The 144,179-nt window shown below is 47.3% G+C and overlaps 3 protein-coding genes across 3 annotated transcripts in view; 1 reads left to right on the top strand and 2 right to left on the bottom strand.

Annotated features, from left to right (window-relative positions):
- LOC144497618 (zinc-binding protein A33-like) overlaps positions 1-29,771 on the top strand; it is a 30,752-nt gene extending 981 nt beyond the window's left edge. The window contains exons 2-8 of the mRNA XM_078219059.1: positions 4,966-5,043; positions 5,601-6,052; positions 9,498-9,590; positions 10,793-11,026; positions 14,514-14,536; positions 14,639-14,745; positions 29,227-29,771. Of these exons, the coding sequence (XP_078075185.1) occupies positions 4,966-5,043; positions 5,601-6,052; positions 9,498-9,590; positions 10,793-11,026; positions 14,514-14,536; positions 14,639-14,745; positions 29,227-29,771 (1,532 nt within the window). The remainder of the gene's footprint in view (positions 1-4,965; positions 5,044-5,600; positions 6,053-9,497; positions 9,591-10,792; positions 11,027-14,513; positions 14,537-14,638; positions 14,746-29,226) is intronic.
- A 14,183-nt stretch (positions 29,772-43,954) lies between these two features.
- On the bottom strand, positions 43,955-63,742 carry LOC144497617 (zinc-binding protein A33-like). The gene is made up of 7 exons (XM_078219058.1): positions 63,212-63,742; positions 62,665-62,755; positions 58,727-58,881; positions 57,190-57,423; positions 55,437-55,459; positions 55,242-55,351; positions 43,955-44,502 (listed from the first exon to the last, which is right to left on the bottom strand). The coding sequence occupies exons 1-7, from the start codon at positions 63,740-63,742 to the stop codon at positions 43,955-43,957; spliced, it is 1,692 nt and encodes a 563-aa protein (XP_078075184.1).
- Positions 63,743-69,726: 5,984 nt separating this feature from the next.
- Positions 69,727-132,217, bottom strand: LOC144497616 (uncharacterized). Its single transcript, XM_078219057.1, has 16 exons — positions 131,830-132,217; positions 126,384-126,479; positions 123,997-124,230; positions 120,564-120,586; positions 120,355-120,470; positions 115,904-116,466; positions 103,635-104,024; positions 92,776-92,997; positions 89,269-89,364; positions 83,904-84,054; positions 81,728-82,062; positions 78,220-78,315; positions 75,243-75,476; positions 73,809-73,831; positions 73,600-73,715; positions 69,727-70,363 (listed from the first exon to the last, which is right to left on the bottom strand). The coding sequence occupies exons 1-16, from the start codon at positions 132,202-132,204 to the stop codon at positions 69,756-69,758; spliced, it is 3,678 nt and encodes a 1,225-aa protein (XP_078075183.1). The 5' UTR covers positions 132,205-132,217; the 3' UTR covers positions 69,727-69,755.
- Positions 132,218-144,179: the final 11,962 nt, after the last annotated feature.

Below are 144,179 nucleotides of genomic sequence, written 5' to 3'. Positions count from 1 at the left end.
CTATGGGGACCTCAATGGGACAAAACAGCCTATGGCATACTATTGCGTCAAAGTGTTTATGGAGATACAATCTCCCGGAGGGGCTGGGAATTACACCTCCTTCCTGTCGGATCTCCAGGACCTAATGGACAGGGTCTGTGGATGTTTAACGTGTCACGGTGTGGTCCTCCCAACCACCCGCTGTGTAAGGGGACCACTGCTGGAAGTTGGCGATGGCAGGGTCCAGGACGCCTGTGCCATGATGCTGCCTTTAAGGCCCCTCCCTAACGGCATTGTGGGTCAACCCACAGAACATGGAGCGCAGCGATTCAAGAAGGCAGCTCACCACCACCTTCTCAGGGGTAATTAGGGATGTGCAATGAATGCTGGCCCAGCCAGCGACGCCCACGTCCCACAAATTAATAAAAGTAAATCTCCTGCATTCACTCGCAAGACCCGTGGCACACTGGAGCCGGATTTGCCCATCCAGATGCCCGATTCCTCCTGCACCGTGTGCTCAATAATCAGCCTGCAAGCTCTACGCCTGAGTTCTCACCTCAGCCTGATCACTGATTTGATTTGATTTATTATTGTCACATGTATTATCATACAGTGAAAAGTATTGTTTCTTGCGCGCTATACAGACAAAGCATACCATTCATAGAGAAGGAAAGGAGAGAGTGCAGAATGTAGTGTGCCAGTTATAGCTAGGGTGTGGAGAAAGATCAACTTAGTGCGAGGTAGGTCCATTCAAAAGTCTGACAGCAGCAGGGAAGAAGCTGTTCTTGAGTCGGTTGGTACGTGACCTCAGACTTTTGTATCTTTTTCCCGACGGAAGAATGTGGAAGAGAGTATGTCCGGGGCGTGGGGTCCTTAATTATTCTTCCGAGGCGGCAGGAAGTGTAGACAGAGTCAATGGATGGGAGGCTGGTTTGTGTGATGGACTGGGCTACATTCACGACCCTTTGTAGTTTCTTGCGGTCTTGGACAGAGCAGGAGCCATACCAAGCTGTGATACAACCAGAAAGAATGCTTTCTATGGTGCATCTGTAAATGTTGGTGAGAGTTGTAATAGACACACCAAATTTCCTTAGTCTTCTGAGAAAGTAGAGGCATTGGTGGACTTTCTTAACTAGAGTGTCAGCATGGGGGGACCAGGATAGGTTGTTGGTGATCTGGACACCTAGAAATCAGAAGCTCTCGACCATTTCTACTTCATCTCCATTGATGTAGACAGGGGCATGTTCTCCACTGAGCTTCCTGAAGTCGATGACAATCTCCTTCATTTTGTTGACATTGAGGGAGAGATTATTGTCGCTGCACCAGTTCACCAGATTCTCTATCTCTTTCTATATCTCTCGCGGTGCGGGGAACAGAAAATTCCGCACCGTGATTGTAAAATTCTCCCCATTGTTTGCAAATGCCTCCCCGGCCTCGCCTGTCCCTCCGTCCACCTCCCCATGTCTGTAATCTCTTCCAGCTCCATAACCCCGCGCAACATCTGCACTCATTCAAGTCTCCTGCATTCCCAATCTTAATCGCTCCACCGCTGGCAGCCGTGCCTTCAGCTGCCTGGATTCTGGAGTCCTCAATTCCATCCTTAAACCCCATCACAACTCTCTCCCTGCAAAATAAAACTCAGTCTCTCTCTTTCTCTCTGTCTAAGCTCATTGGCACCAAATATTCTTTGATAACATGACTGTGAGCTCTGAAGAAAATTGCTGTACAAACTGCAGCTATTGCGACATTATCTGGAGCCTTTTTGACAATATTGATTTACCCACAATGCTCATTAGTTAAATAAAAACAGAATCGAAGGAATATTCTCTTAGTGAGGGATCAAGAATAAGGGGGAATAGTTTTTAATCACAATCAGGCCATTCAGGGATAGTAGGAACTCTCTCCCCAAAGGTGCATGTTGGGTCGGGGAATGGGGGGAGGTTGGCGTGTTGCTGGGGGTTGATGTGTTGCCGGGGGTTGGCGTGTTGCCGGGGGTTGGCGTGTTGCTGGGGGGTGGGGGTGGGGGGCGTGGTTGGCATGTTGCTGGGGGTTGGTGTGTTGCCGGGGGTTGGCGTGATGCTGGGGGGTGGGGTTCGGGGGGGGGGGGGGTGGTTGGCGTGTTGCGGGGATGGGGGGGGCAATTAAAACATTCAAGAATGAGATTGATAGGTTTTCAATTGCTTTACCCTTAACTCCAAAGGATGTGCGGGTTAGGTTGATTGGCTGTGCTAAATTGACCCCAGTGTCAGGGAGATTAGCAGGGTAAATTAGGGTTATGGAAATATGGCCTGGGTGGGATTATGGCCAGTGTAGACTCGATGGGCCAAATGGCCGCCTCCTGTACTGTAGGGATTCTAGGATTCTATGATTCTCTGAACTCATTCATGGGACATGGGTGTCGCTGGCTGGCCAGCATTTACTGCCCATCCCTAGTTGCCTGAGGGTAGTTGAGAGTCGACCATATTGCTGTGGCTCTGGAGCCACATGTGGGCCAGACCAGGTAAGGATTTCCTTTCCTAAAGGACATTCGTGAACCAGATGGGTTTTTCCGACAATGGTTTCATGGTCATCAGTAGATTCTTAATTCCAGATATTTCTAATTGAATTCAAATTCCACCATCTGCTGTGGCGGGATTCGAACCCGGGTCCCCAGAATGTTAGCTGAGTTTCTGGATTAATAATCCAGCGATATTACCACTGGGCCATTGCCTGCCCTCGCCCGGGGTCTCTGGATTACAGTGACAATACCGTTACGCCATTGCCTTCCCCAAGAGAAAATGGTAGCCAACTAGGCTGATGATGGTCCCGTGGGTTGAAAGCTGACCCTCTCCCGAATCTCTGTCCGCTCCTGCAGCAAAGCGGGCTGATGCAGCAAAATTTGCGTCTCCACCTGTCAGTTTAGCATAGGACAGAATCAAAGTCAGTCGCTGGGTGAGTGAGGACCCCAGTTAATCATTCATGGACTGGGATCATTCGGTGCTGACATATTGCTCTGAATATTTGGCTTTGGACTGACCTGTCAGCCAATGTATGGCTCCGGTACAAAGGCTGACAAAATGTTCAAACAAAGCGTTTTACGCAAACCTCGGTGCCTTCTCCAAAACAAAATCGCTTTTCACAACCTTGCCATCTTGTTAAAAGAAAAATCAATTGCCCTGCACAAACAAGCGAGGAAGAGTTGAAAGTTCAACAAAAGATTAGGAAGGTTTGTCGACTTCTGAACGGAGTGAGATAGTGCATAGGATACAGAGTGGATCTCGGTGGCATTTGACAGGCTAGGGGGTTCCCTCTGCTTTCTTCAGTCTCTCTCAGCAAGCTGAACATGGACTCCAGTTCACCTGAGGCAATGTGAAATGGAAGGGAATGTATTGCTAATGCTGACATGTTTATTACTGACTGTAATGAACTTGACTTCCAAAGCCAAGCCTATCATCCATCCTTTTAAACAAGTGCCATTGCACACGCCTCTTTGTCAAAACAGCCTTTCATTTAATCATCACAGCACAGAATGAGGCCATTTGGCCCATTGTACTTGTGCTGCCTCTCTGCAATTCACCGAGTGCCATTCCCCACCTGTTCCTTCTCTGGAATCTCTCCCCGCACCTCGTGGTGCACTAAGGTGGACTTTTGTCTGCTTCCATAGCCAGCCGAGCTGACACGGCGGCACAGTGGTTAGCACTGCTGCCTCACAGTGCCAGAGACCCGGGTTCAATTCTAGTCTCGGGTCACTGTCTGTGTGGAGTTTGCACATTCTCCCCGTGTCTGCGTGAAGTCTGCACCTTCTCCCCGTGTTATGTTGGAGCTGCTTATGTGCCTTCCTGTTTTAATCATGAGTACCTCTTATTTACCTTTTCTCTGAACGTCTAAACCAAGGTGAGCCTCATCTCACTGTTACTGAAGCCTTACACTTTCATCCTCTCTCGTATTTTAATGGAATCATAGCATCCCTACAGTGCAGAAAGGGCCATTCGGTCCATCGGGTCTGCACTGACTCTCTGGCAGAGTATCTTACCCAAGCCCTATCCCCAATCCCCTTCCCGTAACCCTACGCATTTAGCATGGCCAATCCAACTTAGCTACATATCTTTGGACACTAAGGGGCAATTTAGCATGGCCAATCCAACTTAGCTACATATCTTTGGACACTAAGGGGCAATTTAGCATGGCCAATCCATCTAACCTGCACATCTTTGGACACTAAGGGGCAATTTAACATGGCTAATCCACCTAACCTACACATCTTTGGACACTAAGGGGCAATTTAACATGGCCAATCCACCTAACCTGCACATCTTTGGACACTAAGGAGCAATTTAACATGACCAATCCACCTAACCTACACATCTTTGGATACTAAGGAGCAATTTAGCATGGCCAATCCACCTAATCTGCACATCTTTGGACACTAAGGGGCAATTTAGCACGGCCAATCCACCTAACCTACACATCTTTGGACACTAAGGAGCAATTTAACATGGCCAATCCACCTAACCTACACATCTTTGGATACTAAGGAGCAATTTAGCATGGCCAATCCACCTAACCTACACATCTTTGGATACTAAGGAGCAATTTAGCATGGCCAATCCACCTAACCCGCACATCTTTGGACACTAAGGGGCAATTTAGCACGGCCAATCCACCTAACCTACATATTAAATTGCCCCTTATTGTCCAAAGATGTGCAGGTTAGGTGGATTGGCCATGTTAAATTGACCCTAGTCAGTGGATTAGCAGGGTAAATACATGGGGTTATGGGGATAGGGCCTGGGTGGGATTGTTGTCGGTACAGACTTAATGGGCCGAATGGCCTCCTTCTGCTTTTCAGGGAATCTATGATTCTAAGTAACATGGTTAAAAATGATCTTCTTTCATTTTAGCACTGCTGCCTCACAGCGCCAGAGACTCGGGTTTGATTCTCGGCCTTGGGTCACTGTCTGTGTGGAGTTTGCATGTTCTCCCCGTGTCTGTGTGGGTTTCCTCCAGTTTCCTCCCACAGTCTGAAAGATGTGCAGATTTGGTGCATTGGCCGTGCTAAATTCTCCCTCAGTGTACCCGAACAGGCACCAGAGTGTGGCGAATCGGGGATTTTTTCACAGTAACTTCATCGCAGTGTTAATGTAAGCCGACTTGTGACTAATAAATAAACTTTAAAACTTTAATCTGACAGATATCCCGATGTTAATTCTTAATCTTGTCAAATTAAACCACCTTTAAAATTGTACATTTCCCAGTGTGGGATAATCTGCACAGTTTGGAACGATGCCTGGTATAATTCCTGATTATTTATATATCTGTTTGTGAATATGTATCGAACAACTGTAGTTACAGTACTGACCACTGGGGGCATCACTGTCTGTCAGGCAGCCAATGGCAAGAATTTGGGGGTGGAACCGTTAAAGACAGGAGAATCTTTCTAACCCAATTTGGCAACATTCTTTGTATCTTCTGTCTTGTTTTTGCACAGTTAGTACTGCACTTACTCCTGCAACATCTCAAACAAGAGGTGCCATTGTATAAGCTCTGGGGAGGTGACGGGAGAAGTCAGGGCAACTTGTGTCAGGGGAGGGGGCGAAGCGGGAAGATGGCATCGAAGGAACATGCCGAGAGTCTGACTAAATACCTGAACTGCCCCATCTGCCTGGAGCTCTTTCGGCAGCCCGTGATCCTGGACTGCGGCCACAACTTCTGCCAGGCCTGTATCGGCGTACACTGGGAGAAGACGGAGAGAAACTGCTGTCCCGAGTGCCGCAAGGTGTCGAGAGGCAACAGCCTGAGGGTCAACCGGGCCCTGGCCAATCTCGCCGACAGGGTGAGGAACCTGCGGCTGGCTCCTGCCAACAACGAACGGCCGGAACCCGCCAGCCAGGAGTGCCGGGGACCCCCGGCTATGCCAGTGAAACCCAAGGGTCCTGGCGTCAAACTGTACTGCAGTGAACACCAAGAGGAGCTGAAACTCTTCTGTGAGACCGACAAGGAACTTATCTGTGTGATGTGCCTGGACGGGAGAGGAGGCCGCAGTCACAAGTTCCACAACTTTATGCTGATACACGAGGCAGTGGTGAAGTACAAGGTGAAACCGGGGCTATTTCACGGTGGCACAGTGGTTGGCACGGTGGCACAGTGGTTGGCACGGTGGCACAGTGGTTGGCACCGCTGCCTCACTGCGCCAGGGACCCACGTTCGATTCCTGGCTCGGGTCACTGTCTGTGTGGAGTCTGCACGTTCTCCCCGTGTCTGCGTGGGTTTCCTCGGGGTGCTCCGGTTTCCTCACACAGCCTGAAAGACGTGCTGGTTAAGTGCATTGGCCGTGCTAAATTCTCTCTCAGTGTTACCCGAACAGGCGCCGGAGTGTGGCAACTAGGAGATTTTCACAGTAACTTCATTGCAGTGTTAATGTAAACCTACTTGTGACACTAATAAGTAAACTTAAACTTTAATTCTGTCTCACAAATCAGAAAAACGGCAAGTTCTGGATAAACTCAATAGCTCTGGCTGTGGAGAGAGAGAGATACAGAGCTAACACTTCCAATCCAGTATGACTCCTCTTTGGAACTACTTTATATCTGTAGCAGGGAGTGATTTCATTTGATTTTCTATTGTCACATATTGGAATATGGTGAAAAGTATTGTTTCTTGCGCACTTTCCAGACAAAGCATAACGTTCATAGAGTACATAGGGGAGAAGGAAAGGAGAGAGTGCAGAATGTAGTGTTACAGTCACAGCTAGGGTGTAGAGAAAGATCAACTTAATGCGAGGTAGGTCCATTCAAAGGTCTGATGGCAGCAGGGAAGAAGCTGTTCTTGAGTCGGTTGGTACGTGATTTCGGACTTTTGTATCTTTTTCCCGACGGAAGATGGTGGAAGAGAGAATGTCCCAGGTTGCGTGGGGTACTTGATTATGCTGGCTGCTTTGCCGAGACAGCAGGAAGTGTAGGCAGAGTCAATGGATGGGAGGCTGGTTTGAGTGATGGACTGGATTTCATTCACGACCCTTTGCAGTTCCTTGCGGTCTTGGGCAGAGCAGAAACTGTGATACAGCCAGAAAGAATGCTTTCTATGGTGCACCTGTAAAAGTTGGTGAGAGTCGTAGCTGACATGTCAAATTTCCTTAATCTGCTGAGAAAGTAGAGACGTGGTGGCCTTTCGTAACTGTAGCATTGGAGTGATTTTAACCTTTACACAAAAACAGGCGCTGTGGGGGCAATCGCCCATCCCTCAACTCACCCAAAAATCAGGATTGGTTAATTCAACATCGCCTGTTTTGTTCCATCTCCTGATGTTAAAAGTGTCTCCCAGCCCTGCCTGACTGAGCCTTTGTGGCGCAGTCCCTGCTCTGAACCACATCATTCCGGGATCGAGTCCTCCCTCAGGACTTGAGGGTTGAGGAACGCATGATTTCTGAAATTATTTCATGCCTGGGATGTGGGCATCACTGGCTGGTCCACCATTTATTGCCCATCTCGAACTGCCCTCGATCTGTATTGGGTTATTTCAGAGTTAACCATACTGCTGGGGTCTGGAGTCACAGTGGCACAGTGGTTAGCACTGCTGCCTCACAGCACCAGCGCCGGGTTCGATTCTGGGTCACTGTCTACGCAGAATCTGCACGTTCTCCCCATGTCTGCGTGGGTTTCCTCCGGCTGCTCCGGTTTCCTCCCACAGAAAGATTTGCTGGTTAGGTGCATTGGCCGTGCTAAATTCTCCCTCAGCGTACCTGAACAGGCGTTGAAGTGTGGCAACTAGGGGATGTTCACAATAACTTCATTGCAGTGTTAATGTAAGCCTACTTGTGACCCTAATAAATAAACCTTAAAAGAATTGCCCCTCAGTGGCCAAAGATGTGCAGGCTAAGGTGGATTGGCCATGCTAAATTGGCCCTTACTGTCCAAAGATGTGTAGGTTAGGTAGATTGGCCATGCTAAATTCTCCCTCAGTGTACCCGAACAGGCGCTGGAGTGTGGCGAATGGGGGATTTTCACAGTAACTTCATTGCACTGTTCATGTAAGCCTGCTTGTGACACCAATAAATAAACTTTTTTTAAAAATTGCCCCTTAGTGTCCAAAGGATGTGCAGGTCAGGTGGATTGGCCATGCTAAATGGCTCCTTAGTGTCCAAAGATATGCAGGTTGGGTGGATTGGCCATGTTAAATTACCCATTATTGTCCAAAGATGAGTACGTTAGGTGGATTGGCCATGCTAAATTGCCCCTTAGTGTCCAAAGATGTGCAGGTTAGTTGGACTGGCCATGCAAAATTGCTGCTTAGTGTCCAAAGACAGGCAGATTGGGTGGATTGGCCACGGTAAAATGACCCTTAGTGTCCAAAGATGTGTAGTTTAGGGGGATTGGCCATGCTAAATTGCCCCTTAGTATCCCATGATATGCAGGTTGGCTGGATTGGCCATGCTAGATTGCCTCTTCGTGTCCAAAATAAGTCTAAATTAGATGGATTAGCCGTGGTAAACGTGAGAGGTTATGGGGATAGGCCCTGGATAAACTATTGTTTCAGAGGGAGATGTTCAGACTCGATAGAATTCTGCACTGTCGGGATTCTCCTATGACATGTAGGCCAGACCGGGTAAGAACAGCAGATTTCCTTCCCCCAACGGACATTCGTGAATCAGTTGACAATGCAGCCAAAAGGATTGAGTACCAATCTGCAAATGTTTCCGGTGTACACCAATGGTTAGCGGTAAGGGTGGGAGAGATTCATGGCCAACAATGTGTTGGGAAGAAAGTTGGGATCCTTGCCAAAGCTGTCCAGTAAAATGGCAACTCTTTGATTTGATTTGATTTAATTTACATGTATTAACACACAGTGAAAAGTATTGTTTCTTGCGAGCTATACAGACAAAGCATACCATTCATGGAGAAGGAAAGGAGAGAGTGCAGAATGTAGTGTTACAGTCATAGCTAGGGTGTAGAGAAAGATCAACTTAATGTGAGGTAGGTCCATTCAAAAGTCTGATGGCAGCAGGGAAGAAGCTGTTCTTGAGTCGGTTGGTACGTGACCTTAGACTTTTGTATATTTTCCCCCGATGGAAAAACGTGGAAGGATCATAGAATCCCTACATTGCAGAAGGAGGCCATTCAGCCCATCAAGTCTGCATTTAGCACAATCCCACCCAGGTCCCATTCCTGCAGCCCCATATATTTACCCTGCTAATCCCCTGACACTAAGGGAGAATTTAACATGGCCAATCCACCCAGCATGCGTAAATTTAGACTGTGGGAGGAAACCAGAGCACCCGGAGAAGAGAATATGTCTGAGGTGCTTGGGGTCCTGGCTGCATTTCCGAGGCAGCAGGAAGTGTAGACAGAGTCGATGGATGGGAGGCTGGTTTGCGTGATGGATTGGGCTACATTCACAACCTTTTGTGGTTCTTGTGGTCTTGGGCAGAGCAGAAACCATAGCAAGCTGAGCTGAGTGAATTGTATCCCAACCGATATATGGTCTTGCTTTTCAACCTGGACATATGAATATTTCTTTTTAAAAACAAGTGCTTTTAACCCTAGGATAGACTGAAATCATCCTTGGATAAGCTAAGGCAGAAGATCACTCTTCTCGAAGTCAAGTTAAAGGAAAAACAGAGCATTTCAGAAATTGGTGTAAGTTCCCTCCCACTTCTCTTCAAAAAACAAAGAACAATACAGCACAGGAACAGGCCCATCAGCCCTCCAAGCCCACGCCGCTCCCTGGTCCAAACTAGACCATTCTTTTGTATCCCTCCATTCCCACTCCGTTCATGTGGCTATCTAGATAAGTCTTAAACGTTCCCAGTGTGTCCGCCTCCACCACCTTGCCCGGCAGCGCATTCCAGGCCCCCACCACCCTCTGAGTAAAATACGTCCTTCTGATATCCGTGTTAAACCTCCTCCCCCCCTCACCTTGAACCTATGACACCTCGTGAACGTCACCACCGATCTGGGAAAAAGCTTCCCACCGTTCACCCTATCTATGCCTTTCATAATTTTATACACCTCTATTAGGTCACCCCTCATCCTCCGTCTTTCCAGTGAGAACAACCCCAGTTTACCCAATCTCTCCTCATAACTAAGCCCTTCCAAACCAGGCAACATCCTGGTAAACCTCCTCTGCACTCTCTCTAAAGCCTCCACGTCCTTCTGGTAGTGTGGCGACCAGAACTGGACGCAGTATTCCAAATGCGGCCGAACCAACGTTCTATACAACTGCAACATCAGACCCCAACTTTTATACTCTATGCCCCGTCCTATAAAGGCAAGCATGCCAGATGCCTTATTCACAAGCTTCTCCACCTGTGACGTCACCTTCAAGGATCTGTGAACTTGCACACCCAGGTCTCTCTGCGTATCTACACCCTTTATGGTTCTGCCATTTATCGTATAGCTCCCCCCCACGTTAGTTCTACCAAAATGCATCACTTCGCATTTATCTGGATTGAACTCCATCTGCCATTTCTTTGCCCAAATTTCCAGCCTATCTATCTCCTTCTGTAGCCTCTGACAATGTTCCTCACTAACTGCAAGTCCAGCCATTTTCGTGTCGTCCGCAAACTTACTGATCACCCCAGTTACACCTTCTTCCAGATTGTTTATATAAATCACAAACAGCAGAGGTCCCAATACAGAGCCCTGCGGAACACCACTAGGCACAGGCATCCAGCCGGAAAAAGACCCTTCCACTACCACCCTCTGTCTTCTGTGACCAAGCCAGTTCTCCACCTATCTAGCCACCTCCCCCTTTATCCCTTGAGATCCTGTCCCTCCCTCACTGTCTGGTGTTCGGGCGTGGTAGATTTGACCGGTTTCCCTCATTTGTCGCACTGCAGGAGAAGTCGACCAGCCTGCAGAACCTCATTTCCTCTGAGTTCGCCAAGATGCACCAGTTCCTCGACAGGAAGGAAGAGAGTTTGATTCGAGAGCTCAAGGATCACGAGGAGAACATTTCGGAGGTGATGGGGAAGAACCTGCAGGAGATAAGGAGTCACCTGGAGTCCATTCAGCAAAAGCTGTCACAGCTGCACTCACAAATGGACCAAAGGGAGTTGATCAACTTCTTGGAGGTACAAGGGTGGCGGGAAATGGGGAAGTGTGTTATATTCAGCTGTGCTCAATATTAAAGTGAGCTTTGATCGCGCACGGACACCCATCTTCTGACACCAATCAGAAAAAACCCAGGTCACAAAAGCAAGTGCGCCGCAGGAACCCATTGAAGTCAAATTTCTGTTTCTCCAAACAGGTTTGTGTTTGTATCCTGCTCTACATTAAGTTTGAGTTGTTAATAAATGGGAAGTGGCGTCGTGGTAAGTTTTTACATTTATTTATTAGTGTTGCAAGTACATTAACACTGCAATGAAATTATTGTGAAAATCCCCTAGTCGCCACACTCCGGCGCCTGTTCGGGTACACTGAGGGGGAATTTAGCACGGCCAATGCACCTAACCAGCACGTCTTTCGCACTGTGGGAGGAAACCGGAGCACCCGGAGGAAACCCACGCAGACACGGGGAGAACGTGCAAACTTCGCACAAACAGTGACCCAAGCCGGGAATTGAACCCGGGTCCCTGGCGCTGTGAGGCAGCAGTGCTAACCACTGTGCCACCCCCAATGCTGGTATTGTCGCTGAACTATAATCCAGAGACCCAGGGTAATGCTCTGGGGACCCGGGTTCAAACCCCACCATGGCAGATCATGAAATCTGGACTCAATATCAATCAGGGATTGGAATTGGAAAGTCTAACGGTGACCATGGAAGCATTGTTGATTGTCATAAAAATCCATCTGGTTCACCAAACATAGGAAATAGGAGCAGGAGGAGGCCATTCTGCCCTTCGGACCTGCTCTTCATTCATTATGGTCATGGCTGATCATCCAACTCTCGTCCCAAAATCAGCCATGCTTACCCAGTCTGGCTTACATCTGGCTCCAAACCCACAGCAATGTAGTTGACTCTCAACTGTCCCCTTAAATAGAATCCCGACAATCCAGAAGGAGGCCATTCAGCCCATCAGGTCTGTACCGACAGCAGTCCCACCCAGGCCCTACCCCCGTAACACTGCATATTTACCCCGCTAATCCCTCTAACCTACATATTCTAGATCACTAAGGGGCAATTTAGCATGGCCAATCCACCTAACCTACACATCTTTGGTGTGTGGGAGGAAACTGGAGTACCCGGAGGAAGTCCACGCAGTCATAGTGCAGACTCTGGACAGACAGTGACCCAAGCTGGGAATCGAACTCGGGTCCCCGGCACTGTGAGGCAGCAGTGCTAACCACTGTGCCACCATGTCGCCCACTATGGCCCAGCAAGCCACAGTTCAAGGGGCAATTAAGGTTGGGCAACAAATGCTTGCTCGGCCAGCGACGCCCACATCCTGTAACTGAATAAAAGAAAGTGAGAAAACACACACCGATGGATGAAATCTTTAAATGATCACAATTATGATGGGAAATATTTGGATAATTCCAAGTACCTGGGCCAAGAGGAATGAGGAATATTAACATTGTAACTCGATGTGTGTAATGTTAACAAGCTGGATCTTGCTGAGAGTTTGAGTTGTAATCCAAACCGAGTTACAGGATGCAGGCGTTACTGGCTGGGCCAGCATTTCTTACCCATCCCTAACTGCCCCTTGAACTGTAGCTTGCTAGCCCATCATTGGCAGCATGGCGGCACAGTGGTTAGCACTGCTGCTTCACAGCGCCAGGGACCCGGGTTTGATTCCCGCCTCAGTTCACTGTCCGTGCAGAGTCTGCACGTTCGCCCCGTGTCTGCGTGGGTCCGTAATTGTCCAGCTGAGAAAACGGTGATGGGGTCAGGTGGGAAAGTGGTGTCGGGACCACAATCAGATGACTTGCTGGAATGGTGGACAAGACGTGAGGAACGAAATGGCCGATCCTGCTCCCGTATCTTATATAACATGAGAGCAGGCGGAAGGCTGGTTTCAGAGCCCCTCCTCCCCCATCTTACCCCCCTCCCCCGTACCCACCCAGCCCCACCCAACCCCCCCTCCCCACCCACCCCCACGCCCCCATCATAACCCTCCGGTGACTTCATCGAGTGGAATGGGAAACTCACCTGACCAATGGGGCGGGATTCTCTGGCGCTCCGCGCGGCGTGTTCCTCGGCGACAGGAGTGGCCTGTCATTGGCCGGCCACGGGATCTTCCAGTCCCGCCGCTGACAATGGGATTTCCCATTGAATCAAGCCCACGCCACCGGGAAACCCATGGAAGATTTCGCCAACATGAACAGTCGGAAAAATCCTGCCCATTGTGCAGGGTTTTCCTATCCCCCACCTAGCCCGTAGGGACTGGAAAATTTACACCCAAAGTCAATGGACTTTGTGTTGGTCTGTCTGGAGTTCCCAAATGACTATGCTGACATTTTGGGTGGAATTTTACCGGCACGTCCAACCAAGATTCATATGATCCCACCTGAGGCCAATGGAGATTGCCGTCCTCCGAGGGGGCGGGCATGCTGGAAAATTCCTCTGTCTGTACAGCACCCACTGAATAGGCTAACGTCAATGCTGAAACGGAGACTTGTGCTTCTTTATGGGTGGCACGGTAGCACAGTGGTTAGCACTGCAGCTTCCCAGTACCAGGGTCCTCTGTTCGATTCCGATCTCGGGTCACTGTCTGTGCGGAGTCTGCACGTTCTCCCCGTGTCTGTGTGGGCTTCCTCCGGGTGCTCTGGTTTCCTCCCACACTCCCAAGATGTGCAGGTTGGGTGGATTGGCCATGCTAAATTGCCCCTTAGTGTCCAATGATGTGCAGGTTAGGTGGATTGGCCATGCTAAATTGCCCCTTAGTTTCCAAAGATGCGCAGGTTAGGTGGATTAGCCATCCTAAATTGCCCCTTAGTGTCCAAAGATGTACAGGTTAGGTGGATTGGCCATGCTAAATTGCCCCTTCGTGTCCAAAGATGTGCAGGTTAGGTGGATTGGCCATGCTAAATTGCCCCTTAGTGTCCAAAGATGTACAGGTTAGATGAATTGGCCATGCTAAATTTCCCTTTAGTGTTCAAAGATGTGTAGGTTAGGGGGTTGGCCATGTTAAATCTGCAGAGTTACGGGGATAGGGCAGGTGGGATGGGCCTGGATAAGACGATTTTTTGGAGACAGTGTGGACTCGATGGGCTTAATGGCCTCCTTCTGCACTGTAGGAATTCTATGGATCATTCATCATCGAGGTTACCTCTGCGGCATAGGAAGAGGAGGAGCCTTTGGAGTCTGAGACCTCGTGTACCATTGAATTAGAACATGGCTGGTCTACATCTGAACTCCATTGATGTCCCCTGGAACTCTTAGCCAATAGAAATCTATCAAACTCAAGACTCATCGTGCCTCTTGAGGGACAGAACTCCTGATTTCTGTATAAATTATCCACAAAAAGGTCTTGTTCCATGTGCCTTTGTGCTGTTCGGTCCTCCTGTAATGATACAATTGAGGTTTGGTTGTCCTGTTGCTGTTTCTCTTGCTGGATGTCTCTGTCTTCACCCTATTGTCAAAACCCGGCTAAGATACCTCTTCTATTTTACCTTCAGGAAGAAGCTTGTGGACAAAAGAGGTAATAGGAAGTTCTTCATGAAATTCTATATCTAAACCAAAAAATATATGTACTCTTTAAGGTCACTTTGTAATACCAATTATTACGTGTTTACATTATCAGTGAAGACAGTCATGGTATATTAACCAGTGGAAACCTCCCCCTGGGAATGTTCAAAGGACCTCTGCAATATACAGTGTGGAGACAGATGATAGAAACCATATGCCCAGGTAAGAAGATATTCTTGTGTCGAAAAAATACTCAGGTAAAAGAAACATTGTTTGTTCACAGGATGTGGGTGTCACTGGCTGGGCCAGCACTTATTGCCTCTCCCTGATTTCCCCTTGAACTGAGTGTCTCACTTGGTCATTTCAGAGGGCAATTGAGAGTCAACCACATTGCTGTGGTTCTGGAGTCACATGTAGGCCAGACCGGGTAAAGACAGCAGATTTCCTTCCCTAAAGCACAGTAGTTAGCACTGCTCCTTCACAGCGCCAGGGATCTGGGTTCCATTACCAGCTTGGGTCACTGTCTGTGTGGAGTTTGCACGTTCTCCTGTGGGTTTCCTCCAGGTGCTCTGGTTTCTTCCTACAGTCCAAAGATGCGCAGGTTAGGAGGATTGGCCATGCTAAATTGTCCCTTAGTGTCCAAAGATGTGTAGGTTAGGTTTGCCATGCTAAAGTGCCCCTTAGTGTCCAAAGATGCATAGGTTAGGTAGATTGGCCATGCTAAATTGTCCCTTAGTGTCCAAAGATGTGTAGGTTAGGTGGATTGGCCAAGCTAAATTGCCCCTTAGTGCCCAAAGATGTGTAGGTTAGGTGGATTGGCCATGCTAAATTGCCCCTTAGTGCCCAAAGATGTGTAGGTTAGGTGGATCGGCCATGCTAAATTGTCCCTTAGTGCCCAAAGATGTGTAGGTTAGGTGAATTGGCCATGCTAAATTGCCCCTTAGTGTCCAAAGATGTGTAGGTTAGATGGATTGGCCATGCTAAATTGCCCCTTAGTGTCCAAAGGTGTGTAGGTTAGGTGGACTGGCCATGCTAAATTGCCCCTTGGTGTCCAAAGGTGTGTAGGTTAGGTGGATTGGCCATGCTAAATTGCCCCTTGGTGTCCAAAGGTGTGTAGGTTAGGTGGATTGGCCATGCTAAATTGCCCTTTAGTGTCCAAAGGTGTGTAGGTTAGGTGGATTGGCCATGCTAAATTGCCCCTTGGTGTACAAAGGTGTGCAGGTTAGGTGGACTGGCCGTGTTAAATTGTCCCTTAGTGTCCAAAGATGTGCAGGTTAGGTGGATTGGCCATGCTAAATTGTCCCTTAGTGTCCAAAGATGTGCAGGTTAAGTTGATTGCCCATGGCAAATTATCCCATAGTGTCAGGGGGAATTTAGTGGGGTAAATGGGGAAAGCACCGGGGTGGGATTGTTGTCAGTGCAGGTTTGATGGGCTGAAAGGCCTCCTTCTGCATTGCAGGGATTCTATGATTCTATTCCATAATTAAACTTTTGGTTCCCGATTTTTATTGAATTCAAATTTTACTTTCTGCCGTGCTTGGATTTGAACCCGGAGTCTCTGGATTACTGTCCGGTGACAATACGACGATGCCACTGTCTCCTCCTGGTGATACAATAAGTTGCTGCCCACAGACTGGAGACAGTTGCTTGGTTAATGGTGGTACAAAATCCTCAGACTTAACAGACATTTTAAGATGTCACCCAGTTTTAGCCCAGGCGGTTAGAACATAGAACAGTACAGCACAGAACAGGCCCTTCGGCCCACGATGTTGTGCCGAGCTTTGTCTGAAACCAAGATCAAGCTATTTCCTCCCTATCATCCCGAAGTACTCCATGTGCCTATCCAATAGCTTCTTAAATGTTCCTAAAGTTTCTGACTCTACTATCCCTGCAGGCAGTCCATTCCACACCCCAACCACTCTCTGAGTAAAAAACCTACCTCGGACATCATTCCTATATCTCCCACCATGAACCCTATAGTTATGCCCCCTAGTTACCGCTCCATTCACCCGAGGAAATAGTCTTTGAACGTTCACTCTATCTATCCCCCTCATCATCTTATAAACCTCTATCAAGTCTCCTCTCAACCTCCTCCGCTCCAAAGAGAAAAGCCCAAGTTCCCTCAACCTTTCCTCATAAGACCGACCCTCCAAACCAGGCAGCATCCTGGTAAATCTCCTTTGCACTCTTTCCAGTGTCTCCACATCCTTCTTGTAGTGAGGTGACCAGAACTGCACACAATATTCCAAATGTGGTCTCACCAAGGTCCTGTACAGTTGCAGCATAACCCCACGGCTCTTAAACTCAAACCCCCTGTTAATGAACGCCAACACACTATAGGCTTCTTCACGGCTCTATCCACTTGAGTGGCAACCTTCAGAGATCTATGGATATTAACCCCAAGATCTCTCTGTTCCTCCACATTCTTCAGAACCCTACCTTTGACCCTGTAATCCAATTTTAAATTTGTCCTACCAAAATGAATCACCTCGCATTTGTCAGGGTTAAACTCCATTTGCCATTTTTCAGCCCAGCTCTGCATCCTATCAATGTCTCTTTGCAGCCTACAACAGCCCTCCACCTCATCCACTACTCCACCAATCTTGGTGTCATCAGCAAATTTACTGATCCACCCTTCAGCCCCCTCCTCCAAGTCATTTATAAAAATTACAAATAGCAGAGGACCAAGCACTGATCCCTGTGGCACTCCGCTGGTAACCGGTTTCCAGTCCGAAAATTTTCCATCCACCACCACCCTCTGTCTTCTGTTAGATAGCCAGTTACCTATCCAATCGGCCAAACTTCCCTCTATCCCACACATCCTTACTTTCTTCATAAGCCGACCGTGGGGGACTTTATCAAACGCCTTACTAAAATCCATGTATATGACATCAACTGCACTACCTTCATCTACACACTTAGTTACCTCCACAAAAAATTCTATCAAATTTGTGAGGCAAGACTTGCCCTTCACAAATCCGTGCTGACTATCCCGGATTAAGCTGCATCTTTCTAAATGGTCGTAAATCCTATCCCTAAGGACCTTTTCCATCAACTTACCGACCACCGAAGTAAGACTAACCGGCCTATAATTACCAGGGTCATTTCTATTCCCTTTCTTACACAGAGGAACAACATTCGCCATTCTCCAGTCCTCTGGCACCACCCCCGTGGACAGTGAGGACGCAAAGATCAATGCCAAAGGCTCTGCTATCTCATCCCTTGCCTCCCAAAGAATCCAAGGATATATTTCATCAGGCCCAGGGGACTTATCAACTTTCAGTTTATTCAAAATTGCTAGTACATCTTCCCTCCGAACATCTACTTCCTCCAGCCTATCAGCCTGTGACACCATCTCTTCCTCAAAAACATGGCCCCTCTCCTTGGTGAACACCGAAGAAAAGTATTCATTCATCACCTCTCCTATCTCTTCTGACTCCATGCACAAATTCCCACTGCCGTCCTTGGCCGGCCCCAGCCTCACCCTGGTCATTCTTTTATTCCTCACATAAGAATAAAAAGCCTTGGGGTTTTCCTTGATCCGACCCGCCAAGGACTTCTCATGCCCCCTCCTAGCTCTCCTAAGGCCCTTTTTCAGCTCATTTCTTGCTAACTTGTAACCTTCCATCGAGCCAACTGAACCTTGTTTTCTCAACCTAACATACGCTTCCTTCTTCCTCTTGACAAGACATTCCACCTCTTTTGTGAACCGTGGTTCCCTCACTCAGCCATTTCCTCTCTGCCTGGCAGGGACATACCTATCAAGGACACGCAGTATTTGTTCCTTGAAAAAGTTCCACTTATCATTAGTGCCTTTGTCTGACAATTTTTGTTCCCATCCTATGCTTCCTAATTCCCGCCTGATTGCATCATAATTACCTCTTCCCCCAATTGTAAACTATGCCCTGCCGTATGGCCCTCTCCCTCTCCATTGCAATAACAAAAGACACCGAATTGTGGTCACTATCTCCAAAGTGCTCTCCCACAACCAAATCCAACACTTGGCCTGGCTCATTTCCCATTACCAAATCCAATGTGGCCCCACCTCTTGTCGGCTTATCCACATATTGTGTCAGGAACCCCTCCTGCACACACTGCACAAAAACTGCCCCATCCGAACTATTTGACCTACAAAGGTTCCAATCAATATTTGGAAGGTTAAAGTCCCCCATGACAACTACCCTGTGACCTCCACACCTATCCATAATCTGCTTAGCAATTTCTTCCTCCACATCTCTATTACTATTTGGGGGCCTATAGTAAACTCCTAACAACGTGACCGCTCCTTTCCTATTTCTAACCTCAGCCCATATTACCTCTGGAGCAGATCCCCTTCGAAATGCTTTTCTGCAGCCGTTACACTCTTCTTGATTAACAGTGCCACTCCTCCACCTCTTTTACCAGCTACCCTACACTTACTGAAACATCTATACCCCGGAACGTCCAACAACCATTCCTGTCCTTGTTCTACCCATGTCTCCGTAATGGCCACAACATCGTAGTCCCAAGTGCCAATCCACGCCCCAAGTTCACCTACCTTATTTCGGATGCTCCTTGCATTGAGGTAGACACACTTCAACCCACCTTCTTGTCTGCTGGTACCCACCTTTGACCATGATACCCTTCCCAGTACCTCACTACACTCACTGACCTCTGGACTACAACTCCTTTTCCCATCCCCCTGACAAATTAGTTTAAATCCCCCCGAAGAGCCGTAGCAAATTTCCCTCCCAGGATATTGGTGCCCTTCTGGTTCAGGTGCACCCCGTCCTGTTGGTACAGGTCCCACCTTCCCCAGAAAGTGTTCCAATTATCCACATAGCTGAAACCCTCCCTCCTACACCATCCCTGCATCCATGTGTTTAACTGCACTCTCTCCCTGTTCCTCAACTCGCTATCCCGTGGCACCGGCAACATACCAGAGATGACAACCTGTTTTGTCCTGGCTCTCAGCTTCCACCCTAGCTCCCTGAATTCCTGTTTTAAATCCCCGTCCCCTCTCTTACCTATGTCTTTGGTGCCGACATGCACCACGACTTGTGACTGTTCCCCCTCCCCCTTTAGAATCCTGAAGACACGGTCGGAGATGTCACGGAACCTGGCATCCGGGAGGCAACATACCATCCGTGAGTCTCTCTTGTTGCCACAGAACCTCCTATCTATCCCTCTAACAAATGAGTCCCCAATAACTATAGCTCCACCGCTCTCCCCCTTTCCCTTCTGAGCCACAGGGACGGACTCAGCGCTGGCGATCTGGTCACTGCGGCTCACCACTGGTAGGTCGCCCCCCTCACCTGTATCCAAAGTGGAATACTTGTTGCTAAGGGGAACGACCACAGGGGATCCCCGCACCGACTGCTTCCTCCCAGCCCCTCTCACTGTCACCCATCTATTTTCATTCCCTGGAGCAACTATATCCCTGAAGCTTGTGTCTATGGCCCTCTCTGCCTCCCTGATGACCCTAAGCTCATCCAACTCCAGCTCCAGCTCCCTAACGCGGTCTTGGAGGAGCTGCAGATGGGTGCACCTCCCACAGGTGTAATCAGCAGGGACACTGTCGGTGTCCCTCACCTCAAACATTCTGCAGGAGGTACATTGCACTGCCTTTACTTCCATCCCCTCCATATAAAACTTACTGCTACAAAGAAAAATAATTGCTCCAATGCAACACTGAACCCTTTTTCCCCTTCCTCAGAGTGCACTGGGAAAGAACAAGGATTCGATATTGAAGGGTAACAGAATGAATTTAAACCTGTCCTGTGTCGCCCGTTTCCGCCTAAGCCCTGCGAGCCAAAGCCCTTACAGCTCTCACTCTGCTTCCCACTCACTCCACTGCCCGCTCCCGACGCTGCCCGCTGTATAGTGCGGCCTGTTTTTTATGCTCCTGTCGAACAAAGAGGTCGAACCCCCCAGGTAACTGACTTTTATACTAAGAACTCAACCTCCCAGAATCCCCTTCAGCTGAGGTTAGGACGACCCACACGTTTCCTCCCGCAGTCCGAAAGACATACTGGTTAGAATCCATGGAATCCCAACAGTGCAGAAAGAGGCCATTCGGCCCATCGAGTCTGCACCGACCACAATCCCACCCAGGCCCTATCCCCGTAACCCCACACATTTACCCTGTTAATCCCCCTGACACTAAGGGGCAATTTAGCATGGCCAATACCCCGAACCCACACACCTTTGAACTGTGGGTGGAAACCGGAGCACCCAGAGGAAACCCACGCAGACACGGGGGGAACGTGCAAACTCCACACAGACTGTGACCCGAGGTCGGAATTGAACCTGGGTCCCTGGCACTGTGAGGCAGCAGTGCCAACCACTGCACCACCATGCATGGATTGGCCGTGCTAAGTTCTCCCTCAGTGTACCTAAACAAGTGCCGGAGTGTGGCTATTTGGAGATTTTCACAGTAACTTCATTGCAGTGTCAATGTAAGCATACTTGTAAATAAACTTTAAACTGTTGCTTTTCTTTAAGAAGTTTTAATCCTCAAGGTTGGACAAGGGTTAATTAGTGCAATGGTCAGGAAAATGTTTTCTTGCCCAGTTATAAGCGATACACTGTAAATGCATGCATTTTAATAACGTCATGTCCTCAACAGTTACCAAGCTGATTAAAAACAAACATTGTATACTTCCTGTACAAAATGTGCTTGTGATGCATCTGTGACCAAAACAAAGTAATTTTAGCCCGGTGCAGTGATATACATCCATTCTTCTTCGCAGTCGCATAGATACAAAACTGTCCTTGCATCAGTCAAGCTGATAAGGTTTGCTCAGTGTGTTTCTTCATTGTGCTCTCAGTAATAATATCAATATCCTTCCCTGTTCCGAGACTACCGCACTGCGGATTGCTCCAGTACAGCACTGGACGGTCTCGAGGAGCAAGTCGCAACACACAACACAACAGAGTCGTTTGAAGAGTCATAGCTCATGGAATAAAAGGGGCAGCAGCAGCGACAGGAATGGAAAATTGGCCGAATAATAGGAAGCAGAGGGTCAGGCAGAACGGATATTTTTCAGGCTGGAGGGAGTATTCATAGAATATCGTAGAATACGACACTGCAGAAGGAGGTCAGTCTGCACCGAGCACAATCCCACCCAGGCCCCATCCCCATACATTTACCCCAGCTAATCCCCCTGACACTAAGGGGCAATTTAACATGGCCAATCCACCTAACCAGCACATCTTTGGACACTAAGGGGCAATTTAGCATGGCCAATCCATCTAAACTACACATCTTTGGGCACTAAGGGGCAATTTAGCATGGCCAATCCATCTAAACTACACATCTTTGGACACTAAGGGACAATTTAGCATGGCCAATCAACCTAACCTGCACATCTTTGGACACTAAGGGACAATTTAGCATGGCCAATCCCCCTAACCAGCACATCTTTGGACACTAAGGGGCAATTTAGCATGGCCAATCCACCTAACCTGCACATCTTTGGACACTAAGGGACAATTTAGCATGGCCAATCAACCTAACCAGCACATCTTTGGACACTAAGGGACAATTTAGCATGGCCAATCCCCCTAACCAGCACATCTTTGGACACTAAGGGGCAATTTAGCATGGCCAATCCATCTAAACTACACATCGTTGGACACTAAGGGGCAATTTAGCATGGCCAATCCACCTAACCAGCACATCTTTGGACACTAAGGGACAATTTAGCATGGCCAATCCATCTAAACTACACATCTTTGGACACTAAGGGGCAATTTAGCATGGCCAATCCATCTAAACTACACATCTTTGGACACTAAGGGGCAATTTAGCATGGCCAATCCATCTAAACTACACATCTTTGGACACTAAGGGGCAATTTAGCATGGCCAATCCATCTAAACTACACATCTTTGGACACTAAGGGGCAATTTAGCATGGCCAATCCACTGAACCTACACATCTTTGGACACTAAGGGGCAATTTAGCATGGCCAATCCACCTAACCTGCACACCTTTGGAGTGTGGGAGGAAGCCAGAGCACCCGGAGGAAACCCAGGGAGACACAGGGAGAATGTGCAGACTCCACACAGACAGGGACCCAAGCCGGGAATTGAACCCGTGTCCCTGGCTCTGTGAGGCAGTAGTGCTAACCACAAAGGTTTGTAGTGGTGTTCCCCAGGAGTCGCTACTGGAACCCTTACTTTTCCTCATATATATTAATGATCTAGATCTTGGCGTGCAGGGGACAATTCCAAGGTTTGCGGATGACAGAACGCTTGGAAGTGTTGTAAACTGTGAAGAGGCCAGTGTAGAACTTCAAAAGGACCTAGACAAGTTGGTGGAGTGGGCAGACAGGTGGCAGATAAAGTTCAATGTGGAGAAGTGTCTGGTGATGTATTTTGGAAGGAAGAACATGGACAGGCAATCGAAAATATAGGGTAAAATTCTTTAGTGTGTGCAGGAGCAGAGGAAACTGGGTATATATGGGCACAGATCCTTGAAGGTGGCAGGATAGGTGGATAGAGCGGTTAATAAAGAATATAGTATTTGATTTGATTTATTATTGTCACATGTATTGTTTCTTGCGCACTATACAAACAAAACATGCCGTTCATAGAGAAGGATACGAGAGAGTGCAGAATGTAGTGTTACAGTCATAGCTAGGGTGTAGAGAAAGATCAACTTAATGCAAGGTAGGTCCATTCAAAAGTCTGACAGCAACAGGGAAGGAGCTGTTCCTGAGTCGGTTGGTACGTGACCTCAGACTTATGTATCTTTTTCCCGAAGGAAGAAGGTGGAAGAGAGAATGTCCGGGGTGCGTGGGGTCCTTAATTATGCTGGCTGCTTTGCCGAGGCAGCGGGAAGTGTAGACAGAGTCAATGGATGGGAGGCTGGTTTGTGTGATGGATTGGGCTACATTCCCGATCTTTTGTAGTTCCTTGTGGTCTTGGACAGAGCAGGAGCCAAACCAAGCTGTGATACAACCAGAAAGAATGTTTCCCATGGTGCATCTGTAAAAGTTGGTGAGAGTCGTAGCTTACATGCCAAATTTCCTTAATCTTCTGAGAAAGTAGAGGCGTGGTGGGCTTTCTTAACGATAGTGTCAGCATGGGGGGACCAGGACAGGTTGTTGGTGATCTGGACACCTAAAAACGTGAAGCTCTCGACTCTTTCTACTTCGTCCCCATTGACGTTGACAGGGGCATGTTCTCCTTTACGCTTCCTGAAGTCGATGACAATCTCCTTCGTTTTGTCGACATTGAGGGAGAGATTATTGCTGCCGCACCAGTTTGCCAGATTCTCTATCTCATTCCTGTACTCTGTCTCATCATTGTTTGAGATCCGACCCACTACGGTGGTGTTGTCAGCAAACTTGAAAATTGAATTGGAGGGGAATTTGGCCGCACAGTCATAGGTGTATAAGGAGTATAGTAGGGGGCTGAGAACACAGCCTTGTGGGGCACGAGTGTTGAGGATTATTGTGGAGGAGGTGTTGTTCCCTATCCTTACTGATTGTGGTCTGTGGGTTAGGAAGTTCAGGATCCAGTCGCAGAGGGAGGTGCCGAGGCCCAGGCCACGGAGTTTGGAGATGAGTTTCGTGGGAATAATAGTGTTGAAGGCTGAGCTGTCGTCAATAAATAGGAGTCTGACATAGCTCTGACATAGAGACCTTGTTATCTAGGTGTTCCAGGGTTGAGTGCAGGGCCAGGGAAATGGCATCTGTTGTGGATCTGTTGCGGCGGTAGGCAAACTGTAGTGGATCCAGGCAGTCCGGGAGGCTGGAATTGATTCGTGCCATGACTAACCTTTCGAAGCACTTCATAATGATGGATGTCAGAGCCACCGGATGATAGTCATTAAAGCACGCTGCTTGGTTTTTCTTAGGTACCAGGATGATGGTCATCTTCTTGAAGCAGATAGGGACCTCAGATTGGTGTAAAGAGAGGTTGAAGATGTCTGTGAATACCTCCGCCAGCTGATCCGCCAGGATCTGAGTGCACGTCCGGGTACCCCATCCTGGCCAGTTGCTTTCTGTGGGTTGACCTTCAAGAAAGCTGTTCTGACATCTGCAATGGTGACCCCAGATACAGGTTCATCCAGGGCTTCCAGGGTGGAGGGCATGCTCTCACTGACCTCTTGCTCAAAACGGGCATAGAATGCATTGAGCTCATCAGGGAGGGGTGGGTTGGAGCCGGCGATTTTACATGCCTTCATCTTGTAGCCTGTTATGTCTTGCAGACCTTGCCATCGTCAGCGGTGTGGCTAGCCTGGGACTCTAGCTTGGTGCGGTATTGTCTTTTGGCATCTTTGATGGATCTCCTTAGATTGTACCTGGCTTCCCGAGCTTTATTAATAGGGGAATAGAGTACAAGAGCAAAGAGGTTACACTGAACTTATACACTAGTTAGACCTCAGCTGGAATATTGTGTACAGTTCTGGGAGCCACACTATAGGACGGATGTGAACACATTGGAGAGAATGTAGAAGAGGTTTACAAGGATGGTTCCAGGAATGAGAAACTTCAGTTATGAGGATAGATTGGAGAGGTTGGGACTGTTCCCCTTGGAGAGAAGAAGACTGAGAGGCACCATCTGCATCAAAATGACTCTCCTGTTCTTACCGTCAGCCATCGGCCTGTTTGGAAGGATTTACAGGTTGACACTCGACCTGTTTGGCCGCGTTATGATCGCACCTTCCTCGGCCGTCCAATCCTGGGGTGGGACTTGAACCCGGAGCTTCTGGCTCAGAGGCAGGGACAATACCCACTGCGCCACATGACTTCCTCTTTCCTATTTGTTCAATTATATCTTTGTCATTTAATCTCCCCGCCCTCTAACCTATCCCTGACCTTCTCTTTCACACCCTGACCCCATCACATTCCTACTTGTCTCCAGTTCCAAAAGGGAGGCCATGTTGGATTTAAAATATTGGGTGGGATTTTACGGCCTTGCTCGGGCGAGACCGGAAATTTCCACCCAAGGTCAATGGAAATTTCCGTTATCGGATGCTCGCCTGCTCCGATTCCATGGCGGAATAGCTGGTTGAGTTCCAGCCGTTAACTCTTTTTTTTTCCTCCACAGCAATTTCTGTTTTGTTTATTTCAGATCTCCAGCATTCGCAGTATTTTGTTTTCATTCTGGAATAGTAGAGAATAAGTAAATATGATCAATAAACTTACACTGAAGAGAAGGACATCATAAAGCAGTGATTTAGTCTGATATGTTGTTCTCAGTTATAGTCTCAGAGACTGACTGCGGAGCTGATTTATTACAACTCATTGGGCAGGATTTTCCAGCCATACTAGCCCCAAAACCAGAAAATCTTGCCCGAAGTCAACGGACCTTTGCATTGTCCGCCGCCCCTCCGCCCCCTCCCCCCACCGCCCCCCCACCCCGCCTGCTAAAATTCCCATGGCAAGCGGGACGGGAAAATTCCCCCCATTGGGTTTAAACCTGTTAGTCACAAGGGTGGCCGAAATTAGAACTCTTTAGAAATTACAGTCGCAATTCTCTCAAAATGACTTAGAGGAGGGGGCTGAAGGGTGGATCAGTAAATTTGCTGATGACACCAAGATTGGTGGAGTAGTGGATGAGGTGGAGGGCTGTTGTAGGCTGCAAAGAGACATAGATAGGATGCAGAGCGGGGCTGAAAAATGGCAAATGGAGTTTAACCCTGATAAATGTGAGGTGATTCATTTTGGTAGGACTAATTTAAATGTGGATTACAGGGTCAAAGGTAGGGTTCTGAAGACTGTGGAGGAACAGAGAGATCTTGGGGTCCATATCCACAGATCTCTAAAGGTTGCCACTCAAGTGGATAGAGCTGTGAAGAAGGCCTAGAGTGTGTTAGCTTTTATTAACAGGGGGTTGGAGTTTAAGAGCCGTGGGGTTATGCTGCAACTGTACAGGACCTTGGTGAGACCACATTTGGAATATTGTGTGCAGTTCTGGTCACCTCACTATAAGAATGATGTGGAAGCGCTGGAAAGAGTGCAGAGGAGATTTACCAGGATGCTGCCTGGTTTGGAGGTAGGTCTTATGAGGAAAGGTTGAGGGAGCTAGGGCTGTTCTCTCTGGAGCGAAGGAGGCTGAGGGGAGACTTAATAGGGGTTTATAAAATGATGAAGGAGATAGATAGAGTGAACGTTCAAAGACTATTTCCTCGGGTGGATGGAGCTATTACAAGGGGGCATAATTATAGGGTTCATGGTGGGAGATATAGGAAGGATATCCGAGGTGGGTTCTTTACGCAGAGAGTGGTTGGGGTGTGGAATGGACTGCCTAGAGTGATAGTGGAGTCAGACACTTTAGGAACATTTAAGCGGTTATTGGATAGGCACATGGAGCACACCAGGATGATAGGGAGTGAGACAGCTTGATCTTGGTTTCAGATAAAGCTCGGCACAACATCGTGGGCCGAAGGGCCTGTTCTGTGCTGTACTGTTCTCTGTTCTATGTTCTAAAAGTGCTGAATTGGCGGGAAAACCGTTCTAGATCCCGACTGTTTTTCCAGTTCAGCTTCTCACCTGAATCTCCGCACTCTGTGCATTGCAGAGGTCCCAGTCGTGAAAAACCCCAGGTGGGCGGGGCCTATTCACACCGGAGTCTGCAACTCTGCGCATGCGCAGTGCCCCCGATCTGTCAGACCCCCCGTTTGCTGGCCAGCTCAATCGCTGGCCAACTCGGGACCCTCGCAGTGCTGCCCCTCCAGCCCCCCACAGCTCGATCGCGGCCCCAACAACAGTTCCCGGGCCAGCCCTGACCCCCCTACCCCATCCTGGAGCGCCCCAATGTCCAGCCCAACCCCCCAGCAGTGGCTATTCCCCAACCCCCTCACCCCGGCAGACCCCGCCCCCCCCCACCCCCGCTGACCTCTCCCTGGGGTCAGGCCCCCCACCCCACAGGAGACAACCCCCCCCCAAGCAGGCCCTTCCCCCCCCAAGCCCGCCCCAATTACTGTCCTCCCTCCAGCCCAGACCAATCGCCATGCAGAGTGGCAACGGGACCCCCAACCCCACCAATCACCCCTAGGCCCCACTCATAAATCATAGATCATAGAATCATAGAAACCCTACAGTGCAGAAGGAGGCCATTCGGCCCATCGAGTCTGCACCGACCACAATCCCACCCAGGCCCTACCCCCACATATTTACCTGCTAATCCTTCTAACCTACGCATTTTAGGATTCTAAGGGGCAATTTTTAACCTGGCCAATCAACCTAACCTGCACATCTTTGGACTGTGGGAGGAAACCGGAGCACCCGGAGGAAACCCACGCAGACACGAGGAGAACGTGCAAACTCCACACAGACAGTGACCCGAGCCGGGAATCGAACCCGGGACCCTGGAGCTGTGAAGCAGCAGTGCTAACCACTGCGCTACCGTGCCGCCCATAATAGGCCCCGCCCCCTTGACACTGCCTGATGCCTGATAGGCAGCGCCAAGGTGCCCCCTGGGGATGGGCACTTTGCCCCTTGGGCGGGGCCAGGGACACAGGCTGGCACCGCCAGGGTGCCCATGCCTAGGGGGCACCACCCCCCACTGCCCGACACCCTGGGGGGGCCCTGATTGCCCCCTCTTCATTCCAGCGGGGTCTCCCGTTAGTTCCCCGAACATGGGGAGCTGCTCTAAACCCTGCCAGAATGAAGTACTCCTGGCGGGGTGGGTGATTCAGTCGGGACTGGTAAGTTCCCGATAATCAGATTCAAACTGCATTTAAAACATACTAAAAACAGATTCAAATGACTTACCTGTCTTTCCGCCGGTTTCCAGTGTGGTCTGACCGGCGACTGTTCTCCGGCTCTGGGATGCATTCCCGGGGCATGCACAAATCCTGGAACAAGGCCGGCAACGCGCATCTCCCACTGCGACCCGATGGAGAAGTTGTGGGTCGAGATGGGGGAATCAAGGCCTACATTCCATTCCAATCTCAAAAGCTTTGCTTTAAAGAATGCTGCATTGAGACAAACTGAACTGGGTCCAGAAGAGGCAATGGGCCTCGTGGTATTGTCACTAGACTAGTGATCCAGAGACCCAGGGTAATGCTCTGGGGACCCGGGTTCGAATCCCACCACGGCAGATGGTGAAATTTGAATTCAATAAAGCCCTAGAATTAAATTAATTCCTGATAACCATGAAACCATTGTCAATCGTCGGAAAAATCCATCTGATTCACTAATGTCCTTTCGGGAAGGAAATCTGCCATCCTTACCCGGTCTGGCCTATATGTGACTCCAGAGCCACAACAATCGTCCTCAGGGATGGGTAATGAATGCTGGCCCAGTCAGCGACGCCCACATCCCACAAATAAATGGAAAAAACCCCACAGTAATGAGGCTGAATCTGAATTGGCCAAGTGAGCCACTCAGCTCAAGGGGCAGTAAGGGATGGGCAATAAAACGCTAGCCCAGCCAGCGATGCCCACATCCTGTAAATTAACTTAAAAAGACTCAAAGTTTGATTCTGGGACTCGCAATCTATCATCATAGATGGAGGAGGCCATTCAGCCCATTGAGCCTGCACTGACAACAATCCCACTCAGGCCTTATCCCCGTAACCTCACACATTTGCCCCGCTAATCCCTCAAACCTACGGATCCCGGGACACTAAGGGGCAATTTAGCGTGGCCAATTTAGCTAACCTGCACATCCTTGGACTGTGGGAGGAAACCGGAGCACCCGGTTAAGCCTTTCTGTGATTAAATAACTCACATGTCCTTCTCTCTCGCTCTCTCGATTCCAGCTCCCAGGTGCCTGACTCTGGATCCAAACACAGCGCATTCCTGGCTGATCCTCTCGGATGACCTGACCAGCGTGAGATACGGAGACCAAGGGCAGCTGCTTCCCGAGACGCCGGAGAGGTTCTACCCGTGCGTGTGCGTCCTGGCCTCCGAGGGGTTCACATCGGGGAAGCACTACTGGGAGGTGGAGGTGGGGGAGAGCACCGAATGGGACCTCGGAGTGGTGGCAGAGTCTATCAACAGGAAGGGGGACATCACGGCCACGCCAGAGGCTGGCTACTGGATCGTGTGGCTGAGAAGGAATGAATACAAAGCGGGAACGCTGCCACGCACCATCCTGACCGTCAGCAGCAAGCCCTGCAAGATCGGGGTCTACCTGGACTACGAACAGGGGCAGGTGTCATTTTACAATGCGGACAACATGCTCCACCTCCACACTTTCACCCACACCTTCACGGAGCGCCTTTATCCCTTCTTCAGTCCCTGCCTGAATAGTCAGGGAGAGAACTCCCAACCGCTAAAGATCTGCTCCGTCAAAGGTCATTAATCACCACACCGCTCTTCTCATCCTTTCTCTTTCTGTTCAAGTACTGCCTTTCAAATTCTTATCGCCTGAAGGACAGCTGAAGCACTGAGCATAACTCAGAGCTCCCAGAATGGAAAGACAGCAATAAGAATGGGAAATGGAAATACTGGTCTGAACTGTCTCTTATTTCCCCGCTTTGCTGTTTTGTTCCCTTCTGACAAAACACGGTGGCACAGTGGTTAGCACCAGGGACCCAGGTTCAATTCCCGGCTTGGGTCACTGTCTGTGGGGAGTTTGCACGTTTCCCGTGTCTTCGCCGGTTCCTCTCACACTCCAAAGATGTGCAGGGTAGGTGGATTGGCCATGCTAAATTGCCCCTTAGTGTCCAAAGATGTGTAGGTTAGGTGGATTAGCCATGCTAAATTGTCCCTTAGTGCCCAAAGATGTGTAGGTTAGGTGGATTGGCCATGCTAAATTGCCCCTTAGTGTCTAAAGATGTGCAGGTCAGGTGGATTGGCCATGCTAAATTGCCCCTTCGTGTCCAAAGATGTATAGGTTAAGTGGTTTGGCCATGCTAAATTGCCCCTTAGTGTCTAAAGATGTGTAGGTTAGGTGGATTGGCCATGCTAAATTGCCCCTTAGTGTCTAAAGATGTGTAGGTTAGGTGGATTGGCCATGCTAAATTGCCCCTTAGTGTCTAAAGATGTGTAGGTTAGGTGGATTGGCCATGCTAAATTGCCCCTTAGTGTCTAAAGATGTGCAGGTTAGGTGGATTAGCCATGCTAAATTATCCCTTAGTGTCAAAAGATGTGTAGATTAGGTGGATTAGCCATGCTAAATTGCCCCTTCGTGTCCAAAGATGTGCAGGTTAGGTGGATTGGCCATGCTAAATTGCCCCTTCGTGTCCAAAGATGTGTAGGTTAAGTGGTTTGGCCATGCTAAATTGCCCCTTAGTGTCTAAAGATGTGTAGGTTAGGTGGATTGGCCATGCTAAATTGCCCCTTAGTGTCTAAAGATGTGTAGGTTAGGTGGATTGGCCATGCTAAATTGCCCCTTAGTGTCTAAAGATGTGTAGGTTAGGTGGATTGGCCATGCTAAATTGCCCCTTAGTGTCTAAAGATGTGCAGGTTAGGTGGATTAGCCATGCTAAATTATCCCTTAGTGTCAAAAGATGTGTAGATTAGTTGAATTGGCCATGCTAAATTGTCCCTTAGTGCCCAAAGGTGTGTAGGTTAGGTGGATTGGCCATGCTAAATTGTCCCTTAGTGCCCAAAGATGTGCAGGTTAGGTGGATTAGCCATGCTAAATTGCCCCTTCGTGTCCAAAGATGTGTAGGTTAAGTGGTTGGCCATGCTAAATTGCCCCTTAGTGTCTAAAGATGTGTAGGTTAGGTGGATTGGCCATGCTAAATTGCCCCTTAGTGTCTAAAGATGTGCAGGTTAGGTGGATTGGCCATGCTAAATTGCCCCTTAGTGTCTAAAGATGTGCAGGTTAGGTGGATTAGCCATGCCAAATTATCCCTTAGTGTCAGGGGGATCAATAGGGTAAATACATGGGGTTACGGGGATAGGGTGGGATTGTTATCAGTGCAGACTCGATGAGCTGACTGGCCTCCTTCTGCATTGTAGGGATCCGATGATTCTATGAACATGCCATTCAATAGGGCGGGAAAGGCAGGGTATAGGATCAATGGAGGGCAGGGGGCCGTAAGTGGTCACTGCTCGCTTGATTCCACACTGTCACGGCTTCCTCTCTTAAAAATCACCCGCCTCACACAAATCAAAAGCAGATCAGTGAATGTGACAGGGAGGTGATGGCCTCGTGGTATTATCACTCGACTATTAATCCAGCAGTTCAGCTAATGTTCTGGGTCCTGGGTTCGAATCCCGCCATGGCAGATGGTGGAATTTGAATTCAATGGAAAAAAAATCTGGAATTAAGAATCTACTGATGACCATGAATCGATTGTCGATTGTACGAAAAACCCATCTGGTTTCCTTTAGGGAAGGAAATCTGCCATATTGGCCCGGTCTGGCCTACATGTGACTCCAGAGCCACAGCAATGTAGTTGACTCTCAACTGCCCTTCAAGGGCAACAAGGGAGGGACAATAAATGCTGGCCAGCCAGCGACGCCCATGTCCCATGAATGAATTTTTAAAAAGCCAAGCGCTGACAGCACCAAGGTCTATTGCCCATCACTAATTGCCCTTGTCCCAATAAGTGTGCCATTCGGTTGCCAAGATGGCGGCTGACTGACCTGTTCCAGAGGGAAGTTGGGAGTCAGCCATGTTATTGAGAGTCTGGAGTGGCAGAGAGAGAGACCAGACAGGGAAGGACTTGTAAGGGCGGCACGATGACACAATGGTTAGCACTGTTGCCTCACAGCGCCAAGGACCCGGCTTCAATTCTCGGCTTGGGTCACTGTCTGTGCAGAGTCAGACCCCATTTGGAGTATTGTGGGCAGTTTTGGGCCTCATATCTAAGGAAGGATGTGCTGGCCTTGGAAAGGGTCCAGAGGGGGTTCACAAGAATGATCCCTGGAATGAAGAGCTTGTCGTATGAGGAACGGTTGAGGACTCTGGGTCTGTACTCGTTGGAGTTTAGAAGGATGAGGGGGGATCTTATTGAAACTTACAGGATACTGCGAGGCCTGGATAGAGCGGACGTGGAGAGGATGTTTCTACTAGTAGAAAAAACTAGAACCAGAGGGCACAACCTCAGGCTAAAGGGACGATCCTTTAAAACAGAGATGAGGAGGAATTTCTTCAGCCAGAGAATGATGAATATGTGGAACTCTTTGCCACAGAAGACTGTGGAGGCCGGGTCATTGAGTGTCTTTAAGACAGAGATAGATAGGTTCTTGATTGATAAGGGGGTCAGGGGTTACGGGGAAAAGGCAGGAGAATGGGGATGAGAAAAAAATCAGCCATGATTGAATGGTGGAGCAGACTCGATGGGCCGAGTGGCCTAATTCTGCTCCTATGTCTTATGATTCCATGAGTCTGCACATTCTCCCCGTGTCAGCGTGGGTTTCCTCCGGGTGCTCCGGTTTCCTCCCACAGTCTGAAAGGACCGTCTGCACATTTTCCCTCAGTGTAACCCGAACAGGTGCCGGAGTGCGGCGACTAGGGAATTTTCACAGTAAATTCATTGCAGTGTTAATGTAAGCCTACTTGTGACACTAATAAATAAACTTCAGCTTTTTGACTCCCTGATGTAAATGTCCTTTCCCGACAATCGAGTACTCAAATGGTCACCGTTCTGATGCCAGCTTTTTCTCCCTTTTATAAATTCAAGGTATATTTAATTAACTGAACTGAAATTCAGAGCTGCGTTTGGATTTGACCTGATATCCGCTGAAGCGTAAATCCACGCCTCTCAATCACTCGTCCAGTGATCTAACCACTGTGCACTGAGCTGAACGGGAGTCACGGAAGAAGACTTGGAAGAAGACATGAACCTTCCGCACTGATTCAGTGTCTTTTCCAAGGCCGCACAGTGGTTTTTGAATACCAAGGATACAGGAAGCTGCGGAGTGACAAACCTAAAAGAATAACAGTGCCCAGGACCCCACGGGCACATAGAATGCAATGGATGAAATATAATTTAATGCAAATCTCCCTCACCCTCAGATAAAAACATGGGTGGCATGATGGCACAGTGGCTAGCACTGCTGGCTCACAGTGCCAGGGACCCGGGTTCAATTCCAGCCTTGGGTCACTGCCTGTGTGGAGTCTGCACATTCTCCCCATGTCTGCGTGGATTTCCTCCGGGTGCTCCGGTTTCCTCCCACAGTTTAAAGATGGGCAGGTTAGGTGGATTGGCCATGCTAAATTGCCCCTTAGGGTCCAAAGATGTGCAGGTTAGGTGGATTGGCCATGCTAAATTTCCCCTTAGGGTCCAAAGATGTGCAGGTTAGGTGGATTGGCCATGCTAAATTTCCCCTTAGGGTCCAAAGATGTGCAGGTTAGGTGGATTGGCCATGCTAAATTTCCCCTTAGGGTCCAAAGATGTGCAGGTTAGGTGGATTGGCCATGCTAAGTTGTCCCTTAGTGTCCTAAGATGTGCAGGTTAGGTGGATTGGCCATGCTAAGTTGCCCCTTAGGGTCCAAAGATGTGCGGGTTAGGTGGATTGCTCATGCTAAATTGCCCCTTAGTGTCAGGGGTATTAGTCGGGTAAATATGTGAGGTTGCGGGGATAGGACCTGGGTGGGATTGTTGTTGCTGCAGACTTGATGGGCTGAATGGCCTCTTTCTGCACCGTAGGGATACTATGATTCTAAAACCCTCTTTCAAACCAAGCAATCTGACCAAGTTTTTGAACATGTGTTAATCCCTTCTCCAGTTGCATGGAAACCTTTATTTGTTCACTATCTCGTGAAGTGTGTGTAACATGTGCTATATAAATACGTTATTGTTTTTGTCTTGACCTGTCACGATATTGTTCATGTGCAATAAATTTGGATTGTACGTTCATATTTGGAAGACGATGCCACGTTGTCAGAGTTATGATTTTATTTCAATGATCCCTCAAAGCACCACAGAATTCGATTTGATTTGATTTATTATTGTCACATGTATTAGTATACAGTGAAAAGTATTGTCTCTTGCGCGCTATACAGACAAAGCATACTGTACATAGAGAAGGAAAGCAGAGAGTGCAGAATGTAGTGTTACAGTCATAGCTAGGGTGCAGAGAAAGATCAACTTAATGCGAGGTAGGTCCATTCAAAAGCGGGGGATGTGTGGTAAGATGCTCAGCAGGAGAGTCAGTGCAGACACCCTTTGACAAAGGGTCACCTGGACTCAAAACATCAGCTCTTTTCTCTCCTTACAGATGCTGCCAGACTGCTGAGATTTTCCAGCATTTTCTCTTCTGTACCTGAGGAAGTTTAGTTGTATTCGGGGAATGTTGTCAAATGATTAATTGGGAGATTTTAAAAGTTGTTTTCAAGAAGGTTTTTCAGAATATTTTATCTTCTTTCACCTGATGTCTGCGTCCCAGTCATTAGCGTGCTTCACGTGGGAACGTCAGAAAGTGATTGAATTGCTGCTTTTTGTTTCCTGCTTGCTTGTCTGTGAGAATCCTTGAACGTGATTGGCTGTTGGGACATCACTCTGACAAGGATCCCATTAAAGAACGTTGCAATCAGTGCTGGTGCATGAAATTCTCATCAGAGACGTTCAGTGAGACGTCCAGGTCAGCAGCGAGCAGGTAGAGATGGGCAATGAATGTTGGCCTTGCCGGTGACACTCAAATCCCACAAAATACTGCTTTAAACGTTCGGAAGAGGGACATCCCTCAGTCTACATTTGGTTTGGTTTGGTTTGATTTATTATTGTCACATACAGTAAAAAGTATTGTCTCTTGTACGCTATGCAAAGCATACCGTTCATAGAGAAGGAAACAAGACAGTGCAGAATGTAGTGTAACAGTCATAGCTAGGGTATAGAGAAAGATCAACTTAATGCAAGGTAGGTCCATTCAAAAGTCTGACAGCAGCAAGGAAGAAGCTGTTCTTGAGTCGGTTGGTACATGACCTCAGACTTTTGTATCTTTTTCCCGACAGAAGAAGGTGGAAAAGGGAATATCCGGGGTGCGTGGGGTCCTTAATTATGCTGGCTGCTTTGCCGAGGCAGTGGGAAGTGTAGACAGAGTCAATGGATGGGAGGCTGGTTTGCGTGATGGATTGGGCTACATTCACGACATTTTATAGTTCCTTGCGGTCTTGGGCAGAGCAGGAGCCATACCAAACTGTGATACAACCAGAAAGAATGCTTTCTACGGTGCATCTGTAAAAGTTGGTGAGAGTCGGAGCTGACATGCTGAATTTCCTTAGTCTTCTGAGAAAGTAGAGGCGTTAGTGGGCTTTCGTAACGATAGTTATATAATAACATTGGTCTCAGTGATCAGTACCTCCATTTGTGAATTAGATGGGAGCTTTGAAATCAGGGGGATGAGGTTGATCTGGGCACGTAGAGCACTATGCTAGGTAGCTCGGAAATTCATATCCCTTTTTAAAAGTAAGTGGTCTCTTCAGCAATCATGACAAATCAAAGCCTATTGGATTTGAATCAAGAACAAAGAACAAAGAACAATACAGCACAGGAACAGGCCCTTCGGCCCTCCAAGCCCGCGCCGCTCCCCGGTCCAGGATTGAATCCTGAATCCAGGATCCCCGCCCAATTTTCCAGCCTATCTACATACCAATATCCTATCCACCGAGCTGTCCCTCACAGCTACGATGCTTTGTTCATTACAACCTATTAACTCACCCCCACCCCCCCATTCCAGACCATGTGATCTCCAGGGAGAGGCGAAAACCCAGAGTGAAAAACCCCAGGGCCAATATGGGGAAAAACAAAATCTGGGAAATTCCTCTCCGACCCCCTGAGGCGATCGAAACGAGTCCAGGAGATCCCGAAATTACACAGTTGTATTCAGTGAAAAGTCAGCTTTCAATGCTCAGGTGTTCGGGGTAAAAAGGCAGAGGTTGTTGAAGTACCTCAATGACTCGAAGTTAAGATATATCTGTGATTCTACTGGCTCAGTCCTTGAATTCTGAGGAGAACAAGAGTGATCCTGATGGCACGGATGCTGAGTTAGCACAGATTCGATTACAAGCGGAATAGCTTGATATAGAAAAAAATAGGGAAGTGAATAAACTGGAGAACGGGTAAGACAGAAATAAAGAAAATTTGAATTGAAAGAAGAGGAAAAAGGAAGTGAGAAGTGCAGAAACTTGAAGCAAGTTCATTTGAACTCAACAGAGCTAAGATTAATTCACATGAACAGGATTGGAACTAAAACTTGAGTGTTTAAGATTTAACTCCTGATTTTCATTTGACGAGGAATGTTCCTTTTGACATGAGTTTTCACAACGACACAGAGATTCTTACAAACTACAGAAGTAACATCCCGAAACACAGTGTCTACAATTTTCGTGGGTTTGGGAATGGGAACAGGGTTCACACATACACATTTGGCCGAGGCAGCTGTTGAAGTCAAACTGCATCTCCAGGCATCTTTACTTTTAATTAGGATTTGAGTATAGGATTAGTGGTGTCTTGCTGCAGTTATATAGGGCGTTGGTGAGGCCACACCCGGGAGTATTCTGTGCCGTTTTGGTGTCCTTATCTGTGGAAGTATGTCGTTGCTATACAGGGAGTACAACGAACGTTTACCAGGCTGCTTCCTGGGACAGCAAGTCTGTTATATGAAGAGAGACTAAATCAGTTAGGATTATATTCACTGGAGTTCAGAAGAGTGAGAGGGGAATCTCATAGAAACTTGTAAAATTCTAACAGGATTAGGGCAGCATGGTGGCACAGTGGTTCGCACTGCTGCCTCACAGTGCCAGGGACCTGGGTTTATTCCCGGCTTGGGTCACTGTCTGTGTGGAGTTTGCATGTTCTCCCTGTGTCTGCGTGGGTTTCCTCCAGTTTTATTTTATTTATTTATTAGTCACAAGTAAGGCTTACATTAACATTGCAATGAAGTTACCGTGAAATTTCCTCCCACACTCCAAAGATGCGCGGGTTAGGTGGATTGGCCATGCTAAATTGCCCCCTAGTGTCAGGGGGACTAGCTGGGGTAAATGTATGGTGTTATGGGGATAGGGCCTGGGTGGGATTGTGGTCAGTGCAGATTCGATGGGCTGAATGGCCTCTTTCTGCACTGAAGGTTTCTATGTTTCTACATAGGGTAGATTCAGAAAGAATATTCCGAATGGTGGTGGAGTCGAGGACTAGGGGGTCATAGTTTGAGGATAAGGGGTAAACCTTTTAGGACTGAGGTGAGGAGAAATTCTTCATCCAGAGGGTGGTGAATGTGTGGAATTCACTACCACAGAAAGTAGTTGAGGTCAAAACGTTGTGTGATTTCAAGAAGAAATTAGAAATAGCTCTTGGGGCTAAAGGGATCAAGGGATATTGGGGGGAAGGGGGGGATCAGGATATTGAATTTAATGATCAGCCATGATCAAAATGAATGTTGGAGCAGGCTCGAAGGGCCGAATGGCCTCCTCCTGCTTCTAGTTTCTATGTTTTTATGTTAACCAGGTGTGGGAAACATGCCACCTTCAAATTCGACCTGGTAGGAGCAGAACTAAACTTTGCAGAGTCCGTGGAAGAGCAGGGTACCCTTTTGAACAGATTGGTTGTCCATTTAGACATGGTCCCTCGGCACCTTTGGGAGTGGTCATGTGCCCTTTGGGGAGGTAAGGTGCTCTGTGAGAGAGATACGGGACCCATTCGAATTGTTAAAAACAGACATGAATGTGCATAAAAGTACATAAACCATTGGAACTATCAAGAGAGCTGTCAAGAGGGACAGTCAAAAATGTCAACATTGTCAAAGGTGTCAAAAATAACAGCCGAGAAACTATCTAAAATGTCAAAAGTAACTGTCCAGTGGAACTGCCAGAAGGGTCAATAGCAACTGTCCAGCTGTCAAAGCATTTAAAATTCCTGACCTTCAAATTTCTGAAAAAGTTGTGTGGAGATTTTTAAAATTTAAATGTGGTATGAATGCGTGTACGAACGAGAGTCTTTTAGTGAAATTAAATTATGTAAAAGACACTTAGAACTTTATTTTATTTAATCTCATCATGGCTCCTGAGGTCACCCCATGGTGGATACTGGATGAGTTGGCATGGTAGATGTAAGGGTGAAGGGATGGGTTGACGTGAGTTGCATGAAGTTGGCATAGGGGCTGTAGTCATAGGTTGGCATGGAGGGTATGAAGTTTAATGGGGTGGGTTGTGGGGAATAGATTGGCATGGAATGTATACAAGGCCACGGGATGGTTAGAGGCCTTGAGAGGGCATTAGTTGGCATGGATGGGGCACAGGGTTTGTTGGGGGATGAGGGTTTTTGAGGGGTCAGTAATGGAGAGCAGGTTCTTCATTTTAATGTGTTTTATACATCTCTGATAAGGTGCCCATGTACCAAACTTGGGGCGGCACGGTAGCACAGTGGTTAGCACTGCTGCTTCACAGCTCCAGGGTCCCGGGTTCGATTCCCGGCTCGGGTCACTGTCTGTGTGGAGTTTGCACATTCTCCTCGTGTCTGCGTGGGTTTCCTCCGGGTGCTCCGGTTTCCTCCCACAGTCCAAAGATGTGCGGGTTAGGTTGATTGGCCAGGTTTTAAAAATTGCCCCATAGAGTCCTGGGATGCGTAGGTTAGAGGGATTAGTGGGTAAAATATGTGGGGGTAGGGCCTGGGTGGGATTGTGGTCGGTGCAGACTCGATGGGCCGAATGGCCTCCTTCTGCACTGTAGGGTTTCTATGATTCTATGATTCAAACTCTCAGAATCAGAGACCTGGAGAGAGAGATTGAGAGACAGAGAAAGAGAGAGAGAGCAACAGAGACAGGGAGAGAGAGAGAGAGAGACAGAGAAAGAGAGAGAGAGAGACAGAGAAAGAGAGAGAAAGATAGAGACAGGGAGAGAGAGAGAGACAGACAGAAAGACAGAGAGAGAGAGAGACAGAGAGAGAGATAGACAGAGAGAGAGAGAGAGAGAGGGACAGAGCGAGAGAGAGGCAGAAAGAAAGAGAGACAGAGAGAAAGACAGAGGGAGACAGAGAGATAGACACAGAGAGAGATAGAGTGAGAGAGAGAGAGACAAAGACAGAGAGAGACAGAGACACAGAGAGAGAGAGACAGAGAAAGACAGAGAGAGTGAGCGAGAGAGACAGAGGGAGACAGAGAGACAGAGAGCAAGTGTGGTGAACCATCGTTGGTTCCCACTAGATAGTACTGAGCCAGGGTCTGGCCAGTACTACAAGTATGTATATATGTTGCTGTTGGGGTTAGGGATGGGTTGTTCTACTTGTTGCTGTTGGGGTTAGGGTTGGGCTGTTACACCTTGTATTATAGTTATTGTGGTACATCCCAGTCGGGCTCTGCCTCCTGGGAGAGGTATAAAGGTCACTGCTCTGTCTGGGACCCCTCAGTCTGGGATCGTGTATATAATTAGTAGCTTCGTTGTAACAGCAAATAAAAGCCTTTATTTCCTGAGCATCTCAAGCCTCGTGTGTGATAACACGCATCAGCAAAGGCAGTGAGAGAGACAGAGTGAGACAGGCAGAGATAGAGAGAGAGAGAGACAGACAGAGAGAGACAGCGAGGAAGACACAGAGTGCGAGCGAGCAAGAGAGAGAGAGACAGACAGACAGAGACAGAAAGAGAGACAAAGAGAGAGAGAGAGACAGACAGACAAAGAGAGACAGAGAGAGACAGAGGGAGATAAAGAGAATGACAGAGAGAAAGACAGAGAGAGACAGAGAGCAAGAATGAGCAAGAGAGACAGAGTGCGAGTGAATGAGAGAGTCAGAGAAAAAGAGAGAGAGACAGACAGAAAGAGAAACAGAAAGTGAGAGAGGGACAGAGAGAGACAGAGAGAGCAAGAGTGAAAGACAGAGAGAGACAGAGAAAGCGAGATAGAGAGAGAAAGAAAAAGAGAGAGAATGAAAGAGAAAGAGAGACAGAGAAAGAGAGAGAAAGAGACAGAGTGAGAGAGACAGAGAGAGATTAATCGGTGGTGAAGTGAAGCCATTACTTCCTGTTTGGAATGGTGACAGGACAGATGGGAAATGTGGAGAGTTAAGAGTCAGGGAGTGGACAGAATGAATCTAAATGACAGTCAAAGGCAATACTTAGAGGGAAGAGGAGTCTGGCTCTCATTCTGCGAGGCCTTAAGCTTTGTGACCCTGCCTGTGTAGAATATCACCCCTCACCTTCCCCCACTGCCCCCCTCCTCCCCACACACACAATAATTACTGAGTGAGGAGAGCTCCCCCGATTACCAGGAGGAAAACGGAACAAGTTCTGCTCTCTGTGATTGCTGTTCTGTAGAACCGACTCAAATGTATCCCGGGAGCCGTCAGGTTAAATCTGTCGGCAATGAGACTGTGGTTGTGGGGGCTCCTACCCCAGTGTGAGACACAGTACTGTTAGGAGAGGGGAATCTGTGAGTGTGGGAGCTCCTACCCCAGTGTGGGACACAGTATTGTTAGGAGAGGGGAATCTGTGAGTGTGGGGGCTCCTACCCCAGTGTGAGACACAGTATTGTTAGGAGAGGGGAATCTGTGAGTGTGGGAGCTCCTACCCCAGTGTGGGACACAGTATTGTTAGGAGAGGGGAATCTGTGAGTGTGGGAGCTCCTACCCCAGTGTTGCACACAGTATTGTCAGGAGAGGGGAATCTGTGAGTGTGGGAGCTCCTACCCCAGCGTGGGACACAGTATTGTTAGGAGAGGGGAATCTGTGAGTGTGGGAGCTCCTACCCCACTGTGGGACACAGTATTGTTAGGAGAGGGGAATCTGTGAGTGTGGGGGCTCCTACCCCAGCGTGGGACACAGTATTGTTAGGAGAGGGGAATCTGTGAGTGTGGGAGCTCCTACCCCAGCGTGGGACACAGTATTGTTAGGAGAGGGGAATCTGTGAGTGTGGGAGCTCCTACCCCAGTGTGGGACACAGTATTGTTAGGAGAGGGGAATCTGTGAGTGTGGGAGCTCCTACCCCAGCGTGAGACACAGTATTGTTAGGAGAGGGGAATCTGTGAGTGTGGGAGCTCCTACCCCAGCGTGAGACACAGTATTGTTAGGAGAGGGGAATCTGTGAGTGTGGGAGCTCCTACCCCAGCGTGAGACACAGTATTGTTAGGAGAGGGGAATCTGTGAGTGTGGGAGCTCCTACCCCAGCGTGAGACACAGTATTGTTAGGAGAGGGGAATCTGTGAGTGTGGGAGCTCCTACCCCAGCGTGAGACACAGTATTGTTAGGAGAGGGGAATCTGTGAGTGTGGGAGCTCCTACCCCAGTGTGGGACACAGTATTGTTAGGAGAGGGGAATCTGTGAGTGTGGGGGCTCCTACCCCAGAGTGAGACACAGTATTGTCAGGAGAGGGGAATCTGTTACAGAATTTAAACTTGCCCTTTCAAAGGATTGGTAAGAATCGATCTTAAGGCCTCAGAAAATCCTGGAAAGAGTGAAGTTGCACGGATTAGACATGGATTTCTTCTGTGATGATGATGAAGAAAGTGGTTCCTGTGTAACCGCAATCGAGACTCACTGCGATAATGTTGGGGATCTAATTGCAGTCGACATTGTAGCGGCCTCTAAGCTGCCTTCACGATGACAGTGATGCGGTTCCTGGGACAATGCACTCTAACTCACTGAGTATAAAACACGCGAGCAGAATAAGGAGTTCCATTTGCACAATGATGGCAGCAAAGCACTGGCTGTGGTGACCTTTATTGAGGTTTCACACGGTTGGCGTCTGCAGATCTCGTAACAAGCTGACAATGCACAATGTTCAACATTAATTCAGCAATTAAGATCAAACCCCCCGCCCCTCCGACCCCTCCCCGGGATACAGAATTCGATAATTAGACCACTTCAATTCATCTTCACAGAATCCATAGAATCCCTATGGTGCAGAAGGAGGCCATTCAGCCCATCAAGACTGCAGCAACAATAATCCCATCCAGGGCCTATCCCCGTAATCCCACATATTTACCCTGCTAATCCCCCTGACTCTAAGGGACAATTTAGCATGGCTAATCCATCTTACCTACACATCTTTGGACACTAAGGGGCAATTTAGTATGGCCAATCCACTTAACCTACACATCTTTCGACACTGAGGGACAAGTTAGCATGGCCAATCCACATAGCCTGCACATATCGACATGTTCAAGTCTTCGTGTGGGCTATCGATTTCTGTCATCTCCCAGGGTGAATGTTTCCTTCTGATGGCAAATAGCCTCAAACACGTCACACAAGCAAGTGGCGTCCATTCAGCCCTTTTCCAAGTGTTGATGGGACAGTCAAACATCACCAATTTCCGCAGACTGCGTTAATCCTGGCAGCTTAAGTTGTTCTTCAACAACTTAAAGGGAGTCACTCTTAATCAAATGTGGCCAGGGTGGAGCGCCCAGTCCCTGAACCTCTATCAGTACTGCACTCAACTCACTTCAATGGGGGACACAGCCAGGGCAGTCTATCACAGAGGGCAGCATGGTGGCACAGTGGTTAGCCTCCTTCTGCACTGTAGGGATTCTGTTGTTCTATTCTCTGCTTCTGTGAGAAAAAAAATTCAAAAAATCGAATGACAATCCAGGTACAATCTTGGGACTGAGATATAATAACAGATCGGCCCGGGTAGCTGAGGGTACTTCCTGGGCTTCCATTTAACTGGAGAATGTGAGACTTTGAGACAATTAATCTGGGAAGCTGAAGTGCTGAGCTGAAAGCTACCTGGCACGTTGCAAAGGGTTGTGAAATTGTGAGCAACCTGTTCACAAAGGCTGGCAGAAGGTGAGCCAAAGTGTCTGAATCTGACAATTAGTGCATGGAGTGTTCTCAGGTCAGGAGATTGCTGTGAGCCATGCTAATTAACACGATAAGTTCCATTGTTTTGAAAAGGCGGGGAAAGGAGTCATGGAGGGGAATGTGGGTGAGAGGAGATTTCTCTTTTATTCATTCGTGGGACACGGGCGTCGCTGGCTGGCCAGCATTTATTGCCCACCCCTAGTTGCCCTTGAGAAGGCACCTTCTTGAGCAACTGAGTGTCTCGCTAGGCTGTTCCAGAGGGCAGCTGAGCGTCAACCACATTGCTGCGACTCCGGAGTCACATGTAGGCCAGACCAGGTAAGGACGGCAGATTTCCTTCCCTAAAGGACATTAGTGAACCAGATGGGTTTTTCCGACAATGGTTTCATGGTCATCAGTAGAATCCTAATTCCAGATTTTTTTTAAATTGAATTCAAATTCCACCGTGGTGGGATTTGAACCCGGGTCCCCAGAACGTGAGCTGAGTTCCCAGATGAATATTCTCACGATAATTCCACTAGGCCATCACCTCCCCTTAGGTTAGACTGGGACAACATGAGGGAAGACACAGGCCGAGGGTGAAATTGGGCAAGGGTGGCAAGGCAGCACAAGAATGGTAGCATTCACCATCTGTCCTCCCCCTTTCCCCCCTCCGTCACCCGCCTCCCCTCCCCCTGACATTCAACTACACAGGTTCTGCAGGATACTGGCTAGGTGCGCCAATGGGTGTGAGAGCCATCTCTCCTGATTTACCCTTCTCCACCCACCTCCTGCCTCACCAATCCTGCCCCGCACTCAACAGGCCGAGAGGGTGAAAGGGAGAGGTTGAAGGGAGGGGGACGATTGGGACTGAGCTCCCGGGGCATTAATGAAACTTAGATTGGCAGATTTTCAGTGGCTCCGAGTTCTCCCCGTGCCCGCTCAGGCAGGGGCTGAAGAAGGGGTACAGTTTCTCAGTGAACAGGTCGGTGAAGGTGTGCAGGTGGGACATGTTGTCCGCATTGTAGAAGGACACCTGGCCGCCCTCATAGTCCAGGTACACCCCGATCCTCCTGGGCCGGGTGTTCAGCCTGAGCCGGGTTCGGGGCAGCGAGCCCGCCTTGTAGTCGTTGCCGTTCCTGAGCCACACGATCCAGTAGCCAGCCTGCGGGATGGCCGTGATGTCCCCCTTCCTGTTGATGGACTCCTTCACCACGCCCACGTCCCACTCGGTGCTCTCACCCACCACCACCTCCCAGTAATGCCGCCCCATGGTGAAGCCTTGCGAGCCCAACACGCAGAGAGAGGGATTGAACCTCTCCGGGGTGTCGGGCAGCTGCTGCTGCTTGTTTGCGTATCTGACGCTGGTCAGGTCTTCCGATATGAGGAGCCAGGAGTGAGCCGTCTTAGGGTTCAGGGTCACTGACGCCGGAACTGATCCAGAGAGAGGGAGAGAGATAACAAGTAATCACAAAGTAAGTCACAAAATCATAACATCCCTAAAGTATAGAAAGAGGCTATTTGGCCCATCGCATCTGTACCGACCACAATCCCACCCGGATACTATTCCCTTAACCTCACAAATTTACCCTGCTAATCCCCCTGGCACTCAGTGGTAATTTCGCATGGCCAATCCACCTAACCTGCACAACTTTTGGACATTGAGAGGCAATTTAGCATGGCCAATCCACTTAACCCTCACATCTTTGGACACTAAGGGGCAATTTAGCATGGCCAATCCACCTAACCTGCACATCTTTGGACACTAAGGGGCAATTTAGCATGGCCAATCCACCTAACCTGCACATCTTTGGACACTAAGGGGTAATTTAGCATGGCCAATCCACCTAACCTGCACATCTTTGGACACTAAGGGACAATTTAGCATGGCCAATCCCCCTAACCTGCACATCTTTGGACACTAAGGGACAATTTAGCATGGCCAATCCACCTAACCTACACATCTTTGGACACGAAGGGGTAATTTAGCATGGCCAATCCACCTAACCTGCACATCTTTGGACACTAAGGGGCAATTTAGCATGGCCAATCCACCTAACCTTCACATCTTTGGACACTAAGGGGCAATTTAGCATGGCCAATCCACCTAACCTACACATCTTTGGACACTAAGGGGCAATTTAGCATGGCCAATCCACCTAACCTGCACATCTTTGGACACGAAGCGGCAATTTAGCATGGCCAATCCACCTAACCTGCACATCTTTGGACACGAAGGGGCAATTTAGCATGGCCAATCCCCCTAACCTGCACATCTTTGGACACTAAGGGGCAATTTAGCATGGCCAATCCACCTAACCTACACATCTTTGGACACTAAGGGGTAATTTAGCATGGCCAATCCACCTAACCTGCACATCTTTGGACACTAAGGGGCAATTTAGCATGGCCAATCCACCTAACCTTCACATCTTTGGACACTAAGGGGCAATTTAGCATGGCCAATCCACCTAACCTACACATCTTTGGACACTAAGGGGCAATTTAGCATGGCCAATCCACCTAACCTGCACATCTTTGGACACGAAGCGGCAATTTAGCATGGCCAATCCACCTAAGCTGCACATCTTTGGACACGAAGGGGCAATTTAGCATGGCCAATCCCCCTAACCTGCACATCTTTTGTCACTAAGGGGCAATTTAGCATGGCCAATCCACCTAACCTGCACATCTTTTGACACTAAGGGACAATTTAGCATGGCCAATCCCCCTAACCTGCACATCTTTGGACACTAAGGGGTAATTTAGCATGGCCAATCCCCCTAACCTGCACATCTTTCGCTGAATCGGGCGTTGGGTCTAAATCAGGATTCCTGCCGGCTGGGGAACCCATCACCATTCCCCGGCCCACCTCACCAGAGCTGGAGGAGCCCAGTTATTATTCAACAGTGTGAAGTTGAATGTAATTAGCGGGCTTGAAGCCCAATTCAAAACCCTCCCGCTATTCACCCGTGGGATCGGCACCAATCAAGCTCCCGTCATGAGTGGGCCTGGCACATTGGAACCCAAGGTGGGGGGGATGGGTCAAGGAGGCAAGTGGAGTGCCCATGTGCCCCTCTGCTAGGCTGTAGAGGGAGGGTCCCCCAAGGGTCCTCGGGCTGGGGGCAAAGGGTTGACCTCGACACCTCCCCCAGGATGGGGGCTTTGTGGTAGACTGCCCCTTCAAGCCCTGGGAAACCTGAACATCACGCTTGGGATGGTAATTTCAGGCATCTCACTGATCAAAGTCTTCACTCTGGTCTGTGGGCTGTAAAAGCTTTGAAGCTGTCTGGTCACTTTAGTCTCCATTCCCCCCCCCCCCCCCCCCCCGGACATCTGGCAAATCACAGGAGCGCTTCATTCTCTTTTTCATAGCATCCCTACGGTGCAGAAGGGATTTGGCCCATTGAGCCTACACAGACAACAGTCCCTATCCACATAACCCCACATAGTTACCCTCTTAGTCCCCCTCGTGCTCAGGGACAATTCTGCACGGCCAATCAACCTAACCCACACATTTTTGGACTATGGGAGGAAACCGGTGCACCCGGAGGAAACCCACAGAGACACAGGGAGAGCATGCAGACTCCACACAGACAGGACCCAAGCCAGGAATCGAACCCGGGTCCCTGGTGCTGTGAGGCAACAGTGCTCAGCACTGTGTCACCGTGCCACCCTTTCTGCAGAAGGGTTTCCTCTTTCTCTCCCTCAGAAGCACCAGATGTGAGAAGGCCCCTTTCAAGTCCTCTGACTGACAGGAAAAGTCACTTTCACTGGAGTGGGGGATGGAATTTCCTTCTCCACAGCTGTTCACTTGGCCCCATTTGTTTTAATATTGCATTTACTCCTAGCCTCTGAGCCTTCCGAGAAAGCACAATTCCATGAAAATCCATTAAAGTCCTTGGAAATGCTTTCAATTCCTTGGAACTCCTTTGAATTCCTTTTTCCCCGAGAAAACCTTTGCTTTCCTCTGGAAATCCTTACTTTCATTCAATTTCATAGTGCAGTCTAACAAGACTTTGATTGACAGTTTAATGGTTTCTGCGCAGTATGCAGTGTTTAGCTTTCCCTTCTAAGTTGAATGCATCTGATTTACACCCCACCCCCCCGTGCCCCTCCCTCCCCCCCCCCCCCATCCCCCCGCATCACTGTTCCTAACCACAATGTTAATACAAAAGAGGATCTGAAAGCACTGAGCTGCTTGGAAGTTGCCTACACCCAGTTTTGTATCATCAGAAAACTTTGATTATTCTCTCTCTTTATGAGTCATTAATATAGAATGTGAATAGCTGAGGGCCCAGAATCTGACTTCAATATCCATTACCTAACAAATTTAATGCCCCATTTATGCTTACTCTTTGCTTCCTGTCTGTTAGTCAAGCTCCTACCATGCTAATATATTAGCACCAATTTCATGATGCCTAAACTTGCTCATTAATCTTACATATGGCACCTGACTGAATGTGTTTTGGAAATCCAAGTATAAGACATCTACTGGTTCTCCTTTATCTACCAGACTAATTATATCCCCAAAAAAACTCCAATAAATTTGTTAATCAATGGAACTAAGTACAATTCTGATGCCAGTGGTTATGAAGCCTATTTCATCATCACATACTTTAAGAAAGAGGTTGTGCTGGAATCTTTGAATGGCATCAAGATAGATAAGTCGCCGGGTCCGGATGGGATGTACCCCAGGTTACTGTGGGAGGCGAGGGAAGAGATTGCAGAGCCTCTGGCGATGATCTTTGCGTCGTCGATGGAGACGGGAGAGGTGCCAGAGGATTGGAGGATTGCGGATGTGGTTCCTATTTTCAAGAAGGGGAATAGGGATAGCCCAGGAAATTACCGACCGGTGAGTCTAACCTCAGTGGTTGGTAAACTGATGGAGAAGATCCTGAGGGACAGGATATATGAGCATTTAGAGAGGTTTAGTATGCTCAAGAATACTCAGCATGGCTTTGTCAAGGGCAGATCGTGCCTTACGAGCCTGGTGGAGTTCTTCGAAAATGTGACTAAACACATTGACGAAGGGAAGGCGGTAGATGTGGTTTATATGGATTTTAGCAAGGCGTTCGATAAGGTCCCCCATGCGAGGCTTCTAGAAAAAGTGAGAGGGCATGGGATCCACCGCCCGGCTTGCCCAAAGGAGGCAGAGAGTGGGTATAGATGGGTCTTTTTCTAAATGGAGGTCGGTCACCAGTGATGTGCCCCAGGGATCTGTTCTGGGACCCTTGCTGTTTGTCATTTTCGTAAATGACCTGGGTGAGGAAGCGGAGGGATGGGTTGGTAAGTTTGCCGACGACACGAAGGTTGGTGGGGTTGTGGATAGTCTGGAGGGATGTAAGAAGTTACAGAGGGACACTGATAGGATGCAAGACTGGGCGGATAAGTGGCAGATGGACTTCAACCCAGATAAATGTGTCGTGGTCCATTTTGGTAGGTCAAATGGGATGAAGGAGTACAATATAAAGGGAAAGACTCTTAGTACTGTAGAGGATCAGAAGGACCTTGGGGTCCGGGTCCATAGGACACTAAAATCGGCCCCGCAGGTGGAGGAGGTGGTTAAGAAGGCGTATGGTGTGCTGGCCTTTATCAATCGAGGGATTGAGTTTAGGAGTCCGGGGATAATGATGCAGCTATATAAGACCCTCGTCAGACCCCACTTGGAGTACTGTGCTCAGTTCTGGTCGCCTCACTATAGGAAGGATTTGGAAAAGATTGAAAGGGTGCAGAGGAGATTTACAAGGATGTTGCCTGGATTGAGTGGCATGCCTTATGAGGATAGGCTGAGGGAGCTCAGTCTTTTCTCCTTGGAGAGATGAAGGATGAGAGGAGACCTAATAGAGGTGTATAAGATGTTGAGAGGCATAGATCAGGTGGACTCTCAGAGGCTTTTTCCCAGGGTGGAAATGTCTGCTACAAGAGGACACAGGTTTAAGGTGCTGGGGGGTAGGTACAGGGGAGATGTTAGAACATAGAACATAGAACATTACAGCGCAGAACAGGCCCTTCGGCCCACGATGTTGCACCGACCAGTTAAAAAAAAAAACTGTGACCCTCCAACCTAAACCAATTTCTTTTCGTCCATGAACCTATCTACGGATCTCTTAAACGCCCCCAAACTAGGCGCATTTACTACTGATGCTGGCAGGGCATTCCAATCCCTCACCACCCTCTGGGTAAAGAACCTACCCCTGACATCGGTTCTATAACTACCCCCCCTCAATTTAAAGCCATGCCCCCTCGTGCTGGATTTCTCCATCAGAGGAAAAAGGCTATCACTATCCACCCTATCTAAACCTCTAATCATCTTATATGTTTCAATAAGATCCCCTCTTAGCCGCCGCCTTTCCAGCGAAAACAATCCCAAATCCCTCAGCCTCTCCTCATAGGATCTCCCCTCCATACCAGGCAACATCCTGGTAAACCTCCTCTGCACCCTCTCCAAAGCCTCCACATCCTTCCTGTAATGTGGGGACCAGAACTGCACACAGTACTCCAAGTGCGGCCGCACCAGAGTTGTGTACAGTTGCAACATAACGCTACGACTCCTAAATTCAATCCCCCTACCAATAAACGCCAAGACACCATATGCCTTCTTAACAACCTTATCTACTTGATTCCCAACTTTCAGGGATCTATGCACACATACACCTAGATCCCTCTGCTCCTCCACACTATTCAAAGTCCTCCCGTTAGCCCTATACTCAACACATCTGTTATTCCTACCAAAGTGAATTACCTCACACTTCTCCGCATTAAACTCCATCCGCCACCTCTCGGCCCAACTTTGCAACCTGTCTAAGTCTTCCTGCAAACTACGACACCCTTCCTCACTGTCTACCACACCACCGACTTTGGTGTCATCAGCAAATTTGCTAATCCACCCAACTATACCCTCATCCAGATCATTAATAAATATTACAAACAGCAGTGGCCCCAAAACAGATCCCTGAGGTACACCACTTGTAACCGCACTCCATGATGAATATTTACTATCAACCACCACCCTCTGTTTCCTATCCGCTAGCCAATTCCTGATCCAATTTCCTAGATCACCCCCAATCCCATACATCTGCATTTTCTGCAGAAGCCTACCATGGTGAACCTTATCAAACGCCTTACTAAAATCCATATATACCACGTCCACTGCCTTGCCCCCATCCACCTCCTTGGTCACTTTCTCAAAAAACTCAATAAGGTTAGTAAGGCACGACCTACCTGCCACAAAACCATGCTGACTATCACCTATCAATTCATTACTCTCCAAATAACTATAAATCCTATCCCTTATAATTTTTTCCAACATCTTGCCGACAACAGAAGTGAGACTCACCGGTCTATAATTCCCGGGGAAGTCTCTGTTCCCCTTCTTAAACAATGGGACAACATTCGCTAACCTCCAATCTTCTGGTACTATACCAGAGGCCAACGACGACCTGAAGATCAGAGCCAGAGGCTCTGCAATCACTTCTCTTGCCTCCCAGAGAATCCTTGGATAAATCCCATCCGGACCAGGGGATTTATCTATTTTCAGACCCTCCAGAATATCCTGCACATCCTCCTTATCAACTGTAATACTGTCTATTCTACTCCCCTGCAACCCAGTGTCCTCCTCAGCTATATTCATGTCCCCTTGCGTTGGGGGTAAGTTTTTCACACAGAGGGTGGTGGGCGAGTGGAATCGGCTGCCGTCAGTGGTGGTGGAGGCGAACTCAATAGGGTCTTTTAAGAGACTCCTGGATGAGGACATGGAGCTTAATAGGATGGAGGGTTACAGGTAGGTCTTGAAGGTAGGGATGTGTTCAGCACAACTTGTGGGCCGAAGGGCCTGTTTGTGCTGTAGTTTTTCTATGTTTCTACGTCAGTTAGCCTCAATGTTTTGTTTTACAGATTGCTGGAGAAGTGAGAGTATTGTTGACACGTTGCTGATCCTGATTCAGGATTACCCTGTCTTCTACAGAAGGTTGACAACTCTCCATCAACCAGAGAGATCTCCCACGACAATATTCTTTCCACCATCGCCAGCACTAAAACTGATCGTTTGCTCAGTTACCGGATTTGTGATTGTGGGATCTTGCTGTGCACAAATTGGCAGCTGTATTTCCTGCGTTGCAGCACTTCAAGAGGATTTAATTGGCTGTAAAGCCTGTGGGGATGTCCTGAGGTTGGGTTAGTGGCTATATAAATGCAAATCTCTCTTCCTTCCCAGTCTTCTGTCACCTTAGCAATAAATGCCCCTTAAAGTGGATCAGTTTACCCCCCCACTGCTCCTCTCAGAGAACGAAGGTTTCTGAGATATCTAAACACTGATTTCAAGTGGGACCAGCAAGAGGTTCAAGGACCTTCCATCATCCTGTCTCAAAACCGGGGAGAAAATGTGTCAAGTGTAATGAAAGCTCAGGATCCAGGGATAGAGATGAAGGCAATGAGGGGTATACCTTCACTTATACCCCAGGGTTTTAGTGGACCAAACACCCATTTTAAACAACACCCCATGATCATTTCCTCTCCTGAAAAGTAGGCCAAGGAATCTAAACCCTCGATGAGGGAGACTACTCCCTCAACCAGGGAACCAACCCCCTCGGCCAAGGAACCTAAACCCTCGATGAGGGAACCTAACCCCTCGGCCATGGAACCTACCTCCTCAACCAGGGACCTGCACCCTGGCCATGGAACCTACCCCCTCAGCCAGGGAACCTATCCTCAACCACGGAACCTACCCCCTCGGCCATGGAACCTACCCCCCCAGCCAGGGAACCTACCCCCTCGGCCATGGAACCTACCCCCTCAACCAGGGAACCTACCCCCTTGGCCAGGGAACCTATCCTCAACCAGGGAACCTACCCCCTCGGCCATGGAACCTACCCCCTCAGCCAGGGAACCTACCCCCTCAACCAGGGAATCTACCCCCTCAACCAGGGAATCTACCCCTTCGGCCGGGGAACCTATCCTCAACCAGGGAACCTACCCCCTCGGCCAGGGAACCTACCCCCTCAGCCAGGGAAACTACCCTCAACCACGGAACCTACCCCCTCAACCAGGGAATCTACCCCTTCGGCCGGGGAACCTATCCTCAACCAGGGAACCTACCCCCTCAACCACGGAACCTACCCCCTCGGCCAGGGAACCTACCCCCTTGACCAGGGAACTTACCCCTTGCCCAAGGACCCTATCATCTCAATGAGGGAGACTACCCCCTTGGCCATGGAACCTACCCCCTCAACCAGGAAACCTATTCCCTCGGCCATGGAACTATCTCTTCATCCAGAAAACCCTGCACTATCATCCAGGGGACCCATTCCCCCTAATCAATGAACTGAGCCCCTCATCCAGGGAACCTATACACTCATCCAGGGCATTTACATCCTTGTCCAGGAGCCCAGATTCTTGGCCGTAGGCCTTTAAACCTAGGCCGGGAGACTGTCCTCTAGGCCGGGAGCCTGTTCTCTAGGCCAGGAGCCTGTTTGCTCAGCCAATGAGCCTGTTCTCTGGGCCAGGAGCCTGTTCTCTAGGCCAGGAGCCTTTCCCGAGGCCAGGAGCCTGTTCTCTAGGCCAGGAGCCTTTCCCGAGGCCAGGAGCCTGTTCTCTAGGCCAGGAGTCTTTTGTCTAGGCCGGGAGCCTGGTCTCTAGGCCGGGAGCCTGTTCTCTAGGCCAGGAGCATTTTTTCTAGGCCAGGAGCCTGTTCTCTAGGCCAGGAGCTGGTTCTCTAGGCCAGGAGCCTGTTCTCTCAGCCAGGAGCCTGTTCTCTCAGCCAGGAGCCTGTTCCCTAGGCCGGGAGCCTGTTCGCTAGGCCAGGAGCCTGTTCTCTAAGCTGGGAGCCTGTTCTCTCAGCCAGGAGCCTGTTCTCTCGGCCAGCAGCCTGTTCTCTATGCCAGGAGCCTGTTCCCTAGGCCAGGAGCCTGTTCTCTAGGCCAGGAGCTGGTTCTCTAGGCCAGGAGCCTGTTCTCTCAGCCAGGAGCCTGTTCTCTCAGCCAGGAGCCTGTTCGCTAGGCCAGGAGCCTGTTCTCTAAGCTGGGAGCCTGTTCTCTCAGCCAGGAGCCTGTTCTCTCGGCCAGCAGCCTGTTCTCTATGCCAGGAGCCTGTTCCCTAGGCCAGGAGCCTGTTCTCTAGGCCGGGAGCCTGTTCTCTCAACCAGGAGCCTGTTCTCTCAGCCAGGAGCCTGTTCTCTAGGCAGGAGTCTTTTCTCTAGGCCAGAAGCCTGTTCTCTAGGCCGGGAGCCTATTCTCTAGGCCAGGAACCTGTTCTTTCGGCCAGGAGCCTGTTCCCTAGGCCAGGAGCCTGTTCTCTAGGCCAGGAGCCTGTTCTCTAGGCCAGGAGCTTGTTCTCTAGGCCGGGAGCCTGTTCTCTAGGCCAGGAGCCTGTTCTTTAGGTCAGGAGCCTATTCTCTCAGCCAGGAGCCTGTTCTCTAGGTCAGGAGCCTGTTCTTGAGGCCAGAAGCCTATTTTCTCGGCCAGCTGACAACAACCTTTAAAGGACGAGATATTTTTAGAAATTCTCTCTAAAATGCAATATCTAAAGAGCTTCGGTGTTATTACTCAACTGCCAACAATAATTGGAAACGAGACACATTTCAACAACATTTTAAAGGGTTTTTCTTCACAAAGAAAGTTGTTCATTAAATGATGCTTCCTCACAAGTACGTTGCGAAGTAGACGCTTAAAAAAAGAAGCCAACTAATTGCTGCCAAAATGGGTGTAATTAATCATGGTTTGGAACAGCACAATGCCTAATGAGTCTCTGGGCACCGAGAACGTCTCTGTATAAAATTCATCCTTTTATCTGACAAAGTGGACTCAGCGAGGAGGATAAACACTGAAGGAAAAAGCAGCAACTTGAAGATTGCTAAAAATAAGGTTGTTTTTTTGTTAAAGGAATGAATTGGTAGGAATTTTTAGTCCGTTGGGTCTGGAAGCTGTCACGAAACATGTTCCTGACCACAGTCAGTTCCGAAACACGGTTTCACACTGGCCCGCCAGTCCACAGCCAAATGAAACGCTCACTGTAAAAGGCTGAGCAACACCAGAGAATGTGAGTTTAAAGTTTATTTATCAGTGTCACAAGTAGGCTTACATTAACACTGCAATGAAGTTACTGTGAAAATCCCATAGTCGCCACACTCCGGCGCTTGTCCGGGTACACTGAGGGAGAATTTAGCACGGCCAATGCACCCTAACCAGCACATCTTTCAGACTGTGGGAGGAAACCGGAGCACCCGGAGGAAACCCACGCAGACACGGGGAGAAAGTGCAAACTCCACACAGACAGTGACTCAAGCCGGGAATCGAACCCGGGTCCCTGGCGCTGTGAGGCAGCAGCGCTAACCACTGTGCCACTGTGAGCGTCATGGTGGCACGGTCGTTAGCCATGCTACCTCATAGCGCCAGAGACCCGAGTTCGATTCCCGGTCACTGTCTGTGTGGAGTCTGCACGTTCTCCCCATGTCTGCATGGGTTTCCTCTGGGTGCTGTGGTTTCCTCCCACAGTCCGAAAGATGTGCTGGTTAGGTGGATTGGCCATGCTAAATTCTCCCTCAGTGTACCCGAACAGGCGCCGGAGTGTGGCCACTAGGGGATTTTCACAGTAACTTCATTACAGTGTTAATGTAGGCCTACTTGTGACACTTTAAAACTACTTTCTCCAACCTAGTTTTAATTATTCTATTTGTTTTTCCACCAAGTCCAATACATGCAGATAGTTTGATATGTGGGATTTAAAAAGCCTCCAAATTTCAAACCAACATGCCTACTCTTTCTCTCTCTCTCTCTGTGACCTGCCATCCCAGCTTAAAGAGCAAACGTTCAAGCCCCAAATTGCTTCATCTGCACTGGCACCGTAATTGGACTTAGTTACATCGTAAGCACAAGGGGTTTAGTTGTTGTGTAACAATGTATTGGATTTGTTCTCGAACATCGGATATCTACGGAACTCCTTCAGGCTCTGTTTAGAGTTTAGCATCAAATCTTGTAGCCTTGAGGGCCAGCGAGCAGCTTTCAATAGTGAGGACATTGTGCTCATTGCCTCGGTGTTGGATACTATGGGACACAATGTTACGTGCGTGTAAGATTGAAGGTTGTCCTGTTTTTTTGGGGGGGGGTTGGCCATTCTCTTCAGTGCGCGGGAACCCGAGCGGTGAAAGAGGGGGAGGGTGTATGTTGAGAACCTCTCACCGGGGCTGATGCTATCAGCCATTTCCTTCCAGGCTGCGTACTGCAGTGGTCCTTGGAAAATCCCTATCGGCAAACGATCGGTGACCAACAGGAGCTGACCGGTGTCCTCACTGTTAACAAAGAACATTCGCGTTACGCCGTGGGATTGAGAACAGTGGAACTTGTGTCGGAGTCCCTGTAAATAACAGCACGTACCTCATCTCCTGGTCAGCTTGGTCCTAAAAAAAACCAACAAAAGGAACAATTGAATCTTATGACATATGACGAGGTACAAAGGATTGTGGGGCAGATATCTAAATCCCAAAAGCCTCTGCAACGAATCGCGTCCCAAGCATTTTTGGAACACAGAGACAAGATAACACTCTTTGGCCTCCCAGACTGCCCTATCACTTGGTTGATCTGTAATCTTTACTCCATCCAGCCAACTTGGTTCCATAACCTATAATACCTTCCCCGAACAAATCTATTAATCTCTGCGTGGATATTTCAATTGACGCCTCTCCCCTACCCAGTCTTGACAGCTTTTTGGGAAGTGGTGGGAGTGGGAAAAAGTTCCAGATTTTTACTCCCCCACATCTGAAGAAGTATCCCCTGATATTACCCCTGAACGCCCAAGCTCTCACGTTAAGGTTTCATATTTGGAAACTCAATCCAGTTGCCCTCAGACTGTACGCGTTGGCCAATGCATCAACACGTGCCAATGCACATGGACTTATGTCATTTATATCTCGGTCCACATGGAGATGGTGACAAAACAAAAAATTGTCTAAATACATTTTGGAGGTAGCATTATCCCCGGCCACATAATCTTCAGCTCTCGGCCCACCCCCGCACCATAAGACACAGCTTATACCCGAGCTCTTGACCATTGAAACTAGAAGCAGGAGGAGGCCATTTGGCCCTTCAAGCCTGCTCCACCATTCATTATGATCATGGCTGATCATCAAATTCAATATCCTTATTCCCCCCTCCCCCCGATATCCCTCGATCCCTTTAGCCCCAAGAGCGATATCTAATTTCTTTTTGAAATCACACAATGTTTTGGCCTCAACTACTTTCTGTGGGAGTGAATTCCACACATTCACCACCCTCTGGGTGAAGAAATTTCTCCTCACCTCAGTTCTATAAGGTTTATCCCTTATCCTCAAACTATGACCCCCTAGTTCTGGATTTCACCACCATCGGAAACATTCTTTCTGAATCTACCCTGTTTAACCCTGTTAGAATTTTATAAGTTTCTATGAGATCCCCTCTCATTCCTCTAAACTTCAGTGAATATAATCCTAACCGATTTAGTCTCTCCTCATATGACAGACCTGCCATCCCAGGAATCAGCCTGGTAAACCTTCGCTGTACTCCCTCTATAGCAAGGACATCCTTCAGGTTTGGCCTCACCAGTTTTAGAACTGAGGTGAGGAGAAATTTCTTCACCCAGAGGGTGGTGAATGTGTGGAATTCACTCCCACAGAAAGTAGTTGAGACCAAAACATTGTGTGATTTCAAGAAGAAATTAGATATCGCTCTTGGGGCTAAAGGAATCGAGGGATATGGGGGGGAAAGGGGGAATCAGGATATTGAATTCGATGATCAGCCATGATCATAATGAATGGCGGAGCAGGCTTGAAGGGCCGAATGGCCTCCTCCTGCTTCTAGTTTCTATGTTTGTATCTTTTCTGTTTTTATTCCAGATTTGATTGAATGAACTTCAATTCCACCGGCTGCAGTGCTTGGGATTTGGACCCGTGTTTTCAGAGACTTAGCCTGGACCATTGGATTACTTAGTCCTGTTCATGACTCCTATGCCATCGTCGCTGCCCCAACCCTGTAACCCTAACCCCTGACCCCTATCCCCACCCAGCACAAGCAATAAAGAAGCTGTTGACATGTAGGCAATCCCAGGTTTTACCCCCGGGATTGCTCTCACCGATCCAGATGTGGCAACGCTTACCTTTAAGAAGGCGATGGTGTCCTCCTCATCCAGCTGGATCTGTGATCTGGACAGCTTTTCCTGGATAGTGCCCAAATTCTGCTGGATGTCCAGCAGGTTCCTCTCCAGCTTTTCCGAAATCTTCTCCACATTCTCCTTCAGTTCGGCAATGAGTCGCTTCTCCACCCGGATCAGGATCTGGTGCATCTTGGCAAACTCGGACATGACAAAGTTCTGCAATTGGCTCGTCTGGTCCTGAAGGGAATGACAACGTTCATCAGACAAAGAACAAAGAAAATTACAGCACAGGAACAGGCCCTTCGGCCCTCCAAGCCTGCACCGACCATGCTGCCTGACTGAACTAAAACCCCCTACTCTTCCGGGGACCATATCCCTCTATTCCCATCCTATTCATGCATTTGTCAAGATGCCCCTTAAAAGTCACTACCGTATCCGCTTCCACTACTTCCCCCGGCAGCGAGTTCCAGGCACCCACCACCCTCTGTGTAAAAAACTTGCCTCGTACATCTCCTTTAAATCTTGCCCCTCTCACCTTAAACCTATGTCCCCTAGTAATTGACTCCTCCACCCTGGGAAAAAGCTTCTGACTATCTATTCTGTCCATGGCTCTCATAATCTTGTAGACTTCTACCAGGTCACCCTTCAACCTCCGTCGTTCCAGTGAGAACAAACCAAGTTTTTCCAACCTCTCCTCATAGCTAGTGCCCTCCATACCAAGCAACATCCTGGGAAATCTTTTCTGTACCCTCTCCAAAGCCTCCACATCCTTCTGGTCGTGTGGCGACCAGAATTGAACACTGCATTCCAAGTGCGGCCTAATTAAGGTTCTATAAAGCTGCAACATGATTTGCCAATTTTTAAACTCAATGCCCTGGCCGATGAAGGCAAGCATGCCGTATGCCTTCTTGACTACCTTCTCCACCTGCATTGCCACTTTCAGTGACCTGTGTACCTGTACACCCAGATCCCTTTGCCAATCAATACTCCATGGGTTCTGCCATTTACTGTGTATTTCCCATCTGTATTAGGCCTTCCAAAATGCATTACCTCACATTTGTCCGGATTAAACTCCATCTGCCATCTCTCCGCCCAAGTCTCCAACTGATCTATATCCTATTGTATCCTCTGATGGTCCTCATCGCTATCCACCAACCTTTGTGTCGTCTGCAAACTTACTAATCAAACCAGTTACATTTTCCTCCAAATCATTTATATATATTACAAACAGCACAGGTCCCAGCAGTGATCCCTGAGGAACACCACTTGTTACAGCCCTCCATTCAGAAACACACCCTTCTACTGCTACCCTCTGTCTTCTTTGACCGAGCCAGTTTTGTATCCACCTTGCCAGCTCACCTCTGATCCCATGCGACTTCACCTTCTGTACCAGTCTGCCACCTTGTCAAAGGCCTCACTGAAGTCCAGACCCGGGATAAGGGAGCGGCGGGGAGGGAGTGCGGGGGAAGGGTGGCTAGGGGGGTGGGAAGAGGACACAAAAAAGTAGAACGAGTCAAAATAGGACAGATTAAAAACTTACCCCGACCTCTAGGACTTGTTTTTGGGTCAGTTTGGCTTCCAGGAGAGCGGACTTGGCTCGGAGAATGTCAGATAATGATTTCAGCTTGTCCTGAAATTCAGATACACAGGCTGAGTGAGTGCGCTTGTCCACATGGAAGAGTTTGGGTGCGTACCCTGCGGAAGATCCGGTGAGGTATCTCCCGACCCCACGACCCCAGCCTCAATGCAAACTCCCAGAGGAAGGGTGACACTCACACAATCACACAATTGTTACAGTGCTGTAAGGAGGCTATTCGGCCCATCATTTCTGCACTGGCTGGAACATACAATCATAGGGATCAGGAGTGGCCTTCTCTGCTCTTGAGCCTGCTCTGCCATTCAATAAGATTATGGCTAATCTGATTGTAACCTCAATGCCACATTCCGGCCGACACCTGATAACCTTTCACCCCCCTCGTTCAGCAAGAATCTATCTGGCTCTGCCTTCAAAATATTCAAAGACTCTGCTCCCACTGTCTCCTGAGGAAGAGAGGTCCAGAGACTCGTGACAGTCTGAGTGGGAAATAATTCTCTTCTTAAACGAGCAACCCCTTATTTTAGTTTAAACCTTTCCCCTCTCGTTCTCGATCCTTCCACCAATGGGTACACTTCCTTCCTCTCTACTCTGTCCAGCCCCCTCATGATTTCGAACATCGCTATCAAATCTCCTCTTAGCCTTCTTCTCTCCAAGGAGAACAGTCCCAACCTCTCCAATCTATCCTCACAGTTCCAAAGACGTGCTGCTTAGGTGCATTGGCCGTGCTAAATTCTCCCTCAATGAACCCGAACAGGTGCCGGAGGATGGCGACAAGGGGATTTTCACAGTAACTTCATCGCAGTATTAATGTAAGCCTACTTGTGACTAATAAATAAACTTTAATCTTTTAAAAAAACTTCATCAATATTCTAATCCCTGAACCATTCTCAAGAATCAATAATTTTCACCCAATTCTGTTCCGAATCGAGTCCACACTGTCTCTCCAGAAGAGCATCTTATCCAACCCCACCCCACTTCACCCTATCCCCATAAGCCCACACATTTAGCATGGCCAATCCACCGAACCTGCACATCTTTGGACACTAAGGGGCAATTTAGCATGGCCAATCCACCTAATCTGCACATCGTTGGACACTAAGGGGCAATTTAGCACTGCCAATCCACCTAAACTACACATCTTTGGACACTAAGGGGCAATTTAGCATGGCCAATCCACCTAACCTGCACATCTTTGGACACTAAGGGGTAATTTAGCATGGCCAATCCACCTAATCTGCACATCGTTGGACACTAAGGGGCAATTTAGCACTGCCAATCCACCTAAACTACACATCTTTGGACACTAAGGGGCAATTTAGCATGGCCAATTCACCTAACCCACACATCTTTGAACACTAAGGGGCAACTTTGCATGGCCAATCCACCTAACCCGCACATCTTTGGACATTAAGGGACAGTTTAGCATGGCCAATCCACTTAACACACACATCTTTGGACATTAAGGGACAGTTTAGCATGGCCAATCCACCTAACCCGCACATCTTTGGACATTAAGGGACAGTTTAGCATGGCCAATCCACCTAACCCGCACATCTTTGGACATTAAGGGACAGTTTAGCATAGCCAATCCACGTAACCTGTACATCTTTGGATACTAAGGGGCAATTTAGCATGGACTGTGGGGGGAAACCCACACAGACACAGAGAGAACATGTAAAATCCACACAGATGGTCACCCAAGCTGAGAATTGAACCCGGAGATAAGGAGACATTTCAAGAAGCGGCTAGATATAGTACTTGGGGCGAACAGGGTCAAAGGTTATGGGGAGAAAGCAGGATTAGGCTATCGAGTTGAACAATCAGCCATGATCGTGATGAATAGCGAAGCAGGCTTGAGGGGCCGAATAGCCTCCTCCTGCTCCTGTCTTCTATGTTTCTATGTCCCTGGTGCTGTAAGCAGTGCTCGCCCCCGTGCCGCCAGTCAAGGCTGATATTCTACCTCAAAGCCATTTGACTGCACTGTCCTCAAATCTCTTGATATCATTAATATCTGGAAGTGTATTGGTCTCCATGTTGAAGTAACTCGATGACTGAGCCTCCACTGCCCTCTGGGTTTGAGAATCTCAATGGTTCACCACCCTCTGAGTGAGGAAATTGCTCCTTCAATATAAATGACCTGCCCCTTATTCAGGGGCTGTACCCCCTGGTTCTAGACCGCAGTCGGGAACACATCCTTCTTGCATCTACCCTGTCAGACCCTGTGAGAATTGTGTGCGTTTCAATGAAATCATGTCACATTTTTCTAAACTCAAGGCGACATTGGCCCAGTTCCCGGAATCTCACCTTTGAGAACAATCCCGCCATCCCAGGGATTATTCGGTGCCTGGGAGGGTGGTAGAGGTGGGTTGCCTCACATCCTTTAACAAGTACCTGGATGAACACTTGGCACATCATAACAATCGGAACAATGGGCCAAGTGCTGGTAAATGGGATTAGGTGGGAGTTCAGGTCTTTCTAATGTGTCAGTGCGGACTTGATGGGCTGAAGGATCTCTTCTGCGCTATTTGGTTCTATGATTCTATGATTCTGTGAATCTTCGTTGAACTTTCTCTCTGGTCTACACACAGGTGGATTGGTCAATTAGGTGGATTGGCCATGCTAAATTGCCCCTTAGTGTCCAAAGATGTGCAGGTTAGGTGGATTGGCCATGCTAAATTGCCCCTTAGTGTCCAAAGATGTGTCGGTGAAGTGGACCAAAGATGTGTCGGTGGATTAGTTATGGTAAATGCATGATGTTACAGGGATGGGGAGGGGATGAGGTGGGCCTTATTGAGATGTTCTTTTGGAGAGTCAGTGCAGACTTGATGCTGAATGGCCTCCTTCTGCACTGTAGGGATTCTATATATCCTTCCTTAGGTCAGGAGGCCAAAACTGCACACAGAAAAAGTTTATTTATTAGTCACAAGTAAGGCTGACATTAACACTTCAATGAAGTTACTGTGAAAATCCCCTAGTCGCCACACTCCGACACCTGTTCGGGTCAATGCACCCAACCAGCACATCTTTCAGATTGTGGGAGGAAACTGGAGCACCCGGAGGAAACCCACGCAGACGTGGGGAGAACGTGGAGACTCCACACAGACAGTGGCCCAAGCCGGGAATCGAACCCAGTTCCCTGGCGCTGTGAGGCAGCAGTGCTAACCACTGTGGCACCGTGCCACCAGGTGCAAACCATCAAACTGACAGATAAATTGGAGAGAAGAGGCAGAGTGGTAATAACACTGGATAAGAAGGCCAGAAGCTCAACTGATGGTCTGGAGACATCCCACCCTGGCAATTTAAATGTAATTAATAAGATGTGGGATTGAGAAATGGTGATCAGGAAATTTGTATAAAAACCCATCTGATTCACTGATGTCCCTTTAGGGAATGAAATCTGCGGTCCTTACCCGGTCTGGCCTACATGTGACTCCAGAGCCACAGTAATGTGGTTGGCTCTCAAATACCCTCTGAAATTACCTGGCAAGCCACTCAGTTCAAGGGGGCAAATAGGGATGGGCAACAAATGCAGGATCTTGAGATGCCCCTGGGCATTGGCACTTTGCCCCTTGGGCAGTGCGAGAAACCAGGCTGGCATTGCCAAGCTGGCAATGCCCTGGGGGAGCCACCCCCTGGGGGGCCTCGATTGCCCCCTTTCACTGCAGCGGGGTCAGGCCGTCAGCTCCCCATTAATGGGGGGCTGCTGTAAACCCCGGTGGAGTGAAACACCCCTGGCGGGGGAGGGGGGCGGGGGGGGCTGGGGGAGAGACTAGCGGGCCCAAAGACCTCAATCCCCACCGGCTAATGATATTTAAAATGCATTCAAATGAACATTATAATCATTTATGCAGCTCCGCACCGACTTCTGGCACGGAACTGACCTTGCCGGAAATCTGGCTGCCGGAGACACGAGGAGGCCGTGGCGCCCAGAGAGGAGCCCGGGAAACGGTCTCCACATGAGATCCCGGGTCGCTGCAGTACAAAAGCACAGTTCCAGGGACCGGGTTTGATTCCCGGCTTGGGTCACTGCCTGTGCAGAGTCTGCACCTTCTCCCCATGTCTGCGTGGGTTTCCTCTGGGTGCTCCGGTTTCCTCCCACACCTCAAAGATGCGCAGGTTAGGGGGATTGGCCATGCTAAATTGCCCCTTAGTGACCTGTTAAGATGTGCAGGTTAGGTGGATTGGCCATGCTAACTTGCCCCTCAGTGTTCTGGGATGTGTAGGTTAGAAGGATTAGCGGGGTAAATATGTGGGGTTACGGGTAGAGGGCCTGGGTGAGATTGTTGTCAGAGCAGACTCGATGGGCTGAATGGCCCCCTTCTGCACTGTAGGGATTCTGTGATTCGAATTAATTGCCCCCTACATTAAAACATTGTGGTACAAATGTCATATTGGTGTGGTTTCCCTATTGAGTGTACTTTCCTGTACCTTGTACATCTCCACAGCTTCAGTGATGAGCATGAAGTTATGGGACCTGTGACTCTGGCCGCCCCGGCCATCCAGACACATCACACAGATCAGCTCCTTGTCCGTCTCACAAAACAGCTTGAGTTCTTCCTGGTGTTCGCTGCAGTAGAAGCGGAATTGCTGCCTCCGGTCCTCCGGACTGTGCCTGCAGGGTGCCCGGGGCAGGGAGCCTGCCTTCTCGTCCTCCTCCTCCTCTTCCTCATCCCCCTCTCGCCTCTGCTGCTGTATCCCTCCGGCCCCCTCCGGCCCCATCAGCCTGCGGGCCCTGTCGGCCAAGTTGCCCAGAGCCCGGTTGAGCCTGAGGTTCCTCTCCTGGAACACCTTCCGGCACTCGGGGCACGACACCGCCTCACCCTCCTGCCAGTAGCGCCCGATGCAGTCCTGGCAGAAGTTGTGGCCGCAGTCCAGGATGACCGGGTCGGTGAAGAGGTCCAGGCAGATGGGGCAATTCAGGTATTCAGCCAGGCCTTCCTCGTGCTGCTTGCAAGCCATGGCGTGTGGGCGCAAACTAGGCTCGATGTTCACCGCTCCTGCTAGCATCGGAAATGCCTCGGAGAGAACGCTGTGAATCCTGCAATAACTCCACAACAGCAACAAAATGTTCTTCCTGAGACTGGAAGCAATTCCATTGGTTTAATTCCAAGTTACGCTGAAGTTTTTTTTCATTCAGTCAGGCACAGTAAATTCAAAAGTTCATTCTTTCATGAGATGTCTGAGTCACTGATAATCTACAAAGATGTACTGCGGACAACGTGCTGTCTGTAGCTTCTTTGTTATAAGTTATGCAGTGATATGACCAAAGTATGAAATGTACAGATACCGTGTGTACCGTCTACAAGATGCACTACAGCAATTCACCAAAGATCCTTAGGCAGCACCTTCCAAACCCATGACCACTTCCATCTAGAAGGACAAGAGCAGCAGGTACCTGGGAACACCACACCTGGAGGTTCCCCTCTGAGTCTACATCAATGGGGACGAAGTAGAAATGGTCGAGAGCTTCAGGTTTTTAGGTGTCCAGATCACCAACAACCTGTCCTGGTCCATGCCGACACTATAGTTAAGAAAGCCCACCAACGTCTCTACTTTCTCAGGAGGCAAAGGAAATTTGGCATGTCAGCTACGACTCTCACCAACATTTACAGTTGCACCATAGAAAGCATTCTTTCTGGTTGTATCACAGCTTGGTATGGCTCCTGCGCTGCCCAAGACTGCAAGGAATTACAAAGGGTCGTGAATGAAGCCCAATCCATCACGCAAACCAGCCTCCCATCCATTGACTCCGTCTACACTGTCTTGGAAAAGCAGCCAGCATAATTAAGAACGTCACCCACCCCGGATATATTCTGTTCCATCTTCTTCCGTTGGGGAAAAGATACAAAAGTCTGAGGTCACGTGCCAACTGACTCAAGAACAGCTTCTTCCCTGCTGCTGTCAGACTTTTGACTGGACCAACCTCGTATTAAGTTGATCTTTCTCTACACCCTAGCTATGACTGTAACACTACATTCTGCACTCTCTCCTTTCCTTCTCTATGAACAGTATGCTTTGTCTGTATAGCACGCTAGAAACAATACTTTTCACTGTATACTGATACATGTGACAATAATAAATCAAATCAAATCAAATCAAAGTCACTCACCATCCTGACTTGCAAATATATCGGCCATTCCCTCACAGTAACTGGGTCAAATTCCTGAAGCTCCCTCTCTAACAGCACTGTGGGTGCACCTACATACTCAGGGGGCTGCAGCGAGTTGAAGAAGGCAGGTCGCCACTACCTTCCGCAGGGGCAATTAGGAAAGGGTAATAAATGCTGGTCTAGCCAGCAACACCCACATGCCCACAAAGAATAAATAGAAAAGGTGATTAGTTGCCCATCCCTAATTGCCCTTGAACTGAATGGCTTGCCACAATATTTCAGAGGGGCAGTTAAGAGTCCACCACATTGCTGTGGGTCTGGAGTCACATGTAGGCCAGACCGGGTAAGGATAATAGCAGGGAGATCAGAGAACCCACCAGAGCACAACAGGCTAAAGGGCCTCCTTGCCTGCTATATGATGGCTCTACATGGCTAATGATGGCAACCGCCCGCAAGAAATGTCTAAATCCAACAGTTGAGGTTTAGGGGATATTTCCCACCGCTCAGTCTGTCACTGGCAGGATGGAACTGTTCCAGGGTGTGGTCCAACGCACTACCGCTGTTCCCCGTTACAATCCAGGCTTCTTTCTTTCATTGCATTTGGACGTCCCAAATAGTCCTTGAACTGAGTGGCTTGCTGGGCCATTTTGTTTAAGAGTCAATGCACTGGAACCACATGTCGGCCAGACCAGGTAAGGATGGCAGATTTCCTTCCCGAAAGGGACATTAGTGAACCAGATGGGTTTTTCCGACAATCGACAGTGGTTTCATGGTCATCAGTAGATCCTTAATTCCAGATTTCTTTTTGCTGAATTTAAATTCCACCATCTGCCGTGGTGGGATTCGAACCCAGATCCGCAGAACATTATCTGAGTTTCTGGATTAATAGCCCAGCAGGGGCAGCACGGTGGCACGGTGGTTAGCACTGCTGCCTCACAGCGCCAGGGACCCAGGTTCGATTCCAGCCTTGGGTCACTGTCTGTGTGGAGTTTGCACATTTTCCCCGTGTCTACGTGGGTTCCCTCCAAGTGCTCCGGTTTCCTCCCACAGCCCAAAGATGTGTGGGTTAGGTGGATTGGTTGTGTTAAATTGCCCCTTAGTGTCAGAGAGACTAGCTAGGGTAAATGCATGGGGCTACGGGGATAGGGCCTGGGTGGGATTGTGGTTGGTGCAGACTCAATGGGCCGAATAGCCTCCTTCTGCACTGTAGGGCTTCTACGATAATACACTGGGCCATCGCCACCCTGCTGACCCTGTATTTACACAGTTGCTGTTGGTGTAATTAATTTGTCATTGTTTTATCCGCTGATGCATGCAGGCTGATAAGGACTGGGCACCATGCCACTGCACTCGTTGGAGAGCTTGGTACAAGAGCAAATGGCTGGAACAACTCCACCATCTGCTGGTAGCTCTCTGAAGTGGCTCATTTATCTGAAATCCTTCATCAGGGTTTGTCAGTGTGATTCTCCTTCTGAATAAATGTCAGCCAGAATGTGACGGTCCCCTCCCAGTTCTGAGGCCGGGAAGGGGTGGCCAACCCAATCTCCATTCACTGCAGCGGGACCGGAGATTCCCAGCCGCAAGCGAGGTCGGAGAACCCGTCTCAGGCACGGCTCTGCAGTTCTTCTTCTGGCCACTGCAGCGCTGTGCCCGGATAAGCTGGAGAGCTGTGGGTCAATCTGATTGGGCGACGGCTCTCCAGGGCGGGTCTTCCTTCCCAGGCCAGACAGAGGTCACTCAAGTGTAAAATGGCAGTGGGATTGACAGAGTCAGCGGGGTGCATTCCCCAGCCTCAGCACAGATTTATCATGGAATCATGCAGCACATTCAGCCCCTCAGGCCTGTACTAGCTCTTTGAAAGAGATATTGAATCCAAAAAGAAACAAGAGATGGCCATTAAATGTTCCAAAGTGCAGTCAGATTGAACCCAAAACATTAAATCTGTTTCTCTCCCCACGCTTGCTGCCAGATCTGCTGAGATCATCCTTTATGTCTTTATTCCAGATTTCCAGCACCCTACTATTTTGCGTGTATTTTAATGATGAATAAAAACTCCCTCATCAGGACTGAATTCGAAAGGACAAGGGCAAACAGGGTCAAGATCGAATGTGTAAGCTCGAGACCGAAAACAGGGATACATTTTTCACAAAGAATGGTTAAAGTATTAAATGGGGGTAACTGAAATTGTGGCACAGTGGTTAGCGCTGCTGCCTCACAACGCCAGGGACCCGGGTTTGATTCCTGGCTTAGGTCACTGTCTGTGTGGAGTCTGCACGTTCTCCCCGTGTCTGCGTGGGTTTCCTCCGGGTGCTCCGGTTTCCTCCCACAGTTTGGAAGACATGCTGATTAGGTGGATTGGCCGTGCTAAATTCTCCCTCAGTGTATCCGAACAGGCACCGGAGTGTGGCGACTAGGGGGTTTTCACAGTAACTTCATTGCAGTGTTAATGTAAGCCTACTTGTGACACTAATAAATAAACAAAAGTCTGAGATCACGTACCAAACAACTCAAGAACAGCTTCTTCCCTGCTGCTATCCGTCTTTTGAATGGACCTATCTCACATTAAGTTGATCTTTCTCTACACCCTAGCGATGACTGTAACACTACATTCTGCACTCTCTCCATTCCTTCTCTATGAACAGTATGCTTTGTCGGTATAGTGTGCAAGAAACAATACTTTTTACTGTATACCAATACATGTGATTTGATTTGATTTATTATTGTCACATGTATTAGCATACAGTGAAAACTATTGTTTCTTGCGCACTATACAGACAAAAATACTGTTCATAGAGAAGGAAATGAGAGAATGCAGAATGTAGTGTTGCAGTCATAGCTAGGGTGTAGAGAAAGATCAACTTAATGCAAGGTAGGTCCATTCAAAAGTCTGGTGGCAGCAGGGAAGAAGCTGTTCTTGAGTGGGTTGGTACGTGACCTCAGAATTTGTATCTTTTTTCCGAAGGAAGAAGGTGGAAGAGAGAATGTCCGGGGTGCGTGAGGTCCTTAATTATGCTGGCTGCTTTGCCTAGGCAGCGGGAAGTGTAGACAGAGTCAATGGATGGGAGGCTGGTTTGTGTGATGGATTGGGCTACATTCACGACCTTTTGTAGTTTCTTGCGATCTTGGGCAGAGCAGGAGCCATACCAAGCTGTGACAATAATAAATCAAATCAAATCAAAAGATCTGCGGGTTAGTTGGATTGGCCATGCTAAATTGACCCTAGTTTTGGGAATTAGCAGGGTAAATATGTGCGGTTACGGGGATAGGGTGGGATTGTTGACGGTGCAGGCTCGATGGGCTAAATGGCCTCCTTCTGTACTGTAGGGATTCAATAATTCTATGATTTTATGACCTACTTTGGATGTCAGTGTATAAGTCAACCTCCAAAAGGAACCTTCCAAAAATGTGAGTTGGCTGATCTGTCAGGTATAAACCTGAACCTCCGGTATGGGTGTGGATGGTTGCCATTTTTAAATGTCATCTGCATTCCAATGCTAACTCCAGTGTGCTTTCGCCATACAGCCAGTATTGCCAGCTTAATCGCTTGCACCCAGTTCTGAGGTCCCGCAAAGTAAAACATGCATTTGTGGCAGGGATGAATTAAGGCTGACCGCACCCCCATTGAGAGTATGGAATGTCATAGCGGGGGGGGTTACAAGGCCAGTATGCGCAAAAACATTGGAGCCATTTCCACCGCCGTTTACGGTAATACAAAACAGAATGTCACAACAAAGGTGGAACAGTCGACTCCTCCAGGATAGATTGAGTCAGGTGGGCCGAATGTCCATATCCAGAGTTCATCTTTAAATATCCTGTGAAGTTTCCCAAGGTGCTCTTGGGGGAGAGGGAGAATTTAGCACGGCCAATGCACCTAACCACCACGTCTTTCGGACCGTGGGAGGAAACCGGAGCACCCGGAGGAAACCCACGCAGACACGGGGAGAACATGCAGACTCCACACAGACAATGACCCAAGCCGGGAATCGAACCCAGGTCCCAGGCGCTGTGAGGCAGCAGTGTTAACCACTGTGCCACCGTGCCACCTTTAGCCATCCTTTAGTGTTGAAATGTTCCCACTCTTCTGGTCCACTACTAAGCTTTGCAGCAATGTGTACATTTCTTTCAACTTGATACCATTCCTAACTTGCAAGAAACTACAAAAGGCCGTGAATGTAGCCCAATCCATCACTCAAACCAGCCTCCCGTGCATTGACTCTGTCTACACTTCCCGCTGCCTTGGAAAAGCAGCCAGCATAATTAAGGACCCCACTCACCCCGGACATACTCTCTTCCACCTTCTTCCGTTGGGAAAAAGACACAAAAGTCTGAGGACACGTACCAACTGAAACAAGAACAGCTTTTTCCCTGCTGCCATCAGACTTTTGAATGGACCTACCTTGCATTAAGTTGATCTTTCTCTACACCCTAGTTATGACTGTAACACTACATTCTGCACCCTCTCGTTTCCTTCTCTATGAAAGGTATGCTTTGTCTGTATAGCGCGCAAAAAACAATACTTTTCACTGTATGCTAATGCATGTGACAATAATAAATCAAATCAAATCAAAAGTTATCCATGGAAAGATGCATCTTTCACATCTAGGCTGCAATTTTAATGCCTTTTTACCAACACTTGTAAACAAATTATTTTTTCAGTCCTTCAGACACGGCAATGAGCTATGCGTTATAAACAAAGCTTTATTTGAGATGGACTGGAAGGATATCAGCAAAACAGCAACTTGTCACAACCATAAGAGGATATTGTACAACATTCCTACCTTAAGACAGCCTCACTTAACAGGAGTCTGTGCACATGTTCCGGTGATTAATGGTATTGGTGAGGTTTTCTCAGATTTTGAATATTCATTGGTGATTATCAGTGTTATTGGGTTTTTTGAAACCATTTTGTTTGGATGAAGGGATAAAACCCTCATCCTCCTGGATTGTTACTGTCCGGGGACAGATTTTCAGGGGTTCTGTGTTTTTATCCCCATCAGTGAGACATGGACTGAAATAAGGATAGAGTTTCTCAGTGAATGTACCAGTGAAAGTGTAGATATGGGACTTGTTATCCGAGTTATAAAAGGACACCTTCCCTCCCTCATAATCCAGACAGACCCGAATCTTTCTCGGATTCACACTCAGATCTAAATGTTTTGCGGATTTGGCACTATTCCCTTCTTTCAGCTTCACCGTCCAGTATCCGTTACTGGGATTCAGGGTGAAAATTCCTTTCCTACTGATAGACTCCTTGGCCACACCCACATTCCACTCAGTCTTGTTCCCCACCTCCACCTCCCAGGAATGTTTTCCTGATGTGAATCCCTCTGATCCCAGGACACAGACATCACAAACAAATCTCTCCGGATTGTCGGGGAGCTGCTGCCGTTTCCCGGTGAATCTCACGGTGCTCAGGTCCTCAGACAGGAGAAGTTTAGGATGGGCTGTATTAGGGTTGAAGGTGACTGGAGCTGGGAACAGATGGACACGGATAAAATGTTAGTCACTCTGTAACTTTCACAGCCGGTTAGCGAATAATGCTACGATCCCAGTTGATATTAGTGGACTGGAAGATTCCAGAATGGAACCCTGGCTCAAAGGATCGTAATTTCTACTACTTTTTAGAAAATGTTGAGGAACAAGAGCTGCTAATTAGTTTTTAAAAACAAGGAAAACATTTATTAAACATTAAAGGTTTGATTATAATACAATACTCATTTACTCCTCCTGTTACTTCACAAATTTATACAGTTTTCAATGAAAGCAAATGGGTGACGCCACTCAACCGATCTCCCATGGAATCCTCATCATCATCCCCCCCCGGTGATAAAAGTAAAATACTGCAGATGCTGGAATCTGAAACAAAAACAGAAAATGCTGGAAAATCTCAGCAGGTCTGACAGCATCTGTGGAGAGAGAATCGAGCCAATGTTTCAAGTCTAGGTGACCCTTCGTCAGAGCCCCAGGTGATTGTTACATGAGTGCTTCCAAACTCCATTCCCAAAATGTCACATTTTAAAATCTTCTTTCCATTAGGTGTTTTCATTAAGAATCCAGCTCCATGTTTTCCAACTTCCTTTCAAACAAAGCTTCCTCTCCACTATTTTAACAACGATTCCAGCTCCAGTTTTCCCACCTCTCCTTTCAGGCTTCCTTTGTCTTCAAGGCTTTCGTACAAACTCTGAGTTCCAGCCTCAGATTCCACAATTATTTTAATTAATATTTCATAAACTGTAGTAAGATCTCACAGACAATAAAATGACTTCAGATATCTTTCTGGCCTCTCACAATCCAATTCCTTTGCAGTTCTCTTTGACTTTTCTGAACAGTGTCTTGTTCTAGTACATGTTTCCTTTGTTCCTTTAACTTCAGACTTTTTGGAAACATCTCTTCATTTCTCTAGTTTCCTTAACTAGCTGTCCTTTGAATTTCCACACTTGTTTTCTTAACTATTACTCCATGGTATGGTTTTTCTTCTAGCAAAGCTGAGAGAGATGTTTCCCTCTCCAGCTTCCTGGAATCAACTGCGCTGAATTCAATTGAAAGACGCAATAACAAAACCTTACTGACCTAAAGCAATGACTTTTTACTTTTCCTAACTTGTTTACTTTTCACACCGTAGCCCTCTCTAATCACAACACAAGCACAGTTTGAATTGGCCAAACCCACACACATGCAAACAACCTTGTCTGTCATGAATGTAACTACAGGTTTGCCCTTCCTTACCCAGAAATAGTAAATTAAACTCACTTAAATCTATACCTTAATTCTAATATTTAGAGATAGAAATAAAGCTCATCAAAAACAACCTCTGCTTCCCTGATAACAAAATTCAACAATGAATTAGAATTTGAAAAGCATCCCTCAGGGAAGAGTTTAAGCAGCGCACAAGTGAAATGGAAAGCTATTCCAAGGGAAGGTTTTAACTGGTGGACACCCTGCAGTGAGGCTGAGGAAGCCTTATCACAGGTAGACTTGGAATGAGGGGGTGGGTGAGAGGGGGTGGTAGGGTGAGAGGGACCCAGATTAAACTCTGTTCCTCTCTCTCTGGATTCCCCATGTCCTAGAGACGCAGAGTGTGAATGAGTGTGTGTGCATGGGAGACATGGTGTGCGTAAATGAGACGCAACATACCTGCATATGACACAAGGCATATGTGAAAGAGACAGCGTGTTGGAGAGAGAGACACGCAGCATACATATCTGAGAGACATACAACATGCAGTGTGTTAGACACTGTATACGATAGATAGATAGACAGAAAGACACAGAGTTTGTGTACAGGTAAGAGTGAGAGAGGCATGGACGGGTTTCCCATTGAAAGCCCTGTCCACCCTACCATGAAATTGAGTCTGGGTCAGACTGGGTGGAATTCTGGAGGGAATCCGATCGCTACAATTTTAGGTCCCCTTCCACCTTGGAACCTGTCCCGGGGAGTGCATAGATTTGATTTGATTTGATTTATTATTGTCACATGTATTGGGATACAGTGAAAAGTATTGTTACCATTCATAGAGAAGGAAACAAGAGGGTGCAGAATTTAGAATCATAGAATCCCTACTGTGCAGAACGAGGCCATTCGGCCTATCGAGACTGTACTGACCACAATCCCACCCGGCCCTATTCTCATAACACCACATATTTACCCGACTAATCCCCCTGACATTTGGGTCAATATACCATGGCCAATCAACCTAACCCGCACATCTTTGGCCCATGGGAGGAAACCGGAGTATGAGGGTCATAGCTAAATGACTGGCTAAAGAGTTTGAGACACATTGGGATATTCTCTGTGCAAACCCTGCAGGGAATGTTTATTAATTTCAGTAGTTGAAATGAATGGAGCGACTGACAGCAAAACCAAGAGTACTTTTCCTCTTCACCCACAGATAACACTGATATAAAACGTGGCCTGTGTAAAGTTTGAATAATTGATGTACTGCTCAGTAACTCTCCCTTTGTCCTGTGCTACTTACCTGAACGTGCGTGGGAGGATGATTTCAAAAGACATCATTGTTCTCAGCGATCGGGGTGTTTGTTATATATTCAAGTGATGGTTTAAAAATGTGGTATGGGCGACAGTTCCAGTCTTACACATGAATACAGTTTTGAAGACCGGATCTCACCATCTGGTCTCCTTCACGTGAAATATATTCCCATGGCAGCAAAATACACAGGGTTCAGAAATTCAGAAATAAAAACTGAAAATGCTGACAAAACCCAGCAGGTCGACTGAGCGTTGATTTGATTTGATTTGATTTAAGCTGACTTGGTTTATTATTGTCACATGTATTGGGATACAGTGAAAAGTATTGTTGCTTCAGTGCTATACAGACAAAGCATACCGTTCATAGAGAAGGAAAGGAGAGGGTGCAGAATGTAGTGTTACAGTCACAGCTAGGGTGCAGAGAAAGATCAACTTAATGCAAGATAGGCCCATTCAAAAGTCTGATGACAGCAGCAGGGAAGAAGCTGTTCTTCAGTCGGTTGGTCATCAGACTTTTGTATCTTTCCCAACGAAAGGAGATGGAAGAGAGAATGTCCGGGATGCGTGGGGTCTGTTAATGGTGTATTTTAACAGAAAACTGACTGAAGTAAAATCTAATCCGTTACAAATACAATAATATATTTATTATAAAGAGACCGGTCCCTTCTACTAATAATAGAGAGAGCTGTTTAATAGCTGGTGTCAGGAAGCTCACACCCACCTGTATTAATCACCGTCAGCATCTTTTTCCACACTCTGTACTGCAGTGAGCCAATGTACTTCCCCACATTTATTAAAGGGTAAACCTTCTGTGGCTCTGGGAGAGTTTGCTTCATTCTGAAACAGGAGATCAAGGTCAGTGTTGGATCATTCCAGACTGGGGGAGAAATATGTTAGAAATAAAAATCACATCAAGGGTGTAAATTTTACCTTTCCTTTGTTTCCAGAATTTTCTGTGGAACAAGAACAATTATTACTGTTTCTACTGAGGACAATTTATTGCAAAAATGTAAGCGAATTGATTCCATACATTTTAATAAATGTGTTTGTTTTCTTCACACACACGTGTTTTCCCGTTGTTGGAAAAGGATTTGCAGACTGATTCTCAATCTATTCAAACGCATCATGAACGCCCTTTCCACTAATCCTGGTCTGGGATTTGAACCCAGCTCCCAAACAGGAATCCTTACTGAGCCACAACACCTCCATTTTAAATGTAGGATGGTAGCAAAGAGGCAAGGTCCTACCCATGGAAGAATGGGCGCGGGTTCTTTGCGTTTAGCAAGGGAAAGTTCATCTAAGATATCAAAGAATGTATTAAAATTCTGAAAGATTTTAATATTGCTGACACTCATCACAGAATCATGTTGAGGTTTCTGGACCTCCCTCACCACATGGCCTATCCCGAAAACCCAAATGCTCCCTTTGTGATCCCCAAAGACACTCTTCTTCCTCCCCTCAGGACCCCTTCCACTCACCTTCCCTCTGGCTCCCTGCAACTTCCAGGCACAGGGCTGCAGTGTCTCTTCCAGCCACCGCAGCGCTGTGCCTGGAGGTACTGGAGAGCAGCCGGCCAATCTGATTGGCTGGAAGCTCTCCACATTGGGTCTTCAGCCCAAGTGAGAATGGAGGTCCAGCCTTCTGCCAATCAATGCTCGTTCGAGAGTGACATGGCAGTGTGGATGCCGGAGTCATGGGGATGTGTTCCTAACAATTCAGGCTCCAAGGAATACTGGGAATACTCAGCAGGACTGGCAGTATCTGTGGAGAGAGAAGCAGAGTTATTGGGCAGGATTTTACAGACTCGCTCATCTTGAAACTGTAAAATCCCGCCCGAGATCAACAGACCTTTCCATGTTCCACCCCTCGCCCACTCCGATTCCCATGGCGGGAGGGAATTCCATCGTTTTAGGTCTGCCAGCCTTCACTTCTTACTACTTATGGGGCGGCACGGTGGCACAGTGGTTAGCGCTGCTGCCTCACAGCACCAGGGACCTAGTTCCGATTCCGGCCTTGGGTCACTGTCTGTGTGGAGTTTGTACATTCTCCCCGTGTCTGCGTGGGTTTCCTCCGGGTGCTCTGATTTCCTCCCACAGTCCAAAGACATGCGAGTTAGGTTGATTGGCCATGCTAAATTAACCCTTAGTGTAAGGGGGATTAGCAGGGTAAATATGTGGGGCTATGGGGATAGGTGGGATTGTTGTCAGTGCAGGCTCGATGGGCCGAATGGCCTCCTTCTGCACTGCAGTGATTCTATGATGCTGGCATGGAACAAGATCCTTTGTTATGTTTGAACAACCTGCACGATCTCAGATATGATGTCAAAGAAGCAACAAAGGAAAGAAAAAACACAGAAAGAGTTACCGTTAAAAGCCTGATGCTGTTCTGTTCACTCAGCTCCTGTTCAATGTCCTTTACAGCGGCAGAAAGTGATAGGATTTCCTTTGTTATCTTCTCAATCCTCTCCTTCATCTCCTGACTCTTGTTCTCTTTCTTCAGCTTCAGATCTTCCAACACAATCCTCTCTTCCTCGCGGAGTAACCGGTGAAGTTTTTCAAATTCTGCTTTGATCTGTTTCTCCGTGTTTGTACCTTGGTCCTTGAGAAATAATATTGAGGTTGAAAAATAGAAATGAAACATTTTAAAAACATTGTGCAGTTTCCTGCATAAGAATCTCATAGAGTAAAACCCTCCCTGGTGCAGTGAATTGAGTCATTGGAGACTCTTTCAGAAGAAGAGAATTGCTGTTTTTTATTCAACTCCGGTTTCATCAGAACATGGGAAATGTCTGCGGTTATTGACTGATTTGCTGAAGTGAGATTTTATTCCAGTGATGAATATTGAACAGTTCAAAGGAAAACAGAAAGCGGCATCAGAAGTATATTGGGCAGCACGGTGGCACAGTGGTTAACACTGCTGGCTCAAAACACCAGGGACCAGGTTCAATTCTGGCCTTGGGTCACTGTCTTTGTGGAGTCTGCACATTCTCCCCGTGTCTGCGTGGGTTTCCACCGGGTGCTCCGGTTTCCTCCCACAGTCCAAAGATGTGCGGGTTAGGTGGATTGGCTATTCCAAATTGACCATAATGTCAGACGGATTAGCAGGGTAGATATGAGGGGTTACGGGAATAGGGCCTGGGTGGGATTGTTGTTGGTGCAGACTCAATGGGCCGAATCATAGAAAAGAATCATAGAATCATAGAAACCCTACAGTGCGGAAGGAGGCCATTCGGCCCATCGAGTCTGCACCGACCACAATCCCACCCAGGCCCTATCCCCACATATTTACTTGCTAATCCCTCTAACCTACGCATCCCAGGACTCTAAGGGGCAATTTTTAACCTGGCCAATCAACCTAACAGTTAGGGCCAGTTATAGATGGCAGAGGGAAGTTATGTGTGGAACCGGAGGAGATTGGTGAAGCATTGAACCAATATTTCTCTTCGGTGTTCACGCAAGGGGACATGAATATAGCTGAGGAGGACACTGGGTTGCAGGGGAGTAGAATAGACAGTATTACAGTTGATAAGGAGGATGTGCAGGATATTCTGGAGGGTCTGAAAATAGATAAATCCCCTGGTCCGGATGGGATTTATCCAAGGATTCTCTGGGAGGCAAGAGAAGTGATTGCAGAGCCTCTGGCTCTGATCTTCAGGTCGTCGTTGGCCTCTGGTATAGTACCAGAAGATTGGAGGTTAGCGAATGTTGTCCCATTGTTTAAGAAGGGGAACAGAGACTTCCCCGGGAATTATAGACCGGTGAGTCTCACTTCTGTTGTCGGCAAGATGTTGGAAAAAATTATAAGGGATAGGATTTATAGTTATTTGGAGAGTAATGAATTGATAGGTGATAGTCAGCATGGTTTTGTGGCAGGTAGGTCGTGCCTTACTAACCTTATTGAGTTTTTTGAGAAAGTGACCAAGGAGGTGGATGGGGGCAAGGCAGTGGACGTGGTATATATGGATTTTAGTAAGGCGTTTGATAAGGTTCACCATGGTAGGCTTCTGCAGAAAATGCAGATGTATGGGATTGGGGGTGATCTAGGAAATTGGATCAGGAATTGGCTAGCGGATAGGAAACAGAGGGTGGTGGTTGATAGTAAATATTCATCATGGAGTGCGGTTACAAGTGGTGTACCTCAGGGATCTGTTTTGGGGCCACTGCTGTTTGTAATATTTATTAATGATCTGGATGAGGGTATAGTTGGGTGGATTAGCAAATTTGCTGATGACACCAAAGTCGGTGGTGTGGTAGACAGTGAGGAAGGGTGTCGTAGTTTGCAGGAAGACTTAGACAGGTTGCAAAGTTGGGCCGAGAGGTGGCGGATGGAGTTTAATGCGGAGAAGTGTGAGGTAATTCACTTTGGTAGGAATAACAGATGTGTTGAGTATAGGGCTAACGGGAGGACTTTGAATAGTGTGGAGGAGCAGAGGGATCTAGGTGTATGTGTGCATAGATCCCTGAAAGTTGGGAATCAAGTAGATAAGGTTGTTAAGAAGGCATATGGTGTCTTGGCGTTTATTGGTAGGGGGATTGAATTTAGGAGTCGTAGCGTTATGTTGCAACTGTACACAACTCTGGTGCGGCCGCACTTGGAGTACTGTGTGCAGTTCTGGTCCCCACATTACAGGAAGGATGTGGAGGCTTTGGAGAGGGTGCAGAGGAGGTTTACCAGGATGTTGCCTGGTATGGAGGGGAGATCCTATGAGGAGAGGCTGAGGGATTTGGGATTGTTTTCGCTGGAAAGGCGGCGGCTAAGAGGGGATCTTATTGAAACATATAAGATGATTAGAGGTTTAGATAGGGTGGATAGTGATAGCCTTTTTCCTCTGATGGAGAAATCCAGCACGAGGGGGCATGGCTTTAAATTGAGGGGGGGTAGTTATAGAACCGATGTCAGGGGTAGGTTCTTTACCCAGAGGGTGGTGAGGGATTGGAATGCCCTGCCAGCATCAGTTGTAAATGCGCCTAGTTTGGGGGCGTTTAAGAGATCCGTAGATAGGTTCATGGACGAAAAGAAATTGGTTTAGGTTGGAGGGTCACAGTTTTTTTTTTTAACTGGTCGGTGCAACATCGTGGGCCGAAGGGCCTGTTCTGCGCTGTAATGTTCTATGTTCTAACCCGCACATCTTTGGACTGTGGGAGGAAACCGGAGCACCCGGAGGAAACCCACGCAGACACGAGGAGAATGTGCAAACTCCACACAGACAGTGACCCGAGCCGGGAATCGAACCCGGGACCCTGGAGCTGTGAAGCAGCACTGCTAACCACTGTGCTACCGTGCCACCCCTGACACTAGGGTCTCTTTCTGCACTGTAGGGATTCTATGATTCTTAAAGTACCTGAATGTGGGTTAATATTTTCTCATAATCACTTTTCACAGCGTCACATTCCTTCCTCTTGTCCTGGATTGGCCTCAGGAAGGTTCGCAACTCCATCTGAAGAAATAACATCAATTCATGTATACTACCAAAAACATCTGAAAATTAAACTCCTTTTGGCTTAATCAATGAAAATTCTCAATCCCTTACCTATAGAAAATTAACAAGTTGTTTTTTTTATTCAACGGGGTGTGGGACTTGCGGACTGAGCCAGCATTTTTTGCCCATCCCAACAGTCCTTAATTTGCCATTCCAGAATCAATCACAACATTGTGGATCTGGACCCACTTACAGGCCGGGTAAGGACATTTGTGAGCCAGATGAATAGTCCAGCGATAATACCACTCGGCCATCGCTTAGATCATCTGGAGATCAGGTTCCTATAGACAGGGGCTGATCCCTAATGTCAAAATTACACCAGATAGCAATCAGCAACTCATAGAATCATAGAAACCAACAGTGCAGAAGGAGACCATTCGGACCATCGAGTCTGCACCAACCACAATCCCACCTAAGCCCTATCCCCATAACCCATTGCATTTACCCTAGCTAGTTCCCCTGACACTAGGGTCAATTTAGCATGGCCAATCCACCTAACGCGCACATCTTTGGAGTGTGAGAGGAAACCGGAGCACCTGGTGGAAACCCACGCAGACACGGGGAGAATGTGCAAACTCCACACAGTGACCCAAGCCGGGAATTGAACCCAGGTCCCTGGTGCTGTGAGGCAGCAGTGCTAACCACTGTGCACCATGGCGCCCAAAAAAAGCAGCCTGTTAATTTTTCACCAGGGATTCAGATCTTTGGAGCATTGGGAACTCTTCTGGGTCAGAGGTGTTCCTGTACAGGAGGGAAGGGTTGCGCCTGAACTGGAGGGGGGACCAATATGCTGGCAGGGAGTTTTGCTAAAGTTATTTGGGAGGATTTAAACTAATCTGGCAGGAGGATAGGACATAAAGAATAGTGAGACAAAAGGGAGTGTTGAGACTCATACTGAATTTAAAGAGAGTAAGTTAAATAGACAAGGCAGGCATGAGCATGGCGGGGAATGACGGAAGACTGATGAATTAAACTGCATTTATTTCAATGCAAGACGTCTAATGGACAAGGCAGATGAACTCAGGGCATGGGTGGGTACATGGGATTGGGGTATCATAGCTACTACAGAGACATGGCTAAGGGAGGGACAGGACTGGCAGCTCAGGGTACAGATGCTATAGAAAAGATAGAACAGGAGGTAAGAGAGGAGGGGGAGATGAGTTTTTGTACACCGCAGGGTTCGGTGCTGGGTCCACTGTTGTTTGTCATTTACATAAATGATTTGGATGTGAATATAGAAGGCATGGTTAGTAAGTTTGCAGATGACACCAAAATTGGTGGTGTAGTGGACAGTAAGGAAGGTTATCTAAGATTACAATGGGAACTTGATCAACTCGGCCAGTGGGCCGAGGAATGGCAGATGGAGTTTAATTCAGATAAATGTGAGGTGTTGCATTTGGGAAAACAAACCAGGGCAGGACTTACACAGTTAATGGTAGGGCCTGGGGAGTGTTGTCAAACAGAGAGACCCGGTAGTGCAGGTACAGAGTTCCTTGAAAGTGGCATCACAGGTAGACAGGGTGATGAAGAAGGCGTTTGGCTCACTTGCCTTCATCGGTCAGAGCATTGAGTACAGGAGTTGGGACATTAAGTTACAACTGTACAAGGCCACATTTGGAGTACTGCGTACAATTCTGGTCACCCTGCTATAGGAAGAATGTTATTAAACTGGAAAGGGTGCAAAAAAGATTTATAAGGATGTTGCCAGGACTGGAAGGTTTGAATTCTAAGTAGGGGCTGGATAGGCTGGGACTTATTTCCCTGGAGCGTTGGAGGATTTTTTGATTTGGATTGGTTTGATTTATTATTGTCACATGTATTAGTGCACAGTGAAAAGTATTGCTTCTTGCACGCTATGCAGACAAAGTATGCCGTTCATAGAGAAGGAAAGGAGAGAGTGTAGGATGTAGTGTTACAGTAATAGCTAGGGTGTAGAGAAAGATCAACTTAATGCGAGGTAGTTCCATTCAAAAGTCTGACAGCAACAGGGAAGAAGCTGTTCTTGAGTCAGTTGGTATGTGACCTCAGAGTTTTGTATCTTTTTCCCGACGGAAGAAGGTGAAAGAGAGAATGTCCGGGGTGCATGGGGTCCTTCATTATGCTGGCTGCTTTGCTGAGGCAGCGGGAAGTGTAGACAGAGTTAATCGATGGGAGTCTAGTTTGCGTGATGGACTGGTCTTCGTTCACAACTCCCACCAATTTTTACAGATGCACCATAGAAAGCATTCTTTCTCGTTGTATCACAGGTTGGTATGGCTCCTGTTCTGTCCAGGACCGCAAGGAACTACAAAGGACTGTGAATGTAGCCCAATCCATCACGCAAACCAGCCTCCCAACCATTGACTGTCTACACTTCCCGCTGCCTCGGCAAAGCAGCCAGCATAATTAAGGACCCCACGGACCCGACATTCTCTCTTCCACCTTCTTCTGTCGGGAAAAAGATACAAAAGTCTGAGATCATGTACCAACCGACTCAAGAACAACTTCTTCCCTGCTGCTGTCAGACTTTAGAATAGCGCACAGGAAACAATATGTTTCACTGTATACCCTCTTACACGTGACAATTATAAATCAAATCAAATCAAATCAGGTGTTGGTGATAGATTAATTGGTGATAATTGGTGATACATTAACTGCCTCACTTCTGGATCATGCTGCACAAAGATTTCATTTTGCAGTCGAAGGGCTCATCAAATCTAACACTTGCACATTTTGTCCCTGGCTCCTGAGCAAAGATACAAACAACAGCCCACGTAATGGTTCAGTAAGTACATAAGTACAAACACATTATCAAAAATCAAAAGAGAAAATGCTGGAAAATCTCAGCAGGTCTGGCAGCATTTGAGTCCAGATGCCCCTTTTCAAGGGTCATCGGAACTCGAAAGGTCATCTCTTTTCTCTCCCCGCAGATGCTGCCAGACCTGCTGAGATTTTCCAGCATTTTCACTTTTGGTTTCAGATTCCAGCATCCGCAGTAATTTGCTTTTTTACATTGTCAAAATGTCTTAGAACATAGAACATTACAGCGCAGTACAGGCCCTTCGGCCCTCGATGTTGCGCCGACCAGTGGTACCAATCTAAAGCCCCTCTAATCTACACTATTCCAATATCATCCATATGTTTATCCAATAACCATTTGAATGCTCTTAATGTTGACGAGTCCACTACTGCTGCAGGCAGGGCATTCCACGCCCTTACTACTCTCTGAGTAAAGAACCTACCTCTAACATCGGTCCTATATCTCTCACCCCTCAATTTAAAGCTATGTCTTAGGTATTGATAGCCGTGCTTCAACCCCAAGTCAATGACCACTTGGTGTGTTTTGGATCAATTCTGTTCAGTTTCCCTAATTTGCACGGTAAGTCCTCACCTTAAACTCTTCAGCAGCTTCTTCCAGCGGCAGCATCTCGTGGTTCTGATGATTTTTTGAACTCTGACAAACGACACAGATGGGCTGGTTGTCTGTTTTACAGAATAATTTCACCTTCTCCTTATGGAGGTTGCAGAGCTCCTTCCGCGGATCGCTTTTCAGCATCTCCCAGATGTTGGACATCTCGAAGGATTGCCGAGTCCCATAAAAGTTGGTGCCCCCCTGTATTAATTGAAACACTTTTAGCTTTCTGCCACTGATTCCGGCAGCAATATCACAACTCAGAAAAGGGCAGGCGAGAGTGATGCATATAAATGGATTGTTGAATAACCAGACTGGTTATTTAATTTCCTTCAGGGAACCTACCATCCCGAACCAGTCTGAGCTGAACATTTTTAAAAGGCGTTAACCTTCTTGGTGTTGATTTTCAAACAGGCTTGGGTGTACTCGTCCAAGGAATGCAGAAAGTTGGCAGGTAGCCTATAGTAAGCCATTAAGAAGACAAATGACATGTTGGCCTTTAATGCAAGAGGATTGGAGTACAAACCGAAGGAGTCTGGCTATTGTAGAGTTTTGGTGAGACTGTACCTGGAGTACAGTGTGCAGTTTTGATCTCCATATTGAAGAAAGGATAGAATTGCACTGGAAGCAGCGTAGTGAAGGCTCACTAAATTGGTCCCTGGGATGAGTGTGTTGTCCTATGATGAGAGGCTGAGCAAATTGGGCCCACAGTCTCTGGAGTTCAGAATAATGAGAGGCGATCTCATTGAAATCTATGACAGCTTGACAGTGTGGATGCTAAGAGATTGTTTCCACTGGTCAGAGAATCTAAAACACAATCTAAAACGTAGTCTCAGGATAAGAGGCCGATCATTTAGGACTGAGATGAGGAGGTATTACTTCACCCAAAGGGAAGTGAATCTTTGGAATTCTCTATCCCATAGGGTTGTAGGATGCTCCACTGTCGAATATATTTAAGGCTGGGACAGATAAATATTTGGTCTCTCGGGGAATGAAAGGGTATGGGGCCGGGGTAAAGGTTAAAGTTTATTTATTGGTGTCACAAGTAGGTTTACATTAACACTGCAATGAAAATCCCCTAGTCGCCACACTCCGGCGCCTGTTCGGGTACACTGAGGGAGGAGAATTTAACATGGCCAATGCACCTAACCAGCACGTCTTGTAGAGGAGGTCAGTGCAAGGTAGGACATCTTGATGCCCAGAGGTGGCGGAAGGCCGCCTGGACAGAGATGGCAGCCCAGGTCAGAAGCCATGACCTACTGCGGTGCGTATGGGTGCAATGCAACAAAAGGTTCAATGGGGAAGCACTGAGTTGGCATGGATATGTGCCAACTGGCACTAACATTGGTCTCGGCCAAGGCTGTGACCTCTGGCCATTTGGCCTGCTTGCGTAGCGGGTCCAGAGTCATAGCTTGCAAACCGTTCATGAGGTGGGGTTGGCTGGAACGGCACTGAAGGTAGAAGGTGGATGAATCAATGCTCCTCTATCCTTACAGGGTAAAGTCCATAACATAATCGAGGGGACAAGGATTTGCGGTGACCACCCCCCCGCCTTTGCGCCCACCCCCTTCCCCCCGCACCTCCCCCACCCCCACACAATCCCAAACCTGCCTAATGAACAAAGAGCAAAAAGAATTACAGCACAAGAAACAGGCCCTTCGGCCCTCCAAGCCTGCACCAACCATGCTGCCCGACTGAACTAAAACCCCCTACCCTTCCAGGGACCATATCCCTTTATTCCCATCCTATTCATGACCAGACGCCCCTTAAATGTTACTGTCATATCTGCTTCCACTGTTCCTAGCCTCACTAGCACGTGTCATGGGGAGTAATCCAGAGATTACTGCACCTTGGCAGCCTAGCTGAAGGTGTGTTGAAGCAAGGCCTCTCTGGTGTGACTGCCTCCCTGAAGGTTCCTCACATCAGCCTCCACATCTGTGGCTCTCCTGGCTCCTCTCCTGAACCAGCATTTGATTCATCACCTGCGGCCAATGGAGCTGCCTCGCTTGCTTCACCCTCCAGTGGGTGCCCCTTTACCAGATTGTGTAGAGCGCAGAACACAATGACTGTAAGTGGCACACACTCGCATTGGGTTCTTCAGTCCATGTTTGAACTAAAGCCAACAATCATCGAAGAAGGTGGGTTGAAGCTTTACGTGAGGCGCAACGTGCAGGATGGTTGCATATTGTGGGGGTCGAGAGAAGTTTCTCCGCCCACTGCTCATCCGCAAGTCCTGCATGAAATTCAGGAGGCTCTTTCAGGTGTCTCTCAAATGAAACGTCGAGCCAGGCCGTACGTTTGGTGGCCTAATATGGAGCAGAATTCGGAAAAAAAGTGAAATGCTGTTCCGCATGAAGGTGGCGCCACCAGCACCATCGTAACCTTGGAAACGGCCTGATTGCCCATGGTCTCGACTCCATGTGGGGTTTTGCAGGGCCTTTCACATGTTTTCGTCCATCATGGATACATGAAGGGGATAGATAGAGTGAACGTTCAAAGACTATTTCCTCGGGTGGATGGAGCTATTACAAGGGGGCATAACTATAGGGTTCGTGGTGAGAGATATAGGAAGGAAATCAGAGGTAGGTTCTTTACGCAGAGAGTGGTTGGGGTGTGGAATGGACTGCCTGCAGTGATAGTGGAGTCAGACACTTTAGGAACATTTAAGCGGTTATTGGATAGGCACATGGAGCACACCAGGATGATAGGGAGTGGGATAGCTTGATCTTGGTTTCAGATAAAGCTCGGCACAACATCGTGGGCCGAAGGGCCTGTTCTGTGCTGTACTGTTCTATGTTCTATGTTCTATGTCTTATTTATAGTTTATATCAATGCAGCAACATGAGCTCATTTACTGTAACATATTCAGGTTTGTTGACAATATAAAGTTAGGTGGGAAGATCAGGAATAGACAAAGTGCCTGCAGGTGGATCTAGGTTGGTTCAGAATGTGGACAAGAATATGGCAGATCAAATATAATGTGACAAAGGGGGCGATTTTACCAGTGCGTTGCGCCCGTTTTCAGGTGTGAAAACATGGTAAAATCGGGCATGAGGCAAATAGCGCGATCCGCATCCGCGCAGATTCCCACTTTACCAAGGCCCGAAAATGGCCACGATCCGAACCGCGCTTGAAACCTTTAACAGCAGTTTTTCAAGTTTAAAGTGAAAACTAGAAGTGGGCAGCAAAGGAGTCTGGGAAGGGTTTTTATTTTAACTTTAAAAGTCAGTTACCTGGGTGGTTCCCCCTCAGTAGTAGTTTTTTTTTCTCTCGGGCCCCTAGCCCTATAAATTGGTGCAGAGGAGATACCCGATCCTCTACACTGGTAGAGGATCCCACCCTTCCATCCTCCTCTAACCTAATTATAAGTGTGGGGAAGTTTTTTGTTTTCTTTTTTTCTTGCTGGTAATGGCTTCAGGGATGGCAGTTCAGGCAGTATGCTGCATCTCCTGTGGGATGTATGTGGTGAGGAAATCCAGTAGTGTTTCAGGAGATTTTAGTTGTAAGAAGTGCATTAGATTGCAGCTTCTGGAGGAGCGTGTAAAGGAGCTGGAGGGGGAGGTAGAGGAACTCCGCATAATTCGGGAGGCGGAGGTGGAAGTTGATAGGAGTTATAGAGAAATAGTAACTCCTAGAAATGAGGCTTGGGTCAATGCCAGGAGGAGGGGTAAGAAGCAATCGGGAAGACAATCCCCTGGGGCGGTTCCCCTCCATAATAGGTTTTCGGTGCTGGAGGCTACAGTTGAGGAGGAATCAACTGAGCATAGAGAGCAGATCTCTGGGGGTGAGCCGAGTGAGAAAGCTCAGGTGGTTAGGGGCTGTAAAAGACTGGGCCTTGTGATTGGGGACTCCACAATTAAGGGGACAGATAGGAGGGTCGGAACTAAAGGTAGGGACTCAGGGTTGGTGTGTTGCCTACCAGGGGCTGGGGTCCGGGATGTGTCTGACAGGGTATTCAGGACTCTTAGGGGGGAGGGAGATAAACCACAAGTTATTGTACATGTGGGGACACACGACATAGGGAGGATAGGGGAAGGGGATATTAGGCAGGGATTTATGGAGTTGGGGTGGAAACTAAAGGCCAAGACTGACAGAGTGGTTATCTCTGGACTCTTGCCTGTTCCACGGGATAGTTTAGAGAGGAATAGGGAGAGGGAAGGTTTGAATTCATGGCTGAGGGGATGGTGCAGGAGGGAGGGGTTCAGGTACTTAAGCAATTGGGGCTCGTACTGGGGAAGGTGTGACCTCTATGAGAAGGATGGTCTACACCTTAATCAGAAGGGGACCAATATCCTGGGGGGTAAATTTGCTAAGGCCATGCAGGGAGGTTTAAACTGATTCGGGGGGGGGGAGGGATCCTGAGTAGTGGGGCTGAAAGTGAGGGATGCATGGATGGGGACTGCAATGCACGGCATTGCAGAGGTGGGGTGGAGCAGGGTTTGAAATGTGTATACTTCAATGCCAGGAGTATTTGCAATAAAGTGGGTGAACTTGCAGCGTGGATCAGTACCTGGGACTTCGATGTTGTGGCTATTTCAGAGACATGGATAGAGCAGGGGCAGGAATGGATGCTGCAGGTCCCGGGGTTCAAATGTTTTAGTCGAAGTAGGGAAGGAGGTAGAAGAGGGGGAGGGGTAGCATTATTGGTCAGAGATTGTATCACAGTGTCAGAGAGGAGGTTTGATGAGGACTTATCTGTTGAGGTAGTATGGGCGGAGATTAGAAATAGGAGAGGAGAGGTCACCCTGTTGGGAGTCTTTTATAGACCTCCTAAAAGTTCTAGAGAGGTTGAGGAAAGGATTGCGGAGTCAATCCTGCTTAGGAGTGAAAGTAATAGGGCAATTGTTATGGGGGATTTTAACTTGACTAATATTGACTGGAATTGTTATAGCTCTAGCTCGTTAGAGGGGTCAGTTTTTGTTCAAAGCGTGCAGGAAGGTTTTTTGACTCAGTATGTAGACAGGCCAACTAGAGGTGAGGCTATATTGGATCTGGTGCTGGGAAATGAGCCAGACCAGGTGCTAGACTTGGAAGTTGGTGTGCATTTTGGTGATAGTGACCACAATTCGGTTACGTTCACCTTAGTGATGGAAAGGGATAGGCATGAACCTCGGGCCAGTGGTTTTAGCTGGGGGAAGGGTAATTATGAGGCTATTAGGAGAGAATTAGGAAACATAGGTTGGACTAGGAGATTACAGGGACTGGGAACGTCCGACATGTGGAGTTTTTTCAAGGAGCAGCTACTGCGAGTCTGTGATAGGTATGTCCCTGTCAGGCAAGGAGGAATTGGTAGGGCTAGGGAACCGTGGTGCACCAAAAAAGTTTCTTTGTTGGTTAAAAAGAAAAAGGAGGCTTATGTTCGGATGAGACGTGAGCACTCGGGTAGTGCACTAGAAAGCTTTAGATTGGCTAAGAGGGAGTTGAAGAGCGAGCTTAGAAGGGCTAAAAGGGGACATGAGAAGACTTTGGCGGATAGGGTTAAAGAGAATCCTAAGGCGTTCTATAGGTATGTCAAGAACAGAAGGTTGGTTAGGGCAAGTTTAGGGCCAGTTATAGATGGCAGAGGGAAGTTATGTGTGGAACCGGAGGAGATTGGTGAAGCATTGAACCAATATTTCTCTTCGGTGTTCACGCAAGGGGACATGAATATAGCTGAGGAGGACACTGGGTTGCAAGGGAGTAGAATAGACAGTATTACAGTTGATAAGGAGGATGTGCAGGATATTCTGGAGGGTCTGAAAATAGATAAATCCCCTGGTCCGGATGGGATTTATCCAAGGATTCTCTGGGAGGCAAGAGAAGTGATTGCAGAGCCTCTGGCTCTGATCTTCAGGTCGTCGTTGGCCTCTGGTATAGTACCAGAAGATTGGAGGTTAGCGAATGTTGTCCCATTGTTTAAGAAGGGGAACAGAGACTTCCCCGGGAATTATAGACCGGTGAGTCTCACTTCTGTTGTCGGCAAGATGTTGGAAAAAATTATAAGGGATAGGATTTATAGTTATTTGGAGAGTAATGAATTGATAGGTGATAGTCAGCATGGTTTTGTGGCAGGTAGGTCGTGCCTTACTAACCTTATTGAGTTTTTTGAGAAAGTGACCAAGGAGGTGGATGGGGGCAAGGCAGTGGACGTGGTATATATGGATTTTAGTAAGGCGTTTGATAAGGTTCACCATGGTAGGCTTCTGCAGAAAATGCAGATGTATGGGATTGGGGGTGATCTAGGAAATTGGATCAGGAATTGGCTAGCGGATAGGAAACAGAGGGTGGTGGTTGATAGTAAATATTCATCATGGAGTGCGGTTACAAGTGGTGTACCTCAGGGATCTGTTTTGGGGCCACTGCTGTTTGTAATATTTATTAATGATCTGGATGAGGGTATAGTTGGGTGGATTAGCAAATTTGCTGATGACACCAAAGTCGGTGGTGTGGTAGACAGTGAGGAAGGGTGTCGTAGTTTGCAGGAAGACTTAGACAGGTTGCAAAGTTGGGCCGAGAGGTGGCGGATGGAGTTTAATGCGGAGAAGTGTGAGGTAATTCACTTTGGTAGGAATAACAGATGTGTTGAGTATAGGGCTAACGGGAGGACTTTGAATAGTGTGGAGGAGCAGAGGGATCTAGGTGTATGTGTGCATAGATCCCTGAAAGTTGGGAATCAAGTAGATAAGGTTGTTAAGAAGGCATATGGTGTCTTGGCGTTTATTGGTAGGGGGATTGAATTTAGGAGTCGTAGCGTTATGTTGCAACTGTACACAACTCTGGTGCGGCCGCACTTGGAGTACTGTGTGCAGTTCTGGTCCCCACATTACAGGAAGGATGTGGAGGCTTTGGAGAGGGTGCAGAGGAGGTTTACCAGGATGTTGCCTGGTATGGAGGGGAGATCCTATGAGGAGAGGCTGAGGGATTTGGGATTGTTTTCGCTGGAAAGGCGGCGGCTAAGAGGGGATCTTATTGAAACATATAAGATGATTAGAGGTTTAGATAGGGTGGATAGTGATAGCCTTTTTCCTCTGATGGAGAAATCCAGCACGAGGGGGCATGGCTTTAAATTGAGGGGGGGTAGTTATAGAACCGATGTCAGGGGTAGGTTCTTTACCCAGAGGGTGGTGAGGGATTGGAATGCCCTGCCAGCATCAGTTGTAAATGCGCCTAGTTTGGGGGCGTTTAAGAGATCCGTAGATAGGTTCATGGACGAAAAGAAATTGGTTTAGGTTGGAGGGTCACAGTTTTTTTTTTTAACTGGTCGGTGCAACATCGTGGGCCGAAGGGCCTGTTCTGCGCTGTAATGTTCTATGTTCTAACCCACACATCCTTGGACTGTGGGAGGAAACCGGAGCACCCGGAGGAAACCCACGCAGACACGAGGAGAATGTGCAAACTCCACACAGACAGTGACCCGAGCCGGGAATCGAACCCGGGACCCTGGAGCTGTGAAGCAGCAGTGCTAACCACTGTGCTACCGTGCCACCCCTGACACTAGGGTCTCTTTCTGCACTGTAGGGATTCTATGATTCTTAAAGTACCTGAATGTGGGTTAATATTTTCTCATAATCACTTTTCACAGCGTCACATTCCTTCCTCTTGTCCTGGATTGGCCTCAGGAAGGTTCGCAACTCCATCTGAAGAAATAACATCAATTCATGTATACTACCAAAAACATCTGAAAATTAAACTCCTTTTGGCTTAATCAATGAAAATTCTCAATCCCTTACCTATAGAAAATTAACAAGTTGTTTTTTTTATTCAACGGGGTGTGGGACTTGCGGACTGAGCCAGCATTTTTTGCCCATCCCAACAGTCCTTAATTTGCCATTCCAGAATCAATCACAACATTGAGGATCTGGACCCACTTACAGGCCGGGTAAGGACATTTGTGAGCCAGATGAATAGTCCAGCGATAATACCACTCGGCCATCGCTTAGATCATCTGGAGATCAGGTTCCTATAGACAGGGGCTGATCCCTAATGTCAAAATTACACCAGATAGCAATCAGCAACTCATAGAATCATAGAAACCAACAGTGCAGAAGGAGACCATTCGGACCATCGAGTCTGCACCAACCACAATCCCACCCAAGCCCTATCCCCATAACCCATTGCATTTACCCTAGCTAGTTCCCCTGACACTAGGGTCAATTTAGCATGGCCAATCCACCTAACGCGCACATCTTTGGAGTGTGAGAGGAAACCGGAGCACCTGGTGGAAACCCACGCAGACACGGGGAGAATGTGCAAACTCCACACAGTGACCCAAGCCGGGAATTGAACCCAGGTCCCTGGTGCTGTGAGGCAGCAGTGCTAACCACTGTGCACCATGGCGCCCAAAAAAAGCAGCCTGTTAATTTTTCACCAGGGATTCAGATCTTTGGAGCATTGGGAACTCTTCTGGGTCAGAGGTGTCCTGTACAGGAGGGAAGGGTTGCGCCTGAACTGGAGGGGGGACCAATACGCTGGCAGGGAGTTTTGCTAAAGTTATTTGGGAGGATTTAAACTAATCTGGCAGGAGGATAGGACATAAAGAATAGTGAGACAAAAGGGAGTGTTGAGACTCATACTGAATTTAAAGAGAGTAAGTTAAATAGACAAGGCAGGCATGAGCATGGCGGGGAATGACGGAAGACTGATGAATTAAACTGCATTTATTTCAATGCAAGACGTCTAATGGGCAAGGCAGATGAACTCAGGGCATGGGTGGGTACATGGGATTGGGGTATCATAGCTACTACAGAGACATGGCTAAGGGAGGGACAGGACTGGCAGCTCAGGGTACAGATGCTATAGGAAAGATAGAACAGGAGGTAAGAGAGGAGGGGGAGATGAGTTTTTGTACACCGCAGGGTTCGGTGCTGGGTCCACTGTTGTTTGTCATTTACATAAATGATTTGGATGTGAATACAGAAGGCATGGTTAGTAAGTTTGCAGATGACACCAAAATTGGTGGTGTAGTGGACAGTAAGGAAGGTTATCTAAGATTACAATGGGAACTTGATCAACTCGGCCAGTGGGCCGAGGAATGGCAGATGGAGTTTAATTCAGATAAATGTGAGGTGTTGCATTTGGGAAAACAAACCAGGGCAGGACTTACACATTTAATGGTAGGGCCTGGGGAGTGTTGTCAAACAGAGAGACCCGGTAGTGCAGGTACAGAGTTCCTTGAAAGTGGCATCACAGGTAGGCAGGGTGATGAAGAAGGCGTTTGGCTCACTTGCCTTCATCGGTCAGAGCAGTGAGTACAGGAGTTGGGACATTAAGTTACAACTGTACAAGGCCACATTTGGAGTACTGCGTACAATTCTGGTCACCCTGCTATAGGAAGAATGTTATTAAACTGGAAAGGGTGCAAAAAAGATTTATAAGGATGTTGCCAGGACTGGAAGGTTTGAATTCTAAGTAGGGGCTGGATAGGCTGGGACTTATTTCCCTGGAGCGTTGGAGGATTTTTTGATTTGGATTGGTTTGATTTATTATTGTCACATGTATTAGTGCACAGTGAAAAGTATTGCTTCTTGCACGCTATGCAGACAAAGTATGCCGTTCATAGAGAAGGAAAGGAGAGAGTGTAGGATGTAGTGTTACAGTAATAGCTAGGGTGTAGAGAAAGATCAACTTAATGCGAGGTAGTTCCATTCAAAAGTCTGACAGCAACAGGGAAGAAGCTGTTCTTGAGTCAGTTGGTATGTGACCTCAGAGTTTTGTATCTTTTTCCCGACGGAAGAAGGTGAAAGAGAGAATGTCCGGGGTGCATGGGGTCCTTCATTATGCTGGCTGCTTTGCTGAGGCAGCGGGAAGTGTAGACAGAGTTAATCGATGGGAGTCTAGTTTGCGTGATGGACTGGTCTTCGTTCACAACTCCCACCAATTTTTACAGATGCACCATAGAAAGCATTCTTTCTCGTTGTATCACAGGTTGGTATGGCTCCTGTTCTGTCCAGGACCGCAAGGAACTACAAAGGACTGTGAATGTAGCCCAATCCATCACGCAAACCAGCCTCCCAACCATTGACTGTCTACACTTCCCGCTGCCTCGGCAAAGCAGCCAGCATAATTAAGGACCCCACGGACCCGACATTCTCTCTTCCACCTTCTTCTGTCGGGAAAAAGATACAAAAGTCTGAGATCATGTACCAACCGACTCAAGAACAACTTCTTCCCTGCTGCTGTCAGACTTTAGAATAGCGCACAGGAAACAATATGTTTCACTGTATACCCTCTTACACGTGACAATTATAAATCAAATCAAATCAAATCAGGTGTTGGTGATAGATTAATTGGTGATAATTGGTGATACATTAACTGCCTCACTTCTGGATCATGCTGCACAAAGATTTCATTTTGCAGTCGAAGGGCTCATCAAATCTAACACTTGCACATTTTGTCCCTGGCTCCTGAGCAAAGATACAAACAACAGCCCACGTAATGGTTCAGTAAGTACATAAGTACAAACACATTATCAAAAATCAAAAGAGAAAATGCTGGAAAATCTCAGCAGGTCTGGCAGCATTTGAGTCCAGATGCCCCTTTTCAAGGGTCATCGGAACTCGAAAGGTCATCTCTTTTCTCTCCCCGCAGATGCTGCCAGACCTGCTGAGATTTTCCAGCATTTTCACTTTTGGTTTCAGATTCCAGCATCCGCAGTAATTTGCTTTTTTACATTGTCAAAATGTCTTAGAACATAGAACATTACAGCGCAGTACAGGCCCTTCGGCCCTCGATGTTGCGCCGACCAGTGGTACCAATCTAAAGCCCCTCTAATCTACACTATTCCAATATCATCCATATGTTTATCCAATAACCATTTGAATGCTCTTAATGTTGACGAGTCCACTACTGCTGCAGGCAGGGCATTCCACGCCCTTACTACTCTCTGAGTAAAGAACCTACCTCTAACATCGGTCCTATATCTCTCACCCCTCAATTTAAAGCTATGTCTTAGGTATTGATAGCCGTGCTTCAACCCCAAGTCAATGACCACTTGGTGTGTTTTGGATCAATTCTGTTCAGTTTCCCTAATTTGCACGGTAAGTCCTCACCTTAAACTCTTCAGCAGCTTCTTCCAGCGGCAGCATCTCGTGGTTCTGATGATTTTTTGAACTCTGACAAACGACACAGATGGGCTGGTTGTCTGTTTTACAGAATAATTTCACCTTCTCCTTATGGAGGTTGCAGAGCTCCTTCCGCGGATCGCTTTTCAGCATCTCCCAGATGTTGGACATCTCGAAGGATTGCCGAGTCCCATAAAAGTTGGTGCCCCCCTGTATTAATTGAAACACTTTTAGCTTTCTGCCACTGATTCCGGCAGCAATATCACAACTCAGAAAAGGGCAGGCGAGAGTGATGCATATAAATGGATTGTTGAATAACCAGACTGGTTATTTAATTTCCTTCAGGGAACCTACCATCCCGAACCAGTCTGAGCTGAACATTTTTAAAAGGCGTTAACCTTCTTGGTGTTGATTTTCAAACAGGCTTGGGTGTACTCGTCCAAGGAATGCAGAAAGTTGGCAGGTAGCCTATAGTAAGCCATTAAGAAGACAAATGACATGTTGGCCTTTAATGCAAGAGGATTGGAGTACAAACCGAAGGAGTCTGGCTATTGTAGAGTTTTGGTGAGACTGTACCTGGAGTACAGTGTGCAGTTTTGATCTCCATATTGAAGAAAGGATAGAATTGCACTGGAAGCAGCGTAGTGAAGGCTCACTAAATTGGTCCCTGGGATGAGTGTGTTGTCCTATGATGAGAGGCTGAGCAAATTGGGCCCACAGTCTCTGGAGTTCAGAATAATGAGAGGCGATCTCATTGAAATCTATGACAGCTTGACAGTGTGGATGCTAAGAGATTGTTTCCACTGGTCAGAGAATCTAAAACACAATCTAAAACGTAGTCTCAGGATAAGAGGCCGATCATTTAGGACTGAGATGAGGAGGTATTACTTCACCCAAAGGGAAGTGAATCTTTGGAATTCTCTATCCCATAGGGTTGTAGGATGCTCCACTGTCGAATATATTTAAGGCTGGGACAGATAAATATTTGGTCTCTCGGGGAATGAAAGGGTATGGGGCCGGGGTAAAGGTTAAAGTTTATTTATTGGTGTCACAAGTAGGTTTACATTAACACTGCAATGAAAATCCCCTAGTCGCCACACTCCGGCGCCTGTTCGGGTACACTGAGGGAGGAGAATTTAACATGGCCAATGCACCTAACCAGCACGTCTTGTAGAGGAGGTCAGTGCAAGGTAGGACATCTTGATGCCCAGAGGTGGCGGAAGGCCGCCTGGACAGAGATGGCAGCCCAGGTCAGAAGCCATGACCTACTGCGGTGCGTATGGGTGCAATGCAACAAAAGGTTCAATGGGGAAGCACTGAGTTGGCATGGATATGTGCCAACTGGCACTAACATTGGTCTCGGCCAAGGCTGTGACCTCTGGCCATTTGGCCTGCTTGCGTAGCGGGTCCAGAGTCATAGCTTGCAAACCGTTCATGAGGTGGGGTTGGCTGGAACGGCACTGAAGGTAGAAGGTGGATGAATCAATGCTCCTCTATCCTTACAGGGTAAAGTCCATAACATAATCGAGGGGACAAGGATTTGCGGTGACCACCCCCCCGCCTTTGCGCCCACCCCCTTCCCCCCGCACCTCCCCCACCCCCACACAATCCCAAACCTGCCTAATGAACAAAGAGCAAAAAGAATTACAGCACAAGAAACAGGCCCTTCGGCCCTCCAAGCCTGCACCAACCATGCTGCCCGACTGAACTAAAACCCCCTACCCTTCCAGGGACCATATCCCTTTATTCCCATCCTATTCATGACCAGACGCCCCTTAAATGTTACTGTCATAACTGCTTCCACTGTTCCTAGCCTCACTAGCACGTGTCATGGGGAGTAATCCAGAGATTACTGCACCTTGGCAGCCTAGCTGAAGGTGTGTTGAAGCAAGGCCTCTCTGGTGTGACTGCCTCCCTGAAGGTTCCTCACATCAGCCTCCACATCTGTGGCTCTCCTGGCTCCTCTCCTGAACCAGCATTTGATTCATCACCTGCGGCCAATGGAGCTGCCTCGCTTGCTTCACCCTCCAGTGGGTGCCCCTTTACCAGATTGTGTAGAGCGCAGAACACAATGACTGTAAGTGGCACACACTCGCATTGGGTTCTTCAGTCCATGTTTGAACTAAAGCCAACAATCATCGAAGAAGGTGGGTTGAAGCTTTACGTGAGGCGCAACGTGCAGGATGGTTGCATATTGTGGGGGTCGAGAGAAGTTTCTCCGCCCACTGCTCATCCGCAAGTCCTGCATGAAATTCAGGAGGCTCTTTCAGGTGTCTCTCAAATGAAACGTCGAGCCAGGCCGTACGTTTGGTGGCCTAATATGGAGCAGAATTCGGAAAAAAAGTGAAATGCTGTTCCGCATGAAGGTGGCGCCACCAGCACCATCGTAACCTTGGAAACGGCCTGATTGCCCATGGTCTCGACTCCATGTGGGGTTTTGCAGGGCCTTTCACATGTTTTCGTCCATCATGGATACATGAAGGGGATAGATAGAGTGAACGTTCAAAGACTATTTCCTCGGGTGGATGGAGCTATTACAAGGGGGCATAACTATAGGGTTCGTGGTGAGAGATATAGGAAGGAAATCAGAGGTAGGTTCTTTACGCAGAGAGTGGTTGGGGTGTGGAATGGACTGCCTGCAGTGATAGTGGAGTCAGACACTTTAGGAACATTTAAGCGGTTATTGGATAGGCACATGGAGCACACCAGGATGATAGGGAGTGGGATAGCTTGATCTTGGTTTCAGATAAAGCTCGGCACAACATCGTGGGCCGAAGGGCCTGTTCTGTGCTGTACTGTTCTATGTTCTATGTTCTATGTCTTATTTATAGTTTATATCAATGCAGCAACATGAGCTCATTTACTGTAACATATTCAGGTTTGTTGACAATATAAAGTTAGGTGGGAAGATCAGGAATAGACAAAGTGCCTGCAGGTGGATCTAGGTTGGTTCAGAATGTGGACAAGAATATGGCAGATCAAATATAATGTGACAAAGGGGGCGATTTTACCAGTGCGTTGCGCCCGTTTTCAGGTGTGAAAACATGGTAAAATCGGGCATGAGGCAAATAGCGCGATCCGCATCCGCGCAGATTCCCACTTTACCAAGGCCCGAAAATGGCCACGATCCGAACCGCGCTTGAAACCTTTAACAGCAGTTTTTCAAGTTTAAAGTGAAAACTAGAAGTGGGCAGCAAAGGAGTCTGGGAAGGGTTTTTATTTTAACTTTAAAAGTCAGTTACCTGGGTGGTTCCCCCTCAGTAGTAGTTTTTTTTTCTCTCGGGCCCCTAGCCCTATAAATTGGTGCAGAGGAGATACCCGATCCTCTACACTGGTAGAGGATCCCACCCTTCCATCCTCCTCTAACCTAATTATAAGTGTGGGGAAGTTTTTTGTTTTCTTTTTTTCTTGCTGGTAATGGCTTCAGGGATGGCAGTTCAGGCAGTATGCTGCATCTCCTGTGGGATGTATGTGGTGAGGAAATCCAGTAGTGTTTCAGGAGATTTTAGTTGTAAGAAGTGCATTAGATTGCAGCTTCTGGAGGAGCGTGTAAAGGAGCTGGAGGGGGAGGTAGAGGAACTCCGCATAATTCGGGAGGCGGAGGTGGAAGTTGATAGGAGTTATAGAGAAATAGTAACTCCTAGAAATGAGGCTTGGGTCAATGCCAGGAGGAGGGGTAAGAAGCAATCGGGAAGACAATCCCCTGGGGCGGTTCCCCTCCATAATAGGTTTTCGGTGCTGGAGGCTACAGTTGAGGAGGAATCAACTGAGCATAGAGAGCAGATCTCTGGGGGTGAGCCGAGTGAGAAAGCTCAGGTGGTTAGGGGCTGTAAAAGACTGGGCCTTGTGATTGGGGACTCCACAATTAAGGGGACAGATAGGAGGGTCGGAACTAAAGGTAGGGACTCAGGGTTGGTGTGTTGCCTACCAGGGGCTGGGGTCCGGGATGTGTCTGACAGGGTATTCAGGACTCTTAGGGGGGAGGGAGATAAACCACAAGTTATTGTACATGTGGGGACACACGACATAGGGAGGATAGGGGAAGGGGATATTAGGCAGGGATTTATGGAGTTGGGGTGGAAACTAAAGGCCAAGACTGACAGAGTGGTTATCTCTGGACTCTTGCCTGTTCCACGGGATAGTTTAGAGAGGAATAGGGAGAGGGAAGGTTTGAATTCATGGCTGAGGGGATGGTGCAGGAGGGAGGGGTTCAGGTACTTAAGCAATTGGGGCTCGTACTGGGGAAGGTGTGACCTCTATGAGAAGGATGGTCTACACCTTAATCAGAAGGGGACCAATATCCTGGGGGGTAAATTTGCTAAGGCCATGCAGGGAGGTTTAAACTGATTCGGGGGGGGGGAGGGATCCTGAGTAGTGGGGCTGAAAGTGAGGGATGCATGGATGGGGACTGCAATGCACGGCATTGCAGAGGTGGGGTGGAGCAGGGTTTGAAATGTGTATACTTCAATGCCAGGAGTATTTGCAATAAAGTGGGTGAACTTGCAGCGTGGATCAGTACCTGGGACTTCGATGTTGTGGCTATTTCAGAGACATGGATAGAGCAGGGGCAGGAATGGATGCTGCAGGTCCCGGGGTTCAAATGTTTTAGTCGAAGTAGGGAAGGAGGTAGAAGAGGGGGAGGGGTAGCATTATTGGTCAGAGATTGTATCACAGTGTCAGAGAGGAGGTTTGATGAGGACTTATCTGTTGAGGTAGTATGGGCGGAGATTAGAAATAGGAGAGGAGAGGTCACCCTGTTGGGAGTCTTTTATAGACCTCCTAAAAGTTCTAGAGAGGTTGAGGAAAGGATTGCGGAGTCAATCCTGCTTAGGAGTGAAAGTAATAGGGCAATTGTTATGGGGGATTTTAACTTGACTAATATTGACTGGAATTGTTATAGCTCTAGCTCGTTAGAGGGGTCAGTTTTTGTTCAAAGCGTGCAGGAAGGTTTTTTGACTCAGTATGTAGACAGGCCAACTAGAGGTGAGGCTATATTGGATCTGGTGCTGGGAAATGAGCCAGACCAGGTGCTAGACTTGGAAGTTGGTGTGCATTTTGGTGATAGTGACCACAATTCGGTTACGTTCACCTTAGTGATGGAAAGGGATAGGCATGAACCTCGGGCCAGTGGTTTTAGCTGGGGGAAGGGTAATTATGAGGCTATTAGGAGAGAATTAGGAAACATAGGTTGGACTAGGAGATTACAGGGACTGGGAACGTCCGACATGTGGAGTTTTTTCAAGGAGCAGCTACTGCGAGTCTGTGATAGGTATGTCCCTGTCAGGCAAGGAGGAATTGGTAGGGCTAGGGAACCGTGGTGCACCAAAAAAGTTTCTTTGTTGGTTAAAAAGAAAAAGGAGGCTTATGTTCGGATGAGACGTGAGCACTCGGGTAGTGCACTAGAAAGCTTTAGATTGGCTAAGAGGGAGTTGAAGAGCGAGCTTAGAAGGGCTAAAAGGGGACATGAGAAGACTTTGGCGGATAGGGTTAAAGAGAATCCTAAGGCGTTCTATAGGTATGTCAAGAACAGAAGGTTGGTTAGGGCAAGTTTAGGGCCAGTTATAGATGGCAGAGGGAAGTTATGTGTGGAACCGGAGGAGATTGGTGAAGCATTGAACCAATATTTCTCTTCGGTGTTCACGCAAGGGGACATGAATATAGCTGAGGAGGACACTGGGTTGCAAGGGAGTAGAATAGACAGTATTACAGTTGATAAGGAGGATGTGCAGGATATTCTGGAGGGTCTGAAAATAGATAAATCCCCTGGTCCGGATGGGATTTATCCAAGGATTCTCTGGGAGGCAAGAGAAGTGATTGCAGAGCCTCTGGCTCTGATCTTCAGGTCGTCGTTGGCCTCTGGTATAGTACCAGAAGATTGGAGGTTAGCGAATGTTGTCCCATTGTTTAAGAAGGGGAACAGAGACTTCCCCGGGAATTATAGACCGGTGAGTCTCACTTCTGTTGTCGGCAAGATGTTGGAAAAAATTATAAGGGATAGGATTTATAGTTATTTGGAGAGTAATGAATTGATAGGTGATAGTCAGCATGGTTTTGTGGCAGGTAGGTCGTGCCTTACTAACCTTATTGAGTTTTTTGAGAAAGTGACCAAGGAGGTGGATGGGGGCAAGGCAGTGGACGTGGTATATATGGATTTTAGTAAGGCGTTTGATAAGGTTCACCATGGTAGGCTTCTGCAGAAAATGCAGATGTATGGGATTGGGGGTGATCTAGGAAATTGGATCAGGAATTGGCTAGCGGATAGGAAACAGAGGGTGGTGGTTGATAGTAAATATTCATCATGGAGTGCGGTTACAAGTGGTGTACCTCAGGGATCTGTTTTGGGGCCACTGCTGTTTGTAATATTTATTAATGATCTGGATGAGGGTATAGTTGGGTGGATTAGCAAATTTGCTGATGACACCAAAGTCGGTGGTGTGGTAGACAGTGAGGAAGGGTGTCGTAGTTTGCAGGAAGACTTAGACAGGTTGCAAAGTTGGGCCGAGAGGTGGCGGATGGAGTTTAATGCGGAGAAGTGTGAGGTAATTCACTTTGGTAGGAATAACAGATGTGTTGAGTATAGGGCTAACGGGAGGACTTTGAATAGTGTGGAGGAGCAGAGGGATCTAGGTGTATGTGTGCATAGATCCCTGAAAGTTGGGAATCAAGTAGATAAGGTTGTTAAGAAGGCATATGGTGTCTTGGCGTTTATTGGTAGGGGGATTGAATTTAGGAGTCGTAGCGTTATGTTGCAACTGTACACAACTCTGGTGCGGCCGCACTTGGAGTACTGTGTGCAGTTCTGGTCCCCACATTACAGGAAGGATGTGGAGGCTTTGGAGAGGGTGCAGAGGAGGTTTACCAGGATGTTGCCTGGTATGGAGGGGAGATCCTATGAGGAGAGGCTGAGGGATTTGGGATTGTTTTTGCTGGAAAGGCGGCGGCTAAGAGGGGATCTTATTGAAACATATAAGATGATTAGAGGTTTAGATAGGGTGGATAGTGATAGCCTTTTTCCTCTGATGGAGAAATCCAGCACGAGGGGGCATGGCTTTAAATTGAGGGGGGGTAGTTATAGAACCGATGTCAGGGGTAGGTTCTTTACCCAGAGGGTGGTGAGGGATTGGAATGCCCTGCCAGCATCAGTAGTAAATGCGCCTAGTTTGGGGGCGTTTAAGAGATCCGTAGATAGGTTCATGGACGAAAAGAAATTGGTTTAGGTTGGAGGGTCACAGTTTTTTTTTTTAACTGGTCGGTGCAACATCGTGGGCCGAAGGGCCTGTTCTGCGCTGTAATGTTCTATGTTCTATGTTCTATGTGTCTTAATGAGCTGGATGCCCAATCTTACCAGCATTTCCCCCTTTACCATCGCGTTCGTCAGCCCTGATTCGGCGCAAAACAGACATACTCGGCAAAGGTCTGTTTCGGGCGCCCCTGAAGCTTCTGGGGAGGTAAGTTCAGAGCTTCCAACAGCTCTCTGACTCAGATCGGTGGTGGGGGCGAGGGAGGGAGGCGGGTCAGATACAAGATTATGAAGGGTATAGATAGGGTGAACAGTGGGAAGCTTTTTCCCAGGTCGGAGGTGACGATCACGAGGGGTCACAGGCTCAAGCTGAGAGGGGTGAAGTATAACTTAGACATCAGAGGGACTTTTTTACACAGAGGGTGGTGGGGGCCTGGAATGCGCTGCCAAGTAGGGTGGTGGAGGCAGGCACGCTGACATCGTTTAAGACTTACCTGGATAGTCACATGAGCAGCCTGGGAATGGAGGGATACAAACGATTGGTCTAGTTGGACCAAGGAGCGGCACAGGCTTGGAGGGCCGAAGGGCCTGTTTCCTGTGCTGTACTGTTCTTTGTTCTTTCTTTGTCTGAATCCAAATTGAGTAATGTGGCCTTGCACTTCTGAAGCTACCTCACCATGAGAGTCGTCATCTCTCAATGGATGAGGCAGTGCACTCAGGGCTTAGGGTCACTGCAGCACTCGTGCTCTGCAAGGCACCCTCCATAACAGAGACCATCACATGAGGGCCCTGAGGGATCCAACATTTGCTGCCTTATGTACAAATCCAGAAGCTCATCAACTCCCTCAGACTCAGTACGGTCCTTGTCCCCTCTGGACACTCCCTACCTCCATCTGCCCATATTAGGGTGGAATGCCCTCACATGCAATGTTCAAGCAACCCTCCCAATATTGTACCGGCTAACAGTGTGTGTGTGTATCTGCGCTGGTACTGGCTTCTGAGAGCTGGTGAGCTGCGTGAGATTCCCTCGATGTCTCGGTGTTAAGAGGGTGCCTGCTGGCCGGCTGGTTCTGACAGACACTTCATCTGAGGGATGGAAACAGATGGTTGCATTCATTAGTCACATCATACAGGTTGACACCTCAGTGCATGCTGTCCATCATGGTTGGCCTTAGTTGCATTGAGTTAAGTGGACTGGCCATGCTACATTGCCCCTTAGTGTCAGTGGGGTGAACAGGGTAAATATGTGGGGTGACGGGAATGGGGCCTGGATGAGATTGTGGTCGGTGCAGACTCGATGGGCCAAATGGCCTCCTTCTGCACTGTAGGGATTCTATGATTCTAAAAACTCCTTTGTTCCACACTGACAAGGCTATTTATTGTCTCCCTGGCTATGCTCATGTTTACTATGCACTTACTAAATAAATATTTAAGATATTGAAGATGTGCAGGTTAGGTGGACTGGCCATGTTACATTGCCCCTTTGCGTTGGGGGATTAGCAGGATAAATATGTAGGGTTATAGGGAGAGGGCCTGTGTGGAATTGTTGTCAGTGCAGCCTCCATGAGCCAAATGGCAGTTCAGCAGCTCCAGCGGCAATGAAGGGGTCACGTATAGCGGGTTCTGCTCGCTGATCGGTGGGGTTGGGGGTCAAGTGCTAAGCAGCTTGCGGGCGGTGCTTGCCAGTTGGAGGTGATGAGATCACGTGTCTCGCACCAGCCGCAGGTGAGAGAGTCACGTGTTGGGCAGCGCGGGCGGCAAAGTGGGGGTCGCGTCTAGCTGGACTGCGCTGGCTGATTGGTGCTGTCGGGGGTCACGCGCAGTGTGCCTCGCGCAGTGTGCCTCGCGCGTGCCGCTGTTGGGCGGCGCGGGAGGCAGTGAGGGGGTGACGTGCTGGGAGACTGCGATCGATGATTGGTGGGGCGCGTCACGTGCTGAGCGGCTCACGGGCAGCGGTTGACAGTTGGCGGTGTCACATGTTCGGCGGGATGAGGCCCCGCCCCTGGGGAACCCTGGGGTTTGAGGGGGAGGCAGCCATGGGGCCACTGAAGAGCGATGGAGGAATCAGACTGGGTGAAATGAGTCAGGCCCAACATTGCCGAGCTGTGTTCCTGGTTCAGCCGCTCCCCGGGCTGGGCTGTCCCGCCTTTCTGTCCTGTAATGGCTCCGGCTGCTGTTAAAGGTGGGAGAGGATTAGTGAGGACAGCAGAGGCCGGCCTCTGGACTCAAAGACCCGCTCCCTCTGTGTGTGTCCAGGACCAGAGCTCCTCCCGCTTCAAACCAGCCTTCAGCACCACATGGACAGAGGAGCTGCTAAACCAAGGAGCCATTTCCCTCTCCTGCTGCTCCAGCTGCACATTAAAGATCCCAGGGCCCCTGTTTGAAGAACATTTCCCTGGTGTAATGACCAACATGTCTCTGTCCAGACTCTCATCATTCCTCCCTGTCCCCTTCACTCACCCTCAATAACCTCAAACATTCAGGAGAAACATTCTCTCTCACCTCCTGCTTTGGGACAGGGAGAGAGGGAGGGGGTGAAGTCTTTTCCTCCCCATCCCCTTGACCAATAGATCAAACCTGCCCAGGTACAGCAACACCTCCAGCCTCGGCTCAACTAATCCAGAGACTTGTGGAGATCTGCAGACAGACAGGAGGTCTGCAGACAGACGGGATATCTGCAGACGAATGGGAGATCTGCAGATGGAGAGGAGCTCTGCAGACAGCTGGGGAGCTCTGCAGACAGATGGGGCACTCTGCAGCTGGCCAGGGAGGTCTGCAGACAGACGGGGAGCTCTGCAGACAGACGGGGAGCTCTGCAGATGGGACGTGCAGCTCTGATCAGAAACTCCAAGGCATTTTATGAAGTTAGCCTAGACCTTAACTTTTACATTTGATTTTGGCATGAAGGTGAGCATAAGGTGTTTCGCTTCAGGATGATTCAAGTGACCCACTAGGAAGCTTTTATCAAAACAAACTTTATTTAAGAACACAATTAGAATATAACAAAAAGAATTAGCATAACCTTTACCAATTAAAATACCTAAACATGACAAAATATTTTTAGCAGTTAGCTATTTCTACTTCCAATTTCGCAGTATCCCCACAGACATGAATCCCTTTCTTAGAACCAGTTAGCACAGAAACCAAAGATGCTTACCTAGGTACTAGATTTCCTGGTAAGCATCTTTGGTTTCTTCTGGAGTGTGACACCTGTCTTCCAATTCTCAGAGAAAGCTCTACCCCCAGACAGTAGAATCTCAGAGAAAAAGGCTTAATTCTTCAGACAGAGCAAGAGGTACAGACAAACAACCTCTCTCTAAAAATCACAAATGCAGACTGCTTTGTGTTCTCTGTGTGAAAACTTAAAAATACTCAGTCATATGGCCTTACCTGCCAACCAACTAATTAAACCCCACTCTGAAATATCTCAGGGGAAAACACAAAACAACAGAACACTACATTAATTCAGATGAAAACAAACGCTGGATCAATTATGTTGCTGCAGTAACAACACAGTGCTGCTGGATCCAGACAGAACAAACTGCGACAACAGATCCTGCACAAAAACATGACAAATACATTTCTTAAAGGCACATCGTCACAAGACTTGGAAATCTGCAGAAGGACTGATGTTCTGCAGGTGGACTGGAGCTCTGCAGACGGACTGGAGTTCTCTAGGTGGACTGGAGCTCTGCAGATGGGAGCTCTGCAGGTGAATGGAGGCTGCAGACGGATGGGAACACTGCAGGTGGACGGAGGCTACAGAAGGACTGGAGTTCTGCAGACGGACTGGAGTTCTGCAGACGGACTGGAGTTCTGCAGATGGACTGGAGTTCTGCAGACGGACTGGAGTTCTGCAGACGGGAGCTTTGCAGGTGGACGGAGGCTGCAGACGGTTGGAACTCTGCAGGTGGATGGAGGCTGCAAATGGACTGGAGTTCTGCAGACGGACTGGAGTTCTGCAGGTGGACGGGAGCTCTGCAGACGGACTGAAGTTCTGCAGACGGAATGGAACTCTGCACTCGCAATTTCATGAACTGTGTAAGTTTCAGGGCAATCCTCCATATTTTTTTAAAGGACTCAGGAGAAACCTGACAGTTTAAAAGTGGCCAACTCTGGTTGCCAGCTCAAGAGGTTATTAAAGGATTAGATGTCTTTGATAAGGGGTTATGAATAAAAGGTTTATTTTTATAAGGGATTGAAGGATTTAAACATATTGAGTGGGCTTGCATGAGTGTTCCTAACATAGTGACGTCTTATTTAGAAGTTATTTCATCTCAACATGGCTTCTGAGATCGTGCTATGGTGAATATTGGGGGAGTTGACATGGAGGGTGTAGGAAAAAGGATGGTGGATGACCAGTTGGAACTAACTTGCTATTAATGGCATTAAGAGCCAAAGATATGAGTGGGGAGTGTGGGTTGGCATGGAGAGTTTGAGGGATCATTGGGGTTGGTAGGAAGCATGAGTTGACATGGCGGGTAGAAGAGGTTTTAGGGTGATAGATGAGGACTATGGGTTGACTTGGAGGGTTTTTATGCCATTGGAGGTGTTTGGGATAGCATAGGTTGGCATGAATGGGCATGGGGAGTGTGTAGGGCGAGGGTCTGTGAGGGCTAGAGGTTGTATGGAACAGGATGCAGAGAACTGAGACAGGCCGTTTAACCAGCCATCTTCAGCAATCAGCAGCCCCTATGGCCACTTCTGATCTGTATCCAGGAGCCATGGATCCAACTCCAGCATGTCCCAGAGTGAAAATTGCATCATTTGCACTTTTTCCCAAAGTCGGGAAGTTATACGACTTGAGTTACCCACCTCGGGTAAAAATCAGGTTTAAAGTCACCAGTGGTTTGCAGCGCAGATCCACAGCACTAAACTGACCATAATTTGATCGGAAATTTTAATTCTCACTCAGTGCTCTACTGTGCAATTAATTAATGTTCCCCTGGTCTCCCCATTCTATTTATAGAATCAGAGAATCTTACAACACAGAAAGAGGCCACTTGTGTCTGTGCTAGCTCTGATCCAATTTCCTTTTGAAAGTTCCTATTCAATCTGCTGGGTCTGAGATTGATGGACACAAACCCAATCAAAAACACGTAGGGTCAGAGGTGAGCAGGGAACAGAAACAAACAGAGACCGTGTCAAACAGAGGAGCAGAACTTCCTGGAGATGGACATTCCTGGAGAACAAAGAACAATACAGCACAGGAACAGGCCCTTCGGCCCTCCAAGCCCGCGCCGCTCCCCGGTCCAAACTAGACCATTCTTTTGCATCCCCCCATTCCCACTCCGTTCATATGGCTATCTAGATAAGTCTTAAACGTTCCCAGTGTGTCCGCCTCCACCACCTTGCCTGGCAGCGCATTCCAGGCCCCCACCACCCTCTGTGTAAAATATGTCCTTCTGATATCTGTGTTAGTGACAGTGGATCAAACAACACCAACGAACAGCAAAATCCGATGTAGTTCTGACAAAGGCTCCACTGCTCACACATTGAACTGTCTGCTCTCTCCACATTCACTGCTGTGTTTCCAGTATCTCCTGCTGTTGTTTATGATCTATTCTTGTTATTTTGTCTGCTGATATCTCCTATCTAATAAGAGAAATATCTCCAGAGATTGGCGAAGAAATATTTATTCAAGGTTCTTACTGGATAGGAGTAAATTCTGTGGCCAGTGGGATCTTCCGGTCTGGGTTTCACAAAGATGAAGGGTGCATGCAACAGGAAATCACACTGACAACTGTGAGACCAGAAGATCTTTCGGAAAATCCGGCTCTGTGTGTTTTCAGTATCTGTCGAACTTGTTCTCTCTACACTGTGTGGAAGCAAAGTGTGAGAGGAAATAACTGGAACTGTCTGCCATCTGCTGGTATCGCTGAGAAATTGATTGTTTATTCTGATCTGATTTGATTTGATTTATTATTGTCACATGTATTGGGATACAGTGAAAAGTATTGTTTCTTGCGCGCTATACAGACAAAGCATACCGTTCATAGAGAAGGAAAGGAGAGGGTGCAGAATGTAGTGTTACAGTCATAGCTAGGGTGCAGAGAAAGATCAACTTAATGCGAGGTCGGTCCATTCAAAAGTCTGACGGCAGCAGGGAAGAAGCTGTTCTTGAGTCGGTCGGTACGTGACCTCAGACTTTTGTATCTTTTTCCCAACGGAAGAAGGTGGAAGAGAGAATGTCTGGGGTGTGTCGGGTCCTTGATGATACTGGCTGCTTTTCTGAGACAGTGGGAGGTATAGACAGAGTCAGTGGGTGGGAGGTTGGTTTGAGTGATGGACTGGGCTTCATTCACAACCCTTTGTAGCTTCTTGCAGTCCTGGGCAGAGCAGGAGCCATACCAAGCTGTGATACAACCAGAAAGAATGCTTTCTATGGCGCATCTGTAAAAGTTGGTGAGAGTTCTTGTTCATGAGGGCTTGTGAAATACAAATCTCATTTTGAATAGAACATATAAAAAATACAGCACAAACAGGCCCTTCGGCCCACAAGTTGCGCCGGTCATGTCCCTACCTACCTAGGCTTATATATAGGCTTACCTATAACCCTCAATCCTATTAAGTCCCATGTACTCATCCAGAAATCTCTTAAAAGATCCTATTGAGTTTGCCTCCACCACCACTGACGGCAGCCGATTCCACTCACCCACCACCCCCTGAGTGAAAAACTTATCCCTGACATCTCCTCTGTACCTACACCCCAGCACCTTAAACCTGTTGTCCTCTTGTAGCAGCCATTTCAGCCCTGGGAAAAAGCCTCTGAGAATCCATTCGATCTATACCTCTCAACATCTTGTACACCTCTATCAGGTCACCTCTCATCCTTCGTCTCTCCAAGGAGAAAAGACCGAGCTCCCTCAACCTATCTTCATAAGACATGCCAACCAATCCAGGCAACATCCTTGTAAATCTTCTCTGCACCCTTTCAATCATTTCCACATCCCTCCGGTAGTGAGGTGACCAGAACTGAGCACAGTACTCCAAGTGGGGTCTGATGAGGGTCTTATAAAGCTGCATCATTATCTCCCGACTCCTAAACTCAATCCCTCCATTGATGAAGGCCAGCACACCATACGCCTTCTTAACCACCTCCGCTATCTGCGAGGCCGATTTAAGAGTCCTATGGACCCGGACCCCAAGGTCCTTCTGATCCTCTACACTGCTAAGAGTCTTACCCTTGATATTATACTCCTTCATCCCATTTGACCTGCCAAAATGGACCACTACACATTTATCCAGGTTGAAGTCCATCTGCCACTTCTCCGCCCAGTCTTGCATCCTATCTATGTCACGCTGCAGCTTCTGACATCCCTCCAACCTATCCACAACACCACCAACCTTCGTGTCGTCAGCAAACTTACCAACCCATCCCTCCACTTCCTCATCCAGGTCATTTATGAAAATGACAAACAGCAAGGTTCCCAGAACAGATCCCTGGGGCACACCACTGGTGACCAACCTCCATTCAGAAAAAGACCCATCTACAACCACTCTCTGCCTTCTGCAGGCAAGCCTGTTCTGGATCCACAAGGCAACAGTCCCTTGGATCCCATGCCCTCTCACTTTCTCGAGAAATCTTGCATGGGGGACCTTATCGAACACCTTGCTGAAGTCCATGTAAACCACATCTACCACTTTTCCTTCGTCAATGTGTTTAGTCACATTTTCAAACTCCACCAGGCTTGTAAGGCACGATTTGCCTTTGACAAAGCCGTGCTGACTACTTTTGAGCATACTAAACTTCTCTAAATGTTCATAAATCCTGTCCCTCAGGATCTTCTCCATCAACTTACCAACCACTGAGGTTAGACTCACCGGTCGGTAATTTCCTGGGTTACCCCTATTCCCTTTCTTGAATATAGGAACCACGTCCGCAATCCTCCAATCCTCCGGAACCTCTCCCGTCTCCATCGACGATGCAAAGATCATCGCCAGAGGCTCTGCAATCTCTTCCCTCGCCTCCCACAGTAACCTGGGGTACATCCCATCCGGTCCCGGCGACTTATCTATCTTGATGCTATTCAAAATTTCCAACACATCCTCTTTCTTAATGTCCACATACTCAATCTTTTCAGTCCGCCTCAATTCTGTAGTACAACCACCCAGGTCTTTTTCCACCGTGAATACCAAGATAAAATATTCATTAAGCACCTCTGCTATTTCTTCCGGTTCTGTACAGACTTACTCACCTTCACATTTTATAGGTCCTATTCCTTCACATCTCATCCTTTTACTCTTCACATATTTATAGAACGCCTTAGAGTTCTCCTTAATCTTACCTGCCAAGGCCTTCTCGTGACCCCTTCTGGTTCTCCTAATTTCTTTCTTAAGTCCCTTCCTCCAAGCCGTATACTCATCTAGATCCCTATCATCGCCTAGCTCTCTGAACCTTTTGTATGCTTTCCTTTTCTTTTTGACTAGGTTCAGCGCAACTTTCGTGCTGTGAGAATGATCTTTGATTTGCTGCAGAATCACACAGGACATAAGGGGACAATTCAGTCCATTATGCCTGTACTATCCCATTGAAAGCTATTAAATCAAAGGAAAAGAATAAGAAATAGACGATAAATTCTGCCCTTGCCAGCAATAGTCATATCACAAGAATGAATTTCATAAAAGGTCAAGGGAACACAGGATCAATAGAGAAAATCACAAACCCCAGACTGAAAATTAAAAGACCTTCTCTGTACAAAGAGGGAACATCATAATGAAGTGGGAATAGTCGAGCCCTCCTGGATAGATTGAGTCAGATGGGCCGAATGTCCATCCTAACCCTCAAATATCCTGCGAGGTTCCTAAGGTGCATTGAGGAGTTAGGGAGAGTGACGGGTCACCTACTGGTAAATCATCAGAACGGGAAAAACCAAACAAAATTACTGCAGACGTTGCAAACCTAAAACAAAGAAAGAAAATGCTGGAAACTCTCAGCAGACCAGGTAATGTTCATCAAGACAGCAGACAAATGAATGCTTCAGGAATGACAAATACAGGTAGGCTCCGTGGGTACAGACCACCTCGCCAGCACAGTGTTCCGACTGAGAGGGTTCACTGGTACACCTATCTTATTTTATCAGCTCCTACCGGAGAGATACACACACATGTCTGAAGATATTAAAGCCACATCACATCCAAAGGAGGGACTGCCCCTTCAACCCCGACACTACCACTGAAAGTGTTGCCCCTCTGATTGCCAGGGCTTGCAGGTCTGGTCCTGACAAAGAAAGAGTTTCCACATTCTCTGTGAGGCATCTCCTAATGGAGGCCCGGTCACTCTCACAGTCTCAGCTCTGGCCACCTCCCTCTGATAATGCTGAGGTTACAGAACTTTGGACTCTCTGATTGGGTCAGCAACATGAAGAGACAGCTCACCATCCTTAATTGGACAATGGGAACAGCTTGGATTCTGCAGGCAATCCCAATGTCAGGAATTATCCTGATAGCAGGATCCCAGCCAGAGAGTGAGGATAAAGGATGGGAATGCAGATTGTCAGGATGAGACAAATGGTGTTCCTCAGGGATTTTCATTTTCACCACATTTATTAATGACTTGGCTGGAGGAATGGAGACTTGTCAAATTTGTAGATGACACTCAGAGGGACAGTAAGGAGTGCAGATGGGAGCAGGAAGTTACAAATACACACTGATTCAGTGAGCAGCCAATAAGATGTGAACATGTGTCCAAATCCACTATGGACTAAGATAGTCCAATCTAAATGGTCTGAAACTAAGGTTGTAGAGAAGCAAAGAGATCTAGGGATCCAAGTACAGAAATTATTTCAAAAAGTGATCTAAATGGCTAATGTTGGTCTTTACGAAGAGTCACTTATGAAGACATGGTTATGCTTCTGTGGTACAGAACATCATTTGGACCCCATCTTGAATGATGGATTTAGTTTTGGACCCCGCACCTGAGAAGGATCAGGTGCTGTGCAGATTCAGCAGAATGATATCAGTTAGTAAAGGGTTAGGTTATGAGGGCAGAAGATTGAGGGATGATCAGATTGAAGTGTTTAAAACTTTAAAGGAGCCAATAAGATCGACACAGAAAGACTGGGCTGAATATTCACATTGGCTGGAATCAGAAGGTGGGACAGTTTCTCAATTCCTAACCCACTGTTAGTGAGGAACAGATTAAATCAGGATTTTCCCTTAATTAAGTTGGAAACAGGTTCACTGTCCAATTTGAGTCAGTGGGGATGGGAATGTAGGTGACTCAGATGAAGCGAGGGCCTGATTTAAACTCCCCGCGGTAGTCCTCACTGAGGCTGCTGTTTGGAACTTCAAGAAGTGTGACTTTAGTATATCTATAAGAAGTGGGTTTTTTTAAATCATGATCTCTGCATCTCTTAGTCAGTGTTTATCATGCTCACAGCCTTAGGCGATGTCATTATTGGTAGGAGGGAAAAAAATTGTGTAGCTCAGGTGACAGGAATTTCAGTTTCAGTTCTGAGCTGCAGTTTGAGTTTTAGAAGGAACAGCAAGTTAAGAAGAAGTGTTTTCCCTCTCTCTGATTTTGGAAAATTCTGCTGTTTAGCTGAAAGCTTTCCTGGAGTAGAAAACCTGCTGTTGTTGGGGGCTGGACCAGAGTATCTCTGTAGCTTTGGGAAGTTGTCTTGTCTTCAAACTGTTTGGAGTGAATCCAGAGAACTGCAGATTGCAACCAAGGAAGTCAAATTTCCATTATCACGTCTGTGTTAAACCTGTGAAAAAAGTTTTTGTTGTCTTTGGATTTTGGTTTCAATTGAAGCACATGAGAGATATTAATTAAGAGTTATCCATTATAGTAGTTGTTTTGTACCTTGTTTGTAATTGATAAAAGTTCTTGCTAATTTTCTTACTATACATGTTAACTATATTCTTAAATAAACTTTGTTTGATAAAAGTTCCCTAGTGGGTCATTTAAATCGTACCTGAAGTGGAACATATCATGCTTCTCCGAGCCAAATTCAAGATGCAAAAATTATGATTCAGGCGGGCTTCATAAAACACTTTAGAGTTTCTAAACCTGAACTATAACAGAAGCAAGTTACTAAGATTCTGAGTGTCCTGGTCAGCTCTGAAGTGGAAAGCCAGAGGCCTAGCACCCTGGTTCTCGAATATTGACCTCAAAATGGTGAGGGAGAGGAGGGAATCTTTTTACTGGACAGTGGCAGGAGGAGGCCTCCCCTCCAGACCAAGCAGGCTTGGGAAGAGGTGGCAGCCAACAAGCCATTGGAACATGGTGAGAAGAACCTGATTCACTCTGAGAAGGTGAGTGCTACCCGTAAACCCTCAGTACAGGTTCCTGGGCATTCACCAAGACCGAGCGATGGAGATAGCCAGGATAATGGGAGAAAAGGTCAGCCCTAGTTCAGGGTGGCACGGTGGCACAGTGGTTAGCACTGCTGCCTCACAGTTCCAGGGACCCGGGTTTGATTCCCAGCTTGGGTCACTCCCTGTGCGGAGTCTGCACATTCTCCCCGTGTCTGCATGGATTTCCGCCGGGCGCTCCGGTTTCCTCCCACAGTCCAAAGACGTGCTGGTTAGGTGCATTGATCATGCTAAATTCTCCCTCAGTGTACCCGGACAGGCACCGGAGTGTGGCGACTAGGGGATTTTCACAGTAACTTCATTGCAGTGTTAATATAAACCTACTTGTGACTAATAAATCAATAAATAAGGGAGCTAGTAATTAAAGAGGGTGATGTCATTAAGAGGTTGCAATGCTCCCTACTCTGTCCAGCATGTTACACGCTGAGTAACATTCAGTAGGGGAGGCAGTGGCGTAGGAGTATTGCCACCAGATTAGTAATCCAGTAGACCTATCCAAGGATCTGGTGACCCAGGTTTGAATTCCACCATGGCAGATGGTGAAATTTGAATTCAATAGGAATTAAAAGTGATTACCTTAAGACCATTTTAATTTTTTGTAAACACTCATCTTGTTCACTAATGTCCTTTACAGGGAAGGATATCTGTGAGCTGGACTAAATATCCACAGCAATGTGATTGACTCTTAAAATGCCCTCAGAAATAGCCGGGCGGGCTCCTGAGTCAGAGGGTAATTAAGAATGGGTAAAGAAATGCTGTCCTGGCCAGCAATGCCCACATTCCATGAATGAATAAAAAGGAGAACTGCAGCGGCTTGTACTCTCCTGGGCTGGTTAGGGCTTTGCTTCCAGTGAAAGATCTCATCCAAATCATTAATATACATGACAAATAACAGTGAGCCCAGCACTGATCCCTGAGGCACACCGCTGGTCACAAACAACTCCCTACAACCACCCTCTGGCTTCTGTCAAGAAGCCAATTTTGTATCCATTTAGATACCTCACCCTGGATCCCGTGAGATTTAACTTTATGTAACAACCTGCCATGCGGTACCTTGTCAAAGGCCTTGCTAAAGTCCATGCAGACAACATCAACTGCACTGCCCTCATCTACCTTCTTGGTTACCCCTTCAAAAAACTCAATTAAATTTGTGAGACATGATTTTCCACTCACAAAGCCATGCTGACTGTCCCTAATCAGTCCTTGCATCTCTAAATGCCTGTAGATCCTGTCTCTCAAAATGCCTTCCAACAATTTACCCACCACAGGTGTGAGGCTCACTGGCCTGTAGTTCCCAGGCTTTTCCCTGCAGCCCTTTTTAAACAAAGGTACAACATTTGCCACTCTCCAATCTTCAGGCACCTCACCCGTGACTATCAATGATTCAAATATCTCTGCTAGGGGACCCGCAATTTCCTCCCTAGCCTCCCACAATGTCCTGGGATACACTTCATCAGGTCCCGGGGATTTATCTACCTTGATGCGCTTTAAGACTTCCAGCACCTCCTTCTCTGTAATATGTACATTCCTCAAGACATCACTATTTATTTCCCCAAGTTCCCTAACATCCATGCTTTTCTCAACAGTAAATACTGATGAGAAATATTCATTTAGGATCTCATATTATAAATTGTTTTATTTTTCTGAACTTGGTAAAGTTTGTTTTTGTTTGAATCCCGTGGAATCTTGTGGCTTTACTCCAGAAGCCATTATCTTGAATCGCCACTTTATCTACTTTAAACAAAATGTTATTGGTCCCTAATCAGATCTCCCTATGACCTGGGATCTGGCTAAGGATCCTACATTGGGGTATAGCCTCGGAATCCTGTGTGCCCCTCATTCATCTCACTGCCCTCCTCAAACAAACATACAAATTAGAAGCAGGACTAGGTTATTCAGGCCTTCAGGATTTCTCCATTATTTTGTAACATCATTTAGTCTGATTGTGACCTCAACTTAGGGAATAGCCCTTTGACTCTTTTATCAGTGATGAATTCTGATGCCCGGGGCTTTGTCCCTCCTGCAGAAGCTTTCTGCTCATCACCACAATCCCACAATCTGAAAGCTGTACCTCCATTGCCAGGTGCTGCCAGCTTCCTGGGCAAGCAACCATACGATTGTCTTGTTCCCTTTCTTCTGTCCTGAGATGCCTGGAATATAAATGCCCACTCTCCCTGCTCGCTGTGCAGTGCATTGGATACCTGAGGTGAGAAGAAATTTCTTCACCCAGAGGGTGGTGAATGTGTGGAATTCACTCCCACAGAAAGTAGTTGAGGCCAAAACGCTGTCTGATTTGAAGAAGAAATTAGATATAGCTCTTGGGGCTAAAGGGATCAAGGGATATGGGAGGAAGGGGGATCAGGATATTGAATTTGATGATCAGACATGATCATGATGAATGGCAGAGCACGCTCGAAGGGCCGAATGGCCTCCTCCTGCTTCTAGTTTCTATGTTTCCCATTGGCTGAACCTCCCTCTGCACCGTTCATCCTTTTATGTGACTGAGGTAATTCTCGTATTGGCCATGACTGGCTCCCCACCGTATAACCACCTCCATTCATCTGATATGCCCAGATAGTGTTCAGCCTGTACACCTAACAATCCCAATACCCTCCTGTTTATGAGCTATTAATGACTCATTAATAACTTTAATTGGTCGGGATTGTCCGGCCATCTGCGCCTCAACACCAAACATCCCCGCCCGAGCTCAATGGACCTTTATACACTCCACCAAACTTTCTGTCTCACCTGCTACAATTCCCGTGATGGATGAGACGGGAGAATTTCAGCCATTATCTTTGAGGAGAGGATCAGACGGGATTGCGATCCCAGCTTCACCACGTTATGAGCATTGGCAGCACCCAGAGAGGTGTACAAAACCAATGCTCCAGCTGGTACTGGTATTTTATGTCTCCCTTTCCGCAGGAGCTGAAAATTCAGTCCCATTTGAGATATATTCTTCAAACAGATACAATACATATATCGACTAAAATCCCCTGAAGCTTTCTTTGTGACAGACTTGAACTATTCCAGTAAAGCAACAACATGTCACAGCAGTAAGATGATTTTGCACCATAATCTTCAGATGGACTAACTCAGCAGGACAGGGTGATCAGAATGATTGTCTCTGTCCTGGGAACTACACCAACTCAGGCTTCTATTGTGGAGGATTCCTCTGAAACTAGTAATAGTCCAGAAAGCCAATTAGTGAAGGATAGAACTGGAGCCAATCTTTACACATTAATGTGCATTTATTTACAGAATTACACATCATAAGCATGCATCTCGTAAACCAACAGCCACAGTTTAACTCTATGTCTATTTGTGCCTCTCTTATTGGAACCCATTACCAATTAGATGTTCCCTGTGAAAGGGCATTTCTGGCTTCCATAACAAAAAAAAAGACTTTTAAATGAAATTCAGGGCAGAGTGGAATAGCATGGGAGAGAGTTACTCTCAATCAGACACTCCGTAAATAGGGAAATTGGATTTGGGTGGAAAAGTGTGTCACAAATCTGAAAGGCCACAGAATCTGAAACTAGTGCTGATGATCTATGCTGTTGAATAGCTTCTCATCTGTTTAGGACTGGTCAGGTGGCTCATGCAGGTCAGCGTGCTGCCAAAACGAGCAGATGTAGCCCTGGCAAATATCTTGTAGTCCGTGCTGAGGGGGGAGACTGGGTGAACATACGAACAAGAAGCAGACCCTAAACAGATCATGACTGATCTGATAGTAACCTCAAACCTCCATCCCGCTTACTGCCAATACCCTATCACCCTCTTGCTTACCAAGAATCTATCCATCTTTGCCTTAAGAATTCCAAAGTTCTGCTTCCACCACCTTTTCAGGAAGAGTAGACCACCCTTTAAGAGAAAAGAATTTGCCATATTTCTGTTTTAAGTGGGTAACTCCTTATTTTAAACCGTGCCCCCCTGACAAGAGGAAACATCCTCTCCATATTCACCTCATCAAGACCCCTCAGGATCTTATGTTTCAATCAAGTTGCCTCTTACTCTTCTAAACTCCAGTAGATACAGTCTAGGATTGTACCTTTCCTCAGAAGACAACCCACCCATTCCAGTCTGATAAATCTTCTCTGAACTGCTTCCAATGCATTTACATCCTTCCTTAAATAAGGAGGACAATATTATATGCAGTACTCCAAATATGGTCTCACTGGTGTCCTGTACAATATAACTTCTTTACCTTCATATTCAATTCCCCTCTCTATAAACGATAGCATTCCATTAGCTTTCCTAATTACTTGCTGTATCTGCATACTGACCCCCAGATCGCTCTGCACCTCAGAGATCTGTAACCTCTCACCATTTAGATAATACACTGCTTTATTATTCTACCTTACAAAATGAACAATTTCACATTTGCCAGATCTTTGCCTACTCATTTAATCTAACTATAGCTTTTTGTAGCCTCCATATGTACTCTTCACAGATTATTTAAAGGAGTGGGGGAGCAGGATCCGCGAAGGACACCAACCCCTCTTCTACAGAGGAACAACCCCCCCCCCACCCACCACCTACAAGAAACAGTCTTTATTTGGATGAAGGGATAAAACCCTCATCCTCCTGGATTGTTACTGTCCGGGGACAGATTTTCAGGGGTTCTGTATTTTTATCCCCATCAGTGAGAAACGGGCTGAAGCAAGGATAGAGTTTCTCAGTGAATGTACCAGTGAAAGTGTAGATATGGGACTTGTTATCCGAGTTATAAAAGGACACCTTCCCTCCCTCATAATCCAGACAGACTCGAATCTTTCTCAGCTTCACATCCAGTTCTAACCAATCGTCAGCCCAGTATTTATTCCCCTCTCTCAGCATCATCATCCAGTATCCGCTTCCTGGATCCAGGGTTATTTTCACCTTCCTATTGATGGACTCCTTGGCCACACCCACAACCCAGTCAGTCTTGTTTCCCAGCTCCACCTCCCAGGAATGTTTTCCTGATGTGAATCCCTCTGATCCCAGGACACAGGGACAGGGATCAAATCTCTCCGGATTGTCGGGGAGCTGCTGCCGTTTGCCGGTGTGTCTCACGGTGCTCAGGTCCTCAGACAGGAGAAGTTTAGGATGGGCTGTATTAGGGTCGAAGGTGACTGGAGCTGGGAACAGATGGACACGGATAAAATGTTAGTCACTCTCACTGTAACTTTCACAGCCGGTTAGTGATTGGGAATGATCCTGAATTAGGGAAGAGAGGTGGGGGAGGTGGGAGGAGGAGGAATGGGTGAGGAGGAGTGCAGGGAGGACTGGGAGGAGGAGGGTTGAGGAGTAATGTTGTGGGGAGGAGGGGTAGGCAGAGAGGAAGGGGGTGGAGCTAGTGAGGGGTTGGGGAGGAGGTGGGTGGGGAGATGGGAGCAGATAGGACTCCAGGACTGCACTGAATCAGGATTCTACCCAGTAAAACTCTGAAATAGGGGCAGAATAAAGGCAGGAGAGGAGGGGGGGGGGCGGGGGCGGGGGGGGGGGGTGATAGAGAGAGGGTGAGACAGAGAGAGAGACACCAACAGAGAAAGGAGAGAGTTATAGAAGGGGAAGAGAGAGGAGGAGAAGGCAAGAGACAGGCAGAGAGAGAGAGAATGAAACTGAAAGTGTGAGAGAGAGCATGCCAGGGATGATAGAGGTCAGCCTGATGGTGTGAGAGAAAGAGAGAGAGAGAGAGAGGAGCATGGCAGGCAGAATGGGCTGGTTATAGGGAGAGAGTGAGAGATAGCGGGCAGTGAGGAAGAGGGAGAGTGGGCAAGACTGACAGAAAGATGGATAAGCATCTCAGGCAGAAAGAAAGAGTGCAAAAGGCAAAGAGAGACAGTGTGACTGATGTGAGACAGGGAAAGACAGCCTGAAAGACACAAAAGATTAGCTAATAGTAAAGAGTTGGGATAAGATAAGTTGGGGCGGCACAGTGGTTAGCACTGCTGCTTCACAGCTCCAGGGACCTGGGTTCGATTCCCGGCTCGGGTCACTGTCTGTGTGGAGTTTGCACATTCTCCTCGTGTCCGCGTGGGTTTCCTCCGGGTGCTCCGGTTTGCTCCCACAGTCCAAAGATGTGCGGGTTAGGTTGATTGGCCATGCTAAAATTGCCCCTTAGTGTCCTGAGATGCGTAGGTTAGAGGGATTAGTGGGTAAAATATGTAGGGATATGGGGGTAGGGCCTGGGTGGGATTGTGGTCGGTGCAGACTCGATGGGCCGAATGGCCTCTTTCTGTACTGTAGGGTTTCTATGATTTCTATGAAGAGGGGCATTTTCAGGATGGCAACCTGTAACTAGTGGAGTGCCACAGGAATCAGTAATGGGCCACAATTATTTACAATATATATTAATCATTTGGACACGGAGAGTAAATGTACTATTGCCAATTTTGCACATGACACAAAAATCGGGGAAAAAAGTGAGTCGACAGAGGGATATAGATAAGTGATTGGGCAAAAACAGCATATGGAGTGTAATGTAGAATGATGCAAAATTAGGCACTTTGGCAGGGAGGAGCTGAATATTATTTAAATGGAGAAAGACAGCAGAAAGTCACAGCACAGAGGGATTTGGGGGACCTCGTGTGTAAATCACAAAAAGGCTAACATGCAAATTCAGCAGGTAATAGGGAAAGCAAATGGAATTTTGGCCTCATTTCAAAGGGAATGGAGTATAAAAATAGGGAAGTCTTGGTCAAACTGTGCAAGGCATCAGTTAGACCACATCTGGAACACTATGAACAGTTTTGGTCACTTTATCTAAAGAAAGATATATTGGTTTAAAGACAGTCCAAAGAAGGTTCGCTGGGTTGATCTCAGTATGGAGGGATTTTTGTTTGAGGAAAGGTTGAGTAGGGCCTGTACACATTGGAGTTCAGAAGAATGAGAAGTCATTGAGACATATCAGATTCTCAGGGGGCTTGACAGGGTAGATGCTGAGAGGTTATTTCCCCTTGTGGGAGAGGCTAGGACCAGAAGGCAGCATCTCAGAGTAAGAGGCTGTTGAGCCTCTCAGTTGCAGTCCAGCAATAAAAGATAACACGAGCCCTGCTTCTTCACAAACTCACTTTATTTTATTCTATTCTATAACTCCACATACACACACCCAATACCCAGTGCCACCTGTAACCTCTTTATATATCCCAGTGACTTCCATTAAATGATTAACATCCAATTTAGGACTTAAGTAGAAGGTGACTGTTAACCCATTCCTAACAGGGATCACCCATTTAAGACAGAGATGGGAAGGAATTTATTCACTCAGAGGGTAGTGAATCTGTCCAATTCTTTACCATAGAGAGCTGTGGAGGCCGGGTCGCTAAGTATATTTAAGTCTGAGATAGACAGACTTTTCATCAGTAAGGGAATCAAGGGTAATGGGGTTAAGGGGGGAAAGTGAAGTTGAGGATTATGAAATCAGTCATGATCTCATTGATTCGTGAAGCAGACTTGATGGGCCGAATGGTCTACATCTGCTCCTTTGTCTTATGGTCTTATGGAACAGGATTGTAACCAGCAGAAACAGAAAAGCGCTTTGCCAGAGAGCAAGAGACTGCAATGTGCAGAGAAAGAGAGAATGCAACAGGTAGAGCAAGGCTGTGACAAGCGGGGATGGAGAGGTGGTGTGCTGGACAGAGAGAGCATGACAGGAAAAGGGAATGAGAGTACGAAAGGTAGAATGGGGGGGTTTTAAATGTGGTTTTTGGAGCAAGCAGGGAATGGATTTGGGTCGCCCAGTCCACTCTGAGCATTGGCTTTGTAACTTGAAGGATGGAGTAAAACATTTAAAAGATCATGAAGGTGTAATGTGGTCAAGGTCACCAGATGTTGCTTGGAAGGATGCAGAGAAATTGAAGGCAGCAGCAATTTAACTGCCACGGATAGTAATATTGTCAGGTGGATGTGAAATGCAGATTATCAGCCAGCAGTAGACAAATCTCCCCAGAATTCACTGGGGGAGAGGGCTGCACCTTCCGGGGAGAAAGCAAAGTGCAGCCACTGTGGTGGAGTGAGTTCTGTGTGGACATTAGGGAAGGACATTTTTCATTCAGGTGAATTGTAAACCAGCAGAGTGAAGGCAGTCATAGATCCTAACTATTTAACTCAATTTAGCACGCAGTGGGAGGTAAATCATCGAACAATCCAGAAAAACAAATTTCACTGCCCCCACTCACTCCCCCTATCATTTAATGTTTATTTTATATCCAGTGTTACTGAAGACATGGAGGACATTGAACATTTCAAATGTTCGATTCCCAATTGTAATCAATCGCTGCTTGATCGTGATCTTTCAGAAAAGCAGCCTTCAGTAAAAGCAGCAATATTTTTCAGTTTTCAAACGTAGCTCCCTCCTGTCCCTGACATTTCTGATCAGTTTACTCGAAAGCTGCTTTCCGATTCGAATGGAAATAACATTGACACTGACTCACAATAGGGAAATGCCCAAGACTCCAGGAATTGGGACAGGGTCAGTAACACATCCGTGGGGCTGATGGAAGTTCAGGAAATCCCTCATCTGCCCTGAAAATACCCCCACTGGAATTTCTGGGCATGGGTAATTATTCAGCAAAAAATGTCAAATGGAAACAGATCTGTTAATGAGCAGAAAACTGACTGAAGTAAAATCAACTATCCGGGAGAAGCCCATACTTGTGCCGTACAGGGTGTTTGGGAAACTGGGGGAGGATTCAGGGCAGGAATCCACCCTGAGGGATGAGATCTTTATGTTGACAGCTCTAGTTTTGTGGAAGAAGGAAAAAGAAAACCAGAATGCTGGATTAATGATCCACAAAGGGAGGTTGAATGAACAATATCCCTTCCCAATACTGTGAGTGTCCAGCAGGTGGAGCTGGTCACTGTGACGAGACGATCTGACAATTCTGTATTTTAACAGAAAACTGACTGAAGTAAAATCTAATCCGTTACAAATACAATTTTATATTTATTATAAAGAGACCGGTCCCTTCTACTAATAATAGAGACAGCTGTTTAATAGCTGGTGTCAGGAAGCTCACACCCACCTGTATTAATCACCGTCAGCATCTTTTTCCACACTCTGTACTGCAGTGAGCCAATGTACTTCCCCACATTTATTAAAGGGTAAACCTTCTGTGGCTCTGGGAAAGTTTGCTTCATTCTGAAACAGGAGATAAAGGTCAGTGTTGGATCATTCCAGGCTGGGGGAGAAATATGTTAGAAATAAAAATCACATCAAGAGTGTAAATGTTACCTTTTCTGTATATCTGGAAATTTCTGTGGAACAAGAACAATTATTACTGTTTGTGTTTGGACAACATTTTATCACAAAAATTAAAGTAAGAGACTGGATTCCACAGAAAAGTACATTTTAAATATAGAAAGTTATGGGACTGCCTCTTCCTGTCCTCACTGGACTGTGAGTTACTCCACAATATTACAAATGACTCGATCTTACTGCACAACACAACTCACAGAGTTACAATCCAATTGTAAAATCCTGATCAATGTCCAATTACTGCTATTAATTTATTGTTTAAAGAGATTCACTTTCATGTTTTCATTTTATAATTTGTGTGTCTCCTGGAGACAAATGTTTCTGTGAATCTCTCCCAGTGTTGTCCAATAGAAATCACGGACTATTCTAGAAAGACTTAACTATGTTAGTTTGATGTTCAGCCTTGGGACTCATCAACCTTGTATTTGAATCTTTATCTGTAGTTATCCTACAGATAGAGTGTCAGAGCACTCTGTGTAAGCTGAAAAGCTGAAGCATACAGAATGAATTCGAATGTCAGCTACACTTGCTGTGAGTTACACTGAGCTCAATGAACAACCAGCTGAGTGGGAACTCCATTAAGAGTTTTAACAACACCAGGTTAAAGTCCAACAGGTTTATTTGGTAGCAAATGCCATTAGCTTTCGGAGCCCTGCTCCTTCGTCAGATGGAGTGGATATCTGCTCCCAAACAAGGCACACAGAGACACAAAATCAATTTACAGAATACTGATTAGAATGCGAATCTTTACAGCTAATCAAGTCTTAAAGATACAGACAATGTGAGTGGAGAGAGCATTAGACACAGGTTAAAGTAATGTGTATTGTCTCCAGACAGGACAGCCAGTGAGGTTCTGCAAGTCCAGGAGGCAAGCTGTGGGGGTTACCAATAGTGTGACATGAACCCAAGATCCCGGTTTAGGCCGTCCTCATGTGTGCGGAACTGAATGCCCGTGACCGCTGAAGTGTCCCCCCCACAGGAAGAGAACAGTCTTGCCTGGTGATTGTCGAGCGGTGTTCATTCATCCGTTGTCATAGCGTCTGCATGGTTTCCCCAATGTATCATGCCTCGGGACATCCTTTCCTGCAGCGTATCAGGTAGACAACGTTGGCCGAGTTGCAAGAGTAGGTACCGTGTACCTGGTAGATGTGTTCTCACGTGAGATGATGGCATCCGTGTCGATGATCCGGCACATCTTGCAGAGGATGCTGTGGCAGGGTTGTGTGGTGTCGTGGTCACTGTCCTCCTGTAGTTTGCTGTGGACAATGGTCTGTTTGAGGTTGTGCGGTTAAATCTTCCTTTGGACTCAAGGTGAACAATCACTGAAACAACTCTATGATGACATCAACAAGTTCCAACCCACCATCAGACTCACCATAGACTACTCTCCGGAATCAGTTGCATTCTTGGACACACGCATCTCCATTAAGGACGGTCACCTCAGCACCTCACTGTACCGCAAGCCCACGGATAACCTCACGATGCTCCACTTCTCCAGCTTCCACCCTAAACACGTTAAAGAAGCCATCCCCTACGGACAAGCCCTCCGTATACACAGGATCTGCTCGGATGAGGAGGATCGCAACAGGCACCTCCAGACGCTGAAAGATGCCCTCATAAGAACAGGATATGGCGCTCAACTCATCGATCGACAGTTCCGATGCGCCACAGCAAAAAACCGCACCGACCTCCTCAGAAGACAAACACGGGACACGGTGGACAGGGTACCCTTCGTCGTCCAGTACTTCCCCAGAGTGGAGAAGCTACGGCATCTCCTCCGGAGCCTTCAACGTGTCATTGATGAAGACGAACATCTCGCCAAGGCCATCCCCACACCCCCACTTCTTGCCTTCAAACAACCCGCACAACCTCAAACAGACCATTGTCCACAGCAAACTACCCAGCCTTCAGGAGAACAGTGACCACGACACCACACAACTCGACCAATGTTGTCTACCTGATACGCTGCAGGAAAGGGTGTCCCGAGGCATGGTACATTGGAGAAACCATGCAGGCGCTACGACAACGGATGAATGAATACCGCTCGACAATCACCAGGCAAGACTGTTCTCTTCCTGTGGGGGAGCACTTCAGCAGTCATGGGCATTCAGTCTCTGATCTTCGGGTAAGCGTTCTCCAAGGCGGCCTTCACGACACACAACAGCGCAGAGTCGCTGAGCAGAGACTGGTAGCCAAGTTCCGCACACATGAGGACGGCCTCAACCGGGATCTTGGGTTCATGTCACACTATCGATAACCCCCACAGCTTGCCTCCTGGACTTGCAGAATCTCACTGGCTGTCCTGTCTGGAGACAATACACATCTCTTTAACCTGTTGCTAATGCTCCTTCCACTTACATTGTCTGTATCGTTAAGATTTGATTAGCTGTAAAGATTTGCATTCTAATCAGTATTCTGTAAATTGATTTTGTGTCTCTGTGTGCCTTGTTTGGGAGCAGATTTCCACTCCATCTGACGAAGGAGCAGCGCTCCGAAAGTTAATTGCATATGCTACCAAATAAACCTGTTGGACTTTAACCTGGTGTTGTTAAAACTCTTACTGTATTTACCCCAGTCCAACGCCAGTATCTCCACATCATGGGAACTCCATTGTCAGAGGGAGCAGCTTTCAGCTGAGATGTTAAACCGATTAAACCGATAACTCTTCTGTCTGTTCACCTGAAGGTAAAAGATCCCAAGACACTATTCCAAGCAGAGGACAGGAGTTTTCTCAGTGTCCTGGTCAACATTTATCCCTCAACCAACACTGTTCAAATAGATTAATCAGCTTTTCAATAAACGGCAGAGAATTCACAAAACTAACTACTCAGGGGGTTCACTGAAATTCCTGGGGAATTCTGGAAAGCAAACTGATCTTAAATGTTTGCAGCGTGGAGACTCTCCCCTCACACTCTCTGAACATTTAACTGTTTAACTGCTGGGAGAAAGCTTTACCGATCTGTGTATCTGACCCTGTGGAGAGCTCTCTCCTGGACAGAGCCATCACAGTTCTAGCCAAGGAGGAGACAAGCATTGTAAACATGGTGCTGCCTGGCTGGATCCTGGACTGTAGTTCCCAGTCTCAGACCAACAGCTGTACTGGAAATGTACACTCAGGGGAGAATGTCTGACCATTCTGAGGGTTTCTCACTCTGTATGAAGCTGATTTTCTTCATTGTTTAATTTGATGAAACTATCCCTCTATAATATTACTCTAAACAAGCTCCAGATTTAGTCATTTCCATGTTAAAGACAGCCGTTAGTGATCTTGGGTGTGAGACAGAGAAATCCAAATGTCACAGGTGATTGGGGTTATTTTTGGTCAGTGAGTTTTATATTCTAGATTTTGATGACACAACCTGCTCATTCTTCAAGACGGTGAAGGAGAGAAAAATAAAGAAAGAGTTACCGTTAAAAACTTGATGTTGTCCTGTTCACTCAGCTCTTGTTCAATATCCTGAACAGTGACTGAAAGTGATGAGATTTCCTCCGTTATCTTCTCAATCCTCTCCTTCATCTCCTGACTCTTTTTCTCTTTCTCCAGTTTCAGATCTTCCAACACAATCCTCTCTTCCTCACGGAGAAACCGGTGAAGTTTCTCAAATTCAGCTTTAATCTGTTTCTCTGTCTTTACACTTTGGTCCTTTGGAAAATAATCAGTGAGATTGAAACATCAAATGAGGATGTTTAAAAGGTTGTTCAGCCTGAGCAGTTCTGTTCATATCAGAATATCAGAGAGAAAAACATTCCCAAGTCTCCCGAGGGTCCTGGGGGTTGGGTGGGCTTGGGTTGGGGGCAAGGGGTTGACCGCTCCACCCTCCCCTGAGCTGGGGGCCCCATACCTGGAACTGCCCCCTTTAGCTCTGGCAGACCCGATGGTCATGCTGGCATGGTGATTTCAGGCAGCTCTCTGCTCAACATCTTCATTCCTGCCTGTCATGTGTGAAAACCTCAAAATGGCCTGATAACTTTAATCTCCATGCCCCCTGCTCACCTGGCAGGTTTCCTCAAAGGGAATAGGTGGTTTTCAAATGAAGAAGCAAAATCATTTAACCCCCTTTGAAGAAACCACAGTTGTCACATGGGCTTAGAATCTTTGTAAACATTGCAGTCAGGACCAATGGGGATACTTGAGATGCATTCAAACATGAAGGGAAAGGTAAATAAACACAATTGACAGGAGGCTGAGTAGAAAACCATTAAGCCTACTTCAAAGCACTGCATTTTGAAATTGAAAGAGATCCAAGATTTTCAATGCAATAGAGAGGGCTTTAAAGCATTTAAGCTTTCTAGGAAGGCTCAGAGACTTCAGCTAAAGGCCGTGTGAATATGTTGGGGCTGAGTGAAGAGCTGTGGAGAAGAGAACCTCCACAGTGAAATTGACATAGGATACAGGGTAATTTGATAAAGTAGATTCAAAATTGGCTCAGTTGTAGGAGACAGGGGGTGATGACAGAAGGCTGCTCTCCTGACTGGAAACCAGTGTCCAGTGGCATATCACAGAGATCTGTGCTGAGTCCTCTATTATTCGTCATTTATATAAATGGCATAGATGACCATGTGGGCGGTAGGATTAGTAAATTTGCAGATGACACAAAGATTGGTCGGGTGATTAACAGTGAGGCTGAGTGTCTTGGGCGAGAAGAGATAGATGGGCAAATAAGTGGCAGATGAAATTTAACCCTGAAAAGTATGAGGTTGGTAATGCTCCCCTGGTCAGCAGGGGAGGGTGGTCACCATTTCGGGAATGAGGGATGTTTCCATCCGCAGAGATCGGGACGGTCTGTAAAAAGGGCACCCTGACCTCTGAACACCGGGCTGGCTGGCGTGAATCACGGGATGCATAAATGTGCACGCATTGGGTGGGAGAATCCCACCTGACAAGGTGCTGCCAACGGCAGCAGGAGACACTCTGGACTGGGTACTTAGTCCCAACTCAGGATAATCACGCCCAATAGATAATAGATTACCAGATGATCATTTATTCAGAAGAGGGAGCTTTTACTCAGGATTGAGTTGCTGAATTTCCCTATTTGGGTTATTGGTGACCATCTTGAATTGAAAACCTCAGGTTTTAGATTCCTTGTTAAGGACAAACATTAATTTTCAATAACTCTAACAGGTCACCCCTCAACCTTCACTTTTCTCGGAAAATTGCTGCAGCCTATATAAAGATTCCCAAAGGAATCATAGATATCCTACAGTGCAGAAGGAGGCCATTCGGCCCATCGAACCTGCACCGACAACAATCCCACCCAGGCCCTATCCCCATAACCCCACATTATTTCCCCACTAATCCCCCTGACATCCCCCTAACACTAAGGAACAATTTAGCATGGCCAATCAACCTAACCTGCACATTTTTGGACTGTGGGAGGAAACCGGAGGACCCGGAGGAAACCCACGCAGACACGGGGAGAACATGCAGACTCCACACAGACAGTGACCCAAGTCGGGAATCAAACCCAGGTCCTTGGCACTGAGAGACAGCAGTGCTAACCACTGTGCCACCGTGCCGCCCCAAATGGTGTCATCTCTTAGGATGGAATTTTATAGGCCCATTCGCTGGTAAGATTTTCTGGTCACGACAAGGTCGATGGAGTTTGGAGTGGCTCGCTGCATTTTACGGGCCAGCCCCCCACCGCAATTGATCCATAAAATTCCACCCTTCATTCTGGAACCATCTTTCTGATTTTTTTTTGCCTGTTCTCCACTATTTCTTCATCTTCTTGTGAAGACCAGAGTTCTGCACAATGCAATTCTACAGAATGTAGAACAAAATCAGATCAGAAATACCTGAATGTGGGTTAATGTTTTCTCATAATCCCTTTTTACAGTCTTCCATTCCTCCTCCTTGTTCCAGACAGGTTTCAGTGAGGTTCGCAGTTCCTCCTGAACAAAAACATCAATTAATTTGTACATTTTTCATAAATAAATACCCCCAAATAAAATATAATTCTGTTAAAATTAAAAATATGCAAATTATTTTGATGGGGTCTCCTTTGCTTCTCATTGAGCAGTTTCTGAGGGGTAAATTTTCAGCTTGCTGTCTGGTGTAAAACTGGTGTTAGGAATCAGTCACTCATCATAAAAACTACCTGAGTTTTTATTTCCACTGAAATCACCAATGTGTTGCCTGAAATATGAGAATAATGCACAGGCTTCAAATTTTATTCATTTAAATTGACTCAATCTCGCCACCAGAAAGTAATTCTGCTACTACTGTACGTACTGTCCTGCAGAACCCATTGCTGTTTTTTGCTTCTCTCTTACTAATAAATAATGATGATTTAGACACCATGATATCAATGAGTAATGCCACATGTTAGATATAAGCTTAGGAGTCACAGATTATCAAACAGGGGATTGAGTTCATAGTGATTTTAGAGAGGTTTATGACATAGGTTATTAAGAACCAGAAGTTTAAATATGCCACAACTGAATGAATTTGTAGGCTATTTCAGAGGACATTTAAGAGTAAACCATGTTGCTGTGGGTCTGTGGAGTCTCATATAGTGAGAAGTCTCACAACACCAGGTTAAAGTCCAACAGGTTTATTTGGTAGCAAATACCATAAGCTTTCGGAGCGCTGCCCCTTCGTCAGATGGAGAGGGGCAGCGCTCCGAAAGCTTATGGTATTTGCTACCAAATAAACCTGTTGGACTTTAACCTGGTGTTGTGAGACTTCTTACTGTGCTTACCCCAGTCCAACGCCGGCATCTCCACATCATGAGTCTCATATAAGCCAGACCAGATAAGGATGGCAGATTTCCTTCCCCTAATGGAGAAATGTTTATTCTTTCATGGGATGTGGGCATCACTGGCTGGGCCACCATTTATTGCCCATGCCTAATTGCCCTCGAACTGAATGACTTGCTACACTCATTAAGAGTCAGCCACATTGTGGATCTGGAGTCACAAGTAGGCCAGACAAAATAGGGCTGGCCGATTTCCTTCCCTAAAGGACATTGGTGAACCAAATTTTTTTTAATGACAATTTCAAAATAGTTTCATGGTTTCACAAAGGCCAAGACTAGCTTTGTATTTTAATTCCAGATTTATGAACTAAATTTAATTTCCATTATCTGTTGTGGTGGGATCTGAACCTGTGTCTCCAGAACAAACAATTAGCCTTCATTCTGCATTACTAGCCTGGTGACATTGCCAGGAGTTCCTTAGAATGTTGTCCTATGGCCAGCTTCAGCTGCTCCATCAAAAACCTTCCCCACCCGCATGATTGTCCTTTTCAGAGAATGATCTCGTTCCCACTTGAATGCCTTGAACCTGCCTCCATTACACTCTCAGGCAGTGCATCCCAGATCCGAACCATTGGCTGCATGAAAAAGCTTTTCTTCATGTCACCATTGCTTCTTCTGTAATTCCCTTAAATCTCTGCCCTCTTGTTCTCGATCTTTCCACCAATGGGAGGAGTTTCTCTCTCTGTGCTCCATCCAGACCCCTCATGAATTTGAATACCACTATCAAATCTTCTCTCAGCTTACGCTAACCAAAACATTTAATTAATATCATTTTTGGCTTTCAAGTGTACTCAATGCTCTCGTTTACAATTTAACATCCAAATTTGATATCAAATTTGTAGCTTGCTCAACGATATTGAGTGCACTCAAAACTACCCAGCACATTCAAAACTACCCAGCATGCTCAAAACTACCCATCAGCCTCTACCAGTCCCTCCCTCTAGCCTCTCTCCCCTCCTCCCTCTCCCCCAGCCATGGGGCCCCATCAACCTTCCAGGCCTTGGGGTCCTGCCGACCTTGCAGTACTTGGGGCCTCCTGAACTTCTCTGGGCCTCCCTAATACTTTGTTGCCATGGTCTTGCTCAGATTTTCACAGGGGCACCCTAGAAAACATCACTGCTGTTTTCCAGCCTGCCCTGTCAACTATTTTCTGTTAGTAAGGTAGCAGGGTTGGTGTGGGAGGCAGGGAGAATAAGAGATGGAGGAAGGGAGGGCAGTTGGGTAGGTATAAGGAGGAGGGGAATCAGGAAAGGGAATAAGAAAGGAGGGAGTAAGTGAAATGAAGGGCAAGGAGGGGAAAGAAAGAGAGAGGAGTGTTGTGAAAGAAAATAGCTTGGGGAGGAAAAATACTCAGTAAGGGGTGGTGGGAGCTGAAAGTTGCTCTGGGTGGGGGGTGTTAATGGGAGAGAACTGCTGCAATCTGGGTGGGCACAGCTAGGGGAGGGGAAGTGGGTGCGAGGGTGGGCAGGGTTGTGCTGCACGTGTTATAGCTTATAAAGAAAAATATAAAAAATAAACCTCATCAAATCAGAGCCTGTTTTTCTTGAAGTTAGTTCAATTTCATGATGTTTGAAATTGAGAAATATGGAAAGTAAACCGGATGAGCGGAATACTGTGAGCTGTTTTGGTTCCTTTATCAAAGATACACTGGCATTGGAGGCAGTCCAGAGAAGGTTCACTAGATTGGTGCCAGGTATGTGGGGAGTTTCTCATGAGAAGAGGTTGAGTAGGTTGGGCCTATACTCATTCTGTTTAGAAGAATGAGAGGTGACCTTTTTGAGACATATTGGATTCCCCGGAGCCTTGACAGGATAGATGCTGAGAGGGAGATTCCCCTTCTGGAAGAGTCTAGGACCAGAGGACATAATCTCAGGGTAAGGGGATGCCCATTTAAGACAGGGATGGGGAGGAGTTTCCTCACTCAGAGGGTAGTGCATCCGTCAAATTCTTTCCGCAGAGTGTTATAGAGGCTGGGTTATTATGTACGTTCAAGGCTGAGATAGATAGATTTTTAACCAAAGGGATCGAGGTTTATGGGGATAAGACAGGAAAGTGGAGCTGAGGATTATCAGTTCAGTCATGATCTCATTGAATGGCCTTAGACTTGATGGGCTAAATGGCCTACTTCTGCTCCTACATCTTAGAATCTAACTTGCCGCATGTTTCATGGTAGCAGAGGCAGCCCACCATTGGCCATCAGAGGGATCTTCTGTTTCCCCTCCCCCACACCCACCTGGTGTTAACGTAGTTTCCCTTTGAATGCACCCAGGTGGTGGTGTTCCCATGTGTCTGCTGCTCTTATCCTTCTAAATGGTCGTGGTCATGGGTTTGGAAGATGCTGTCCAAGGGGCCTTGGTGAGTTCCTGCAGATGATCTTGTAGATGCTACACATGGCTGACACTGTGCATCAGTGGTGGAGGGCAAGAATGTTTGCCAATCAGCTAGCAACTCTGTCGTGGATGGTGTCAAGCTTCTTGAGTGTTGTTGGAACTGCACCCATCCAAACAAGTGGAGAGTATTTCCTCATACTCCTGACTTGTATAATGGGTGTGTTTTAAATATTTTGGGGGAATATTGTGTTGTTCTGTAAATGTCTGTATGTATCTGTGTGAATGATATAATTAAAATGGGGAAAAGTTAATGGAGTCAGCCTGTCTGAAGAATTGAGGGATGCGGCGCACTATCGGTGCTAAATGCATGTTTGTTATGAAACTACAGGCAAGCGGTTGCAGGAATTTGCATTAGTGGACAGATGGTTTTTTCAGCTGTTAAATTCCAAAGGGGAATAAAAGGCTTTTGCACCTTGCAAAGTAACAAAGGAAGGTTATTCAATTTTATTTGAACCAAAAGTGGGGAAGATAGGAAAGACATGAAAGTTTTTATATTTTGGAGCAGTTAAGTTTAAAGAAGCGCTGAGACCAATGGAATTGAAAATGAAAGGGAAAAAGAAGAGACTCTGGTGGTTGTGGGGGGCGGGGGGGAGAGGGACAGTGTGGGAGGGCACCAGCTCCGTTCGCCATTGGTGGGAATCACGACATCCCGCTAAATGAGGTGTTGGGGTTAAAACGGGATGTCTAAAGGTGTCAAATCCATTGCCATTCATCAAGCTGCTCCAGATCAGGATCCCGCCCAGCCAATAATCATGCAAATCCAGTGATGACAGGATGGGGTGGGGGGGAGACGGGGGGAGAGCCGGCCTGGAGGGAGGGAGGGAGGGAGAAAGAGCGAGAGAGTTTACTCTCTGAGTCTCAAAGGATCATGAATCTGTGGAATTCACGACCCAGAGTCGACCCAGTAGTGGATACCAGAGCATTGGGTAATTTTAAGAAGAGGTGGGCACATTTTGAATTAGTAATGGGTTTGAAGGGATATGGCGAACGGACAGGAAGGTGGAGTTGAGGCAGTGTTGAGATCAGCCATGATTGTATTAAATGGCGGGGCAGGCTCGAGTGAATTACCCACTCCTGCTCCTGGTTCTTATGATTCTTATACATGGACAATCAAATAAGTAATTGTCATAAAAGCCTCCCAGAAGAAAGGTAAATAAATGACTTTCAAAAAGCTTAAAATAATCCTTTGGACAGAAGAGAGCCTCTGGAGGTGGATCAATGCTGGCTCCGGCCTAGCACCTTGGTTAGTTCAAGAAGATTTAAGACAGAGGAGAGCTTTTCAAACTGATCCATACTGGTTTCAGCCGAACATTTTGACTAGCTAAAAAAAAGGTTGAATAAAGCAGAAGTATAGAGATCAGCTTCATCCATTCGTCCAATCTGGGATCAGTGAACTGTTCCCACTTGTTACAGTTGGAAGTCTTTTGTGCCTATTTAGATTTTAATAAATTTAATAAATTATCAAAAAATAATTTAGGAGTTCTCAATTTTGGGTCATGCACCTTCAGGAGCTTAAGTCTTCTACATCCTTCAGGTTTAAAATCACTCCATGTCTTTGCTCCTCTCTATTTCTGTAATCTCCTTCAGCCCCACAATGTTCTGAGAAATCTGTTCTCATCTAATCCTGGCCTCTTGACTATCCCTGATTTTAATTACTTCCCCATTGGTAACTACACCTCTAACTGCTGAGGTACTAAGCTCTGAAACTTTTTCTCTAAACTTTTCCAACTCTCCACCTCTCACTCTTAAAAACATGCCTTAAAACCCACCTCTTTGACCAAGCTTTGCTCCATCTGTCCCAATATTGCCCATGTGCCTGTGTTTAATGTAACTTTCTAACATTCCTGTGAAGGGCCTCAAGATGTTTTATTACATTAATGATGCTAGATAAATATAAGTTTTAGTCATTGATCTCAAGTGAAACTCCTTCACCCTCTGTCCCTGCTTTCTGAAGCAGTGACACACATGGCAGTTCATCTAAAGACTGAGTAATTACATAATACTGAGGGACGCTCAAACCCAAATCTATGACTGTTCCCTGTTGAGGATTCTGTTATCTGTTTCTGTGTTTTATTTTACACAGGATCTCCTCACCTTAAACTCTTCAGCAGCTTCTTCCACTGGCAGCATCTCGTGGTTTTGATGATTTTTTGAAATCTGACACACGACACAGATGGGCTGATTGTCAGTTTTACAGAAAACTTTCAGCTTCTCCTGGTGACGGCTGCATTCCAGCTGAATTTTATCACCTTTGTCACGTTTTACAAATGTCTCCACGATGTTGGAGAGGACGTGGATCGGTCTCAAGTCCTGAGATGAAGTCTCCTTTCTACAGACGGGACAAGAGGCAGTGACAGCTTTCTCCCAGCACTGGATTATACAGGATCGACAGAAGCTGTGATCACAGTCGATTAAAACAGGATCTTTATACAGATCGTGGCAAATAGCACAGGAAAGATCAACTTCCATTTTGAAGGGCTGATCACCTTGCTCATTGCTCGAAGCAAAATGGTGATCAGTGTTCAGTGGGATATGCAATTTCGTTTCCTGTTATCAGCAGCATTATTATAAACCACAGCCAAGAAAATGACACAGGAAATGAGTAATAGATTGAAGATAAACAAGATTTGTTCACTGATATTATTCAGGGATTCTGCCACCCTGACAGGCCTCACTCTGTCTCTGTTCCTGTAAAAATGTAGATATATTTTTACATTATTCCAATAGAGGACAAAGCCAGAACAGTTAATCTGGACAGAATTAATTTAAACTGTCCTCACAGAATTTTGATCAGGTGAGTAAATTATTGCTGTGTCAATAGACATCAAATGTTTATATGACCAAGACAATGGGGACTGAATTGGGAAGTGGTCACTTCTTTGGTGCAATGAGGCCACATGAAGCTCAGAAATGTGTCTGAGATGTGACTGCACAGTTCCTGTGGGTAACAGACACACAACCTAACAATCTCTGGCAGTGTGTGGAGCAGTCAGATGGTGACAGGACTCTGATTTGTACAGCTGTTGCCTGATGGCACTATTGCTGATTCCTGAGATCACTCTGCACATTCCAAAACAAAATACTGCAGATGCTGCAAACCTGAGAGAAAGAGCTGCAAACACTCAGCAAATCAGGCAGCATTCACAGAACGACAAATAGAGATAATGGGTGGAACTCATAGTTTTTGAAACTAAGCATCATGGCGGGCGGGTTCTGCACCATGTTTCCTGCTGGTCAGGGTGGCAGGAAATTATTTATACACAGGTGAGTGTCTCTCTGAAACACCAGCAGCACTTAGTGCCAAACATCACATGAAACTGTTAGGGAGGATCATCAAGAACCTGAGAATTTGAAAATCACAATCTTTTTAAAAGGTGCTACTTACATTTAAGTAAGAAACACAAGCAACAGGGAAATAAAGTTGACACCAAGTAAAATAAAGTTGCATGAGTAAATCAAAATAAAATAAAATTGATGTAGGGGAAGTACATTGAAGCCATGACAAGGCATCTTGGTCGTGTAGAAGTCTTGTCTTGTAATATGTGGGAAGTTGTGGAAGCCATTTGTGTCTTTGACAACCACACGTGCAGAACCCTGAGATACGGATTTCGAGGCCCGAGCAGCAGTTGGAGTAATTGTGGCTGAGAGCTATGTGGAAAGAGTGGTCACACCACAGCGTAGGAGACTGGAGGCAAAAGGAAATGGGTGACCAAGAAAATTCGGCAGGCATTGTCGGCATCCCCTGGGGCCCAGTGCACCAATCAGTTTTCTGGTTGGATACCGGTGAGGACATTGGTTCCTCAGAGTGTGGTCAGCGCCAGTTTTGCTGCACCGCAGGTGACTGCAGTTCAGGAAGGAAGAAATAAGAGTGGAAGAGCGGTGGAAATAGCATATTCGTTAGTAAGGGTGGCATTTCTTTGGTGCATTGACCATGCTAAATTCTCCCTCAGTATACCTGAACAGGTGTTGGAGTGCGACGACTCGGGGATTTATCTGTAACTTCATCGCAGTGTTAATGTAAGCCTACTTGTGACACTAATAAATTTTAAAACTGACTGCAGATCTCCTGTCCATCTACAGATCTCCACAAGTCTCTGGATTAGTTGAGCCGAGACTGGACGTGTTGCTGTACCTGGGCAGGGTTCATATATTGATCAGGGGGATGGGGAGGAAAAGACTTCACCCCCTCCCTCTCTCCCTGTCCCAAAGCAGGAGGTGAGAGAGAATGTTGAGGGGAGATTTGATAGAGGTGTATAAGATTTTGATGGGTATAGATAGAGTGAATGCAAGCAGGCTTTATCCGCTGAGGCGAGGGGAGAAAAAAACCAGAGGGCATGGGTTAAGGGTGAAAGGAGAAAAGTTTAAAGGGAATATTAGGGGGGGACTTCTTCACGCAGAGAGTGGTGGGAGTGTGGAATGAGCTGCCGGATAAAGTGGTAAATGTGGGGTCACTTTTAACATTTAAGAAAAACTTGGACGGGTTCATGGATGAGAGGGGTGTGGAGGGATATGGTCCAAGTGCAGGTCAGTGGGACTCGGCATAAAATGGTTCGGCACAGACAAGAAGGGCCAAAGGGCCTGTTTCTGAGCTGTAATTTTCTATGGTTTCTCCTGAATGTTTGAGGTTATTGAGGGTGAGTGAAGGGGACAGGGAGGAATGATGAGAGTCTGGACAGAGACATGTTGGTCATTACACCAGGGAAATATTCTTCAAACAGGGGCCCTGGGATCTTTAACGTGCAGCTGGAGCAGCAGGAGAGGGAAATGGCTCCTTGGTTTAGCAGCTCCTCTGTCCATGTGGTGCTGAAGGCTGGTTTGAAGCGGGAGGAGCTCTGGTCCTGGACACACACAGAGGGAGCGGGGCTTTGAGTCCAGAGGCCGGCCTCTGCTGTCCTCACTAATCCTCTCCCACCTTTAACAGCAGCCGGAGCCATTCCAGGACAGAAAGGCGGGACAGCCCAGCCCGGGGAGCGGCTGAACCGGGAACGCAGCTCGGCAATGTTGGGCCTGACTCATTTCACCCAGTCTGATTCCTCCATCGCTCCCGGGGGGCGGGGCCTCATCCCGCCCAGCACGTGACACCGCCAACTGTCAACCGCCGCCCGCGAGCCGCTCAGCACGTGATCCAGTCCCACCAATACCCGCCGACCGCAGCCTCGCAGCACGTGACTCCCTCATTGCCGCCCGCGCTGCCCAACTGCGCTCGCGCGAGAGGCGCTCTGCGCGTGACCCCGTGTCCACCAATCAGCGACCGCCTGTTCGGCACGTGACGGTCCTTTGGGGATGGAATGAAGATTTTCTCTTAACTCTGATCGCAGAGCCTCCATTTTCCCTTTAACTCACTCTTCACTCAGTCTGTTCACAGAGCCTCCATTTTCCCTTTATCTCACTCTTCACTCAGTCTGTTCACAGAGCCTCCATTTCCCCCTTACTCTTCACTCCCTCACTCTGATCACAGACCCTCCATTTTCTCATCTCGCTCTTCACTCACTCTGTTCACAGAGCCTCCATTTTCCCCATCTCACTCCTCACTCCCTCACTGATCACAGTCCCTCTATTTTCTCCTCATCTCATTCTGATCACAGACCCTCCATTTTCTCCTTATCTCACTCTTCACTCCCTCACTCTGATCACAGTCCCTGGTAAGTCCATTCCTATGTTAACATTGCCATCACTAAATTGACCTCACGAGAACTGAGCAACATGACTCTTGCTGAGTAAGTGCATTGTGAAGAATGCTGTCCATTTGCGGACCAGTCATTCGAGGGTTGTGTAGTGGGAGCTGAGATTAAGGTGTGTGTTATAATCTCGCCGAGGCCAGTCTTCCATCACCTTTATTTACACGATGAACATAGATAGCACTGCCTCTGCGGCTACAGTCCACAAGTCACGCCTGGGAGAGACAGCTGGTTTTAAACTCCGGCTTCTCATTTCCCATTGAGTGCTGCCGTTCACTCAGTAGGGGAAATCGTACTCTACGAGGCTCATGGGGAGATCTATTGATGATCCCTTGTGGCCATCATAAACAGTGAGGGATTGAAGAAAGATCTCTGAAGTAATGCACTGGATTCAGTAATAAAGGGGAATTCATGCAAGCTCGGATCAAATTGAAATCCACTCCACTCACTTTACGATATTGGTGGGCTCAAAATTCCCTAGAAAATGAGCAAACAGCCTGAAGGCATGTTGGACTTGACAGACTTCTCAAACCTCGAAGAAATACAAATGTAAGAATGCAAAAAGGATCTACAAAATATTTGACGAGGACAAAAATTTCTGAAGTGATAGCAGACTGGAGACGACCCAAAAACTGAAACTGGGTGTCCTATTCATAAATTGGGATATGCAAAAGGTTCTGGGTTTGTCTAAAGTTAGACAAACAAGAAGTACAGATGGAAATGGATAGGGGAGTGGCTGTATCAGTTCTCTCAGAAAGCATACGCAATCAGAAGCTGAAACATCGACCATTTAAACCATCAAACGTAATCATGCAAACACATTCCGAGGAGGTTGTCCCACTGAAAGGATATATAATGGTTGAAGTTGAAGCTAATGTTCAATCAGCTGAACTGCCACTGCACATAGGAAAGGGAAATTTTACTGCACCCTCTGGGAGAGCGTGGTGACACAAAATCAAGTTTAACCGGGGAACAGTTCACCCAGTAGTTGATGACTGGCCAAGACAAGACCGTAAGAAGTTTAACAACACCAGGTTAAAGTCCAACAGGTTTATTTGGTAGCAAAAGCCACACAAGCTTTCGGAGCTGCAAGCCCCTTCTTCAGGTGAGTGGGAATTCTGTTCACAAACAGAGCATATAAAGACACAAACTCAATTTACATGAATAATGGTTGGAATGCGAATACTTACAACTAATCAAGTCTTTAAGAAACAAAACAACATGAGTGGAGAGAGCATCAAGACAGGCTAAAAAGATGTGTATTGTCTCCAGACAAGACAGCCAGTGAAACTCTGTGGGGGTTACAAATAGTGGGACATGAACCCAATATCCCGGTTGAGGCCGTCCTCGTGTGTGCGGAACTTGGCTATCAGTTTCTGCTCAGCGACTCTGCGCCATCGTGTGTCGCGAAGGCCGCCTTGGAGAACGCTTACCCGAATATCAGAGGCCGAATGCCCGTGACCGATGAAGTGCTCCCCCACAGGAAGAGAACAGTCTTGCCTGGTGATTGTCGAGCGGTGTTCATTCATCCGTTGTCGCAGCGTCTGCATAGTTTCCCCAATGTACCATGCCTCGGGACATCCTTTCTTGCAGCGTATCAGGTAGACAACGTTGGCCGAGTTGCAAGAGTATGTACCGTGTATCTTGTGGATGGTGTTCTCACGTGAGATGATGGCATCTGTGTCGATGATCCGGCACGTCTTGCAGAGGTTGCTGTGGCAGGGTTGTGTGGTGTCATGGTCACTGTTCTCCTGAAGGCTGGGTAGTTTGCTGCGGACAATGGTCTGTTTGAGGTTGTGCGGTTGTTTGAAGGCAAGAAGTGGGGATGGCCTTGGCGAGATATTCGTCTTCATCAATGACATGTTGAAGGCTCCGGAGGAGATGCCGTAGCTTCTCCGCTCCGGGGAAGTACTGGACAACGAAGGGTACTCTGTCCACTGTGTCCCATGTTTGTCTTCTGAGGTGGTCGGTGCGGTTTTTGACTGTGGCGCGTCGGAACTGTTGATCAATGAGTCGAGCGCCATATCCTGTTCTTATGAGGGCATCTTTCAGCGCCTGGAGGTGTCTGTTGCGATCCTCCTCATCCGAGCAGATCCTGTGTATACGGAGGGCTTGTCCGTAGGGGATGGCTTCTTTAACGTGTTTAGGGTGGAAGCTGGAGAAGTGGAGCATCGTGAGGTTATCCGTGGGCTTGTGGTACAGTGAGGTGCTGAGGTGACCGTCCTTAATGGAGATGCGTGTGTCCAAGAATGCAACCGATTCCGGAGAGTAGTCTATGGTGAGTCTGATGGTGGGATGGAACTTGTTGATGTCATCATAGAGTTGTTTCAGTGATTGTTCACCATGAGTCCAAAGGAAGAAAATGTCATCGATGTATCTAGTGTATAGCATCGGTTGAAGGTCCCGTGCTGTGAAGAAGTCTATGCAGATGCTGCGACAACGGATGAATGAACACCGCTTGACAATCACCAGGCAAGACTGTTCTCTTCCTGTTGGGGAGCACTTCAGAGGTCACGGGCATTCGGCCTCTGATATTCGGGTAAGCGTTCTCCAAGGCGGCCTTCGCGACACACGACGGCGCAGAGTCGCTGAGCAGAAACTGATAGCCAAGTTCCGCACACACGAGGACGTCCTCAACCGGGATATTGGGTTCATGTCCCACTATTTGTAACCCCCACAGAGTTTCACTGGTTGTCTTGTCTGGAGACAATACACATCTTTTTAGCCTGTCTTGATGCTCTCTCCACTCATGTTGTTTTGTTTCTTAAAGACTTGATTAGTTGTGAGTATTCGCATTCCAACCATTATTCATGTAAATTGAGTTTGTGTCTTTATATGCTCTGTTTGTGAACAGAATTCCCACTCACCTGAAGAAGGGGCTTGCAGCTCCGAAAGCTTGTGTGGCTTTTGCTACCAAATAAACCTGTTGGACTTTAACCTGGTGTTGTTAAACTTCTTACTGTGTTTACCCCAGTCCAACACCGGCATCTCCACATCAAGACAACACCAGCAGAGAATTCACATGGACTTTGCAGGGCCAATTAAAGGCTACATGTTTCTTGTCCAAGTGGGTGCGCATTCGAAGTGGCCCGAAGTCAGAATGATGAAATCTACAAGGGTGGAGGAGATGGACAACTTGTTCGCAAGTTTGGATAGCCTGAATGACTGATTAGCGATAACAGGACGCAATTCACATCCCAGGAATTTGTGGATTACCTTCAGAACAATGGCATACAGCATATAAGGACTGCCACATATCATCCGTCTATTAATGGATTGGCAGAAAGGCTGGTACAGTCACTGAAACATGCCATTAAAGTGTCCAAAGACGCATGTTCGTTACCAGGAATATAGCCAACTTTCCTGTGTCCTATTGGAACATGAAGCATGCCACCACACAAAATTCACCAGCAATGTTGTTCCTGAGAAGGAAAGTGAGAACTAAACTTGACCTACTCTCGCCACCGTTGTACTGTGCTACTACCATAACACAGCACAGTAGGGCGGCACGGTAGCACAGTGGTTAGCACTGCTGCTTCACAGCTCCAGGGTCCCGGGTTCGATTCCCGGCTCGGGTCACTGTCTGTGTGGAGTTTGCACATTCTCCTCGTGTCTGCGTGGGTTTCCTCCGGGTGCTCCGGTTTCCTCCCACAGTCCAAAGATGTGCGGGTTAGGTTGATTGGCCAGGTTAAAAAAAAAAAATTGCCCCTTAGAGTCCTGGGATGCGTAGGTTAGAGGGATTAACGGGTAAAATATGTGGGGGTAGGGCCTGGGTGGGATTGTGGTCGGTGCAGACTCGATGGGCCGAATGGCCTCCTTCTGCACTGTAGGGATTCTATGAAAACCAAGTTAGTCACCGTGAGCAAACATCAAAACAACAAAGTTTTGATCAAGGAGAAAAAGTTTTAGTGAGAAATTACCCTTCAAGTGAGAAGTGGATACCTGCCACTGTGCTTGCAAAGGCAGGGCAAGTTTCTTATATGAAATAAACTGATGATGAAAAAGCTTGGTGGAGACACACAGATCAAATCCTCTCTTCAGAAGGAGAATTCTTAGAGTTGGTATCTGAAAGTCCAACATCTGACACTCGATGTTTGGAACTCCCTGAACCTATGATCACAATTGAGCTGAATTCAGATTCTACACCAGTTGGACCAACAGTATCTGTAGAAGCTGAAGAAGAACCAATTTTATCAGCTGATGTGCCTGAACCGAGTGGTGAACAGAATACCGAGAGCATGAAAGGAAAGACTCCCGAATGATGGATTCTGCCAAAACCTGAAAGACTCTCGTACTGATTGTTTGTTTATATAAAACTGTATGTAATGATACTTGGTAAAATAATTATTGTTCATAGTGAGTAAGAGTTAAAGTTAATGTCAGTTGTACTATTGGAGTAAAAGGGGAGGGATGTGATGCATTGTAAACCAATGCATCTGGTGACATCATCAAAGGCACAAGAGAAATTTTCCCTCTCTTCTATCTCAGCCTGTGATGAAACAACACCGATCTCAATAAACTCTGACTGGTTGGTTAAGTGACCCATGGTGTGGCGACCTATTCTCTTGCACTTTCCTGTAAGGCAGCCAAAACATAACTTTGGATGGTTCTGCCAGTTTTACAGTTATATTTCAATCATTTTGTCAAATGGTTCCCAGGGCAGCACAGGGGAAGTTAGCGCTTCTGGACAATAGCCGCATAACCCATTATCTGGAAATTCCCAGCGCATCAAATCCAATGCTGAGAAGCCAGGAAGTTATGGGTCACTATAATTGCTCCAGACTGTTTCAAGTTTATTAATGTCACAAGTAGGTTTACATTAACACTGCAATGAAGTTACTGTGAAAATCCCCTAATCACCAAGCAAAAACTGAAACGGGAGAATCCGTCAAAGAAAGTCGTGCAATTTTGGTCTGAGGAATCGGATGATCTCCTATGGGACTGCTTAGAGTCAGTAGACTGGTCAGTATTTAAAAACTCTGTGGCCAGCCTGAAAAAGTACGTCACGACAGTAAATGACTTCATTAGTAAGTGTGTAGAAGACTGTGTGCCAAAGAAGCAAATCCGTGTGTTTCCCATCCGGAAACCATGAATGAACAGGGATATCCACTGCCTGCTGAAGTCTAGGTCTGAGATGTTCAGAAAACGACTTCAGGAAGCGTAAAGGAGAACATGCCCCTATCTGCATCAATGGGGATGAAGTAGAAAGGGTTGAGAGCTTCAAGTTTTTAGGTGTCCAGATCACCAACAAACTGTCCTGGTTCCCACCCATGCCGACACGATCGTTAAGAAAGCCCACCAATGCCTCTACTTTCTCAGAAGACTAAGGAAATTTGGCATGTCAGCTACGACTCTCACCAACCTTTACAGACTCTCGGAAGGTAGGAGGTCTCCATGTAACCGGTTCAGCTTCACTGAGGTAGGATTTGCTTCAGAAGTTCAGGATCTTCTCCATGCACTGGTAAGGATGCAGCAAATGTGTGGGTTGGAAAGGAGGGCCGAAGACTGGGTAAAGCTGGGACGGGGCTGATGGAGGTGTTGAGGATGGCATTAAAGCTGGGGGAGGGTGAAGGAATAGGGGGGAAGCTGAGAGGTCGGGGGGAAGGAGTGACGGGAGGAAGGAGTATTGTGTTTCTCCAGATGCAAAGTCACGTTTCCAGACTTTGGGGCACGGGAATTCAAATTCCGGTTTTCTGGCTGGCATGGGCACTGAGTGCCAATTTGGGGGAATTGTTCCGAAGTGTTTAGAGAGCAGGCAGCTCGAAGTGTGAGCAGTGGAGCCTTTGTCAAAACACCAGCAGATTTTGCTGTTTGTTGGTGTTGTTTGATTCGCCGTCATTCTCCAGGAATATCCACCTCCAGGAAGTTCTGCTCCTCTCTTTGACGTGACCTCCCTTTGTCTCTGTTCCCTGCTCACCTTCCATTGCCACCTCTGACCCCTCTTGTGTTTGATTGGGTTTGTGTCCATCAATCTCAGATCCAGCAGATTGAATAGGAACTTTCAAAAGAACATTGGATCAATACCCGAGAAGGAACAGGGGAGTGAAATTATTGGACAGCTCTTTCAAAGAGCTAGAACAGATACAGTGGGCTGAATGGCCTCTTTCTGTGCTGTATGATTCTCTAATTCTATAAATAGAATGGGGAGGCCTGCGGAACAGTAATTAATTGGACAGTAGAGCACTGAGTGAGAATTAAAATTTCCAATCAGATTAGGGTCAGTTTAGTGATGTGGATCAGAGCTCCAAACCACTGGTGACTTTATTCCCACTCTTCCTCCCAGTAGAATAGCACGGTCTTTGTAATGTGTGCGCAATGAGTTAAGGAGGTGACTCAAGGCACAGATTGGTTGTCCGTACCTGGCATCTGAGTCATTGGGTTTCATCATTTGACTGATCAGCTTCTTCTCTGCTGCCATCAGATGTTTGAATGGATCGACCTTATATTAAGCTGATCTTTCTCTACACCCTAGCTATGACTGTAACATTATATTCTTCACTCTTTCCTTTCCTTCTCCCCTATATACTCTGAATGGGATGTTTTGTCTGTATTGCATGTAAGAAACAATACTTTTCACTGTGTCCCAATACATGTGACAACAATAAATTTAAAAGTTGATATAAAATAGGAGGAGGCCATTCGGCCCTTCGAGCCTGCTCCACCATTCATTTCAATCATGGCTGACCATCGAATTCAATATCATGATTCCCCCCTCCCCCCAGATCTCTTGATCCTTTTAGCTCCAGGAGCGACATCTCTTGCTTCATGAATCCATCAAAGGTGCCAAAAGAGAGTGCCGGACCAAGCTAGAGTTCCAGGCTAGCCACACGGACTCACGGCGACTATGGCAAGGGCTGCAGGACATAACAGGCTACAAAATGGAGGCATGTAAAATCGCCGGCTCCAATGCACCCCTTCCCGATGAGCTTGGCACATTGTATGCCCGTTTTGAGTAAGAGGTCAGCGAGAGCATGTCCTCCACCTCAGAAGCCTCAGATGAACCCGCATCCGACGTCAGAGCAGCCTTCTCGAAGGTCAACCCATGGAAAGTGACTGCCCCGGATGGGGTACCCAGACGAGCACTCAGATCCTGCGCGGACCAGCTGGCAGGGGTATTCGCAGGCATCTTCAACCTCTCTTTACACCAATCTGAAGCTCCTCTCTGCTTCAAGAAGACGCCCATCATCCCTGTACCAAAGAAAACCCAGGCAGCTTACTGACTATCGTCCTGTGGCTCTGACATCATAGAATCATAGAAATCATAGAAACCCTACAGTGCAGAAGGAGGCCATTCGGCCCATCGAGTCTGCACCGACCACAATCCCACCCAGGCCCTACCCCCACATATTTACCCGCTAATCCCTCTAACCTACACATTTCAGGGGCAATTTTAACCTGGCCAATCAACCTAACCCGCACATCTTTGGACATCCATCATGAAGTGTTGGGAAAGTTTAGTCATGGCATGAATCAATTCAGATTGCCTGGATCCACTAGAGTTCACCTTCCGCTGTAACAGCGACGCCATCTCCCTGGCCCTGCACTCAACTCCGGAACGCCTAGATAACAAAGACACCTATGTCAAATCCTATTTATTGACTGCAGCTCAGCCTTCAACACATTATTCCGACAAAACTCATCTCCAAACTCCGTGGCCTGGGACTCGGTTTCTCCCTCTGTGACTGGATCCTGAACTTCTGAACCCATAGACCGCAATCAGTAAGGATAGGAAAGAACACTGCCTCCATGACCATCCTCAACACCGATGCCCAACAAAGCTGTGTCCTCAAGCTCAGGACAGCTCGGCAGGGGTTCCTCATGATAGTGTCCTCGGCCAAACCATCTTCAGCTGCTTCACCATCGCTGCGCTGATAGTTACTGCACAGTGCTCAGTTTCATTTGTAACCCCATAGATACTGAAACAGTCTGTGTCCGTATGCAGCAAGGCCTGGGCTGATGGGAGCAAATAACTTCCGTACAAGTTCCAGGCAATGATCATCTCCAACACAAGAGAATCTAACTGATGCGCTATCAATAAGGCGAAAGACTACCGATATGCCAATACAAGTGTAGGCTTTTATTCACAACAGAATCAGGAGCAGATCCCAACAAATAACTGACCTGGACTGAACAAGGGGGAGGAGACAGCCACCTTTATACTAGGTGCCGAGGGGAGGAACCAAACTGGAAGGGGATGTGTCCAGGTATGACGAGCACACACAACGGTGGTCCATATAGGACAAAGGCACAACTGAGGTCCACCACACTAACCATCCCCTCTTGTCTTTCAATCACAGTACAATCACTGAAACTTCCACTGTCAATATCTTGGAGGTTACTTTTGACCAGAAACTGAACTGGCCCAGCAGTGGTGACAGGATAAGATCAGAGACTGGCAATTCACCAAGGCACATTTGACACCATGAGGACAGCAAATATCTCAGTTCCTGGACATCACTGCAGGAGTTCTTCAGGATAGTGGCCTAGACAGCGATGTGTACTGTCGACAAGATGCACGGCAGGAACTCACCAATTCCAAACTCACCATCATTACAATCTTGAAGGTAAAAAGTACCAGTTGACCCCCCCGCCCTAACCCCCCCTTTGATGGGGAGAGCTCACTGGTGATGATTTAACCTGACAATCACCACAACTTAAGGGGCAAGGATGAGAAGGCGGGCCTTCAGAAATAACCTCAACGGGTATGGGAATTGAACCCGTGCTGTTGGCATTACCCTGCACCTCGAACCAGCCGTCCAGCCAACT

The sequence above is a fragment of the Mustelus asterias genome, chromosome 8, assembly GCF_964213995.1.
Source record: "Mustelus asterias chromosome 8, sMusAst1.hap1.1, whole genome shotgun sequence".
Taxonomy (NCBI): Eukaryota; Metazoa; Chordata; class Chondrichthyes; order Carcharhiniformes; family Triakidae; genus Mustelus; species Mustelus asterias.
The sequence above is the reverse complement of the archived record's forward strand: the minus strand, read 5'-3'. Positions and strand labels throughout refer to the sequence as shown.

Bases quoted from the DNA above. Each gene is read 5' to 3' on its own strand.
- LOC144497616 (XM_078219057.1), bottom strand. From the start codon at position 132,204: ATGGAAGTTGATCTTTCCTGTGCTATTTGCCACGATCTGTATAAAGAT. The intron at 73,716-73,808 runs GTAAAATTTACA...CTCCTGTTTCAG, and splicing joins ATTCTGGAAACAAAGGAAAG to AATGAAGCAAACTCTCCCAG. The intron at 70,364-73,599 runs GTGGGTGTGAGC...ATCTGTTCCCAG, and splicing joins GCTGACGGTGATTAATACAG to CTCCAGTCACCTTCAACCCT.
- LOC144497617 (XM_078219058.1), bottom strand. From the start codon at position 63,742: ATGGCTTGCAAGCAGCACGAGGAAGGCCTGGCTGAATACCTGAATTGC. The intron at 58,882-62,664 runs GTCAGTTCCGTG...GATCTTCCGCAG, and splicing joins GCAGCCAGATTTCCGGCAAG to GGTACGCACCCAAACTCTTC. The intron at 55,460-57,189 runs GTAAGCGTTGCC...GGTTTTTTTTAG, and splicing joins ACACCATCGCCTTCTTAAAG to GACCAAGCTGACCAGGAGAT.